We start from the raw sequence: 144,179 nt of genomic DNA on the forward strand, positions 1-144,179 counted from the left end.
ACACCGGTCAGAATGGCCATCATCAAAAAATCTACAAACAATAAATGCTGAAGAGGGTGTGGAGAAAAGGGAACACTCTTGCACTGTTGGTGGGAATGTAAATTGATACAGCCACTATGGAGAACAGTATGGAGGTTCCTTAAAAAACTAAAAATAGAACTACCATATGACCCAGCAATCCCACTACTGGGCATATACCCTGAGAAAACCATAATTCAAAAAGAGTCATGTACCAAAATGTTCACTGCAGCTCTATTTACAATAGCCAGGACATGGAAGCAACCTAAGTGTCCATCATCGGATGAATGGATAAAGAAGATGTGGCACATATATACAATGGAATATTACTCAGCCATAAAAAGGAATGAAATGGAGGTATTTGTAATGAGGTGGATGGAGTCAGAGTCTGTCATACAGAGTGAAGTAAGTCAGAAAGAGAAAAACAAATACAGTATGCTAACACATATATATGGAATCTAAGGAAAAAAAAAAAAGGTCATGAAGAACCTAGTGGCAAGATGGGAATAAAGACACAGACCTACTAAAGAATGGACTTGAGGATATGGGGAGGGGGAAGAGTAAGCTGAGACAAAGTGAGAGAGTGGTATGGACATATGTACACTACCAAATGTAAAATAGATAGCTAGTGGGAAGCAGCCGCATAGCACAGGGAGATCAGCTCGGTGCTTTGTGACCACCTAGAGGGGTGGGATAGGGAGAGTGGGAGGGAGGGAGATGCAAGAGGGAAGAGATATGGGAACATATGTATATGTATAACTGATTCACTTTGTTATAAAGCAGAAACTAACACACCACTGTAAAGCAATTATACTCCAATAAAGATGTTTAAAAAAAAAAATTCATCCAAAAAAAAAAATGTCAATAATATATTAATAAGTAAAGTGTGGAATGACTTATACTTTCATGATCTCATTTTTAAAACTAAAAATCCTGCGTGTGTGCATGCACCCATGCATGTGCACAATTTTATTGTACATCCTTGTATAAATATAGAAGAACATCTAGAAGAATATATACCAAACTGTTAATATTTATTAACTTAAAGATTAGGAGTGGAAGAGAGGAAATTATTAAGCATTCCTTCCCAACTCTGCATTGTCTAAATTGTTGCCCCCAAATTACTGCTGGGTTTTTTTAAGTAATTAATTGAGGGACATTAAAAGTTAGCTGATACATTCCTAGTTTGAGCTTTATTCCCACTCAAGAGCTTCCCCTGGAAGTCTGTTGCATTGCTGGACAGTCAGAATTCTTAATCGCTAATAAAAATCATTCTACTTCTAAGCCAAAAAAAAATCTCTATTTTGTTTGTTCTATTCCTACTCTAGATTGGCACTGTTCAGTATGGCAGCCCCCAGACACATGTACTATTATTAAGTATTTGAAATGTGACTAGTCCAAATTGAGTTGTGTTTTAAGAATAAAATACATACCACATTTTGAAGACTTAGTACAAAAAAAGAATGCAGATAACTCACTAATAAATTTTTATTTATTACGTGTTGAAATGATAATATTTTGGATATACTGAGTTAAATAAAATACATTAAAATTAATTTCCACTATTTCCTTTTACTTTTTTAATGTGACTACTATCAATAGAAAGTTTAAACTTACATATGTGGTTTGCATTATATTTCTATTGGACAGTGCGGCTCTAGAAGAACATTATTTTTTCTTCATGTCAATTGATTCCATCTTTACTTATCAGATGATGCAGTTTCTGGAATCATCTCTCAGCTATTATCCTGGTTTCTCTACTTCAGGAAGTACTTGACACATAATAAGCACTCCATAAAGATGTGCTGTTGTTGACTTGAATAGGGCTTTGGAACATAGGAGAAGGTGCTTTCCAGGAAAGAGCTGTCATCAGGAGAAGACTCTACAGAGGATTTGGTGATTAAGAAATCATTAATGTTCTTGGAAGCAACACTCTCTTCATGATGTGTAGGACAGAAGTCAGACTACACAAAGTTAAGAAGTGAGTGAGTGGTGATTAAGTGGAAGCTATAAACTTAGATTCCTTTGTTGGTCGGGATACAGAGATAGTGATTTATGTGGTCCAGAGAAAGTTTAAAATAAAGAGACTTAAGTATACCTTTTGTAAAGAGAGACACTATTCCTGAGCCTCACTCCATCATTACAACCACCTCATACCCCTCTTTTTTCCCTTTTAATGGGATTTTAATCAGCTGAAAGATGACACCAACAATTAGCAACAGCTTTCCTGAAGATGGAAAATACTAAATAATTTCACCCTTATTCCATCTGAGACCACCTTTTAAAGAGGTGCGGGCAATGCACTGCCCAACCTAGAGGGCACCGTGCACATAGGCCGCCCTGATTCAAGCTGGTGGATGTCAGTGATGGGTAGAAGTCAAGGAAGAGGTAAGATTAAGAAATAGGGTAACAATGTCTGTTTTCCAAACTAATTGACAATGAAAAAAATTTTTAAGTTTGATAAGGGAAAAGCTTCATAACGTTGGTTTTGGCATTGATTTCCTGGATATAGCACCAAAAGCAAAACTAAATAAGTGAGGCTACATCAAACTAAAAAGCTTCTGCACAGCAGAGGAAACATCAACAGAGTCAAAAAACAACCTATGGAATGGGAGAAAATACTTGAAAACCACATACCTGATAAAGAGTTAATATCCAAAATATGTAAGGGACTCCTACAACTCAATAGCAAAAAAGCAAATAACCTGATTTCAAAATGGGCAAAGGACTTAATACACATTTTTCAAAAGAAGACATACAAGTAGCCAACACATGTAGGAAAAGACGCTGAACATCACTAATCATCAGAGAAATGCAAATCAAAACCACAATTACATATCACCTCACACCTGTTAGAATGGCTATAATCAAAAAGACAAAAGATAAATGTTGACAAGGATGTGGAGAAATTGGAACCCTTGTGCACTGTTGCTGGGAGCATAAAATGGTATAGCCTCAATGGAAAACAGTATGAAGTTTCCTCAAAAAAATATAAAGAGAACTACCATACGCTACAGCTCCCACTTCAGGGTATATATATATCCAGAATTGAAAAAAAATAAAGTTAATTGAAATCCAGACCTCAAAGAGATTTCTGCACTCCCATGTTCATGTCAGCATTATTCACAATAGCCAAAATGTGGAAGCAACCTAAATTGCCCATTGACAAATGAACAGATAAAGAAAATGTGGTATATACATACAATGGAATTTTGTATTCATATTCAGCCATTAAAAAGGAAATACTATCATGCGAGACAACATGCATACACCTTGAGGACTTTATGCTAGATGAAATACACCAGTCAGAAGGACAAATACTGCATGATTTCACTTCTACAAGGTATCTAAAGTAGTTAAACTCATAGAAACAGAAAGTAGGATGATGGTTGCCAGGGGATGAGGGGAGAGGGATATGGGGAGTTGCTATTCAATGGGTATAAGATTTCAGTTATGCAAGATGAAAATCTCTTGAGATCCGCAGTACAACATTGTACTGTACACTTAGAAATTTGTTAAGAGGGTAGGTCTCATGTTGCATGTATTTTACCACAGTTTTTTAAAAAGAACATACTGGCTTTTTCATTATTTAATCTGTGACATTTTTCCTCATGAAACTCATTGTTCAACTCCACTGGCTTACAAATTTTCAAACTGACCATGTTGCTCAAACCCTTGTAATGGAATTGAATAAAAACTTGGATTAAAAGATCAACTTTGAAATATGCATAATACATTCACTGACTTAAAGCTAAAAAAAAAAGTAATGATTTCTTTTAGTGGATGGAGATGATCGTAAATTAAATATAAAATTATTTGCTATTTCTTGCTGATGCCAAAGTTTTGTCACATCAACAATAAGATAGAGTTTGGTTTGGGGGTTATTTGTTTGTTTGTTTTTAGTTTTCATAGCAGCTAGTATAAGAATTCCTCTTAAGGGAAGAGTTGTTTCTGTTGGGAAAAATGCTTTGATAAGCCCACATGGACCGTAAGCTAAAATTTATGGGCCTTGGCATTGGGTGGTGATAAAACTTTGTAGAAAGATAGAAATCACTCTGTATAATTGAAAGAAAAGAATTAGGAGCTTCAGAGGAAATTCGGGAAGTTGGGGTGGAAAGTAAGGAGGGGAGAAAGGGCGCAAACAAAATGATGGCTTGCTATGTGTGATGTGACCCTTTTAAAGAAAAAGCCTACGAAAAAAATCTAATACTTGTTCATCAAATTCTTGTGGTGTCTGAATAGGCTGCATTTAATAACAAGATATCTTTACAAAATTATCATTTCTAAAATAAATTAGATATGTTATTTCTATCTACTGAAAAAAAATGCCATATTAATAGTATCACCTGAGTAATGTGGATGATGTGCTTATATTTTACCTAAACTAAGCAAAAAAACTGAAGGAAGATAAATATTTGGAGTCTAAATTATCCAGTTTTTCTGACATAACTCAACTGCAGTACACTGTTTATTTCCTCAGGGTTTTAGGTGTGTGTGTGTTCTAAAACTGACCCAAATGCTAACTAACATTTAGACCTTTTTATGTATAAAAGTCATTTGTGTTCAAAATGCCAAATTCATTTCCTATTCCTGGACTGTCAAAACTTCACTCAGCAATTATCTCCAGTTACCAAACTCAAATGCCTCCTGGGTAGGGAGTTCAGAGTCCAAACAATCCTAGGCGGGGCAAATATGTAAGATAGGTTGTTGGGAGGAATTTCCAGCTCCTTCAATTCCCTTTTTTTAGAGTTTCTGTACAAGATCTTTCTCAATCATCTGATGCAGCTTAATTCTAAAACTTAAAGAATAAATTTGCCTTATTAAACTAAGTCACACCAAAAGGAATGAAATTGTGCCATTTGCAGAGACATGGATGGACCTAAAGACTGTCATACAGAGTGAAGTAAGTCAGAAAGAGAAAAACAAATACTGTGTAATATCACTTATATGTGGAATCTAGAAAAATGATATAGATGAACTTATTTGCAAAGCAGAAATAGAGACACAAACATATAGAACAAACGTATGGATACCAAGGGGGGGAAAGGGGCATGGGATGAATTGGGAGATTGGAACTGACATAAATACACTACTATTTATAAAATAGGTAACTAATGAGAACCTAGTGTATAGCACAGGGAACTCTACTCAATGCTCTGTGGTGACCTAAATGGGAAGGAAATCCAAAAAAGAGGGGATATATGTATACGTATAGCTGATTCACTTTTCTGTACAGCAGAAACTAACACAACATTGTAAAGCAACTGTACTCCAATAAAAATTAATTAAAATATGGTAAAATGGAAAAAAAAGTACTTTATCTAATTTACAAATACTTATCTATAAGGGAACAGTTGTTTTAAAATAATTCTTAGATCAGAGAAAGTCCTTGTGTGTGATACATTAAATAAATGGGTAGCTGTTCAATTCAAAATAAATAAATTAATAAATAAATAAATAAACTAAGTCACACCAAGAGATTTGCTGTGGAAAGGAAAACTGAATTCTAAAGGAGATTACTGGGAGTGGGCAATGCTGAGCGTAAAGGAATGAATCAAAAATAATAGAATATCCAGTGCCAGGAGCAGGCCAATGTGAGAAATATATTTGAGTAGGTGTCACACCCCATTGACTGACTGTCTCTTTATGCCTTAGTCTAATCTTGACCCTTTGGGCATCCTTGTGTCTCAGGGAAAATGAGGGAGGAAATATTTGATTTTAAAGTGTCAAAATTTTCTAGAATAAACAAAATGCTTTCTAATTCCCCTCTCACTTGAGTAATATAGGAATAAAGTAACCAATAGCGTTCCACTGTCTTTAGTTTCACTAGTGGAGAGAAGCCTCCTGTGTATATTATTTATAAAAAATTATATTAGTTCCATGATCAGCCTGACACATAGGCAAAGCACAGTGTCACAGAATAGCAGATCTGCTCTTTGAAAGCAAAGGCCATTTCTTTATATGTCCCCAAAGTGCTTTACCCTAGTAACATTCAATGAAGTTTGCTGAACAATTTGTCTCAAACATTATTTAGTAAAACATTCACCCAATGCAGGAATTAATACCAACAAATAAAGATCCCCACTCAAAGTGTCATGAAAATAATGTTTTGTTCATAGTGTCCCCCCCCAAAAAAACCCCTGATGAATGAATAATTTTTTTAAAATGTATCATTGGCCTTCATCAGGTACCTGAAAAGATGCTCAATATCACTAATTATTAGAGAAATGCAAATCAAAACTACAATGAGGTATCACCTCACACTGGTCAGAATGGTCATCATTTAAAAAGTCTACAAATAACAAATGCTGGAGAGGGTGTGGAGAAAAGGGAACCATCCTACTCTGTTGGTGGGAATGTAAGTTGGTATAGCCACTATGAAAAACAGTATGGAGGTTCCTCAAAAAACTAAAAATAGAGTTACCATATGATCCAGCAATCCCACTCCTGGGCATATATATGGCTAAAACTCTAATTCAGGAAGATACATGCACCCCTATGTTCACAGCAGCACTATTCACAATAACGAAGACATGGAAACAACCTAAATGTCCAGTGACAAACGAATGTATAAAGAAGATGCAGCACATATATACGATGGAATACTACTCAGCCATAGAAAAGAATGAAATAATGCCATTTACAGCAACACAGATGGACCTAGAGATTATCATACTAAGTGAGGTAAGTCAGAAAGAGAAAGACAAATACCATATGTTATCACTTATATGTGGAATCTAAAATATGACACAAATGAACTTATCTGTGAAACAGACTCACAGACATAGAGAACAGACTTGTGGTTGCCAAGAGGGAGAGGGTTGGGGGAGGGATGAATTGGGAGTTTGGGATTAGCAGATGCAAACTATCATATATAGAATGGATAAACAACAAGGTCTTACTGCATAGCACAGAGAACGATATTCAATATCCCATGATAAACCATAATGGAAAAGAATATTAAAAAAAAATGTATATATATGTATAACTGAATCACTTTGCTGTACAGCAGTAATTAACACAACATTGTAAATCAACTATATTTCAATAAAAAAATAAAATAAAATAAAAGGAATCATACAATTGAAAATACATAATGGAAAAGAATATGAAAAACAATGTATATATATGTATAACTGAATCACTTTGTTGTACAGCAGAAATTAACATTGTAAATCAACTCTACTGGACTAAAATAAAATTTTTAAAAATACATATATATACACACATACATACATATAGAAATACATATATATGTATATAGTTATATACATATATAAATATACATATATATGTATATGTATATGTATGTGTATATGTATATACATATATGTATGTGTATATATGTATATATATATACATATACATATATATGTGTATAGTTGACCTTGGCCAGAACAATGGACAGAAAAAATTAAATGTAACAAATTTAACCAATTGATTTAACCAATGAGATTCAATTGAAAAGACATGTAAAGTCCAGAATTTAGTATAAAATAAAGGCATATGCACTATAGCCTATCCAAAGAAGCAGATGATTAGACTATGGAATAGACTTGGAGGATATGGCAAACCTCTTTATATATCAGAAAGGCTGTCTTATGTAAAAGGAGCTGAACTTAATTTGTCTAGCTTCAGAAAGCAGAATAGGACCAATGAGTTGAAGTTGTAAGGAAACATTTTTTAAAGGCCTTATGGTAATTATAGCTAACCAATGAAAAATACTCATTATACTCTATTATTCCAGTCCACTTGTTGATTCTATACGGTAGAACCTCAAACTATTTTTCATATCTTTTGGATCATGCATGCATAATTTTAAAATGAGTGAAAAGTTCAAATTCCATGCAAGTATCATAAAGTATAGTAAGATTGATTTTTCTTTTCATCCAGCTGCCTTAGTGTCATGCTCTCTCAGATTTAATTTTCTACATCATGAAAAAAGAGTGATTATTGTTTTTAATTTCAAGATTATTAGGACTTTAAGACTCACCTAGTGCAATTGCCCATAAAATCCCCCCTCAGCATTCCTACTGGTTGGACATTCCCAGCAATGGGTGTAAATCACTGGTTCCCAAGATGACCTCTAGAACTAAAAAGTAATAATCTGTGGTGTTTGCAGCCACTAAGTTTGTGGTGATTTGTTACAGCAACAAAAGAAAACTAATATGCCTTCTATTGAACCAAAATGTCTCTCCCCAAAGCATCATTGGTCTCTGGTCCACGTTGAATAGGTTTAATCTTTTTTCCATATGAGGGCTTTTCAACTATTCAAAGATCAAAATTTTGACATTACTAAAACATTCCTGTTTCAGCTTTTACATCTTTAGTTCCTTCACCCTTTTCTCACATGACTACTCCAATTTAATTAGCTTTCCTATTCTTTGTCTTCTGGAAAAGTCCTCTTTAATTCTGTGGCTTAGAGCAGAATCATGTTATCCAAATGTCATCTGACCAGCACAATGGTATAATTCTTTGGTGGCAGAAAAACCCACTGACACAAATCACATTTAGTCCATTCTCTTATTTTTCTTTAAATTTTACTGAGCACTGATGTAGAACACACTACAACTTACTAAGAGTAATGGTGTTTAATAATTTGAGCTAGACACAAGACATCATTCTTACATATTACTAGAAAAGTTTCTTGAGGTTTCTTAAGATATGGTCATAGAGACAATTAATTAAATGAGTTCACTCAATAAATAAAATGAGTTTACAGTTACTCACCTGCAATTATTCATGTATACTTTCTCTTCTTGAGAAATCTAACAACATCCTGGTTTCTGTTTTATTGTATTTGATCAACTTTTGAACTTTCTTTTTCTTTCTTTTACTTTCAGAGAGATTTTAAGATCTGCTCTTTATTCCCAGTGTTCTGAAGTTTCACAGTAATATGATTTGGTGTGTGGTTTGCTTATATTGTTATGCTAGGCACTTGGCAAAGCTTTTTAATCTTATTTTCTTATATTACTTCTTCTATACTTTTCTTCCTTCCATTTGCTTTCTCTTTATGAGATCTTGAACCACTTAAATTATTTGTCTAATTTCTTTTTGTTCTATGTTTTCCATCTTCTTGTTTTGGGTGTTCATTTTGGTTTTGTTGTTGCTGTTACACTATTTTCTGGGAAATTTATTATATTAGTTTGCTAGGGCTGTTGTAACAAAATGCCACAGAATGGGTGGTTTAAATGACAGAAATTTATTTTCTCACAGTTCTGGAGGCTGGAAGTCCAAGGTCAAGTTGCCAGTGGAGGTGGTTTCTTCTGAGACCTCTCTCCTCAGCCTGCAGGCATCAGCCCTCTCACTGCTCTTCACAGGTTGTCCCGCTGTATGCACACACCCTGCTATCTCTCTAGGTGTTCTAATCTCTTCTTATATGAACATCAGTCAGATTGGATTAGAGCACACTCTAAGAGCCTCATGTAACTTAATTACCTCTTTAAAGCCCTATCTCCAATTACTGTCACATTCTGAGGTACTGGGGTTAGGGGGTGGGTTAGGGCTTCAACATATGAATCTGGTGGGGGACACAATTCAGTCTGTGACATTTATTCAAACTTTCTATCAAACATTTGGTTTAATTTTTAATTTCTGCCATCAGTTTTTTTCTAGAGCTCTTTTTTATTCTCTTAATATACATTTTTATTGTATCCTGTCCTTGTTCATGGATTTATTATCTTTTCTTATCTCTCTGAGAATCTGTTTGGTCTTTTCTTTTTTCTTTACTTCTTACACTGTCTTTGCTTCCTCTGAGTTCACTTCATGTAAAGTTTTTCCTCAAATATCTAGGGATCTTGCAAAGTTCATCCACATTTAAGAGGGACCTATTTAAGAGACTGAAAAGCTGATTAGAAACTGTGAAATTAGGAAAGACTTGACAGTAGACTTTGTTGTAGGATGATCAGGTTGTAAGCCAGCTTATTTTGTTGGGTCAAGAGAAAGGAGCACATTAAGGAAATGAGTGATGAGCAGTGAGTCGTGGCCATGGAACACAGGGGTAAGATCATAATAGATTTGTTTGTGATAGTTCCCTGTATGATGGGAACCCTCAGGTCTCGATAAATTCAATGAACGTGTAGAACAACAATGGTGTGGTGTGGGATTGATTTCACATGGTCCAAAGAGACAAGAAGCTTCAAGCTAGCATAAAACTCATACACACTGTATACAAAATTAGTTCAAAATGGCTTAAAGTCCTAAATGTAAGACCTGAAACCATAAATCTCCTAGAGAAAAACTTAGGCAGAACACTCTTTTACATAAATCGTAGCAATATCTTTCTGGATCTGTCTCCTGAGGCAAAAGAAACAAAAGCAAAAATAAACAAATGGGATCCAATTAAACTTAAAAGCTTTTGCACAGCAAAGGAAACCATCAACAAAATGAAAAGACAACCTACTGAATGGGAGAAAATACTTGCAAATGAAATGACTGATAAGAGGGTAATATCCAAAATATATAAATAGCTCATACAGCTCAATATCAAAAATGTAACCCAGGGCTTCCCTGGTGGCACAGTGGTTAAGAAGCCGCCTGCCAATGCAGGAGACACGGGTTCGAGCCCTGGCCCGGGAAGATCCCACATGCCGCGGAGCAATTAAGCCTGTGTGCCACGACTGCTGAGCCTGCACTCTAGAGCCCACGAGCCACAACTACTGAGCCCGCGTTCCACAACTGCTGAGGCCCGTGTGCCTAGAGCCCGTGCTCCACAACAAGAGAAGCCACTGCAATGAGAAGCCTGTGCACCGCAAGGAAGAGTAGCCCCCACTCGCCGCAACTAGAGAAGGCCCGCATGCAGCAACGAAGACCCAACACAGCCAAAAATAAAAAAATAAATAAATAAATAAATAAATAAATAAATAAATAAATAAAGTAACCCAATTAAAAATGGGCAGAACACATGAATAGACATTTTTCCAAAGAAGACATACAGATGGTCAATAGGTACATGAAAAGATGCCCAACGTCGCTAATCATCAGAGAAATACAAGTCAAAACTACAATGAAATCTCACCTCACACCTGTCAGGATGGCTAGCATCCAAAGGTCTACAAATAACAAATGCTGGCGAGGGTGTGGAGAAAAGGGAACCCTAGTACCCTGTTGGCGGGAATGTGAATTGGTGCAGCCGCCATGAAAAACAGTATAGAGGTTCTCAAAAAACTAAAAACAGAACTACTATATAATCCAGCAATTCCACTCCTGGGCATATAACTGAAGAAAGTGAAAACGCTACTTCAGAAAGATACATGCACCTCAGTGTTCATAGCAGCATTATTTACAATAGCCAACATATGGAACCAACCCAAACGCCCATCAACAAATGAATGGACAAAGAAATTTGGATAAGATGAGCACGATATACCTTCTGTTTTCCTTAAGGCAGAAAGGCTTCATGAGAAAAGACTTGATGGTAACCATTTCTTTACTTATTTTTTTTTCCTTTGGTGGATTTTGGCAGGGCTGCTCTGTCAGATGATACTAAGGCCCTTTTTTTTTTTTTTTTTTTCACTCTGTGTGACAGGGAAACAACCAGGTTTAAAGGAAATAGAGCTGTCCTCTTCTCCCAGCTTGTTGATCTGGGCAAGAAGAAGTGATATATATATACAATGGAATATTAGCCATAAAAAAGAGTGAAATTCTGCCATTTGCAACAATGTGGATAGACCTAGAGGGTATTATGCTTAGCAAAATAAGTCAGAGAAAGACAAATACTCTATGTCATCACTCATATGTGGAATCTAAAAAATAAAACAAACAAATGTATATACCGAAATAGAAACAGACATACAGATATAGAGAACAAACTAGTGGTTACCAATGGGGAGAGGGAAGGGGAGAGGGGAAAGATAGGGGTAGAGGATTAAGAAATACAAACTACTATGTATAAAATAAATATGCAACAAGGATATACTGTACAGCACAGGGAAATATAGCCATTATTTTGTAAGAACTTTAAATGGTGTATAATCTATAAAAATATTGAATCACTGTGTTATACACCTGAAACTCATATAATATAAATCACCTACACTTCAATTAAAGAAAAATCATGGTCTAGCCAGAAAGTAGGAGGTAGGGGGACTTGACTAGGCAAGAACATGAGAGGGATCTTCCTGATGCAGGAACCACAGGGTGGGCAGTATAATACTGCGAGTTTTTTGTGGCACACCAAACAAGACATCAATGTTGTCACTGCCACTTTGGCACTGTTCTCTGCGATGTTTGTGCAGTGGGGGTGGGGCAAGATGGGAGGAAGAGTTTGTTCTGTATTGCATTTAAGTGCTTTTATAATCAGAGGAAAAACAGTAATTCAATTTTAAGAGACTTTCAAATCAAAGTGGCTACTCCACATAACCTCCACTAGTTCCTCCACTCAGTTTTAATAATATTTTGCATTTATTAAAAATGTTTCTACTTGTTCAATTAATGTATTTTGTAAACTTTGATTCATTCTCTAAGCCACCATCAGAACTGTGGCAGGAACTAGTCCCTCCATCGCTTGAGGGCACTAGGTGTTAAGAACCTTGCCCAGATCAACAAGCTGGGAGAAGAGGACAGCTCTATTTCCTTTAAACCTGGTTGTTTCCCTGTCACACAGAGTGAAAAAAAAAAAAAAAAAAATGGGCCTTAGTATCATCTGACAGAGCAGCCCTGCCAAAATCCACCAAAGGAAAAAAAAATAAGTAAAGAAATGGTTACCCTCAAGTCTTTTCTCATGAAGCCTTTCTGCCTTAAGGAAAAGACAAGGTATATCGTGCTCATCCTATCCAAATTTCTTCCTTCTGTGTCCCCCATGCTACCACTCCCAAGTCTTCTTAACCTGAAATTCCTTTAACCAGAGACCAGAAAAAGAAAACCTGGAAAATGCCAATACCATAAAATTAAAAATCACATTTACTTTATTTTTTTTAACTTTTTATTTTATATCGGAGTATAGCCGATTAACAACGTTGTGATAGTTTCAGATGCACAGCAAAGCGACTCTGCCACACATATACATGTATCCATTCTCCCCCAAACTCTCCGCCCATCCAGGCTGCCACGTAACATTGAGCAGAGTTCCCTGTGCTATACAGTAGGTCCTGTTGGTTATCCGTTTTAAATATAGCAATGTGTACATGTCAGTCCCAAACTCCCTAACTATCCCTTCCCTCCACCCTTCCCCCCTGGTAACCATAAGTTCTTCTCTAGGTCTGTGAGTCTGTTTCTGTTTTGTAAATAAGTTCATTTGTATCATTTCTTTTTAGAATCCGCATATAAGCGATATCATACCATTACAAATCACATTTTCTTTAAATCACACAAAAATGTGTCCGAAGATGCCTTCTTAGTTGAGGGGAAAAGGAAAATTTGTCTTATTTGCATTTTACTTTATTGTTTAAAAAAATGCCTAGAATGGCAGGGAAAAGACCAGAGAGGAAGAAACTGGGAGTACTAAGTGTGCTTGTTTTCTACCTTCAGTCACTCCCCCATTTCACTTGGGGCCCAGCTCAGTAAGAGAGGGTTTGTTCTCAGGCAGGTATGGAGGGTTTGACAACCACTGAGAGGTACTTAGAAACAGGAAATCAAAATGCCAAAGACAGCAAATATTTTTTACAGACCACACTTTTCCTTCATTCTCGTTGACAAAATTGCAATTAAATAACTTTTATCAAGAGGCAGTAAGGAGTCGTTTGCTTTCTTTTTTTAAGTTAAAAAATTTTTAAAGATAGCTCACGTGGTCTCATATTCTGAAAAAATACAGATTATGAGACTTCAAAAAACAATTTGAACTAGGACATGTGGTCTTTCTCTGCTAAAGAGAGCTTTGCAAAGAGATTGTTTCTTTAAAAAACAAGTTTAAAAGAATCAAGCCCCACTGGAATAAAACCTTTATCAGAGATAGAACCTCTGAGAGCTTGTCTTGATTCCTGAAATCGCTTTCAGAAATCACTCCTGAAAATTAAGAGATTAAAAGCATTGTTGATCTGGGTGTATATTATGAGAAAGACCCACAATCCGGGTCTATCTCTGGCGCTTACAAGTCACATATCCTTTGCCAACTTACTTATACTCTTGGATTTCAGTCTCTCCTCATTTGTAAAGAGGGCCAATAACATTTGTCTCCTAAAATGAGGATTAGATGGGGTGATGTGTGAAAAGCACAATGCCAGACACTCAGTAAACCATATCTACTATTATTAGTAGTAGTAGTACTACTTATTAAACCACCCATTATCTTCATGCCTCTAGGAATATGACAATCTGGTATTGGATCTGGGGGGAAGGAAAGGCTTATCCACAGGGATTTTGAAGGCCAGTCCTGATGAAGTGCCCTGTGAAGAGCTCCAAGCAGCTGAGGGCCAGCATGAGGACACTGATGAAAAAGAAGAAGGGGCCAACCACAGGGCTGCTGAAAACCCACTTAGAGAATTGCCCAGAGCTGTCCCTGCTCTTGTTCACTGGCTTAAGGTTCAGATTAATATTTCAAAAATGTGCCAAATATTCTTCTTAAAAGATTTTTAATAGGCTGAAGCCTAAATATAGACTACAAAGAGACTGGGGGGAAATCCAATCAACTTTTTGGTTCCCAATACCTCTTAAGTTGCTCCTGACCATGAACATGTGAAGAATGTTCATTCGGAGCAAATCTGAATGCTGAGAACGATATCCATCTTCAGTCCCAGAGGAATCCCAGGGCTCTCGTTTCCATCTCTTGCTGAGAACAAGCAATACTGCCAAAACTGACAGACAGAGTGCCCTGGGAGACCAGTTCACCAGTGGCTTCATGAAGGCTAACATGTCCATGTCACTATCACATGCGGGGTGAGTGGACGTGTTCTAATGACTCACCCACAAGCCTGGTGCTCAGAAAGCAGCAGAGAAAGGAGGGTCTCCAGTGTAGACCTGGGGAATTTAAGGGAGTCAGGGCAGGGTGAGGGGATGGGGAGCACAGGATTCTGAAAATTTGCATTAAGGATAAGGAATTCCAATTTTTACTATGCAGACAAATCAAATTTCCCAGGAATTTCTAGAAAACTCAGAATCATCCATGATAACCATCAGGGCCTCTTTCTCCAGTCTAGTCACTTGTTATATCTGTCTGTTCTTTCATCAAGCCTCTTGCATCTGCCCCTTTCTTTCTATGACCACTACCCAAATTCAGGCCCCTACCCCGTCATGTCCTAACTTAACGCTATCATTTCACAGTGCTCTTTCTTATCCCTCCTCCTCCTCAGAGGTAAAGTCTTCTAAAAATCCTCCTAGCTGCATGTGAAACTGTAGCAGGATTCTCAACCAGAGCGTAAGAAGCATTCACTTTAAGAGTAACTGGAAGATTGTTGAGGTGGCCCTAAGGGGCGTGGGATGAGGGAGGTTGACTTACATGAGAGATTGAAAGTAACTCTTCCTCAGGGAGGAGCGGCCCTTACATAAAAGCTTGGCCTGATAATAAAGCTTCAGCGTTAGAAGGGAGGGCAGATTTTCGGTATGATTCCAGTTAGTCAATTTTCCTCTGACCTGGGCCCTATGGACTCATGATGGAGTCCCCAAGGAGACAGGGGCTAAATGTACAAACAGAAAGAATGAAGCTCAATATGAAGACAGAAAAGAGAGTCTCCCCACATCAGGGAAGAAAATGAAGTGGCTTCGGTGTGCCGAAGAAGCAATCATGGTAACGAGGGCCCTGTGAGTGGCATTGGCACCGTCCAGTGTCCAGCGTCCATGACAAAAGGTGGAAGCCGGCAGTGATAGGAGGGGGATTTCCCAACATCTCCCCAAAGGCACCAGAAGGTTCTTGGCACCTTTTGCATTTGCTTCACCAGAAGCAGCAGTCCCAGGAGCAAATGGTGCTGTACAGGCAAAGCAGAGAAGAACATGGCAAACCAGTGTGAGCTGGAAACACCGTGCTCATTATGTTTTGTGAGGTAGTCCTGAGACTCTACACATTTGGGGAGATTTCTTTGAAGGGAATTTGTAAGTCTCCACCAAAATGGTGGGGACATTTATGCTATTGCTGTAGTCCCTTTTTTACCTTCAGGTTGGGGTGGCTTGAGGAAATCTGGTATTTAATCACAAGACAGTTCACCGGAGGAGAGAAACTTATATTTGTTAAATGCGTACTATATGTTAGGTATCACGATAAGTACATTTGCATCTATTAATCTTTACCATAACTCTAAAATCAGATGTTTTTACCCCTTTTTAATTAAAGGTGAAGAAACTGAGGTTCAGGGTAGTTAAATTACCTGCACAAGATCACATAGCTTGCCAGGATTGTGAGCTTGAACACAGAGTCCTTGCTTTTACCATTATACTTGGACTTGTGGAGGAAAACCGTCTTCTGCAATGGCTGCTACCAGATGGATAACATCAAAACGTGATTGATTCATTACCATTCTACATTAAGTATCATGTCCTGAATATGCTCTGTTAGCATCAAAGTCATCACTAAATATAAACAAGCCAAATTCAGAGACCCATTATGTTACTTTTACAAAAACATTATGTGTGCATAATGGAAAGGAAAGCAAAAGGAAAGCAAAGGAAAACAGCAAAAGGGAACAGTTGGCAGGTCCCAGTGACAGCTGTGAATCTTCTTATCTACACCATCAGTGAAATTCTAGAAGGGATGCATTACAGTGAATGAGAATGAAATGAAATTGGCCTTGTGCCTATGCAAGCTTCTTGTCAGTGTTCTGCCTCTGGGATTCCAAGGTCTACTGGGAACGCTGTTCAACTGCATTAAGCATTCTCTGACCTTAAGAAAATAAATCCTGTTTGAAACAAGCACTTATTTGAGTCATTCCAGAATCTACCTCTAAGCACTACATTGCAGTGACACAAATACACTCCAGAAGTAAATAAAAGTGTTTTTTTGTGTAAAATGTACATAGAATGAAAGCCAAGTGTGAGTGTTAGTGGTAGAAGCAAAGAGAGGGTGAAGCAGTCAAAACAAGTGATGTTGGGCTTCCCTGGTGGCACAGTGGTTAAGAATCTGCCTGCCATTGCAGGGGACACGGGTTCGAGCCCTGGTCCGGGAAGATCCCACATGCCGCGGAGCAACTAAGCCTGTGAGCCACAACTAGTGAAGCCCGCGCGCCTAGAGCCCGTGCTCCGCAACAAAACTCACTACAATGAGAAGCCCGCGCACTGCAACGAAGAGTAGTTCCTGCCCGCCCTAACTAGAGAAAGCCCGTGTGCAGCAACAAAGACCCAACGCAGCCAAAAATAAATAAATAAGATAAATAAATTTTAAAAAAAAACAAAAAAACAAGTGATGTTGGTCACTTTGGTGGCTCACAAACATCTCACACTCTCCTTCATCAAAGCTGCATTTACCATCTTGCCCCTCTTCCTGGCTGTCTTAGCTCAGGACATGGCTCCAACATCCACCCAGTTGTCAAGCCTGAAACCAAACATCCAAAGTGACTTGTCTCTCCCTTTCCACTCACACCTAGTCAACCGTTGGATCCTTTTGTCCCTACCTTCTAATTATTTCTCCATCCCTCCCTTTGACCTCAACCTCACTTATACTACCTGAACTAAAGTCACCATTATCTCTTCTCTGATTTGCAGAAAAGCTTTCCAACCGATCTCTCTCCATGCTGTTTGTCCTCATTAAATCATTCTCCAAATATATCAAAAGTAGTCTCATTTTTTCATTTAAATTGTGGTAAAATACACATAAAACGTATCATCTTAACCATTTTTAAGTGTGCAGTCAGTGGCCATTAAGTATGTTCACATGGTTCTCCCATCATCACCACCATCCATCCACAGAACTCTTTTCATCTGACAAAACTGAAATTCTGTGCGTGTTAAACAATTACACCCATTCCCTCCTCCTCCCGGCACCTGGCAACCATCATACTGTTTTCTGTCTATGAGTCTGACTACTCTAGTTACCTCAAATAAGTGGAATCAAACAATATTTGTCCTTTTATGTCTGGCTTATTTCACTTAGCATAATACCCTCAAGGTTCATCCATGTTGTAGCCTGTATCATATTTCCTTGCTTTTTAAAGCTGATGAATATTCCATTGCATGTGTATAGAACACTTTGTTTATACATTCCTCTGTGGATGGACACTTGGGTTACTTCCACCTTTTAGTTATTAATAATGCTGCTATGGACATGGGTTTATATCTCTTCGAGCCTCTGCTTTCAATTCTTTTGGGCATATACCTACAAGTGGAATCATATGGTAGATTTAATTTTTTGAGGAATCACCATACTGTTTTCCATGGTGGCTGCACCATTTACATTCTTACTAACAGGGCACAAGGGATCCAGCTTCTTCATATTTCCACCAACACTTGTTGTTTTCTGGTTTTTTGATAGTAGCTACCTAAAGGGTGATATCTCATTGTGGTTTTGACTTGCTTTAGTGATGTTGAGCATCTTCTTGTGTGCTTGTTGGACACCTGTGTGTCTTTTTTGGAGAAATCTCTATTCAAGTCCTGTGTTCATTTTTCAGTTGAGCTGTTTGGGGCGGGGGTAGGGTTGTTATTAAAGTACAGCCTTACTTTTATTTTCCACTGTAATTTTTAGTTTCCAACTATAATTCTACCAGATTTTATTTCTTCACAATTTAAGGCCGTGTTTAAGGTGTACAACAGTTAAAGATAGTTGTGTTTTTTTAGTAGATTGTTCCTTTTACCGATCTGGAAGGCAGACATCCCTTTTAATGCGTTTTTGCCCTGAATCTGCGATTTTAATATTGATATACTATGTATTTGTTGTTGTTGTTTAGTAATTGCCTGGCAATCAGCTTTTACCTTTCATAATTTTCATATTTCTAGTCATGACTTTTCTTTTCCACTTAGAGAAGTCCTTTGAACATTTGTGACAATATGGATGGACCTCGAGGGCATTATGCTAAGTGAAATAAGCCAGACAAAGACAAATACCATATGATCTCTCTTACATGTGGCATTTAAAAAAAAAAAAAAAAAGCTCATAGATACAGATACAGAGAATAGACTGAAGGTTGCCAAAGGCAGGGGTTGGGGAGAAATGGGTAAAGTGTATCAAAAGGTTTTAAAAAGAAAAGATGTAGAATCAGTTTCACCCATCATTGAATCTGGGCTAGCTTTTGACTTGCTGTATCCAACAGAATGTAGAAAGAGTAAATGCTTCTGCTTTTGCTCCCTTGGAACACAGCCCTGAGACTGCCAACTGAGGGAGTCGAGTCTAGCCCACTGGAGGACGAGAGGCCAGTGGAGGAGAGCTGCTCCTGCTGAGTCCCCAGAGCCCAATCATCTGACCGACAGTGTGCTCCACCTGTGAGCAAGGCCGTGTTACATCATCCAGTCCCGGTTCAGAGGCCACAACTTCTGCAGCTGCAAAAGTAATTCCAGGGGATGTCAGCAGAGGATCCCAGACCAAACTGCTGACCGCAGAATCATGAGCTAATAAGATGGCTGTGATTTTAAGAAACTAAGTTTGGATTGGTTTGTTACATGGCAATAAATAAGTAATACACCAAGTGTAGCAGGGAGGCTGGGACTTAAAAAAACAAAAACAAGGGAGGAAATAACCAGTATCAGGATTACTAAGGGAGGCGTTTTGCTGGGCGTGATTGGTCTTCGCAGAGTTTAAGCCTTGGCCTCTGCTTCAAGATGCTGAAAATACAGAAGAGAGACAAAACATGTGTCCATGAATAGGATCAGGAAGATATTTGGGGCAAGTGAGTGATCCAGGCAGGAGGTTCAGAGGAGAGAGAGAGACCCTGACTGGGGAAGCCCGGGAAGCTACTCCAGGGGGGGTAGGAGCTGAACCCCTGCCACTTCCTACCATGAGAGCCTTTAATGCCTAAGGGACTCAAATGATCTGAAAGAAGACTGCATTTCATAGTGGCTTCAAGTGCGGGCTGGGAGGTCAAATGGAACTGAGTTTGCATCCCACCTCTGCAACTAATTGCTTTGTGACCTCGTGCAAATTGCTTGAACTCTCTGTGCCTCTATTACCTCATTTGTAAAATGGGAGTAATAATAGTACCTCCCTTATAAGCTTGTCATAAGCAATTAAAGAGATTGGTACAGAGTACATGTTCAGTTGCATTGAGTATTACTAATATTATCACTTTCTTACACCTCTATGAACAGAGTTTGATGTACCAATTTGGGCAGGGAGACAGACTGCACTTCTGTGGAGAGGCCCAGGCAACAGGCATCCCTCATTCTTCTGTCCCCTCAGCAGTCATTTATGATGCACACTGTATGTGCTAAGAACAGCTACCATTTCCACCCAGGTTGTTGAGGAACTGCCCAGAAGGGAATTGAAGGGAAATGAGTCAAATGTGATTGCCATAGAGCACACAGATTTTGTTAATGTTCTACTTCTAAAGGTGGGTGGTAGTAACATGATTGAGGATTTTTAAATTATTTTTTAAACATGACATGTATGTTATTTTCATCCTCTGTACACACACAAATTTTGGAAGTAAAAATATATAAGTAGGTAGATATACATCAAGGGTTGAAAAAGTCTAGGTTTTGGCCATACCATGTTGGTGTACACAGCGTTTTAAAAATTTTGATGAAGTGGCCCACATTTTTAAATAAGGAAAATGTTATGTAAAAATCCAGATTTTGGCCTTATCTTGAAAAATTGGAAGACCTGGCAACACTGAGCATAGTCCTGAAGGTGAGGCTCAGACCTGCAGCAGCAACAGTTTTTGGGTTTGGAGTGTTTGCTCAAGGTCCCCCATGCCCACCACTTCCTATTCTCCCTCAAATCTGGATCCCTTATCATTGAATTTTGTAATTCTCCATATGATTTTTAATGGCTATACATATAATATAGCAATTCTACAACAAGCAATCTAATCATAAAATCTGTGTAAAACTTTACAGTTACTTCCTTAGGAAATTGCTCAGAAGTATAACATATGTGTCAAAGGATATTCTCATTTAAAACTTTAATTCCAAGAAAATGAGTGAATGTATTAATTTGGAATATATGAGAATGTCTATAGTCTCTGACTGTAACCGATAACGAATATCAGTAATTAACCTTTCCCACTCTAATGGATGAAAACCAATAGCTAATTATTCTTCTAATTTGCATTTATTTAACCACAAATAAGGTTAGCCCTTTTTTCATGTTTATGGCCATTTCTACAGTAAGTTGTCTATTTATATCTCTGGACCTTTTCTCATCATTTCTTAGTGATTTATAAAATATCTTTGTGTATCAGGGATATTAACTGATAGCCCCTATCAGTTTGTCATCTATTTTTTAAATTTATTTCATTGAAGTATAGTTGATTTACAATGTTATGTTAATTTCTGCTGTACAACAAAGTTACACACATGTATACATTTTTTTCATGTTCTTTTCCATTAAGTTTATCACAGGATATTGAATATAGTTCCCTGTGCTTTATAGTAGGGCCTTGTTGTTTCTCCATTCTATATATAATAGTTTGCATCTGTTAGTCCCAAACTCCCAGTCTATCCCTCTCCCATCCTTCTTCCCCTTTGGCAACCACAAGTCTGTTTTCTACGTTTGTGAGTCTGTTTCACAGATAAGTTCATTTGTGTCATATTTTAGATTCCACGTATGGTATTTGTCTTTCTCTTTCTGACTTACTTCGCTTAGCATGATAATCTCTAGGTCCATCCATGTTGCTGCAAATGGCATTATTTCATTCTTTTTTATGGCTGAGTAGAATTCCATTGTGTATATGTACCACATTTTCTTCATCCATTCATCTGTCAATGGAGTTTGTCACCTATTTTTAAGCATTGTTTATGATGGGCATTGAGAAGGGTTGTCAACACAGAGACTTATAATGTTATGTTATGTTAGTCTTATTAATCTTTATAAGGGCCGATAGAAAGAATTAAAATATTGATTAGGTACCTTTTTCCTTTCAAATAGAACAAATTTACCTTTTGTTATGAAAGTAATATGTCCACTGTTTTTAAAAATTCAACAGGATTGAATACAGGAATATTTAAAGAAGAAAGTAAAATTAACTACAAATCCTACCATCCATAGTGTCTATATTTTAAATATTACAGAAAAAACTTTCTCTGCAAGTTTATTGAGCCCCTTGGAGAAAAATGAATGTATATCTTTATCACTATCTTTGCTAAACAGAGGAACTTTGCTGGTAAAATTTGGTACTACTTTTAACGACCACAATGTAAATAACTTGGCTTGTTTATAAAGTAGCCACACAAGGGCAGCTTTCTAATCTTTCATCCCGAAATCACGTGGCAGGGCTGTTCTTAGAGCCGGCCAAGCCATATAGGGCCTTTGGATCATCGGTGGCTCATCAATGACCAAGTACACAGGCCAAGTAGGAGTTTTCCCCCTTTTCTGGTGGGCTTTCAAGGCTAACAGTCAAGGACACTCACCTTTGTCTGCTTCTTCGCTAATCTTCTGAGCGCATAAGCGAATGGGCCATATTAGGGAAAATGAGGCCTAGGTATCAAATAGCAACAAAAGTCTAAATGGTGTATGAGGACAAAAGGCCAGCAGCCTTATCCTGTACCTTCAATGCCTAACCCCCCATCTTCTTTGGAGACTTTATTTTTTGTTTATGTCTATAGTCTAATCATTTTACATTAAAGAACCCAATGAGTTTAAACTCAACTGTCATTTCTCTAAATTCATTTATAAACTCTATTTCTACTTCTCTAAATCCATTTGTTGGGAGTACACGTATTTGATATAGGTACAACTGTACAAATATTCTATTATGTGTTGTGCATTATTCATCTCAACAATCTCTTATGTACTTTTCAGTGACCAAAAGAAACCCCAGAGCTTTTATTTCTAGTGGCTTTGTAGCATTCTATCTTCTTAAAATAACTTTTTTGATTATTTGTTTAGCTATTACTTTCTTCCCGAACACTTGAATTGCTCTCAGTGTTATGTCCTTTTAATTCAAGACAGGTCTGTACAATCACTTTTTGGTTGTTTCCTTTGAGTTTATTTCATTGAGGCATAGGCCCGAGGTTAAACATTATAAACAGCTTTACAACTCAAGTGAGTAGCACTTTCGGTGAAACAACTGTGGTCTCATCATGTGATCTCCTTTCATCAGAGTTAGTTTCATTAGTACCAATGAAGGAATAAAGAAGAATTTCTCTGGTGGGAACCACCCAGCTGTGACGGCCACCCTTGGCCACTGCCGAAAACCCACTGACATTTTGTTCAAATTCCCTCAGACCTGGGCCCTGCAAAAATTTCTCAAAGGTGAGTCTGACCCATTCACTCAGAAAGAAAGAGCTTCTCTGTGGGCAGCTGTCCCATTTGCCAACCTCAACACGTTGCTCCATCACAGGGCCTCCAATAGACTAAGTGCCTTAACCCCAAAGCAGACAGCAGACACTGCCCTGCAGGTCCGCACTCATCCACATAGACATCAGGATGCACTCTCCGGAGTGTGCCCTCCTTACCCAGGTCATCCATGAGCAGTCTGGCCAGGGGCCTGGCCTCTTTGGAATTTGTGTAGTGTATTTTGTGAGTACTGCCAACCCTGCCCACCCTTCCTACAACACCCAAGTCCAAACACCATGAACTCCACTTCCCTCAACCAATAAATATCTTTTGGGAGCGTTGAATTCCACGCTTGGCCCCTAATCAATTCTCAACATAGTAGCCAGAGTGATCCACGTAAATGTAGATCAGATCATGTTTGTCTTGTGCTCAGAACACACACTCTCCCCTCCCCAAAGGCTTCCCAAACCAAAGGACTTTCAATGGCTACAAGGCCCTCTGAAGTCTGGCTCCCTGTCAAGTATATGACCACTTCTCCTACCTCCCACCCACTCTGCTCGAGACCCGCTGGTTCTCTTGCTACTCTCCAACACATCAAACTCGCTCCCACCTCAGGCTTTCTGCCCTCGTTGTTCTCTCACAGAGAGAACACACTTCCCCTAGAAAGCAATCAGCATACCTCACTCCCTTCCTTTAGGTATTTGGCCAAATGCCATATCTCAGTGAGGATTCCTTGAACCCAGGTTGAAATTGAAACCACCCCCCCTCTTTCCACTTACTATTCTCCTTTCCCGCTTTTATTTCCATACCATTACTACACATACCCACTATATTACAATTATACATACACCTATGTGCTTATAGTCAGTCCCCACCACCATGCCCTAAGGTCCATGAGAGCAGAGATTTTTGTCTGTTTTATTCACTGCTATATCTTCAGTGACTCCCAGGCTTACTCACTGGCACATGGCGGGCATCCAACACAAATTTTTTTGATGAATTACTACAGGCCTTGCACAATGCCAGGCACTAAGGAGATACAACAATTTACAGGAACAACCCCCATCCCCCAGAAACTCTTGGTTTAGCTGGGAAGTTGGATAATTGCTAATACCTTATAAAGTCAGATTTCTAAGGCTGACACCCTAGAAACTACTTAGTTCCTCTTAGACATTGTGACTGCACCTAAGAGAAGATGCCTCCCAGAGGAGGTAGTTTATGGGTTGTGGTTTTGTGGCCGAACCGCCTGGTTTCACATAGACACTGCTAGCTTGGACTAAAGCTAGAAATATTTTAGCTTTTTTCTTTTTTTTAATCCTCATTTGTGCTTTTTCTATGCACATTTTTTTTTTTATTAAAATGGTAGAGGATAATAATTTTCAGTCTTGGATTATATGTAACCCTTGAGTCAAAGAGGCCCATATAACAAAGTGTCTAACTGAACTTTTAGAGAGAGTTTCTCTTGATTCAAAACCATACCTAGAACAACATTAGGATGACTACTATTTAAAAAAACAAAAACAAACAAAACAGACAATAACAACTGTTGGAGAGGATGTGGAGAAACTGGAAATCTTGGGAGTTGGTGGGAATATAAAATGGTGCAGTCATTATGGAAAACAGTATGGCAGTTCCTCAAAAAATTAAATACAGAACTACCATATGATGCAGTATTTCCACTTCTGGGTATATACCCCCAAAATTGAAAGCAGGATCTCAAAAGAGATATTTGCACCCCCATATTCATAGCAGCATTGTTCACAATAGCCAAAGGGTGAAAGCAACCCAAATGTCCATCTACAAATGAATGGATAAGTAAAATGTGGTATACACATACAATGGAATATTATTCAGGCTTACAAGGGAAGGAAATTCTGACATATGCTACAACATGAATGAACCTTGAGGACATTATGCTAAGTGAAATGAGCCAGTCACAGTGTATGGTTCTACTTATATGAAGTACATAGAGTAGTCAAACTCATGGAAACTGAAAGTAGAATGGTGGTTGTCAAGGCTAGGGGGGAGGGGAAATGGGGAGTGTATAATGGTATTGAGTTTCAGCTTTGCAAGATGTAAAGGTCCTGGTGATTGATTGCACAACAGTGTGATATACTCAACACTACTGAACTATACACTTAAAAATGGTTAAGATGGTAAATTTTCCATTATATATATTTACCACAATTAAAATTTTTTTCATTAAAAAAACACACCTAGAAAAAAATAAGAAATCTCCCTGTTGGACATTTAAATACCTGGGCACCAACTGTTTCTTGTGTAAGCACATCGGTCTCAGTATATCAAAAACAATTTTTTTAAAAGAAGGAAAAACATCAGCAGGTATTAGATGGTCTACAGTGGGAATACCACAGTAATCTATAGTTTCTCTATATTCAACTCTTCCTCCATTCCCTGAAATGATTGTCTTCTGATGAAATCAATAGTCCCCAAGTGAGGAGTGAGCTAGAGGATACTTTTCACACCTAGGATTCACCATCTACTGATGTAGCCTGTCACAAAGTATAACTGGTTCATGAGGGACAGTGCCTCCAAGAGATGAAATGGTTAAGGAACTAATGATATGGATCTCGAGGCTTAATTAAAGACTGACCGGCAAATAAGACTTCTTCTCATTGCAGGCAGAGGACCCAGCATGAGGAAGACAGAGAGGCCTGATAGGGAATAGTGTATATGTCAGCATTGGTTTCAGTGAATACTTTGGTGCTTCGTAGCCATGAGCGTGCATAGGAAGGACTAGTGATAGAAGAGAACATGCTATTCATTATCTTTGGGAAAATTATTTAATCTCTCTAAGCTCAGCTTTCTCATTTAAAAAGTGGAGATAGAACTGCTAACCTCACAGAGTTGTGAAGGTTAAATGAGATTAACTGAAATGTCCTGTTATACTGACTAGCACATGAGACACATAATAATTGTTAATTATCAGTATTATTCTAGAAATCATGAAAGATCTCATGACCCAAGGCAAAGAATTTTAATTATAGCCTGTAAAAATGAAAAGCCAATAAAGGGGGTTTTTTAATCTTTAAAAAAAAAACACTTAAGAGCATTATGACTAGATGTACATTTAGAAAAAAATATTCAGGTGACATTTTAGAAGTGGACAAGATCAGGGAGCAGTAAAGGAAGGGAGACACATTTGGAGCCTGGTACAAGTTCCAGGTGACAGATAAGGAGTGTGTGAACAAAGGTAACTGACCAAAACATCCAAACTGATCATGTTTATTCTCAGTCAGCAGGAATGGGAATATTCAAGTGAGCATGGGAAACGCTTCTTTTTGTTTAATTCTCTGTGTCTCCCAAGAGGAAAAGAGATAGCAGTAAAAGTGATAAACAAAGCTTTCCTGCCCTAGACCCTATAAGCAAGCGGCCAAGGTCTATACTGTTATGCAGGGAGCAAACTGACTGCAAGTCCTTCTGAAACTGAACTTCCCAGAGCCTGAAACATATAGGCACAGGACATGAATACTGGGGAGATTCCATCACTGAGAAGATTCTCATTGAATTATTCACTCTCAGCTAAAAGAAAAAGCTGATTCTGGTTAAACAGTGAAATAGATTCTCAGATGGATCTGGGTATTTGAAAAATCTTTTGTATAATCCTATTTAGATACAACAAGGATTTTTAAAATATTTTTACTAGCAGTACTCTTTATTTAAATTAAATCATGCACAGATCAACAATATATAAAAGACATGAAAGTCTTGAACTATTTTTGACTAAATATGGGTAGAATACATTTGAGGCTGGCATGGAGAAGATGGGTGGGAAGGAAAGAAATTTCCTCTCAACAGCTTTCTCCACGATCCTTCTGGAAACCAGTTTGAAAACCACTTATGCACAATGAGCAAACTTTTACCCTTGCACAGGAGGCAGCTTTTTCAGTTTGGACTTTGAATGATGCCAAATGGGAGTGCATAAGTAATAGAATGAACTTTTAATATGTTAAGCATATATCCCCACCCACCCCACCTCTTCTTTGTTTTCTAGACTTTACCTAGGAGTCAGATAACATTAAATCCTCAGGGTCAGAGCCAAAGCAATCACAGCCAGAGAACAAAGAATTCTAGTCACGTAGGTTCTAGTGATACACATTACAAGCCTCAAAGTATACCTTTGTAAATCCATGTCATAAACCATAGCTTTATGAGATGTGGTTTTATATCTTTTTAAAAGTCTTTATTGAATTTGTTACAATATTGCTTCTGTTTTATGTTTTGGTTTTTTAGCCACAAGGCATGTGGGATCTTAGCTCCCCGACCAGGAATCGAACCTGCACCCCCTGCATTGGAAGGCAAAGTCTTAACCACTGGACCACCACGGAAGTCCCAAGATGTGGTTTTTTAAAATATCAAAAAATATTACTTTTAGAAGAATTCTAAACTTATCAGCTGAAAAATAAGTTTAGAAGAAGTCTTGCTTGGTCACTTAAAGAGGAGAATAAATGCTAGTTAATTCATTAATTAATAATCTTTCTGAAATCAGAGAAGTCATGGACTTTCCGACCATTTGGGCCCATTCCTATCCCTTGAGAGTGGGGAGGAAAGAATGGCCAAAGTTCCATTAGGTCTGGGGAATTCTGAAAGTTGGGCCTCACTTCCCATGCACCAAGGGAAGAGACAACACACCTAGTGCAGATTTCGGTACATTTACCCCATCATCAATATGGTCTGGCAACAGAAAATTTAAAACAGTTTAGGGAGAGAGTGACTGCAAGACTGGATCCCAAAGGGCCATGAGAAGTATCTGAAAGCTTCCTGTACCTCCAAGAGGATCATGGGAAGTGGCCAAATGAGGTCCCCAGGATTGGAGCAGGAATTTCAGGCTTATTTCCCTGAACTAACCAAGTCAAAACCTTAAATGACTTAGTAATCACTAATTTAACTGAATTTACCTGATGTTTTCTGCCAGTGGAGATGGAGCCTTGAGGTAAAAAATGAATTCAGAATTCAGTTATAAGAAAATAAAGCAAGCACATTTTGTGCAACTGAATTTATGACTTGTGGAAATCTGTACCCAAACACTAATAAAGAATATTTTTGCTATCAAGAACCCCAATCTATGCTAGAAGTTAGCTTTATTAAAGCATCTTCAGATGGATCATAAAATTTAAAAACAGAGATATACAGTAGTTTCTCCATAAGGACAATAACAGAACCGTATTTTATTACAAAAACCCTTGGGGGCAGTTGAGTTTCTGAACTCAAGACTATTTTAGATTTTATACAGGTAATATGTAATATTATATATTACCTGAGAAGGGTCTGGGATAGCACATCACAACCAATCAGAATATGAATATACACACTACATGAGATAAAAACTACAGATAAAGACAAGTCAGTGCAATTCAAGTTTCGCCTGCAATTTGTTTCGGATCAGTCTAGGTTTTGCTGCTAAATGAGTTATTTAAAAGCTTTCAGTTTTCAGAACGTCTTGAATTTAAGAATTGAAGATAAGGGATTATGAATCTGTAGAAAATTTCACATGGTTCAGAGAAGGTATCAAAACAAAGTGAAACTTGAGTTGCACCTTGAAGACTTGGAAGGACTCTAAAGGGGAGGGAAGAAAGACATACAGACAGAAGCAATGACATGACTACAAGATGTAAGAGAGGACAAGTATGTCTAGGAAATTCAAGTAAATCAGATTGGAAAGGTTGTGGTAAGACCTAAGATTTGAAAGGTAGGAAGAAGGAGAAGATAGGAGAAGATTTTGGAAGGTCAGGCTAAAATTAGAGACTTTTTGTAGAAAGCACTCAGAGGGCACAGTGACTTTCAATCCAGAGAGAGTCGTGATTATTGGTACACGTGATCAAGTGCCAAGAGCTGACAGCTTCTATGACAAGATACGACAGCAAGGGGAAGAGCAGGAGCCTCACATTGGTCCTGCCCCAGAGACCAGTATCAGACAAGATTCTGTACAGTGTTGAAGGGTTTGGTCATCTTCAACCTCAGTTCAGAATACAGTCAGGACCAAGACTTTAAGATGAAACAGCAGGATGTCTCAAATGGCAGTCAACAGGAACCAGGTGTCCCCATAACACAGAAAACCACTGGAGGAAGAGAATGGAATTCATATTTCATTTGTTTCAATACAATTACAGGAGTACCTCACACTTAGTACTTATTGTTTAACTGCTGTTTTAGTTAGGAGAGGTTAGTTTATGTTAACTCTCAAATCTCAAAAAGTTTATTTCTTGCTCAAGTTCCATGGCCAGCACTTGTCTGTGGAATTCTCTCCTGTCCACAGTGTCCCAGAAACATCAGTTGACAGAGGTTCTACCATCTTGTGCCTACACCAGCTCGAATGTGTGGTGTCCCAGTTTGCCTTGGCCCAAAAGAGACATGTGTCTTTTCTACTTTCTATCTATTGGTGGCCCCAAAGGAGGCTAGGAAATGAAGGGAAACAGAATATTTGGTGAGCACTAGCTAAGTCACAACTGAGTAGATTTTATAATAATTTTAATTTTTTTAGAAATAGATCTCTCAGGATAACTTTGTAGAATATTGAAGAAAATATAACTTTACTAAGCATTAGTTGTAAATATATTCTTGCTTTGCTTATAAATCCACACATTGTGAATTATACTGAAAATTCTTTCCATGCCAAAATTCAAGACATAAATTAGACAACAATGAAATAATTCAGCAAATTTTAATTCAATAAAGTTTGACATTACCTTGTGAATTTTATATTTGCTTGGGTATCTATCCCTTACCCCAAGACTTATTATAAAGGCAATTGCTTTATTTACCAAGAAATAGTATTTATCTGTAAACCTTTTCCAATCAAGAAAATGTTCAATGATTATAAAGTGGGCATATGATTTTTTTTCTTCACTTTTCCAGATAGGAAGCAAATTCAGTCCAGGGCAGTGGTTGGGGGTAGACATCATCTTGACAATCAGAACTATGATTTGGAAAGATTAATCTGATGACAATATTCCAAATGGACTGAAGATTGTAGGTAAAGAAAGCAGCTAAGCAGCTAATAAAAAGTTCAGCTGTGAAGTAATGATTGTGTGCCATTTCACAAAAGAAATACTTCATGAACAGGAACCTTCTTTCATGCTAAGACAGGGACAATTCAGCCTATAGTCTCTAAACTTCATTAGGACAGAGGTTACCATGCAGAGATGATGTCTTGGGACCACTGGATCTTCCAGCTTCCCTTTCCATTTCATTGGTGCCTTCCCTTAAGTCAGAGGAGATAAAGCTGCTGTGGCACTGACTGTGCAACAACCACAAGCCCTGACTCACACTATTGGTAAACAGCGTAGAAGTACTGTCACAAGGCCTGGGGCTTGCTGAGGAGGAAGCCTGAGGTAACAAGCCCCAGAGCTTAATTTAGAAGAACACTTACAATGACAGGCTTATGAAATAACACTTTACTGCCATAAACAAAAAAAAAGAATGTGGTGGCATTTCAAAAAATATAAACTTTGTGCTCTTTTTCATTCATAGATCACTTAAAGATGAAAACTTTAACTGAGGGGAAGCAACCTTGTTAGTTACCAAACTTTACGGCATTCTCAATTTTTGGCAGAGGCATCCATTGTATTTATCTTACCTGTGGTCTGAAATAACCATTGGTTATTTGGGGAGTAGGGGGGTTGTTTGTCTGTTTATTAGTTTAATTTGGTTTTGTTTGAATTTGTCTTGAAGTCAACGTCCTCAAGAATTTTCCGTAGAAAGAAGTTCTATGAAGGCAGCAGATTCTTGATTTTTTTTTTCCTTCTCTAAGATTCCCCATTAAAAGCCCACACTCAACCCAATAATAATTAGAGGTACAAAAAAGAAGTGAAGAGTAAGCTCAACACAGTAAAATTCTACTTCCATGTGTTCCATTCATGTAGCTTTGTTCCCCTAACACTTTTCTAGGCACCAGACACCTATAGGAGAATAAAAGCAAGCTATTGGTCTCCCCTCCTGCCCTTCCTTCTTCCCGCAACCCCTTCCCCAGCACACACAAACACACACAATCACTCATTTCTTTGAAAATGATAATTACCATCAGAAACATGCAAGCTTAAATAAAATGTTCTTTGGACTTACTAGTAATTCACCTATGCTTCCTATTTTTTTTGAGACTGTTTAAGAAAATGCAGAGAAGGGTGCTGTGCCAGAAGAGTGAAGAAAAGCAAACTACAGTCCTCATTTTCAAAAGAGGAATGAAGTTGGAGGCTACAAACTCTAGACAAGTGATGGAAATATTATCAAAGATATTAGTAAACATAGGGTTTGTGAACTTATAAAGGGGAATGATGGCTCACTAGAAGACATCACGTATGCTCTAAGAACAAGTCATACAAGACTGAGTTCATTTCCATTTTTGAATTTTCAACTCATGAGAGAGCAGGAGAACCCCATGACGATAGTGAGTGTATCTAGATTTCATAACACATATTGTCTTTCATAATCTCCATGAATTCTGATTAAGTGTGGGCTGGATGCCAGTACTGGGTGACTTAACTTAGAGTTGAATAGCTAAACCCCCCACGTTCTGGATCCATGCCCAGCTGAGTTAGTTTTCTAGCAGCTTGACACAGGGCTCATTCTCAGATCTGTGTTACTTAACCCATTTATCAAAAACTTCCATTGGGACCTACATATCAGGGACATCAAATCTTTACAACTTAAAATTATAAGGGTTGTTGACAATTAGCTCCAAAGAGATCTCAGCAAGATGAAATAAGGAGCCATATCTTAAAACATATGAGAAATAAAGCCTTGCTTTAGAATTTCTCTCATAAAAGCTGAAGCATCTTTAACTTTTTAATGCTTCACCTATCATATTTGTCTCATATTTTTCCTAATGTGCTATTTACCCATAAATTGCCTTTCTGGTTGCTTGTATCTTAAACTTTAATATATAGTGAAATCTAAATACATTTCCTTTGCAATTTTTTCAGTGCCTTTATATTTAGAATTATTTTTCTCAGCCAAAATGTAGATAGAAATTAACGATACTTTTACCATTTTTTATAGTTTAACATTTTACCTTTAAGTTTTCAAATTATTTCTAATTTATCTGTGTGTATTGTATAAGGTTAGGCTTCAAATGTATTTTTGTTTTAAATATGCAAGTGTCCCAATCATTTATTGACTACTCTATCCCCTCCCCTTTTATTTGGCATGCTTTCTTTATCACCTATTATATTCTTGTTTTTCCTAGGGTGTGCTTATTAATTATCTTACTAAAAGTATTTTAAAGGTGTAATTTCAAAACAAGAGAAAGAGAGCTGGCCTGAAATGGGAAGGAGGAGAGAAAGTATGATAGAAATTTACCATACAATATCGGTTTTCTTTTAGAATTAATATCCAGAAGAGGAATTGTACTGTCAATGGATTTCATATTTATGACTTTAAACATATATTGTCAAATTTCCATCTGTCAATGTCATGAATTTAAAATTCCATCTAGTAGTATATTAGAGAGTTTGGTTTCTTAGAACAGCTTAAAACCTAATTAAACATTTTAAGATTATATTTTTTCAAAATGCAAATAGCTGTATTTTTTCTGAATGTAAGAGTAACGTATATTCATTGAAAACATTCAGAAAATAAAGTATGAAGAAGAAAAAAAAAAGAAATTTACCATACAACTCTGCCAAATTCTAATCTCTGTGTTAAGATCAGCAAAGGAAACTATCCTCCTTTTTCTGCATGTCCCCTAACTGTACTTGAGCTTAAAAACCTTACTTTTAAAGCAAGTTGGAGAACTGTTGGAGTAACAGTTATCACCACATGACTGGAGGGATGTCCAGAAGTCAGAAGGAACTGCAAGTCCTGCCTGGGTGTTACTCCACCTTAGGAAAACACCCCCAGAATGATAGTGGTGGGACCACTGTCATTAGAGTTGCACAGAGCTAATTTAAATACTGCCACATCCTGGCTGTGTGACCTGGGTGTGGTTCTAAGTATCTATCTCCTCTCTATAAAATGAGATATCACTGGACTCTTGTGAGAATTAGATGAAAAAATGAATGGATGGCATTTGACAATGCTGAGCACAGAGTAGGTATTCAGTAACAAATGGCTCCCTGCCCCTCTCCTAACTGCATCTTTCCTGAGAGAGCCCAGGGGTATGTGAACAGAGCAGCCATGTTCTTTGTCCTTCATTCCACAATAAGACCAAGACAGGACTTTTGCTAGGGGCAGTGGCCACACAGGTTTCCCCGTCATCGTCCCCCACTGACCTCTGACCAAAGTTAACTTCTGTGGCAACTACCCACAAGGTTTAAGAGACCGATGAATGACCCAACACCTTCCTCCTATATAATCTTTTTCCATTGATCCCTTTCCATCCATCCTTTGTCCTGAAATGTGGCAGACAATTGGTTCAAGTGCATAATATTATAGAACCTCCCCAGGGTAGAGGTAGTGGAACAGAACCTAGTCTGACTACAAAGCTACTGTAGTGGAATCACCCGAACCACCTCTCATCTTTCTAAGGGTGGGGGTGAATCTAAGGATTATAGGGAAACAATTTGAACAAGACATCATTTATCATTAGCCAGTGTGAGAGCACATTATAATGTAACTCAGGGCCACAGAATCAGTGAATACTATGTTAGCGATATTAACCAGAGTTATTCATTCAAGAGAATGTAAAGTCAGAGTACCATGTTAAGCATTGACAATCAGTAACGCCTGAGGCTACAACATTTGCAATTCACAAAAAAGAGCTAAGAGACTAGAAATTTGATTATTGTAGTGAGGGTCCTGGAAAAACAGTGTGGGATTAGGTTAAAAATATCAACAGTGAAGGGGTTAAAGGAAAAGAAATGCTGGAAATAGAAGAAGAGAGAACTATTAAGAAAGAGATTATCGCTGTGAGACAGCCCTCCCGTCCCCCAGGCCTAAGCAGTGAGTCCTGATCCTCATGGGAGCAAGAGAGCAAAGGGAGCTATGGAGATATGCCATGGGCAAGGTGTCCAATTTCCCCCCACTACCCACAAACTTGTAGAACTTTGAGAAAATTACCTAAACTCTCCAGTATAAGACCATGTGAGCTTTCACAGGGGGTTCCATGTGGTTTCAGCTGAGGGCAAGTGAATCACTAATTTCCTCATCACGACCACGTGAGGGCATCTGTAGCCCCTCACTGGGGACTGCTGGGCAGTGAGGAAAATCCACCTTCAGGTAATGGCCTCACTGAAGACACACTAAGACAATCTCTGTCAAATAGTGAAGGGGTGGGCTGCCACGTAAGTGAGTTACACAGCCAAGAGTTGTTTAAACATTTTGGTAATGGCTCTTTCCATGGGGAGATCGCCATTCTCCCTATTTCCTCTCTCTGACGGAGCTGAGTACTGTTTTCCCCATCCTTAGATATTTGGAAATGCCGGCTCTTCCTGCCTAGGTCCCAGGGCCTCAATCTTAGGTCTTCATGTTCATGGTTACCTGCCGCTACTGTTTTAGACTCTGTCTCAGAAATTTCTCTTCAGCATCTCCCCTAGGGTCCAGCACCCACTCCCTGAGTCAAGTCCCCCAAGCACGGTCCCCCATCTCCATCACCATTTCCTGCCTCCCCAGCCCTTGCTCCCACATTCCATTTCTTATTTGTCTCTACTCGGCCACGATATTAGAGCTCTTTGACCAGCTCCTCCCCTGGCCCTATTAGATTAATTCACCCTACATTGCATTTTTTTCTGCAAATTAATTTATGAACTGCTCTAAATATATGATCTTTCAAGATGTGGGTTTTGGTCTGTCTTGTTCACTGCTGTGCCCTGAGCATCTGGAATGAGCCTGGCACCTAATATGCTGTTAGTAAATATTTTTCTGCGTTAATTAATAAATCCCATTAGAAATTAATCCTTTCTTCCCACAACTTCTCCTCTAGCTTCAGCATCCATCCTTCAGCCAGAAGGTCCCCTTCTCCCCAGAGCCACCTCAAGAACTTGAAAGCCATATTTATATTTTTAAAGAGAATCAACCCTCAGAAGGCCATATTGAAAAAGCCATATTTATATTTTTAAAGAGAATCAATCCTTTATATTTATATTTTTCAAGAGAGCATATTTATATTTTTAAAGAGAATCAACCCTCAGAAGCTGTTTTGTTTTCTTATAAATTTTTAAATACCTAAGACTCCATATTTACATACCTTACAAATATATATTATCAACTTCCTTTATTTAATCTTTTGGGGGGTTTCTTAGTCTCCAAATCTTTCAGGTAGAAAGGAATGCTTTGAGAAAAAGACATATTCTTCTTTCTCTGTATAAACTCATAGAGAGTGACTTTGATGTATTTGATGGCACATACTTTTAAATACCAAAGGAGAACCAGACGTTAAGAATTTGAAACTACTGAGGGAGTGGCCTAGATGGTGGAGTATGAAGAAACCGAGCTCACCTCCTCCTATGAGCACACCAAAATTACAGCTATTTACAGAACAACTATTGACGAGAAAAACCAGAAGACTAGCAGAAAAGATCTTCTACAGCTAAAGATATAAAGAAGGAACCACAATGAGATGGTAGGAAGGACGGAGACATGATATAGTCAACACCCATACCCCTGGGTGGGCAACCCACAAACAGGAGGATAATTACAATTGCAGAGGTTCTCCTCAAGGAGTGAGGGGCCCAAGCCCCACATTGGGGTCCCCAGCCCAGGGGTCCTGCATCAGGAAAATGAGCCCCCAAAGCACTTGGCTTTGAAGGCCAGCAGGGCTTATGTTCAGGAGAGCCAGAAGACTGTGGAAAATAATCTGGGGGAGCTCGCTCTACAAAGAGGACACTGGTATTGGCAGACACAATTTTGGAATCCTTCTTCTAGCTTATTAGCACTGGGACCCAGCCCTGCCCCCTGCCTTTCGGCACCAGTACTGGGATGTCTTGGGCCAAGCAACTAGCCAGGCAGAGGCACAGCCCCACCCACCAGCCGGCCTGATGCCCTAAGACCCCCTGAGCCCAAAGCCACCCCACGTCCCAGCCCTGCCCACCAGAGGGCCCAGGACCCAGTCTCACACACCATAGTGAAGCACTAGCCCCGGGTCCCCAAGGGCCCTGCGGTCAGAGACCCTGGGACCCAGTTCTACCCACCAATGGGCCAGCACTAGCCTTGGAACCAGCCTCACCCACCAATGGGTAGGCACCAGGAACCCCTGGGCACTGGCCCAGCCCACCAACAGGAAAAACAACATCTCCAGGACCCCAGGGCCCCGCAACCAAAGACTCTGGGGCCCAGATCTGTCCGCCAGTGGGCCAGCCCTAGCCCTGGGACCCACTGGACCTTGGCCTCACTCACCAGTGGGTAGGCACCAGCTCTGGGCTCCCCTGTGGCCCAGCCCTGCCTACCAACAGGTCAGCACAAGCCCCGAGACTCCCTGGGCCCTGGCCCTGCCCCTCAGCAAGCCAACACCAGCTTTGGGGTACCCCAGACCCTGCAGCCAGACATGTCAGGAACTGGCCCTGCCCATCAGCAGGCTGACACTAGACCTGAGACCCCCAGCTCTGCAACCACCCCTCCAGAACCAAGCTCTGCCCACCAGTGGGCCAGCACTAGTCCTGGGACTACTCCCCCCCCCACCCCCACCCCAGGGCCTTGCAGCCAGCAGCCTCATGACCCAGCTCTGCCCATCAGTAGCCAGCAGCCTCCACTCAAGGCAGGGCCTGGCAACCAACCAGACCTGGAGCCAGCCACGCCTACCAGACTGCCCACAGTAGTCAGCCAGCCACAACAGAAGAACCCATGCAACCCAAACAGATGAGACCACTAGAGCATATAGCTCTGATGACCAGAAGAAAGGGATGCATAGGATGTCTCCTACTAGAAGCCACTTCTCCAAGGTCGGGAAACATAACCAACCTACCAGATACATAGAAATAAAAACAACAAATTAGGCAAAATGAGGGAACAGAGGAAGAAATATGTTCAAAACAAAGGAACAAGATAAAACCCCAGCAGAACTAAGTGAAGTGGGATAGGTGATCTACCCAATAAAATGTTCAAGGTAATGATTGTAAAGATGCTCAAAGAACTCAACAGAAGATTGGATGAACAGAGTGAGAGGTTAGAAGTTTTTAACAGAGTTAGAAAATATAAAGAAGAACCAAACAGAAATGAAGAATACAATAACTGAAATGAAAAATACACTAGAAGGAATTAGTAGTGGATTAGATGATACAGAGAAACACCAGCGTGCTGGAAGACAGAGTAGTGGAAATCACTCAAGCTGAACAGAAAAAATTTTTTGAAAATAAAAAGAAATGAGGACAGTATAAGAGACTCTCAGGACAACATCAAGCATACTAACATTCACATTATAGGGGTCCCAGAGGGAGAAGAGAAAGAAAGGGGCAGAGAGCATATCTGAAGACATAACAGCTGAAAACTTCCCTAACCTGGGAGAGGAAACAGGCAACCAGGTCCAGGAAGCAAGTTTCAGACAAGATCAGCCCAAAGACGATCACAGCAAGACACGTTGTAATTAAAATAGCAAAAATTAAAGATAAAGAGAGAATATTAAGAGCAGCAAGGGAAAAACAACAAGTTACATAGAGGGGAACTCCCATAATGCTATCAGCTGACTTTTCAACAGAAACTCTGCAGGCCACAAGGGAGTGACATGACATACTCAAAGCGATGAAAGGAAAAAACCTACAACCAAGAATACTCTACCTGGCAAGGCTCTCATTCAGATTTTATGGGGGGATCAAAAATTTTACAGACAAGCAAAAGCTAAACCCCAGCTTTGCTTGCTATCAGCACCACCAAACCAGCTTTATAAGAAATGTTAAAGGGACTTTTCTAATTGAAAAAGAAAAGGCCACAACTAGAAACATGCAAATTACAAGAGGAAAAAATCTCACTGGTAAAGGCAGATATACAGTAAAGGTAGTAAATCAGTCATGTATAAACCTACCAGGAAGGTGAAAAGACAAAAGGAGTAAAATCATCTATATCTGCAATAAGCAGGTAAGGGATACACAAAACAAAAGAACATAAAATATGATGTCAGAAACAGTAAACTTGGGAGGGAGAGTAAAAATGCAGAGTTGTTAAATTGTGTTTGAACTTAAGAGATCAGCAACTTAAAATAATCATATGTATACATAGATTACCTGTAATATCTTTGTATGGTGACATTGTAACTGGACTTACCATGGTGACCATTTTGAAATGTATAGAGATATCAAATCACTATGTTGTGTAACAGGAACTAACATAGTTCCTGTTGTAGGTTCCATAGTTGTAGGTCAATTATACTTCTAAAACAAACAAACAAACTCGTAGAAAAAGAGATCAGATTTATGGTTACCAGAAGCGTGGGGTAGAGGGAGCGGAAATTAGATAAAGGTGGTCAACAGATGCAAACTTCTAGTTATAAGATAAATAAACACCAGGGATGTAATGTTCAACATGGTAAATATAATGAACACTGCTATACATTATATATGAGAGGTGTTAGGAGAGTAAATCCTAAGAGTTCGCATCACAAGGAGAAAAATATTTTTTCTGTTTCTTTAATATTGTATCTACGTGAGATAATGGGTGTTCACTAAAATCACTGTGATAATCATTTCATGATGTATCTAAGTCAAGTCATTATGCTGTACACCCTAAACTTATAGTGTTATATGTAAATTATATCTCAATAAAACTGGAAGAAAAATGAATTTGAAACTATTAATAAGTAGCTTGTCCTGCTGCCACTCCACATTTTAGGTTTTCACAGTGACACAGAAATACGTTGGGTTTGGAGCCCACTGAGCTCAGCCACTATGTGCTTGACCTCAAGCAAATCATTGCAGGCTCCTGACCCTGAGGTACCACAGTGTTAAATGAGGGCAACAATATCTACCTCACAAAGTGATTGGTGTGAAGACAAAAGATTATATATATGAAGCAAATGATGCAAAAATCTGGTATATAGTAAGTGCTCAATAAATTATAGTTATTTTTAAATATTTCTACTGTTACTCAAGAGGTCATTTGTGTCATACTGAACTGTGTCTTCAATTAAATTAAGAAGCCACAAGATGATGTTGATGTCTTTATGGCCTAAGTAGTAGAAATCATCTTGTCTTCTTTTTTCATTTTACCAAAGTATTTGGTATTTTCAAATACCAAACTAGAAAAGGTTTTTGCCCAAAGTCTCCCTATCAGGTCTCTTGGTTTTCTGTCCACTAACCATAGTTCAGGTATAGTTTACCTGAGATGGAAATAAGTGTGCTTTTCCTGTTTGGTACAATAGGATAGAGCTCTATTTTTAAATATAAAAGTAATTAATATACAGAACACACAGTTCAAAGCTAACAATCTAAAAAGAAAATAAATACCAAAGGACAATACTTTTGGTAGGTTTTTCACTAATATTTAACTGATAGTGTTTATTTCAATACCAAATCTTGATAACTCTCTTGACTTCCATTAACTTAAGTCCCTTTCTGGAAACTAACCAAATCAAGGATCTAGGGCTTCCAGCCCTCTTAGTATCTTTTAGATGGTGGTTCTTCTCTTCAATTTCTAGTTTCCTTCCTCTCGTTAACCAAAGGATAGACTTTAGTTTCCTTTGCCCCCTCTCTCTTCTATGGTCACAAAAGCACAACTCCCCACATCTCCACACTAGTTACAGTCTAGGAACCAACATCTTAGGTGCTGCACTGGACCCCTACTGAAGTCTTGTCTCTCCAACTAACTAGCAGAGCTATGAGGTTTTGGGCCAGTCACATCACCTCTCTGAAAATTCAGTGCCCTCATCTCCAGAACTATGTAACCTTGAGTTTGTTGAAGCTCAAAGGATCTATGACTTCATGATTCCTCACCTTGTCATGTATCATGTATAAATGAAGGTTAAAATGGTCAACTTTAAAGTTAGCAGAAATAATAATAATATAGGAAAACAAATTCAGTAAAACTAGACCTCTTGCATAGACAATCAAAATATTGATATAACAGGAATGTCTGACAGATTCAGCTGCTCCAATTTCTTGGAACCCAATCAGAAATCAGATCAATATTTTAAGGGTCTCTAATGAGTTCCTTTCCTCAATTTTTGATTCATGCATGCCTTTGTGCTTTGTCCCTCTTAGATTGTAAATTCTGCCAGGAATGGGAATAGATTTTTTTCTAGCTCGGTATCTATCACATAATAACCTATCAAGAAACACTTGATAATGGAATATTACTCAGCCATAAAAAGAAACGAAATTGAGTTGTTTGTAGTAAGGTGGATGGACCTAGACTCTGTCATACAGAGTGAAGTAAGTCAGAAAGAGAAAAACAAATACCGTATGCTAACACATATATATGGAATCTAAAAAAAATGGTCATGAAGAACCTAGGGGCAAGACGGGAATAAAGACACAAACATACTAGAGAATGGACCTGAGGATACGGGGAGGGGGAAGGGTAAGCTGGGACAAAGTGAGAGAGTGGCATGGACATATATACACTACCAAATGTAAAATAGATAGCTAGTGGGAAGCAGCTGCATAGCACAGGGAGATCAGCTCGGTGCTTTGTGACCACCTAGAGGGGTGGGATAGGGAGGGTGGGAGGGAGATGCAAGAGGGAGGAGATATGGGGACATATGTATATGTATAGCTGATTCACTTTGTTATAAAGCAGAAACTAACACACCATTGTAAGGCAATTATACTCCAATAAAGATGTTAAAAAGAAAATAACACTTGATAACTGATTAGTGACTCACCAGTTAACAAAATCTGCCTTTTATTGACAGTTATATGGATCCCTTTTGACAACACTGTAAAAAAATATGAAATGCATTGAACACTTTGATTTTATTTGGTTTATGGTCTCCATAGTTTACTCTTTCATTGGGAAACCTATCAAATAAATTTACCTGGTCCCCGCATTTATGCCAAGTTATATGTACTGTGAATTCCATAATTTATTTGTGCTTCTCATATCACATATTCTTTTAGTAGTTCCACATTTCAAGATATTGTATCTGGTGACATAGACTGTATAATCTAATAAAAAAGGTATACAGTTAAAAGTGCTCATATTTTACAATTCATTCAAACCAGAACTGTAAACTTCCTTTAAATAGAAAAGGGCAATACCTTTACTAATTCCCAACCCTTGTTAAACTCTTTCATCTAATTTCTCCATTCTTGTTCCTAGGCTACATAGCATTGCTGGAAAAATTTTTATAAACCCCATGCCTAAAAGTGTCCTGGAGTAAGAAAATAAAAGACAAATACGAACAGGGTCATAACCTGCAATTCAAGTATTGATGGCTAATACATGTGCTTAAATGTAAAGCCAAGGTAAAATTTAACAACTGTTCGAAAATTCAGTTTCCTTACTTTGTTATTTCTGGCTTTCAACTATTATAATCAAAGGCACTGATTTCCCATGAACATCAAAGACAGCAGATACACCCTATAAAGTGCGTGAGAAAATTTTGTTTTCAGTTTTTTGCCAAAATTGCATAGATACTTCAAAGGGAGAAACAAAGTGTGAGAGTTCTAGACTCATCTATGCTCGTCACCAACTTGAGATTTGTTTTGAGTTCCTTATTGTAATCACCAGTGTCCCTTGTTATTATCTTTTCCTTTCCCACATTCAACGCTGACTAACTCTTTTATTCTGGCCAACTCATTTAACCTGTCTGGCAGATTCTGATAGATTCTTTTTTGTCACTCATCAAGCTCATAACAAATTAGTGAAAATTTGGGAGATTTTGAAGACTTGAAGAGTGTTAAATGAGGGCTTCCCTGGTGGCGCAGTGGTTGAGAATCCACCTGCCAATGCAGGGGACGTGGGTTCAATCTCTGGTCCAGGAAGATCCCACATATCTCAGAGCAACTAAGCCCGCGTGCCACAACTACTGAAGCCCATGTGCCTAGAGCGACGCTCCGCAACAAGAGAAGCCACCGCAATGAGAAGCCCGCTCACCGCAATGAAGAGTAGCCCCCGCTCGCCGCAACTAGAGAAAGCCCGTGTGCAGCACCAAAGACCCAGCGCAGCCAAAAATAAGTAAATAAATTTATTTTAAAAAAAAGAATGTCAGGGGCTTCCTTGGTGGCGCAGTGGTTGAGAGTCTGCCTGCTAATGCAGGGGACGCGGGTTCGCACCCCGTTCTGGGAGGATCCCACATGCCGCGGAGCGGCTGGGCCCGTGAGCCACAACTGCTGAGCCTGCGCGTCTGGAGCCTGTGCTCCGCAACAGGAGAGGCCGCGATGGTGAGAGGCCCGCGCACCGCGATGAAGAGTGGCCCCCGCTTGCCGCAACTAGAGAGAGCCCTAGCACAGAAACGAAGACCCAACATAGCAATCAATCAATCAATCAATCAATAAATCTTTAAAAAATAAAAAAAAAATAAAAAAAAAAAAAAAGAATGTCAGATGAAAAGGGTATTTAATGGTGATGTAGTGGAGGTGCTGGAAAGATAGAGATTGGAGATAGATATGGGTACAAGGACTCCCGGTAGACACCCAGATATGTAAGCCAATGCTCAACATTGTGCTCTGTGGAAATCAACTGATTGTGAACTAGCTCACCTACATCCTCAGCCTTCTCTTGGATTGTTCCTCCCCCGACCTTGACCCGACAGTAGGTCAAAACTCCCCAGCAGTGTCTACTTCCGTCAATCCTCAGAATTACATTAATTCAGGAAGCAATGTACTCTGACCTCCTCCCAGTCACTGCCACACCATCCCTCTATCACCAGCTCTCAGCAATGCCTCAGCCATTGACTCCCTGTCCCCTCCTTGCTGCTGTTTTCTACCAACCTCTAGACCCTTCAGTATCTCTCTTGATAATTTAGCCTTTGGCTTGCAGTCTTCTCTCAACTGATTCATGGCAATATCTTGTTATTCTCAATGTCCATCTGAATGGCCCTTTCCACACTCCAGCCTCAGCATTTTTACACCACCTCTGCACCTTCACTGAAGCACCCACATTTACCTTTGGGTTGTCATTCTGCAGAATTGCTCCCTTTCAAGTTTTTAAGTCTCGATTTCCCTTCTTTGACAACACGGAATCCTTCCTCCCTTTCCATGTCCACTGAAATTGCCGCTCAGTCACCCTCAGCCCAGCTTTCAGCCTGTTCGTTCCTCCCTTACCTCACTTCCTCCTTTATTTGCCTTCTTTTCCACTCTTGGCTCAGGTAATGAGCAAGTTTAATAAAATTCCTATTAGTACTCCAGAATCCCTTATACCTTCCTTCTTCCATGACCCTGGCCTTGGCAAGCCCTAGCTCTGAGCAAACTGTCATCTACTTTCTCTGCTCATCTATCAGGCTGCTGAATATTACTGAAGAAAACCTCAAACTTGAGTCACCTGTTTCATTCCAAAATCTGGCCTCAGTTGGGCCTGCACTGCTGTTCACAATTTTGGAATTTACCTCTGAATGAGCCTCTATCACATGCTGTATCAAACTGTTATTAGAAATCTCCAAGTCTACCCTCCTCATCATCTTCTGTTTTCTAAATAATGCTCTATATGATGTAAATTTAATCGCTTTCCCTTCTCTGTATTTCAAAATTTCAGCTTGTATTGTATAATCCATCCTGATCTTCTTTGCTCCTTTTTCAGAGGCAGGCATTTCTGTCCTGCTGATTACATGTGTCCATTCCTTTCCCAACTCCTCCAAGAATGTATTCTATTCATCATCACACCCACCTCTTCCTCAGGCATCCTTTCTCAACCTACAATTACATCCAGGTCTCCCACACTCATACAAATTTCCCTCAGCCAACCTACCCCCATGAGGTACCACACTTCCTGTATCTTCTTGCAATCATCAGATGGAAAAGTGTCTATGCTTGATGCCTCCAACTTCAACTTTCATTTACTCCTCACTTATGTGCATCTGACCAAACAAGGTCAGCCTCTCCAAGGTCACCAATGACCAACTAGTCACATAATCTTTTTCATTAATAATCATTTTATCAAAGAACATATAAGGACGTGGGAAACTTCCCATGATATAATGTTAAAATTTTTTAAGTAACAAAATTATAGAGTATGGTCCCAATTTGTATTATTTAAAGTGTTGGCAAGCATGTTAACATGTGTGTCTATTCAGAAAGGGAGTGGGATTATACGAAGTACCTAGAATAGTCAAATTCATAGAGTCAGAAAGTATGTTGGTAGATGCCAGGGGCCGGGGGGTGGGGAGGGGGGAGGAGGGATGGGCAGTTAGTGTTTAAAGGGGACAGAGTTTCAGTTTAGGAAGGTGAAAAATTGGGGAGATGGATGATGGTGAGAGTTGCACAACAGTGTGAATGTACTTAGTGCCACTGAACTGTACAGTTAAATATGGTTAAAATAGTGTGTTTTATACTATATAACTTTTACCACAATAAAAAAAAGCATAAAAAAAAAGTGAGAGTGGGGGAAAAAACTCCACCAAAATATTAAAAGTTATCAGATTAAAAATTCCTGGTAAAGAAGTCAAATTACAGATACTTTTTATACATTTTTATGCTTTTCCAAATATTCTTTAATGAGTATTACTTTCCTAATCAGAGGGGCAAAAAAGGATTTAAATATATTTTTTTCCTCATTCTTCTTTCTCAATCCCCTAACATATCTGGCCCCATTGATTGCAAGTCCCCAGAACTCTTCCCAGGACCGGCCTCACAGGTGTGCAATCTGTGCATTCACATAGGGTCCCACACTTAGAAAGACTCTGAACTCAGTTTAGGGCTCTTCTGTCTCCATTTTGAAATTCTCAGTACTTTTTTAACAGGGACCCCACATTTTCATTTTGCACTAGGCCCTACAAATTATGTAACTGGTCCTGATTCTTCCCTTAGCTACAGACACTACATTCTCTTTTTCCTACATCTCTAACACCCCTTTTCTATTTCATTATTCCACTCACTAAATTCAGTTTTTTATAATGGTTCCCATCACCCACCTTACCCCTCTCCTTTGTTATTCTCACCAATGGCTTCAGCTTTCACTTCGTCAAATGCCACCTAAATATGCTACCTGAGTCTTGAGCTTCAAATCTCTGTTTCCACCCATAATCTGGATATTTCCACCTTACCCCTCTCCTTTGTTATTCTCACCAATGGCTTCAGCTTTCACTTCGTCAAATGTCACCTAAATATGCTACCTGAATCTTGAGCTTCAAATCTGTGTTTCCACCCATAATCTGGATATTTCCACAAGGATGTTCAATTAGCACTTCACGCTTAACAGGTCCAAAAAGGAATACAGCCTCTACTTATGTGTTCTTCCATGACCTTCTTCTTCCCCTCAACTTTATATTTTGGAGATTTACTCTTGTTGATGCATGTCGCTATAGTTCATTTATTTTCACTGCTCTATAGTATTCCACTATTTGAACATACTTCAATTTATTTCACCATTTTACTTGAGATATATATTTGGGTTCTTTGCCAGGGCTGGTGGGGGGGGGAAGGTTCATTATTTCTCGTTACATCCTGGTGCACACCTGCAAAAAAGTTTTCCTTGGATTATGAAGTTAGGAGTGATATTGCTATGTCATAGAGTACACATAAATTCAACTTTATTCGACAATACCAAACTGTTTTCAAAGTGGTTGCTGTCAAACACCTAATTTATCCCGCTGCCGCCATTTAACCCTTTACCATAAGTTTGTTTTCTATGTCTAGGGGTCTATTTCTGTTTTGTGTATAAGTTCATTTTTATCATTTTTTTTAGATTCCACATATAAGCAATATCATATGATATTTGTCTTTCTCTGTCTCACTTACTTCACTTAGTATGATAATCTCTAGGTCCATCCATGTTGCTGCAAATGGCATTATTTCATTCTTTTTTATGGCTGAGTAATATTCTATTGTATATATGTACCACATCTTCTTTATCCATTCTTCTGTTGATGGACATTTAGGTTGCTTCCATGTCTTAGCTACTGTAAATAGTGTTGCAATGAACATTGGGGTACACATATCTTTCACACAACTATATATAAAATAGATACCAACAAGGACCTACTGCATAGCACAGGGAAATATACTCAATATTTTGTAATAACCTATAAGAGAAAAGAATCTGAAAAAGAATATATATGTGTGTATAACTGAACCAATTTGCTGTACACCTGAAACTAACACAACATTGTAAATCAACTATGCTTCAATTTTTTAAAAAAGTGGTTGCCATCCATTTACATACACTCCCACCTGCAGTGTGTGAAAGTTCTTGTTGTTCTATATCCTCACTCACACTTGATATTGTCAGATTGAAATTTGTCAATGTCATGGTATTTCACTGTGATTTTGATTTGCATTTCCCTGATTATTAATGATAATGAACATCTTTCATATGATAATTATATATGGAAAGCATCCTGTTCTTGTAATGCTTTTATAATCAGAAAATTGCTTTTTTTAAATTAAACTCTATACCACAGCCAGCTGTTGTCAGTAGAGAAAATTTTTTCACTCAGTCCCGAAGAAGACTAAAATCTAAAGTCCTATCCTCTCTTAGATGTTAAACTTGATGTCAAGCAATTCTATTTTGGGATTTGATTGAGTAATATACTCTCAAGACGGTGATGTTCCATAAAACTAGTTCTGTATGGAATCTTTCCATGCAACCAACTCAGTGCCGTATTTAGAGACAGATTAACTTCAGGGTTAGACACAATGTAGAAGAAAAAATTCTCATGCCACCCAGCAGAACTCAGCTCCTAACACAGCAAGAACAAGAACTAGGGAAGAAAACACAAATATCTATTGTTTGGTGAAGAGTCTACTCCACTCAGGAAAGGACATGTGGAAACCATGGGAAATGAAATTACCCTGCCAACCCCGGCCCAACCCAGCCTCAACTTTCCTATATACTTCCCCTGACACTTTCTGGAGTTCCCCAGGCATGTTCTCCTCATAAGTCATTGCTTCCTGTCTATCATTACCTAAATATTTCACATCAGGGAAGACTAAGTATCCTGAGGCAAGGAATCCCCCAAATTGAGTTGAGGTTAGTTAGCTTACAAAGTACACATGACCATGAATTTCAAGTTCCTGAATTACAGAGATGAGAAGATGATTAATTAAGTTCAATCTGACAGATATATTTTAAGTAACTACTATGCCTCCCCAAAATATAATAGAACCCTTGCCACTTATGTAAGCAAAGTTTATACATCAAGAACAAGAAAGGATTTCACAGCTCTTATTCGAAAATAGAAAGACCACTATTAAGCCATACCCTTATTGCATCATATCTTTGTGCAGTATATTTAATAAAATGCTATATTTAATAAGTCTGTTCCTCACTTTTCTCCACAGTATCTACTGTGAGAAAGTTAGCCTTGACATTTATTTCAAAAGATTCTTGGTAATTCACAATCAGTTATTGCTCTACCACTCTGGCCTCTAAAGTAAAAAATAATAATGGCTAGGTACTTTCCTGCTGACGCAGTGGTTAAGAATCCACCTACCAATGCTGGGGACACAGGTTCGATCCCTGGTCCTGGAAGATCCCACATACCATGGAGCAACTAAGGCCATGTGCCACAACTACTGAGCCTGCGGCCTACAGCCCGCAAGCCACAACTACTGAGCCCACGTGCCACAACTACTGAAGCCCGTGTGCCTAGAGCCCATGCTCTGCAATGAGAAGCCTCTGCAATGAGAAGCCTGTACACCACAACTAAGAGTAGCCCCCGCTCACCACAACTAGAGAAAGCCCACGAGCAGCAACAAAGACCCAAAGCAGCCAAAAATAAATAAATAAATGTATAAAAAAATAATAATAATGGCCAAAATTTATTGAATTCTCACTAGTGCCAGGAGTTACAGCAAGTGATATGCATAGCATCTCATTTAAGCTTCACAACAACACTCTGAGGCGTATTCTCTTTGCTGCTACTGCTGCTGTTGTTGTTTTATGAATAATTCCCACACAATAATGAGCTATATTTAAAGTATACAAGTTTATAAGTTTTAATAATGTATATTCCTCTGAGACCATCACCATAATCAAGACAATGAAAATATCCATCGCCCCAAAACTTTCCTCATGACCTTTCATAATCTTTCCTTTTCACTCCTCCCTGTTTTCTCCCTCCTTCCCATCCCAAGCAAATACTGATCACTGTAGATTAGTTTGCATTTTCTAGAATTTTTCAAAATGGAATCTCAGAGTATGTACTCTTTTTCTGGCTTTTTTACTCAGCATAATTATTCTGAGATTCATTCATATTGTTGTGTTTGTCAATAGTTTTTCTGTTTGTTTGTTTTTCTTATTATTGCCTAGTTCCACATTCCATTGTCTGGATATACCATGATCTGTTTACTCATTCACCTCTGACATTTGACCTGCTTCCAGGTTTTGGCTATTACATATAAAGCTTCTGCAAACATTCACATACACGTTTTTGGATGAGCAGATGCTTTCATTTCTCTTGCGTAAATATCTAGGGGAGGAAAGACTAGGTTACCTATAGGTTAGATATATGTTTAATATTTGAGCAATCTGCCCAGCCTATTCCTGCTCTAACAAATTACCAAAAAAAAAAAAAAGAAATAGTGACTGGCTTAAAACAACACAAATTTATCTCATAGTTCTAGAGGTCAAAATTTTGAGGTCAAGGTGTTGGCCAGGCTGTGTTCCTTCTGGAGGATTCAGGGGAAATTTTATTTGCTTTCCCTTATTAACCACTGATCTGCCTGCATTCCCTAGGCTCATGGTCTCTTTCTCTAACTTCCTGCTTCTGTGATCACATCTCCTACTACTGACTCTTATCCTACACCTCCCTCTTATAAGGACCTTTGTGATTATATTATACTCATCTGGATAATCCAGGATAATTCCCTGGATCTCTAAGATCTTTCACTTAATCACATCTACAAAGTCCCTTTACCATGAAATCTACACACAGGTTCCAGGTATTAAGATACGAACATTTCTGAGGAGCCATTATCCAACCTACCAATCTGTCTTCTGGAGAGGTTGTATCATTTTACATCCTCATCAGGGGGATAAGGGAGTTCTAGTTCCTCCATATCCTTACCAACACTTGTTAGTCATTTTTATGTTAATCATTCTAATAGGTTTATATTGAAATCTCATTGTCATTTTAATTTGTACTTCTTGAATAATAGATGTTGAGCATCTTTTCATATACTTCTTTGCCATTTGTAAATCTTCTTAGGTGAAGTGTCTGTTCACATTTTTTCCATTTTTTTATTGCCCATTTTGTGGTTTTTTTACTGTTGGATTTTAAGAGTTCTTCATATATTCTGAATACAAATCTGTTATTAGATATGATTTGCAATATTTTATGCCAACCTGTGGCTTCTCTATTTGTTCTCTTAACAGCGTCTTTCAAAAAGCAGTTTTTCATTTTTTTTTAAATTAATTAATTAATTTTTGGCTGTGTTGGGTCCTCGTTTCTGTGCAAGGGCTTTCTCCAGTTGTGGCAAGCGGGGTCCACTCTTCATCGCGGTGCGCGGGCCTCTCACTATCGCGGCCTCCCTTATTGCAGAGCACAGGCTCCAGACGCGCAGGCTCAGTAGTTGTGGCTCACGGGCCCAGCCACTCCGCGGCATGTGGGATCCTCCCAGACCAGGGCTCGAACCCGTGTCCCCTGCATTGGCAGGCAGACTCCCAACCACTGCGCCACCAGGGAAGCCCCAAAAGTTTTTCATTTTGATTAGGTTCAATTTATAAACTTTTTCTTTCATAAGTTGGGCTTTTGGTGTCGTATCTAAAAAATCTTTGCCTAATCTAAATTCAGAAAGATTTTCTCTTGTGTTTTCTTCTAGACATTTTATAGTTTTAGTTCTTATGTTTAGGTCTATGGTCCATTTTGAATCAAGCTTTGTGTATGGTGCAAGATATGAATTAAAGTTCTTTGTTTTGCCTATAAATATCTAATTGTTCTAGCACCACTGGCTGAAAAGTCCAACCTTTCTCCACTGAATTGCCTTTGTGCCCTCAGTTGTCCATATATGTGTGTGAGTCTATTTTCACAATCTCTGGTCTATTACATTCATCTATTTATCTATCTGTATACCATTAGCACACTGTCTAGATTACCATAATTTATAATACTTGAAAGCAGATAATGTTAAGTCTTCCAACTTTGTTCTTTTCTCAGTTGCCTTGGTTATTTTGGGTCTTTTGCCTTTTTCATTTGAATTTTATAATTATCTTGCAATGCATATGTAAAAGCCTGTGGGAATTTTGATTGGGATTATATTAAATTTCTAGATCATTTTGAGGAGAAATGACATCATGGCAACACTGATTCTCCTGACCGATGAACACTGTATATCTCTCCATTATTGAGTTCTTCTCAACAATGTTTTTGTAGATTTCAGTATATACATGTCTTACTCACCTTTTGTCAAATATAACTCTAAGTATTTTCATATTTTGATGCTATTTTAAATAGTGGTTTTTTCTTTCAAATTCTGATTGTTCATTGCTAGTTTATACAAATACAGTTGATTTTTGTGTATTGATGTTGCATCTTACAAACTTGATAACTCATTTATTAGATCTAGTAGTTTTTTTTTTAACATCTTTATTGGAGTATAATTGCTTTACAATGGTGTGTTAGTTTCTGCTGTATAACAAAGTGAATCAGCGATACATATACATATATCCCTATACCTCCTCCCTCTTGCGTCTCCTTCCTACCCTCCCTATCCCACCCCTCTAGGTGGACACAAAGCACCCAGTTGATCTCCCTGTGTTATGCAGCTGCTTCCCACTAGCTATCTATTTTACATTTGGTAGTGTATATATGTCCATGCCACTCTCTCACTTCATCCCAGCTTACCCTTCCCCCTCCCTGTGTCCTCAAGTCCATTCTCTACATCTGCATCTTTATTCCTGTCCTGCCCCTAGGTTCTTCAGAACTTTTTTTTTTTTTAGATTCCATATATATGTGTTAGCATATGGTATTTGTTTTTCTCTTTCTGACTTACTTCACTCTGTATGACAGTCTCTAGGTCCATCCACCTCACTACAAATAACTCAATTTCGTTTCTTTTTATGGCTGAGTAATATTCCATTGTATATATGTGCTACATCTTATTTATCCATTCATCTGTCGATGGACACTTAGGTTGCTAGTAGCTTTTTTTAGACCTTGAATCCTCTACATAGAATATTATGTTGTCTGTGAATAAAGATAGTTTTATTTCTTCTTTTCCAAACTGAATGTCTTTTTTCTCCTTTGGTTTGTGTTATAAATTTCCTTATAACTACTAATTTAGTGGCATCCAACAGATTTTCATATGTTGTGATTTCATTTTCATTCAGTTCACAGTTCTTTCTAATTTCCCTTTTGATTTCTTCTTTGACCCATGTGTAATTTAGAAATGTGTTGTTTGGTTTCCAAATATTTGGTGGTTTTCCAGAGATTCTTCTGTTATTGATTTCTAATTTAGTTCCACTGTGACCAGAGAACATACTTTGTATAACTTCTATCTTTTTAAAAATATTGAGACTTCTATGGCCCAGAATATGATCTTCATATATATTCTATATGCACTTGAAAATAAATGTCTGCACCTGAAAATAAACTGCTAGTATTGAGTGAAGTGTTCTATAAATGCCAATTAGGTCAGGCTGGTTAATTGTCTTTCAAGTCATATATCTTAACAAGTTTTCTGTCTACTTCTTTTATCAACTATTGAGAGAATTATATTGAAATATCTGATTATAATTGTGGATTTGTCTATTTCTCCTTGCAGTTCTATCTGTTTTTTTTTTTCATGTATTTTGAAGCAAAGCTCTCTGTTCTATTATTGAGAGTATGAACCTTCAGGAACATTATTTCTTCCAGATAAATTCACACCTCTATTATTATGTAATGACTGTCTTTATCCCAAGTAATTGTCTTTGTTCTGAAATCTACTTTGTTATTAATATAGTCACTCCAACTTTCTTTTGACTAATGTTAACATATCATTTTTCAACCTTTTATTCTTTATCTTCATGTGTCTTTGTATTTAAAGTGCATTTCTTGTAGAAAACATATAGTTAGATCTTCCTTTTAATCCAGTGTGACAATTTCTACCTTTTAATTGGGGTGTTTAGTCCATTTACAATTAATGTGACTATTGATACAGTTAGATTTAAGCGTATCATCTTGCTGCTTTTTCTATTTGTCTCATGTAATATTTGTTCTTTTTTTATTTCCTCCCTTTTTCTAAATTAATTGAATATTTTTTATGCTTGCATTTTATCTCCTTTGTTGACAATATTAACTAAAACTTCTGTTTCAACAGTATACATTCATTTGTCCATTTCAGCTTCTGTGTAACTTTTGTCACACATTTTATTTCTACATATATATATTACTTTCTATATATGTATATTAGCTTCTACATATGTTTATTAGTTTTCTGCATAACAAATTACCATAAACTTAGAGGCTTAACACCACACCCATTTATTATCTCACAGTTCTATAAGAAGTCTGGGATGACCTGGCTAGGTATTCTGCTTGGGGTCTCATAGGCTGAAATCAAGACATAAGCCCACTGTGTTCTCATCTGGAGCATGAGGTCTTCTCCCAGTCTTCCTAGTGACAATTCAATTCCTTGTGGTTTTAGGGCTGAGGTCCCCATTTCCTTGCTGATGGTAGACAAGGGGTCATTCTCAGTTCCTTGTGGCCACTCTCCAATCTTTGCACATGAACCCCTCCATCTACAAAGCCAGCACCAATACATCAAATCCTTCTTGTGTTTTCAATCTCTCTGCCTTCCTTTCAGCTACCAGATGGAGAAAATGCCCTGCTTTTAAAAGTATTCATACAATTACTTAGGTCCACCTGGATAATCTCCCTATCTCAAGGTCAGGTATGCTTTAAAACATAACGTGGAAGAACATTAGAATATAACACAACAATAATGATACCATCATATTCAATGGTGCCAAAGATTAGAACATGGTTCTTGGGGGATATATTTTTTAATAGATCTTTATTGGAGTATAATTGTTTCACAATACTGTGTTAGTGTCTGTTTTACAACAAAGTGAATAAGCCATATGCATACATATATCCCCATATCACCTCTGTCTTGCGTCTCCCTCCCACCCTCCCTATTCCACCTCTCTAGGTCATCACAAAGCACTGAGCTGATCTCCCTGTGCTATGCTGCTACTTTCAACTAGCCATCCATTTTACATTTAGTAGTGTATGTATGTCAATGCTACTCTCTCACTTCGTCCCAGCTTCCCTTTCCCCCACTATGTCCTCAAGTCCATTCTCTATGTCTATGTCTTTATTCTTGCCCTGCCACTAGGTTCATCAGTACCATTCTTTTAGATTCCATATATATGTTAGCTCATGGTATTTGTTTATCTCTTTCTAACTTACTTCACTCTGTATGACAGACTCTAGGTCCATGCACCTCACTACAAATAACTCAATTTCTTTTTTTTATGGCTAATATTCCATTGTATATATGTGCCACATCTTCTTTATCCATTCACCTGTCAATGGACGTTTAGGTTGGTTCCATGTCCTGGCTATTGTAAATAGAACTGCAGTGAACATTGGGGTGCATGTCTCTTTTTGAATTATGGTTTTCTCAGGGTATATGCCCAGTAGTGGGGTTGCTGGGCCATATGGTAGTTCTATTTTTAGTTTTTTAAGGAATCTCCATCCTGTTGTCCATAGTGGTTGTATCAATTTACATTCCCACTAACAGTGCAAGAGGATTCCTTTTTCACCACACCCTTTCCAGCATTTATTGTTTCTAGATTTTTTGATAATGGCCATTCTGACTGGTGTGAAGTGATACCTCATCATAGTTTTGATTTGCATTTCTCTAATAATTAGTGATGTTGAGCATCTTTTCATGTGCCTCATGGCCATCTGTGTGTCTTCTTTGGTGAAATGTCTATTTAGGTCTTCTGCCCATTTTTTAATTGAATTGTTTCTTTTTTTGATATTGAGCTCCATGAGCTGTTTGTATATTTTGGAGATTAATCCTTTGTCCATTGTTTCATTTGCAAATATTTTCTCCCATTCTGAGGGTTGTCTTTTCATCTTGTTTATGGTTCCCTTTGCTGTGCGAAAGCTTTTAAGTTTAATTAGGTTCCATTTGTTTATTTTTGTTTTTATTTCCATTACTCTAGGAGGTGGGGAAAAAAAGATCTTGCTGTGGTTTATGTCACTGTCTGCAGATGGCATGATACTATATATAGAAAATCCTAGAGATGCCACCAGAAAACTACTAGAACTAATCAATGAATTTGGTAAGGTTTCAGGATACAAAATTAATGCACAGAAATCTCTTGCATTCCTATACACTAACAATGAAAAATCAGAAAGAGAAATTAAGGAAACAATCCCATTTACCATCACAACAAAAAGAATAAAATACCTAGGAATAAACCAACCTAAGGAGGCGAAAGACTTGTACTCAGAAAACTATAAAACACTGATGAAAGAAATCATAGATGACATAAACAGATGGAGAAATATACCATGTTCTTGGATTGGAAGAATGAATATTGTGAAAATGACTATACGACCCAAAGCCATCTACAGATTCAATGCAATCCTTATCAAACTACTAATGGCATTCTTCACAGAATTAGAACAAAAAATTTTACAATTCATATGGAAACACAAAAGACCCCGAATAGCCAAAGCAATCTTGAGAAAGAAGAATGGAGCTGGAGGATTCAGGCTCCCCGACTTCAAACTATACTACAAAGCTACAGTAATCAAGACAGTATGGTACTGGCACAAAAACAGAAATATAGATCAATGGTACAGGATAGAAAGCCCAGAGATAAACCCACGCACGTATGGTCACCTAATTTACAACAAATGAGGCAAGAACATACAATGGAGAAGACAGCCTCTTCAATAAGTGGTGCTGGGAAAACTGGACAGCTACATGTAAAAGAATGAAATTAGAAAACTACCTAACACCATACACAAAAATAATCTCAAAATGGATTAAAGACCTAAATGTAAAAGCAGACACTATAAAACTCTTAGAGGAAAACATAGGAAAAACATTCTTTGGGGGATATTTTTAAAATTCTCCCTACTACAATATGTTATAAACCTCACACCACATTGTCATTATCTTTTAATATTTAATTTTCTTTCAAAATATTTAAATAAGAAGAATATCTTATATATTTACCCATGTAGTTAACATGTCCAGTGCTCTTCATTTCACTGTGCAGATCCATATTTCCATCTGCTGTATTTTTCCTTCTGATTAAACAAGTTTGTTGGGTTTTTTTTTTAACATTTCTTATTATGCAGTTCTGCTCATGGATTCTTTAGGATTTTGCATGTCTAAAAATTCACCTATGTTTCTCAAAGATATTTTTACTGGGTATATAATTCTCAGCAACAGTTTTTCATTTTGGTACATCGAGATGTTGAGTCACTGTCTTCTCAATTGCATTGTTTATGATGAAAATCTGTTACCATCATTATCTTTGTTCCTCTATACATAGTATATCATCCTTTACCACTTATAAGATTTTCTCTATCATTTTTTTAGCAATTTGATAATGATGTGCCTTTGTATAGTTATCTTCAAGTTGCTCGTGTTTGGATTTCAACAAATTTCTTGAATCTGTAGGTTTATAATTTTCACTAAATTTGGAAAACTCTCAACCATTATTTCTTCAAATACTTTTATGTATTTTCCTTTTTCAGGAACTTTTTTACATCTACATTAAGCTGCTTTAAGTTGCCTGAAGGTTCACTGATGCTCTGTTCATTTTTTATTCCTTTTTTCTCTGTGTGTTTCATTTTGGATTGTTTCTATTGTTGTGTCTTCAGGTTTATTATTTTTTTCTGCAATGTCTAATCTGCCATTAACTCCATTTATTGTATTTATAATCTCAGACATTGTAATTTTAATCTCTAGAAGTGGATCTGGGACTGTTTTATGTCTTCTATGTTCTAATTTTATTGAACATATAGAATATAGTTATATAACTATTTAAATGTCCATCTGCTAATTCTAACATCTGTACCAGTTATAGATTGGTTTTGATTGATTTTTCTCCTCATTATGGGGCATATTTCCTTGCTTCTTTGCATGTCTGATAATTTTTGATGGGGCGCCAGACACTGTGAATTTTATCTTGTTGAATGCTGAATATTTTGTTATTCTAAAATTACTCTTGAGCTTTGTTTTAGGATGCAGTTAAGTTACTTGAAAACAGTTTGATCATTTCAGATCTTGCCTTTAAAATTTGTTAGGCAGAACCAGAACTGTGTTTATTCTAGAGCTAATTATTTCTCACTATAGAAGCAAAAATCTTTGAGTACTCCACCTGTGAATTATGACATTTTCTAGTCTAGTGAGAACACACTATTCCTGGCCCTGTGTGGGTACTGAGCACTGTTCCCTCTACTCCTTTTCAGTGTTTTTGGTGTTTTTTTCCAATCCTGAATAATTTTTCAAATGCAGGTGCTGCTCAGAACACAAATATATACTTGATCAGGTCCTTCTGCAGCTCTGCAGAGTTCAAATGTCTGAAAATACCTTGTACTTTCATCCTAAATAACCCAAGAATTCTCTTGCCCCTGTCATATATCTCAGCATTATACTGTCATAATCCCTAAACCACTTCCAGCAGTGTGTACAATACTTACAAATCAGAGTACTTTCTCTAAGTAGGTGCTACATCACCTTTGATAATCTAAAAACTGTTACAGAACTTAAAGATTTTCATTTTTATCTCATACAGTACTTTTCACAATAAAATATTGACTACACGTGTATCATTAATTTTCTTGAAGGTCATGTGCATTCAGAACTTCCTAGAGTGATGTCATCTCCTTGCCCATTGCTTGCCCATATTACAGCCCACTCAGGTGGTTCAAATGACTCTTCTGATGGGGCATTCCCACAAGACAAAACAATTCAGGGTCCCATTGAGGGACCCAGGTATTTATATTTAACAGGACAGAATGGTGACTTAGCTTCCTTTTTGGTAAAGTAAAAAAATTTGAACCAGAAATGTGAATATCCCTAAATAATAATGTCCTTAAATAACACTAAAAAGCAGTATTTCAGTTTGCTTTATCTTAATTTCTGGTGATACTTAATCAGCACTGGCTTGGAATACTATAGCTTTAAGTAGTTTACATTGTTGGGCATTTAATGACCTGTAAAGAAATACTTGAGAAATTAGCCCTTAAAACTACCCAACAATCCTTTTTTAGTCCTTTTACAAGGTAGTGATGTCACCTTCTAATTTCTCTTTTTACAAACCAGATGTTCAAGTACTACTATTAAGCGTTCTGTTTCATAATGCAGAAGACTGAAAGACTTTTGCTGTCATGATGGTTTGTTTTCTTTGGTGATAGACAGCCATAGGAATCTCCTCAATGAGGCAACCCCTTGGAGAGCACAAACCCCTTGGAAGAGTCAAATGACTCTTCTCTCCGCCTTCTTCACTTTCAGTTAAGCCTGTCAACAGTCTCTTTGTTCTCAAAACAAAACTACTACCACCACCACGACAACAATAAAAAAAAGAATGTTGGGGAAATCTTCCTCCTTTTATGAGATGCTATCTGCTGTCTTTCTTTCTCACCATCAAACTTTTTCAAATGCTTGCCACCTCCACTTCCTCATTCACTACTCATTCCAAACTCCTTATAATCTGGCTTTTGCCCTCCATTAATTTACACACCTCCATTAATTTACACACTATAGTGTTGTCTGAAGCTAGACTATCTCAGAGGTCATCATCTGATCAGTTAGTAACAAACCAAATCCTCTTTCGCCTTTACAACTCTACAACACTTAAGATAACAAATTGGTTCTTTGAGAAGATAAACAAAATTGATAAACCACTAGCCAGACTCACCAAGAAAAAAAGGGAGAAGACTCAAATCAATAGAATTAGAAATGAAAAAGGAGAAGTAACAACTGACACTTCAGAAATACAAAAGATCATGAGAGATTACTACAAGCAACTCTATGCCAATAAAATGGACAACCTGGAAGAAATGGACAAATTCTTAGAAATGCACAACCTGCCGAGACTGAACCAGAAAGAAATAGAAAATATGAACAGACCAATCACAAGCACTGAAATTGAAACTGTGATTAAAAATCTTCCAACAAACAAAAGCCCAGGACCAGATGGCTTCACAGGTGAATTCTATCAAATATTTAGAGAAGAGCTAACACCAATCCTTCTCAAACTCTTCCAAACTATTGCAGAGGGAGGAACACTCCCTAACTCATTCTACGAGGCCACCATCACCCTGATACCAAAACCAGACAAAGGTGTCACAAAGAAAGAAAACTATAGGCCAATATCACTGATGAACATAGATGCAAAAATCCTTAACAAAAAACTAGCAAACAGAATCCAACAGCACATTAAAAGGATCATACACCATGATCAAGTGGGGTTTATTCCAGGAATTCAAGGATTCTTCAATATATGCAAATCAATCAACGTGATACACCATATTAACAAATTGAAGCAGAAAAACCATATGATCATCTCAATAGATGCAGAGAAAGCTTTTGACAAAATTCAACACCCATTTATGATAAAAGCTCTGCAGAAAGCAGGCATAGAGGGAACTTTCCTCAACATAATAAAGGCCATATATGATAAACCCACAGCCAACATTGTCTTCAATGGTGAAAAGCTGAAACCATTTCCACTAAGATCAGGAACAAGACAAGGTTGCCCACTCTCACCACTGTTATTCAACATAGTTTTGGAAGTGTTAGCCACAGCAATCACAGAAGAAAAAGAAATAAAAGGAATCCAAATCAGAAAAGAAGAAGTAAAGCTGTCACTGTTTGCAGATGACATGATACTATACATAGAGAATCCTAAAGATGCTACCAGAAAACTCCTAGAGCTAATCAATGAATTTGGTAAAGTAGCAGGATACAAAATTAATGCACAGAAATCTCTGGCATTCCTATACACTAATGATGAAAAATCTGAAAGTGAAATTAAGAAAAAACTCCCATTTACCATTGCAACAAAAAGAATAAAATATCTAGGAATAAACCTACCTAAGGAGACAAAAGACCTGTATGCAGAAAATTATAAGACACTGATGAAAGAAATTAAAGATGATACAAATAGATGGAGAGATATACCATGTTCTTGGATTGGAAGAATCAACATTGTGAAAATGACTCTACTACCCAAAGCAATCTACAGATTCAATGCAATCCCTATCAAACTACCACTGGCATTTTTCACAGAACTAGAATAAAAAATTTCACAATTTGTATGGAAATACAAAAGACCCCGAATAGCCAAAGCAATCTTGAGAATGAAAAATAGAGCTGGAGGAATCAGGCTCCCGGACTTCAGACTATACTACAAAGCTACAGTAATCAAGACAGTTTGGTACTGGCACAAAAACAGAAATATAGATCAGTGAAACAGGATAGAAAGCCCAGAGATAAACCCACGCACATATGGTCACCTTATCTTTGATAAGGGAGGCAAACATATACAGTGGAGAAAAGACAGCCTCTTCAATAAGTGGTGCTGGGAAAACTGGACAGGTACATGTAAAAGTATGAAATTAGAACACTCCCTAACACCATACACAAAAATAAACTCAAAATGGATTAAAGACCTAAATGTAAGGCCAGACACTATAAAACTCTTAGAGGAAAATATGGACAGAACACTCTATGACATAAATCACAGCAAGACCCTTTCTGACCCAGCTCCTAGAGAAATGGAAATAAAAACACAAATAAACAAATGGGACCTAATGAAACTTAAAAGCTTTTGCACAGCAAAGGAAACCATAAACAAGACGAAAAGACAACCCTCAGAATGGGAGAAAATATTTGCAAATGAAACAACTGACAAAGGATTAATCTCCAAGATTTACAAGCAGCTCATGCAGCTCAATAACAAAAAAACAAACAAACCAATCCAAAAATGGGCAGAAGTCCTAAATAGACTTTTCTCCAAAGAAGATATACAGATGGCCAACAAACACACGAAAGAATGCTCAACATCATTAATCATTAGAAAAATGCAAATCAAAACTACGATGAGATATCGTCTCACACCGGTCAGAATGGCCATGATCAAAAGATCTAGAAACAATAAATGCTGGAGAGGGTGTGGAGAAAAGGGAACCCTCTTGCACTGTTGGTGGGAATGTAAACTGATACAGCCACTATGGAGAACAGTAGGGAGGTTCCTTAAAAAACTAAAAATAGAACTACCATACGACCCAGCAATCCCACTACTGGGCATATACCCTGAGAAAACCATAATTCAAAAAGAGTCATGTACCAAAATGTTCATTGCAGCTCTATTTACAATAGCCAGGACATGGAAGCAACCTAAGTGTCCATCATCGGATGAATGGATAAAGAAGATGTGGCACATATATACAATGGAATATTACTCAGCCATAAAAAGAAACGAAATGGAGTTATTTGTAGTGAGGTGGATGGAGTTAGAGTCTGTCATACAGAGTGAAGTAAGTCAGAAAGAGAAAAACAAATACAGTATGCTAACACATATATATGGAATCTAAGGGAAAAAAAAAAAAAAAGTTCATGAAGAACCTAGTAGCAAGACGGGAATTAAGACACAGACCATACTAGAGAATGGACTTGAGGATATAGGGAGGGGGAAGGGTAAGATGTGACAAAGAGAGAGAGTGGCATGGACATATATACACTACCAAACATAAAATAGATAGCTAGTGGGAAACAACCGCATAGCACAGGGAGATCAGCTCGGTGCTTTGTGACCACCTAGAGGTGTGGGATAGGGAGGGCGGGAGGGAGGGAGATGCAAGAGGGAAGAGATATGGGAACATATGTATATGTATAACTGATTCACTTTGTTATAAAGCAGAAACTAACACACCATTGTAAAGCAATTATACTCCAATAAAGATTAAAAAAAAAAAAAGATAACAAATCATCCTTTCTTGAAAGTCCCCTCCTGTTGCCTTTATGACACAACACTCTTTCAGTGTTCCTCCCACATCTGCAAAAGAATCTCTCTGCCTACTTATCAGGCTCCTTTTTCTGCCCTGAACCTCTAATGCTTAATAAATATATAAGTAATCAATAAGTATAAGATGCCAAATTAATCAGTCAATTCACCTAACTTTAATGCTTCATAAAGGGAAAAAATGATGTGTGAGATGGATCCCTTGATCTCTCAAATAATTTCAGTGCAAGGAGTATGTAATCAATGTTGCGTGGGTGAAGAGACAATCAGTGCTCTAAGGCAGTCTTGCTTAGAGTGAGGATGACTGGGGTGTCTTCTTGAAGTATTTGGTGTTTGAGATAGACCTGGAAGAATAGGTAGGATTTTGTAAGTAAAGGTGCAGAGGAATAGATTCCGAGTTCAGTGTGAACAAAGCATAGAGAGGCAGGAAAGTACGAGGTGTTCAGATAAAAATGAGTAAAACAGTTTGACCAAAGGAGAGAGTTCATGTGAGGGATATTGAGAGATAAAGCTGGAAAGGCAGGTTAGAGTTAGATTATGTAATCTTTGTCCCATTGGTGGGTGGAGCTGGTGGCAACTGCCAGTGAACAATGAACATTGGCCTTGCCAGCATCAAAATTATCAGCTACTCACTTGACCATGATGATTGTGGGCATTTTCCCACTTCTCCACAGTTCCCTATGGCAGCATGTTATCTTATAAGAGTCAGTTCCAGATTTTCTTTTCTTCCAGTTTATTCAACCATTTATTTATTCAAACATTCATTTTAAAACCTACTATATTCCAAACATTGTGCAAGATTCTAAGGATTCCAAAATAAATAGCCTTGCTTCTGTTCCCAGGAGCTTCGCATTTCAGTAAAATGCCAGCCTTTAGTTTTTTCTTGGCTAAAAATGTTATGCAGATGACATGAAGTCTTACTTGGGATACAATCTAAATACGTTTTGTGTTTCATCTGTTTTGTTTTGTTTTGGTCATTTATTGGACTTGTCAGTTAATATATATTATTTTTAAAAAGGAAAGGGAGCTAGTCATTCTTATTCTCACTTTAACAAAAGTACATCAAAAAAGACTTTCTCCCTATGGAAAGAGTAGCAGATCTATGTGATTCAGATATTTACTTACCATCTCCTCCAGGAAGGAAAATGCCAGAATTGTTTTACTCCTAGGTATATTTTAGTGTGTGGCTAGAGTAATGCCCTGAAATATTCAGACTTTATTTAACCTAGAAACTCTAGCAGTTTCAGAGGCAGCAACACTGTTTGGAATGTTTTTTCTGAACACAGTTACAGTAAATGATAACTGAGATTCTGCACCCCACCCCCAACCTCTAACCTAACCCACAAACTATGAAGTAATGCTCCCAAATTAGTTTTTTTGTCCTCCTGGGGAAGAGGAAGAAGAATAGATAAGGGATTTTCTCTCTTGGATTCTTTGTGACTTCAGAAGCTTAAGATATTAATTATACTACTCTCGCATGAAATTGCTGACACCATTATTTTGGTGCCCATGAACTTCCTCTTTCCTGTCATCATTTCCTCTTTGAAAGCTGTTTCCTTTTACTGTCAATACTCTCTTTTATATAACAGTTATATTTTTAAAAGGCAGCAGATGAGCCTGCCCAAAAAGCTGACATAGTTATCAAGTGGAAAATCAAATGTAGCAGCAATGTAGCAAGGGCAGGTTTCATATTCAGTATCCTCTTTCCCCCTAAAATAACAAATGAATATTTTCTTAACAGCATCTTCATTGGTTTTAATGACTGCTGAGAGGGAGATATTTAACAGGGGAATTATATGGAGGTCCAGAGAATGCCCATCTGGAGCTTACTGGATTGTTCTGATGGCACAAAGTAATTCTTTGGGAAATAGAGTCAGCAAGCAGGATGGTTTACTAATCATCAGGAAAATGCAAGTCAAAACCACAATGAGATATTACCTCACACCTGTCAGAATGGCTATCATCAAGAAGACAGGAAATAAGAAGCGTTGACGAGGATGTGGAGAAAAGGGAACATTCCTGCACTATTGGTGGGAATATAAATTTGTCTAGCCACTTGGAAAACAGTATGGACGTTCCTCAAAAAATCTAAAATAGAACTACCATATGATCCAGCAATTCCACTACTGGGTATTTATCCAAAGAAAACAAAAATACTAAATTGAAAACATAACTGAACCCTTGTGTTTGCTTCAGCATTATTTACAATAGCCAAGATATGGATGCAACCTAAGGGTCCATAGATGGATGAATAGATAAAGAATATGATATACAATATAACGGAATATTATTGTCATTAAAAAAGGAAATCCTGCCATTTGTGACAACATGGATGGACTTGAGGGCATTATGCTAAGTGAAATGAGTCAGACAAAGAAAGACAAATATACTATATGACCTCACTTATATGTGGAGTCTAAAAAAAAATAAAATAAAACAAACAAACAACAACAACAGAAAAAAAAACTTCACAGAAACAGAGAACAGATAAGTGGTTGCCAGAGGCAGGGGATAGATCTTAAAATTCTCATCACAAGAAAAAGAAATTGTAACCAAGTATGGTGATGAATGTCAACTAGACATTATGGTGATCATTTCACAATATATACATATATTGAATTATTATGTGGTATACCTGAAACTAATATAATGCTATGTGTCAATTATATCAACAAAATACAAATAATAAACCTAGAATCTATAGATTTATGAGCCATGTCCTCCTAGAAAATGTCACATAAACCAGGCTATAATTAAAATGGAGATGTATCATAGACTAAATATTCCCACAAAATGAGATAATGTTCCAATACCTCACTTAGAGATCTTGTCTACTCTGAACTAGATAACATGTATTTGATGTAGAAAGGAAAACCCTAAGAGCCACCTTAGCATCTCAGATCTCTTGCTGCTTTGTCTGAGCCTCTTTATTATTTCTATACTGAAATTATTATTAACACTTGATACTGGCTAATATTTCTGATTCCTGTGAGCCTGTTTGACAATCTGATCCTTTGTTTTAGCTCACACTCCTAGGAATGAACAGTCCTATGCCTGCTGTCATCCCTGGCAGAGCAGAAGGAAAAGAGGGAGTCTTCCTTTGCCATGGGAGGAAAAACTTCTAATAAAGTTTTAATGCTGGTGATTCAAGCCTCTAAAATCCCCAGACACAAAGAGAATCTGCACCCATCTGCCAACTCCTATCCATAGGCCTTCTCCACGTGCTCACAAGAAAGACTGGAGTCAGATCAGAGGAACTGAGAAAGAATGCCAAGGCCCAAGCATAAGAGACATTGGTGTCTGAGGGAAGAACAGAAGAACTAAGAGAAATTCTCCAGGCACTCTAGGCCTTCATTAAGTATGAAGAAGGGGTCACCTGTAGCTGGGATGGGGCAAAAGAGCTGAGAGGTGCAAGCTTGAGGTGCAAGCATGTGAGGCCTGCTCAAGTCTGAGAACAGGAGGATTAAAAGAAATTTTCCAGGAACTCTAGTCCTTACACTGAGTACAAGGCAACAGAAGTGTATCACTGAAGAACGGGCAGAACAACTGAGAGAGACCCCGTCTGAGATGCAGATACCAGGGGTCTGACCAAATTTGATGCCAGGGCTAAAGAACTGAGAAAAATATTCTGGTCACTTTGGGCCTCAGCAGCAGCCACCTGTTGTTGAGGAAAATAATATAACTGAGGGAGACTCCCTGACATACAGGCATGTAGGGCTGCTGAATGTTAAGAGCAAGGAAAGATCCAGGCACATATATCTCAAGCTTGCTACAGGGAAGATCCTTATCTCACCTTCAAATAATTTAAACCCATTGGTTAACTGAATCCAACTGAAGTAACCACTAAATCCAAAGCCAGCTCAACCACAGACTAGATTAACGCAGTCTCTTAGTGGGCTGACAAAAGGAGAGATGTGACTTTCATGAGCAAAAATATTATTTACTGCAAGATCTCATGCTCTTTACATTCAGAGTTTAAAATTCAATCAAAAATTATGAGACACATAAAGAAGTAAGATCATTTAACTTATCCCTAGGAAAGTGTTACTGAATTGTGTTCAGTAATTGTGTTCAGTAATGAACTGAATTGTGTTTCCCCCTCTCCCCTGCAAAAAAAACAAAAACAAAAACTCATAGATTGAAGCCCTAAGCTCCAATGTGCTTGTATTTGGAGAGAGGGCCTTTAAGAAGGTAATTAAGGTTAAGTGAGGTCGTAACAGTCAGGCCCTAATATGATAAGATTTGTATCCTCATAAGAAGAGGGGAGACACCAGAGACCTTACTCTCTCAGTGCATACACAGAGAAAAGGCCATGTGAGAACACTATGAGAAGGTGGTCACCTGCAAGCAAGGAAGAGAAGACGCACCAGAAACCAACCCTGCTGGCACCTTGAACTCAGGCTTCTAGCCTCCAGAACTGTGAGAAAATAAATATCTGTCATTTAAGCCAACCAGTTGTGGCTTGTTATTGCAGCTGAGCTGACTAATATAGAAAGAAAACACTCAATAAAATCAGATCCAGATATAAATCAGAGATTAGAATTATTAGACAGGGATTTTAAAGTAACTATAATGAACATATTACAGGATCTAATGAACAAGGAGAAAAACATACATGTACAGATGGGGAATTTCAGCAGAGATATGGAAACTATGTACAAAGCTATGGTACAAATGAACTTATTTACAAAACAGAAATAGAGTCACAGATGCAGAAAACAAACTTATGGTTACCAGGGGGGGGAAACGGGGGTGAGGGGTGGGTATAAATTGGGAGACTGGGATTGACATATACACACTACTATATATAAAATAGATAACTAATAAGGACCTACTGTATAGCACAGGGAACACTTCTCAATATTCTGTAATGACCTATATGGGAAAAGAATCTAAAAAAGAGTAGATATGTATAACTGATTCACTTTGCTGTACAGCAGAAACTAACACAACATTGTAAATCAACTATACTCTAACAAAAAAAAATTTTTTTAAGCTAATGGAAATAAAAAATAAAATTAGACAAATAAAGATATTTTTCAGTGGGCTTATCAGCAGGCTGGACACAACAGAAAAAAAAATCACTGAATTGAAAGTAATTATCAATATGCAGGCTAGGAGGGCAGACAACCAATAATGGCTGATTTCTCATCCAAATGAATAGAATCAGAGGACTAGGGAATTTTTTTTAAGTGCTGAAAGACATAAGTTAATTTAGCATTCTATGACCAGAAAAACTACTCATCAAAAATGAAAGTGAAATAAAGACATTTCCGACACACAAAACTACAAAAAATGTTTCACCTGCACACCTGAATTACAAGATATGCTAAAAGAAGTTTCTTAAGCTGAAAGGAAATGATTCCAGATGGAAATCCAGTTCTGCAAGAACGAATGAGAAACAAAAAAAAAGGAAATACTTTAGAAAATATATGACTTTTTAAAGCTTACATATATTTTTAAATCTCTTTAAAGGAATATTGATTGTTAAAAATAAAAATAATACTCTATTGTAGCATTTACTGTCTATGTATAAATAAAATATATAATAAAAAAGCAAAAAAGTCAGGAGTGAAAACTGTAAGGTTTTTACAAAGTTTGTGAAGCAGAAGAACATTTTTTGAAAGTTAGCAGTAATAAATTAAAGTCAATAGCAGAGGCGAAATGGAATACTAAATATACTCAATCTAGGAGAACACATAGTAAAGGAGAAAGGAGAAAATTGTGCATAAAAGGAAAATAGAAAACAAACACAAGGTGATAGAGTTAAGCCCAACATATTTATAATGACATTAACAGTACATAGATAGAAACAATTAAAAATGTGCTGTATTCAGAGACCTTCAAGATGGTGGAGGAGTAAGACGTGAAGATCACCTTCCTCCCCACAAAAACATCAGAAATACATCTACATGTGGAACAACTCCTACAGAACAGCTACTGAATGCTGGCAGAAGACCTCAGACTTCCCAAAAGATTTTTTTTTCCTTTTTCTCTTTTTGTGAGTGTGTAAGTGTATGCTTTTTGTGTGATTTTCTCTGTATAGCATTGATGTTACCATTTGTCCCAGGGTTCTGTCTGTCCGGTTTTTTTGGGTTTTGTTTTTTCAGTATAGTTTTTAGCACTTGTTACCATTGGTGGATTTGTTTTTTGGTTTGGTTGCTCTCTTTTTTCATTCTTTATTTTTTATTACTTTTTTAATTTTTAATAATGTTCTTACTTTTCATTTTATTTCATTTTATTATTTTTTCTTCTTTCTCTCTTTATTTTTTCTGCCTTTCCTTCTGAGCCATGTGGCTGACAGGTTCTTGGTGCTCTGGCCAGGTGTGAGGCCTGTGCCTTGGAGGCGGGAGACCCAAGTTCAGGATATTGGTCCACCAGAGACCTCACGGCTCCACGGAATATCAAACAGCAAAAGTTCTCCCAGATATCTCCATCTAAACGTTAAGACCCAGCTCCACTCAACGACCAGCAAGATACAGTGCTAGACACCCTAGGCCAAACAACTAGCAAGACAGGAACACAACCCCACCCATTAGCAGAGAGGCTGCCTAAAATCATAATAAGGTCACAGACACACAAAAACACACCACCGGACGTGGTCCTGCCCACCAAAAAGAAAAGATCCAGCCTCATACACCAGAATACAGGCAGCAGTCCCCTCCACCAGGAACCTACAAAACCCACTGAACCAACCTTAGCCACTGGGGGCAGACATCAAAAACAACGGGAATACGAGCCAGTATCCTGTGAAAAAGAGACCCCAAACACAGTAAGTTAAGCAAAATGAGAAGACAAACACAGAGCAGATGAAGGAGCAAGGCAAAAACCCACCAAACCAAACAAACAAAGAGGAAATAGGCAGTCGACCTGAAAAAGAATTGAGAGTACTGATAGTAAAGATGATCCAAAATCTTGGAAATAGAATAGAGAAAATACAAGAAAGTTTTAACAATGACCTAGAAGAACTAAAGAGCAAACAAACAATGATGAACAACACAATAAATGAAACTAAAATTTATCTAGACGTAATCAATAGCAGAATAACTGAGGCAGAAGAATGGATAAGTGACCTGGAAGAGAAAATAATGGAAAAAACTACCACAGAGCAGAATAAACAAAAAAGAATGAAAAGAAATGAGGACAGTCTCAGAGACCTCTGGAACAACATCAAACACACCAATATTCAAATTATAGGCGACCCAGAAAAAGAAGAGAAAAAGAAAGGGACTAAGAAGGTATTTGAAGAGATTACAGTTGAAAACTTCCCTAATATTGGAAAGGAAATAGTTAACCAAGTGCAGGAAGCACAGAGAGTCCCATACAGGATAAATCCAAGGAGAAACATGCCAAGACACATATTAATCAAACTATCAAAAATTAAATACAAGGAAAACATATTAAAAGCAGCAAGGGAAAACCATCAAATAACATACAAGAGAACCCCCATAAGGTTAACAGCTGATCTTTCAGCAAAAACTCTGCAAGCCAGAGGGAGTGGCAGGCCATATTTAAAGTGATGAAAGGGAAAAAAACTACAACCAAGATTACTCTATCCAGCAAGGATCTCATTCAGATTTCACAGAGAAATTAAAAACTTTACAGACAAGCAAAAGCTAAGAAAATTCAGCACCACCAAACCAGCTTTACAACAAATGCTAAAGGAACCTCTCGAGGCAGGAAACACATGAGAAGAAAAATACCTACAATAACAAACCCAAAACAATTAAGAAAATGGTAATAGGAACATACATATCACTAACTACCTTAAATGTAAATGGATTAAATGCTCCAACCAAAAGACATAGACTGGCTGAATGGATACAAAAACAGGACCCATATATATGCTGTCTACAAGAGACCCACATCAGACCTAGGGACACATACAGACTGAAAGTGAGGGGATGGAAAAAGATATTCCATGCAAACGGGAATCAAAAGAAAGATGGAGTAGCAATTCTCATATCAGACAAAATAGACCTTAAAATAAAGACTATTACAAGAGACAAAGAAGGACATGACATAATGATCAAGGGTTCAATCCATGTAGAAAATATAACAGTTGTAAACATTTATGCACTCAACATAGGAGCACTACAATACATAAAGCAAATGCTAACAGCCATAAAAGGGGAAATCAAAAGTAACACAATCATAGTAGGGGACTTTAACACCTCACTTTCAGCAATGGACAGATCATCCAATATGAGAATAAATAAGGAAACACAAGCTTTAAATGATACATTAAACAAGAAGGACTTAACTGATATTAATAGGACAGTCCATCCCCCCAAAAAACAGAATACACTTTCTTCTTAAGTGCTCATGGAACATTCTCCAGGATAGATCATATCTTGGGTCACAAATCAAGCCTTGGCAAATTTAAGAAAATTGAAATCATATCAAGTATCATTTCCGACCACAACACTATGAGACCAGATACCAATTACAGGAAAAAAATCTGTAAAAAATACAAACACATGGAGGCTAAACCATACACTACTAAATAACCGAGAGATCACTGAAGGAATCAAAGAGGAAATCAAAAAATACCTAGAAACAAATGACAATGAAAACATGACGACTCAAAACCGATGGGATGCAGCAAAAGCAGTTCTAAGAGGGAAGTTTATAGCAACTCAATCCTGCCCCAAGAAACAAGAAAAATCTCAAATAAACAACCTAACCTTACACCTAATGTAGGTAGAGAAAGAAGAACAAAAAGCCCCAAAGTTAGCAGAAGGAATGAAATCATAAAGATCAGATCAGAAATAAATGAAAAAGAAATGAAGGAAACAATAGCAAAGATCGATAAAACTACAAGCTGGTTCTTTGAGAAGATAAACAAAATTGATAAACCATTAGCCAGACTCATCAAGAAAAAAAGGGAGATGACTCAAGTCAATAGAATTAGAAATGAAAAAGGAGAAGTAACAACTGAAACTGCAGAAATACAAAAGATCATGAGAGATTACTACAAGCAACTCTATGCCAATAAAATGGACAACCTGGAAGAAATGGACAAATTCTTTAAAAAGCACAACCTTCCAACACAGAACCAGGAAGAAATAGAAAATATAACAGACCAATCACAAGCACTGAAATTGAGACTGTGATTAAAAATCTTGCAACAAACAAAAGCACAGGACAAGATGGCTTCACAGGTGAATTCTATCAAACATTTAGAGAAGAGCTAACACCTGTCCTTCTCAAACTCTTCCAAAATAGCAGAAGGAGGAACACTCCCAAACTCATTCGATGAGGCCACCATCACTCTCATACCAAAACCAGACAAAGACATCACATAGAAAGAAAACTACATGCCAATATCACTGATGGACATAGATGCAAAAATCCTCAACAACATACTAGCAAACAGAATCCAACAGCACATTAAAAGGATCATACACCATGATCCAGTGGAGTTTATCCCAGGAATGCAAGGGTTCCTCAATATATGCAAATCAATCAATGTGATAAACCATATTAACAAATTGAAGCAGAAAAACCATATGATCATCTCAATGGATGTGGAAAAAGCTTTCAACAAAATTCAACACCATGTATGATAAAAACCCTCCAGAAAGTAGGCATAGAGGGAAATTACCTCAACATAATACAGGCCATATATGACAAACCCACAGCCAACATCGTTCTCAGTGGTGAAAAACTGAAACCATTTCCTCTAAGACCAGGACAAGACAAGGTTGTCTGCTCTCACCACTACTATTTAACATAGTTTAGGAAGTTTTAGCCACAGCAATCAGACAAGAAAAAAAATAAAATGAATCCAAATAAGAAAAGAAGTAAAGCTGTCACTGTTTGCAGATGACATGATACTATGCATAAAGAGTCCTAAATATGCTACCAGAAAACTACTAGAGCTAATCAATGAATTTGGCAAAGTTGCAGGATACAAAATTAATGCACAGAAACCCCCTGCATTCCTATACACTAACAACGAAAAATCTGAAAGAGAAATTAAGGAAACAATCCCATTTACCACTGCAACAAAAACAATAAAATACCTAGGAATAAACCTACCTAAGGAGACAAAAGACCTGTATGCAGAAAACTATAAAACACTGATGAAAGAAATTAAAAACGATACAAAGAGATGGAGACATATACCATGTTCTTGGATTGGAAGAATCAACATTGTGAAAATGACTATACTACCCAAAGCAATCTACAGATTCATTGAAATCCCTATGAAACTACCAATGACATTTTTCACAGAACTAGAACAAAAAATTTCACAATTTGTATGGAAACACAAAAGACCCCAAATAGCCAAAGCAATCTTGACAAAGAAAAACGGAGCTGGAGGAATCAGGCCCCTGGACTTCAGACTCTACTACAAAGCTACAGTAATCAAGAAAGTATGGTACTGGCACGAAAGCAGAAATATAGATCAATGGAACAGGATAAAAAGCCCAGAGATAAACCCACACACATATGGTCACCTGATCTTTGATAAAGGAGGGAAGAATATACAATGGAGAAAAGACAGCCTCTTCAATAAGTGGTGCTGGGAAAACTGGACAGCTACATGTAAAAGAATGAAATTAGAATATTCCCTAACACCATATACAAAAATAAACTCAAAATGGATTAAAGACCTAAATGTAAGGCCAGACACTATAAAACCCTTAGAGGAAAACATAGGCAGAACACTCTATGACATAAATCACATCAAGATCCTTTTTGACCCACCTCCTAGAGAAATGGAAATAAAAACAAAAATAAACAAATGAGACCTAATGAAACTTAAAAGCTTTTGCACAGCAAAGGAAACCATAAACAAGACAGAAAGACAACCTTTGGAATGGGAGAAAATATTTGCAAATGAAGCACCTGACAAAGGATTAATCTCCAAAATTTACAAGCAGTACATGGAGCTCTATATCAAAAAAACAAACAACCCAATCCAAAAATGGGCAGAAGACCTAAATAGACATTTCTCCAAAGAAGAGATACAGATTACCAACAAACACATGAAAAGATGCTCAACATCACTAATCATTAGAGAAATGCAAATCAAAACTACAGTGAGGTATCACCTCACACTAGTCAGAATGGCCATCATCAAAAAATCTGTAAACAATAAATGCTGGAGAGGGTGTGGAGAAAAGGGAACCCTCTTGCACTGTAGGTGGGAATGTAAATTAACACAGCTGCTATGGAGAACAGTATGGAGTTTCCTTAAAAAACTAAAAGTAGAACTACCATATGATCCAGCAATCCCCCTACTGGGCATATACCCTGAGAAAACACTAATTCAAAATGAGTCATGTACCACAATGTTCACTGCAGCTCCATTCACGATAGCCAGGACATGGAAGCAACCTAAGTGTCTATCAACAGATGAATGGATAAAGAAGATATGGCACATATGTACAATGGAATATTACTCAGCCATAAAAAGAAACGAATTTGAGTTATTTGTAGTGAGGTGGATGGACCTAGAGACTGTCATACAGAGTGAAGTAAGTCAGAAAGAGAAAAACAGATACCTTATGCTAACACATATATATGGAATCTAAAAAAAAATAAAAAATAAAAATGGCTCTGAAGAACCTAGAGGCAGGACAGGAATAAAGACGCAGACGTGGAGAATGGACTTGAGGACACGGGGAGGGGGAAGGGTAAGCTGCGACGAAGTGAGAGAGTGGCATGGTCATATATACACTACCAAATATAGAATAAATAGCTACTGGGAGGCAGCCGCATTGCACAGGGAGATCAGCTTGGTGTTCCGTGAACACCTAGAGGGGTGGGACAGGGAGGGTGGGAGGGAGACGTAAGAGGGAGGAGATATGGGGATATACGTATATGTATAGCTGATTCACTTTGTTATAGAGCAGAAACTAACACACCATTGTAAAGCAATTTTACTCCAATAAAGATGTTAAAAAAATAAAATGTGTTGTTTTCTGTTCCTTTTTTTTTTTTAACATCTTTATTGGAGTATAATTGCTTTACAATGTTGTGCTAGCTTCTGCTGTACAACAAAATGAATCAGCCATACATATACATATATACCCATATGCCCTCCCTCTTGCATCTCCCTCCCACCCTCCCTATCCCACCCCTCTAGGTGGTCACAGAACACCGAGCTGATCTCCCTGTGCTATGTGGCTGCTTCCCACTAGCTCTCTATTTTACATTTGGTAGTGTATATAAGTCCATGCCACTCTCTCACTTTGTCCCAACTTACGCTTCCCCCTCCCCGTGTCCTCAAGTCCATTCTCTACATCTGCATCTTTATTCCTGTCTTGCTCCTAGGTTCTTCAGAACATTTTTTTTTTTTTAAGATTCCATATATATGTGTTAGCATACGGTATTTGTTTTTCTCTTTCTGACTTACTTCATTCTGTATGACAGACTCTAGGTCCAGCCACTTCACTGCAAATAACTCAATTTCATTTCTTTTTATGGCTGAGTAATAGTCCACTGTATATATGTGCCACATCTTCTTTATCCATTGATCTGTCAATGGACACTTAGGTTGCTTCCATGTCCTGGCTATTTTAAATAGAGCTGCAATGAACATTTTGGTATATGACTCTTTTTGAATTATTGTCTTCTCAGTGCATATGCCCAGTAATGGGATTGCTGGGTCGTATGGTAGTTCTATTTTCAGTTTTTTAAGGAACCTCCCTACTGTTCTCCATAGTGGCTGTATGAATTTTCATTCCCACCAAAAGCGCAAGACGATTCCCTTTTCTCCACACCCTCTCCAGCATTTACTGTTTGTACATTTTTTGATGATGGCCATTCTGACTGTTATGAGGTGATACCTCATTGTAGTTTGGTGTGGTTTTTTTTGTTGTTTTATACACATTTATTTTAAAGCATAATATATAAGAAAAAGTAGAGTGTTTCACAAAGCACTTGATAAAAAATAGCTTTAAGTACAATTTTTTATCTCTAAAGTCTCTACCAAGGATAAGTATATACACTTTTAGTCATAAACGTGCAATTTTAAAGGCAGATTTCAGACCTTTTAAGCTACATGATAGCCAATGGTCAGATAAAGGACATTAAAAATGTGAATTTATAAAAATTTGAGGAAATTCATGAAAATGTTCTGTAAACTTTATAAACAAACATCTACCATATAATGTGGTAGATTTCATAATCTGCTTACAAATGCTTAAATACTTTCTTTTATAACATTATCTTATAAAGTTATTATTATAAAGTTTTAAATATTCTGGTTTAATTTCCCTTATGTCACCTTCACTAATATCAAGCACAGGTTTGTACTACACATATATATACACTACTGTTTCCCTTGCATAATGTCCCTCCATAAGAATATCTTTAGTCTGAGGAAAAACCGGAGCATAGCCAAATGCCACTTTAACTGCTTAATTAAGTGTTAAGTGCCCAGGTGATCTGGAAATGCTGCTTCAGACTTCTGAGCAGCAGTGTAGCTCCTCTGTAGATCTCCCATCTTATCAGATACTGTTGCAAAATTAAAATGCGGCTCATACATGTGGGGTGCTAAGGATGAAGCAGCTTGCAACTGTGCAGTGCTCTTGCATGTTTGACATGGCCCTTCCACATCTCCAGCACGGCCAGGTTGTTGTAGGTCTCTGCATGTTTATTGCTGTTAACCAGACCCAGCCTGAAGCACTGATGGGCCAGATTCGTATCTCCTATTCCCACAGCTACATGTCCCAAGATGTGCCAGACCTCAGCTACCTCCTCTTCATTTTCAGCCAGGGAAAGGGCACGTTCAAATGAGGTCAGAGTCATATCATACTGCTGGGCATAGAAGCAACAGATCCCCAGGTTGTTGAAAAGCTGGGAGTTATAAACACCCATCTGCAGGAATCGCCTGTAAAACCGGAGAGCTACTTCTGGTTGATCAGAATAAAAATGGTTGCTTCCAATGCATGCAGTGGCTTCCACCTGAGTGTTGTCCTGTTTCAAAACCTCTTTGTGGTATTCAGTGGTTGATGAAATATTGTTCATTTCCTCATAGATCCTGGCAATTCCACAAAGTAGGGTTTCTTCTCCTGGAAACTTATCTAAGCCTTGTTTGAAAAGATTTAAAGCAGTCACAGGTTGATCCAATGAGATGTAAACTTTTGCCAAGTAGAGAAATGTATCTACCATTTCCTGCTGCTTCAGGGCTGATTTAAATTGTTTTTCTGCTTCAAGATACATTCCTAACCTGTAGTAACATTCTCCAATCTGCACTTTCCACCACCAGTCCTTGTACTGAGAATGCTCTGTGGAAAGGGCAGCCAAATCCACAGCAGTCTTAACGTCATTTTCATGATGAAAGATATACTCAAACAAAGCCTTTGCCAATTTAGGTTTCTGGGCATACTTTCTTAAATTCAGTCTAGATAAATTTATAAAAGGTCCATCAGGACTTGTAAGCATGGAAGCCATTACCAGCCTAAAAAATCTTCCAGATGAGCTGGCGATAGGGTAAGCTGTGTAGGCAGTTCTGGGTGTTCTAATGGCCTGTTCCATAGTGCTTGGCCTTCCACTTTGTACGCTGGGTCTAAGGAAACCTGTAATGGGTATTCCAGCTTGAGTGATTGGCCTGACAGCTGGACTAGGCCCTCCTGTCTGGTTACTTCCAGGGAGTTTCAGAGATGTTCCAGGACGTGGAACTTGAGCATTTTTGTTCAGTATCATTCCTGCAATTCCTTCCTGATCTACGTCAATTTCTTCTATGTACACCCCTTCATTTAGTGCTCGTGCTTTTAAAATCTGGGCTGCCAGCTTTGTAACTTTGTACAAATTACTTTACCATGTGCCTCAGTGTGCTCAATCTGGTCATAAGGGGACTTCTCCAGCATCTGCATGCACAGATCTGCACAGAGCTGGAACTTCCTGTGCCTAAAATAGCTCCAGGCCAGGAGCAACGGCTCCATCTCCAAGCCCATGGCGGCCGGGAACCAGCCGCGAAAGACCGGGGCCCAGCCCAGGGAGGGCAAGGGGCGAGGAGCAGCTCTTTGTAGTTTTGATTTGCATTTCTCTAATGATTAGTGATGTTGAGCATCCTTTCATGTGCTTGTTGGCAATCTGTATATCTTCTTTGGAGAAATGTCTATTTAGGTCTTTGGCCCATTTTTGGATTGGGTTGTTTGTTTTTTTTGATACTGAGCTGAATGAACAGCTTGTAAATTTTGGAGATTAATCCTTTGTCAGTTGCTTCATTTGCAAATATTTTCTCCCATTCTGAGGGTTGTCTCTTCGTCTTGTTTATGGTTTCCTTTGCTGTGCAAAAGCTTTTAAGTTTCATTAGGTCCCATTTGTTTATATTTGTTTTTATTTCCATTTCTCTAGGAGGTGGGTCAAAAAGGATCTTGCTGTGATTTATGTCATAGAGTGTTCTGCTTATGTTTTCCTCTAAGAGTTTTATAGTGTCTGGCCTTACACTTAGGTCTTTACTCCATTTTGAGTTTATTTTTGTGTATGGTGTTAGGGAGTGTTCTAATTTCATTCTTTTACATGTAGCTGTCCAGTTTTCCAAGCACCACTTATTGAAGAGGCTGCCCTTTCTCCATTGTATATTCTTGCCTCCTTTATCAAAATTAAGGTGACCATATGTGTGTGGGTTTATCTCTGGGCTGTCTATCCTGTTCCATTGATCTATAGTTCTGTTTCTGTGCCAGTACCATACTGTCTTGATTACAGTACTTTGTAGTATACTCTGAAGTCCGGGAGCTTGATTCCTCCAGCTCCATTTTTCTTTCTCAAGATTGCTTTGGCTGTTCAGGGTCTTTTGTGTTTCCATACAAATTGTGAAATTTTTTGTTCTAGTTCTGCGAAAAATGCCATTTGTGGTTTGATAGGGATTGCATTGAATCTGTAGATCGCTTTGGGGAGTATAATGATTTTCACAATGTTGATTTTTCCAATCCAAGAACATGATATATCTCTCCATCTGTTTGTATCATCTTTAATTTCTTTCATCAGTGTCTTATAGTTTTCTTCACACAGGTCTTTTGCCTCCTTAGGTAGGTTTATTCCTAGGTATTTTATTGTTTTTGCTGCAGTGGTAAATGGAAGTGTTTCCTTAATTTCTCTTTGAGATTTTTCATCGTTAGTGTATAGGAATGCAAGAGACTTCTGTGCATTAATTTTGTATCCTGATACTTTACCAAATTCATTGATTAGCTCTAGTAGTTTTCTGGTAGCATCTTTAGGATTCTCTATGTATACTATCATGTCATCTGCAAACAGTGACAGTTTTACTTCTTTTCCATCTTGGATTCCTTTTATTTCTTTTTCTTCTCTGATTGCTGTGGCTAAAACTTCCAAAACTATGTTGAGTAATACTGGGAAAAGTAGACAACCTTGTCTTGTTCCTGATCCTAGAGGAAATGGTTTCAGTTTTTCACCATTGAGAACGATGTTGGCTGTGGGTTTGTCATATATGGCCTCTTTTATGTGGAGGTAAGTTCCCTCTATGCCTACTTTCTGGAGGGTTTTTATCATAAATGGGTGTTGATCTTTGTCAGAAGCTTTTTCTGCATTTACTGAGATAATCATATGGTTTTTTCTCCCTCAATTTGTTAATATGGTTTATCACATTGATTGATTTCCATATATTGAAGAATCCTTGCATTCCTGGGATAAACCCCTTGATCATGGTGTATGGTCCTTTTAATGTGCTGTTGCATTCTGTTTACTAGTATTTTCAGTTCCTATTTAAAAAGAAGAAAGGTATAAAAATCTATGTTTCAGAGATTTGTTCAAGATGGCGGAGTAGAAGGACGTGTGCTCACTCCCTCTTGTGAGAGCACTGGAATCACAACTAACTGCTGAACAATCATCGACAAGAAGACGCTGGAACTCACCAAAAATGATACCCCACATCCAAAGACAAAGGAGAAGTTGCAATGAGATGGAAGGAGGGGCGCAATCACAATAATATCAAATCCCACAACCACTGGGTGGGTGACTCACAAACTGGAGAACACTTATACCACATAAGTACACCCACAGGAGTGAAAGTTCTGAGCCCCAATTCAGGTTTCCCAACCTGGGGGTCCGGCAACAGGAGTAGGAATTCCTAGAGAATCAGACTTTGAAGGTTAGCGGGATTTGATTGCAGGACTTCAACAGGACTGGGGGAAACAGAGAGTCCACTCTTGGAGGGCACACACAAAGTAGTGTGCGCATCAGGACCTGGGGGAAGAAACAGTAACTCCATAGGAGACTGAACCAGACCTACCTGCTAGTGTTGGGGGGTCTCCTGCAGAGGCAGGGGGTGGCTGTGGCTCACCACGGGAACAAGGACACTGGCAGCAGAAGTTCAGGGAAGTACTCCTTGGCATAAGCCCTCCCAGAGTCTGCCATTAGCCCCACCAAAGAGCCAGGCAGGCTTCAGTGCTGGATCACCTCAGGTCAAACAACCAACAGGGAGAGAACCCAGCCCCACCCTTCAGCAAACAAGCGGATTAAAGTTTTACTGAGCTCTGCCCACCAGAGCAACACCCAGCTCTACCCATCACCAGTCCCTCCCATCAGGAAGCTTGAACAAGCCTCTTAGATAGCCTCATCCACCAGAGGGCAGGCAGCAGAAGCAAGAAGAACTACAATTTTGCAGCCTGTGGAATGAAAACCACATTCACAGAAAGATAGACAAAATGAAAAGTCAGAGGACTATGAACCAGATGAAGGAACAAGATAAAACCCCAGAAAAACAACTGAAAGAAGTGAAGATAGGCAACCTTCCAGAAAAAGAATTCAGAATAATGATAGTGAAGATGATCCAGGACCTTGGAAAAAGAATGGAAGCAAAGATCAAGGAGATGCAAGAAATGTTTAACAAAGAGCTAGAAGAATTAAAGAACAAACAGAGATGAACTACACAATAACTGAAATGAAAAACACACTAGAAGGAAATAATAGCAGAATAACTGAGGCAGAAGAACAGATAAGTGACCTGGAAGACAGAATGGTGGAATTCACTGTCATGGAACAGAATAAAGAAAAAAGAATGAAAAGAAATGAAGACAGCCTAAGAGACCTCCGGGAAAACATTAAGTGCAACAACATTCGCATTATAAGGGTCCCAGAAGGAGAAGACAGAGAGAAAGGACCCGAGAAAATGTTTGAATATTTGAAAATATCTGAATCAATTGAATATTGATTATAGGCGAAAACCTCCCTAACATGGGAAAGGAAATAGCCACCCAAGTCCAGGAAGTGCAGTGAGTCCCAGGAAGGATAAACCCAAGGAGAAGCATGCCGAGACATACAGTAATCAAATTAACAAAAATTAAAGACAAAGAAAAATTATTGAATGCAACAAGGGAAAAATGACAAATAACATACAAGGGAACTCCCATAAGGTTAACAGCTGAATTCTCAGCAGAAACTCTACAAGCCAGAAGTGAGTGGCGTGGTATATTTAAAGTGATGAAAGTGAAGAACCTACAACCAAGATTACTCTAGCCGGCTAGGATCTCATTCAGATTCGACAGAGAAATCAAAAGCTTTACAGACAAGCAAAAGCTAAGAGAATTCAGCACCACTAAACCAGCTCTACAACAAATTCTAAAGGAACTTCTCTAAGCGGGAAACACAAGAGAAGAAAAGGACCAACACAAACAAACCCACAACAATTAAGAAAATGGTCATAGGAATATATATACTGATAATTACCTTAAATGTGAATAGATTAAATGCTCCAACCAAAAGACACAGGCTTGCTGAATGGATACAAAAACAAGACCCATATATATGTTGTCTACAAGAGACCCACTTCACACCTAAGGACACATACAGACTGAAAGTGAGGGGATGGAAAAAGATAGTCCATGCAAATGGAAATCAAAAGAAAGCTGGAGTAGCTATACTCATATCAGATAAAATAGACTTTAAAATAAAGAATGTTACAAGAGACAAGGAAGGACACTACATAATGATCCAGGGATCAATCCAAGAAGAAGATATAACAATTATAAATATATATACACCCAACATAGGAGCACCTCAATACATAAGGCAACTGCTAACAGCTATAAACGAGGAAATAAACAGTAACATAATAATAGTGGGGGACATTAACACCTCATTTACACCAATGGACAGATCATCCAGACAGAAAAGTAAAGAAACACAAGCTTTAAATGACACAATAGACCATAGATTTAATTGATATTTATACGACATTCCATCCAAAAACAACAGAATACACTTTCTACTCAAGTGCATATGGAACATTCTCCAGGATAGATCACATCTTAGGTCAGAAATCAAGCCTTGGTAAATTTAAGAAAATTGAAATCATATCAAGCATCTTTTCTGACTACAAGGCTATGAGATTAGAAATCAATTACAGGGGAAAAAAAGGAAAACACAAACACATGGAGGATAAACAATACATTACTAAATAACCAAGAGATCACTGAAGAAATCAAAGAGGAAATCAGAAAATACCTACAGACAAATTACAATGAAAAGATGACAATCCAAAACCTATGGGATGCAGCAAAAGCAGTTCTAAGAGGGAAGGTTATGGCAATAAATTCCTACCTCAAGAAACAAGAAAAACCTCAAATAAGCAATCTAACCTTACACCTAAAGGAACTAGAGAAAGAAGAACAAACAAAACCCAAAGTTAGTAGAAGGAAAGAAATCATAAAGATCAGAGGAGAAATAAATGAAATAGAAACAAAGAAAATAATAGCAAAGATCAATAAAACTAAAAACTGGTTCTTTGAGAAGATAAACAAAGTTGATAAACCTTTAGCCAGACTCATCAAGAAAAAGAAGGAGAGGACTCAAATAAATAAAATTAGAAATGAAAAAGGAGAAGTTACAATGGACATTGCAGAAATACAAAGCATCATAAGAGATTACTATAAGCAACTCTATGCCAGTAAAATGGACAACCTGGAAGAAATGGACAAATTCTTAGAAAGGTATAACCTTCCAGACTGAACCAGGAAGAAATAGAAAATATGAACAGATCAATCACAAGGAATGAAATTGAAACTGTGATTAAAAATCTTACAACAAACTAAAGTCCAAGACCAGGTGGCTTCACAGGTGAATTCTATCAGACATTTAGAGAAGAGCTAACACCCATCCTTCTCAAACTCTTCCAAAAAATTGCAGAAGGAGGAACACTCCCAAACTCATTCAATGAGGCCACCATCACCCTGATACCAAAACCAGAGAGAGATACTACAAAAAAAGAAAATTACAGACCCATATCACTGATGAACATAGATGCAAAAATCCTCAACAAAATACTAGCAAACAGAATCCAACAGCACATTAAAAGGATCATACACCATGATCAAGTGGGATTTAACCCAAGGATGCAAGGATTCTTCAATATATGCAAATCAATCAGTGTGATACACCATATTAACAAATTAAAAAATAAAAACCATATGATTATCTCAGTAGACGGAGAAAAAGCTTTTGACAAAATTCAACACCCATTTATGATAAACACTCTCCAGAAAGTGGGCATAGAGGGAACCTACCTCAAAATAATAAAGGCCATATACGACAAACCCACAGCAAACATCATTCTCAATGGTGAAAAACTGAAAGCATTTCCTCTAAGATCAGGAACGAGACAAGGATGTCCACTCTCACCACTATTATTCAACGTAGTTTTGGAAGTCTTAGCCATGGCAATCAGAGAAGAAAAAGAAATAAAAGGAATCCAAATTGGAAAAGAGGAAGTAAAACTGTCACTGTTTGCATATGACATGATACTATACATAGGGAATCCTAAAGATGCTACCAGAAAACTACTAGAGCTAATCAATGAATTTGGTAGAGTTGCAAGATACAAAATTAATGCACAGAAATTTCTTGCATTCCTATACACTTACAATGAAAAATCAGAAAGAGAAATTAAGGAAACAATCCCATTCACCATCGCAACAAAAAAGACTAAAATACCTAGGAATAAACCTACCTAAGGAGGTAAAAGACCTGTACTCAAAAAACTATAAGAGACTGATGAAAGAAATCAAAGATGACACAAACAGATGGAGAGATATACCATGTTCTTGGGTTGGAAGAATCAATATTGTGAAAATGACTATACTACCCAAAGCAATCTACAGATTCAATGAAATCCCTATCAAATTACCAGTGGCATTTTTTACAGAAGTAGGACAAAAAATCTTACAATTTGTGTGGAGACACAAAAAACCCCGAATAGCCAAAGCAGTCTTGAGGAAAAAAAAACAGAGCTGGAGGAATCAGACTCCCTGACTTCTGACTATACCACAAAGCCACAGTAATCAAGACAATATGGTACTGGCACAGTAACAGAAATATAGATTAATGGAACAAGATACAAAGCCCAGAGATAAGCCAACACACCTATGGTCAATTAATCTATGACAAAGGAGGCAAGGATTTACAATGGAGAAAAGACAGTCTCTTCATTAAGTGGTACTGGGAAAACTGCACAGCTACATGTAGAAGAATGAAATTAGAACACTCCCTAACACCATACACAAAAATAAACTCAAAATGGATTAAAAACCTAAATGTAAGACTGGACACTATAAAACTCTTTGAGGAAAACATAAGAAGAACACTCTTTGACATTAATCACAGCAAGATCTTTTTTGACGGACCTCCTAATGTAATGGAAATAAAAACAAAAATAAACAAATGGGACCTAATGAAACTTAAAAGCTTTTGCACAACAAAGGAAACTATAAACAAAACGAAAAGACAACCCTCAGAATGGGAGAAAATATGTGCAAATAAAGCAACGGACAAAGGATTAATCTCCAAAATATATAAACAACTCATGCAGCTCAATATTAAAAAACCAAACAATCCAATCAAAAAATGGGCAGAAGACCTAAATAGACATCTTGCCAAAGAAGACATACAAATGGCCAAGAAGCACATGAAAAGCTGTTCAACATCACTAATTATTAGAGAAATGCAAATCAAAACTACAATGAGATATTACCTCACACCAGTTAGAATGGCCATCATCAGAAAATCTACAAACAACAAATGCTGGAGAGGGTATGGAGAAAAGGGAACCCTCTTGCACTGTTGGTGGGAACGTAAATTGATACAGCCACTATGGAGAACAGTATGGAGGTTCCTTAAGAAACTAAAAATGGAATTACCATATAACCCAGCAATCCCACTACAGGGGATATACCCAGAGAAAACCATAATTCAAAAAGATACATGCACTCCAATGTTCATTGCAGCACCATTTACAATAGCCAGGTCATGGAAGCAACCTAAATGCCCATCAACAGACGAATGGATAAAGAAGATGTGGTACATATATACAATGGAGTATTAGTCAAAAAAAGAAACGAAATTGGGTCATTTATAGAGACGTGGATGGACCTAGAGTCTGTCATACAGAGTGAAGCAAGTCAGAAAGAGAAAAACAAATATCGTATATTAACGCATATATGTGGAATCTAGAAAAATGGTACAGAAGAACCGGTTTGCAAGGCAGAAATAGAGACATAGAGGTAGAAAACAAACGTATGGACACCAAGGGGGGAACGTGAGGGGTGGTGGTGGGGGGGTGAATTGGGAGATTTGGATTGACATATATACACTAATATGTATAAAATAGATAACTAATACGAACCTGCTGTATAAAAAATAAATAAAATAAAATTTAAAATTTTTTTAAAAAATCTGTTTCCACCTTAAGAAGCTAGTTTAAAGAAAAAGAAAGAGAAAATAAAATTCAAAGTATCTAGAAGAGGGCTTCCCTGGTGGCGCAGTGGTTGAGAGTCTGCCTGCCAGTGCGGGGGACACGGGTTCGAGCCCTGGTCTGGGAAGATCCCACATGCCACGGAGCAACTAAGCCCATGAGCCACAACTACTGAGCCTGCGCGTCTGGAGCCTGCGCTCTGCAACAAGAGAGGCCGCGACAGTGAGAGGCCCACGCACCGCAATGAAGAGTGGCCCCTGCTCGCCACAGCTGGAGAAAGCCCTCGCACAGAAACGAAGACCCAACACAGCCAAAAATAAATAAATAAATAAATAAATAAATAAATAAATAAAAGTATCTAGAAGAAAAGAAGTAAAAATAAGAACAGAAAACAAAGCAGAAAATGCAGAACAATAGAAAAAATTAACAAGGTCAAGAGTTTCTTTAAAGATTAATAAAATTGATAAATCTCTAGCAAGAGAAGTTAAGAAAAAGAAAGAAGATAAAATCTTCAAACATTAGAAAAGAAAGAAGGTTCATTACTACAGATCCTATAGATATTAAAAATAACAAGTTGGGTTTTTTTTAATAAATTTATTTATTTATTTATAGTTATTTTTGGCTGCGTTGGGTCTTCGTTGCCGTGCACAGGCTTTCTCTAGTTGTGGCGAGTGGGTGATACTCTTCATTGCGGTGCACAGGCTTCTCATTGCGGTGGCTTCTCTTGCTGTGGAGTACAGGCTCTAGGTGCGCAGGCTCAGCAGTTGTGGCACACGGGATTAGTTGCTCCACGGCATGTGGGATCTTCCCAGACCAGGGCTCGAACCCGTGTCCCCTGCATTGGCAGGCGGATTCTCAACCACTGCGCCACCAGGGAAGTCCAACAAGGTGTTATTTTGAACAACATTTTGCCAATATGTATAACAACTTACATGAAATACACACATTTCTTGAAAAACATGTGTAGTGTACATGCCTGACATTAAGTTTTTAATTGTAATGTTAAGTGCCTGACGTTAAGTTTTGATTGCTGAGGCATCCATTTCAAAGATATCCATCTCAAATAAACATATTGCCAGCTGTATGACAGAGCAAAACAAGTAGATAAGGAACTAGGCTACTCCTACTGATGAAGTTCCCCTTTTATAAAGCCCTAGGTAGCCTAGATAACTGACCACTTTAGTGACTCCTGCAGTTCCCTAATTCCCACTCTTATGCTTTAAATTCACCAATAAAGAGTGAACTCACAAAGCCCGAGACACCTTACTCTCAGACCCTAACAGAGGCAGAGCTCCAGGTTTCCTCTCTCTTTCTTTTTCTCCAAGACCTTGCTGTGTGGCCCTCAGGCATGTTGTGTACCCACCAGGATCTGTGAGTAATAAATCTTATTCTTAAAAGTTCCCTGATCATTTCTTGCTGAAGTGCATCCTGCAGTCATAATAAGAACCATAAGGGCCAGCCCAGCCACAGCATTGGCCCAGCCACAATACTGGTGAGGGTGAGGGGAGGGTTCTGTAGGGCTGGGTGAGTGCCTCAGGCACTCCCAGCCAAGAACATCACCATCAATGGGCTGGGAGGACACAACGACATAACTTATCAAAACTGACAAGACAAGGGAATTCATTGGTAGTCCAGTGGTTAGGACTCTGCCCTTCCACTATAGGGGGCATGTGTTTGAACCCTGGTTGGGGAATTAAGATCCCACACACCATGCAGTATGGCCAAAAAATAAAAGAGAAATTTTTTAAAAAGTAAAATACTTTTAAACAAATGACAAAACAAATAGAAAATCTGAACAGCCTTATATCTGGGATTTTTTTTAATATCAAATTTTAAATTTAAAAACTGCTAGGGCCCAATAGCTTTGATGGTAAATTCTATCAACCATTTATAAGGAGATAATGCCAATTCTACAAAAATTCTTCCAAAAACTAGAGGAGGGAAGGAACAGTTTCCAAGTCATCACATGAAGACAGCATAATTCTAATAAAATAAAACAAGCACTATTTAAGGAGATAAAATTACAGACCAACTTCCCTCAAGAATACAGATTTTTTTAAAAATAATAATGATGATGTTGACCTTTTCTGAGCCTCCTGACTTGAATCAACTAAAGCTTGGACTCTGTCAACCACCCAAGCCCCTTCATGAATATGCATGTTCCCTTAGCTTAAAACTTCCCCAGTTTTGCTGTTCAGGGAGACACTGCTTTGGGAAAGATCCCCAGTGTTCTCCTTACTTGCTACAAGTAGTAATAAATCCTCCCTTTGAAACCGAGTAGGACCCTGTGGGGCTCCTGGACGTGGAAGCCTTTCTGTGTCCCCTGATTGTTGTTTGTAGGGAATAAGCTTCACCCTCCATGACCTTCCCTGAGTTCCAAAGGGCAGGTTCAAACATTTGCTAATCAGGGAAGGGTGGGGATGCAGAGACAAGGCAGGAGCAGTCAAAAAACAATAGTGCAGCCTTGAGGCAGTGTCCTGGTTCCACTTCAAGGGATACACATAACAATATCTTTGAGGTCTTCTGCAGAACTAAACCCCCCCAAAAATGGACAATGTTAACTACTTGATGAACATTCTTCATTCCAGAGAGAACGTCACAGTTTGATAACCTTGAGAACCACAGAAGCTCATCAGGAAACCACCTAAGGACACATAAAAGGAGTGCAGGCCCTGCACACACCCTGATCCTTATTGGCAACCCCGCCCTTGAACCATTGCTATAAAATTCCTCACCAAATCCCCCTGGGTTGGGACACACAGTTTTGAGGGCATGAGTCCGCTGTTTCCGCCTTTGCCTGGCAAAACAATAAAGCTATTCTTTTCTACTTCACCCAAAACTCTGTCTCCGAGATTCAATTCAGCACCAGTGCACAGAGGCTGAGTTTTCGGCATCACTTTCTTCCTATCTTTGGCTTCGTTGTGTTTTTTGGCTTGACACCCTCCAAGAGATAAACCAGTTTTCCGGTAACAGTTGCAGAGTTGATCCAAAGCCTCAGTTGTATTTTTATATATACTAGCAATGAACAACTGGAAAATAATTTTTTCAATCACAAAGTACTAAGAGAAATTTAACAAAAGCTATGGGAGACTGCCACCCATAAAAACTTCAAAATATTGCCAAGAGAAATTAAAGAAGATCAGTCCTAAAGAGATGGAAGGATATACCATACCATGTTCACATATTAGAAGACTCAATGTTGTTAAAATATCAGTTCTCTTCAAATTGATCTATTGATTCAGTGCAATTCCAATAAAAATTCTGGCATACTTCTTTGTAGGAATTGACAGTATGACACGAAAACTTACATAGATATGCAAAGGACATAGAATATCTAAAATAATCTTGAAAAAAAGTCGGTATTGGAGGACTTACTCTACATAAGACTCACTTTAAAAATACAGTAATCATCTGGCACAAAAACAGACATATAGATCAATGGAACAGAATACGGAGCCCAGAAATAAACCCACTTACAGTCAAGTAATCTACAACAAAGGAGGCAAGAATATACAATGGAGAAAAGACAGTCTCTTCAATAAATGGTTCTGGGAAAATCAGGCAGCTACATGTAAAAACATGAAATTAGAACATTCTCTAACACCATATACAAAAGTAAGCTCAATATGGATTAAAGACCTAAATGTAAGACCGGAAACCATAAAACTCCTAGAGGAAAACATAGGCAGAACACTCTTTGGCATAAATTGTAGTAGTATTTTTTTGGATCTATCTCCTAAAGCAAAGGAAATAAAAGCAAAAATAAACAAATGGGACCTAACTAAACTTAAAAGCTTTTGTACAGCAAAGGAAGCTATAAACAAAACAAAAAAACAGCCTACAGAATGGAAGAAAATATTTGCAAATGATGTGACTCACAAGGGATTAATTTCCAAAATATACAAGCAGCTTATACAGCTCAATATCAAAAAAAAAAAAAACCCAATCAAAAAATGGGCAGAAGATCTAAATAGACAGTTCTCCAAAGAAGACATACAGATGGCCAAAAAGCACATGAAAATATGCTCAGCATCACTAACTATTAGAGAAATGCAAATCAGAACTACAATGAGGAATCACCTCACAGTGGTCAGAATGGCCATCATCAAAGAGTCTACAAATAACAAATGTAGAAGAGGGTGTGGAGAAAAGGGTACCCTTGTATACTGTTGGTAAGAATGTAAATTGATGTTACCACTATGAAAAACAGTATGGAGATTCCTTTAAAAACTAAAAACAGAGCTGCCATATGATCCAGCAATCCCACTCCTGGGCATATATCCAGGAAAGAGTAAAACTCTAATTTGAAAAGATACATGCACACCAGTGTCATAACAGTACTATTTACAATAGCCAAGACATGGAAGCAACCTAAGTGTCCATCGACAAATGAATGGATAAAGAAGATGTGAGATATATATATACATATATATATATATATGTATATATATATATATATATATATATATATATATATATATATATACACAATGGAATACTACTCAGCCATAAAATAGGATGAAATAATGTCATTTTGCAGCAACATGGTTGGACCTAGAGATCTTCATACTAAGTGAAGTAAGTCAGACAGAGAAAGACAAATATCATATGATATCACTTATATGTAGAATCTAAAAAAATGATACAAATGAACTTATTTACAAAACAGAAATAGGTTCACAGACATAGAAAACAAATTTATGGTTAGCAAAAAGGAAAGGGAAGGAAGGGATAAATTAGGAACTAGGGATTAACAGATACTCACTACTATAAATAAAATAGATAACCAACAAGGATCTACTGTATAGCACAGGGAACTATATTCAATACCTTGTAATAACCTATAATGGAAAAGAATCTGAAAAAGAATATATGTGTGTGTGTGTGTGTGTGTGTGTGTGTATTATGTGTGTGTGTGTATAACTGTATCACTTTCCTGTATACCTGAAACATTGTAAATCAACTATATTTCAATTTTTAAAAAGACAGTTCACAAAAGAAGATATAGGCATGGAAATAAGCATATGAAAAAGTGTTTAACTTCATTAGTCATCAGGGAAATGCAAATTAAAACCCCAATGATTACCACTATATACCCACTAGAATGGATAAAATGAAAAAGACTCACAATACCAAATATTATCAAGGACATAGAGCAACCAGAACTCTCATATATTACAGGTGTATGTGTAACACAGAAAACTGGCAGTTTCTCAAAATGTTAAACATACATTCACCCTATGACTCAGCAGTTTCATTCCTAGGTATTTATCCAAGAGATATGAAAACTAGGTCCACAAAAACACTTGTACAAGACTGTTCAGAGCAGTTTTATTAATTATAGCCAAAAACTGAAAACAGTTCAGATGTCCAACAGGAAAGTATATAAACAAAATATGATATATTCATACAACAGCATGCTACTCAGTCACAAGAAGGAATAAACTACTAATACACACAACAACAAGAAAGAATCCCAAAAACACTATGATAAATGAAAAGAAGCTTAGACACACACACACCAAAAAAACACATAGTATATGCTTCTATTTATATGAATTTCTAGAACAGGCAAATCTAATCTATGGTGATAGCAGAACAGTAGTCGCTTCTGGGAGTAAGGGTGGACTGAGAAGGGACATAAGGCATTTTCCCGGGGTAATGAAAATACTCTCTATCTTGACAGGGTTGTGGGTTACATAGGTAAATGCGTTTGTCAAATTCTATTGAACTGTATGCTTAATATCAGCGAATTTCATGATATGAAAGTCATACTTCAAACTAAGCTTTGATGTTAGAAGTCAGTGTAGTGGTTGACTTTGGGGAGGACTAAGGAATATTTGCTGGAAAGGGGACATGAGGAGGGCTTATGGTTACTGGTAAAGCTACCAGGGTGTGTTTACTTTGTGATAACATTCATCTATATATATTTTTTTATTGAAGTATAGTTGATTTATAATGTTTCAGGTGCACAGCAAAGTGATTCAGTTATGTATATGTGTATGTATGTGTGTATATATATATATATATATATAAATTCTTTTCCAGATTCTTTTCCACTATAGATGATTACAAGATACTGAATATAGTTCCCTGTGCTACACAGTAGGTTCTTGTTGTTATTCTATTTTATATATAATAGTGTGTATCTATTAATCCCATCTATATACTCCTTTTGTGCATCTTCTGTATGATTGTTATACTACAATAAAGTCTCAACGAAAGCCTCAGCCAACCATGGGGAATTCTGACGCTAGGATTGTCCCACATTGGGGTGAGAGGGTGTTTACAGTACAGGCCTTTACACTCAATTATGGGCTGCCCTGGGAAGGCAGCATGCTTGGGGGAGAAGTGACCCTTCAGATGAGGCATTTACCTCAGAGTGGGCTGACATCTGAGGAGTGTTTGCTGCCAGCACTTCCAGCTGACAAGTTGATAAGAATTCACTCCCAAAGTGGGGGAATTTGAGCAACTCATCACAATGTCCACTATACATTTTGTTCCTGGATCTCCTACATGAACTGTTTCAATCAATTATAGAATGAAAACAAAAAGAAAAAAAACAGAAACAGTGCATTAAGAGAGTCCCTCAATATTCTGGAAATGTAGTCTGTAGCTCATGAAAAACATTCCCATCAGAAAAAAAAAAAAAAAAAAAACCTGACTACTGAGTTTTAGGACATTTATTTCAAGAAGGGGTTTTGCCTATTTATGTCTATCAAAAATTATGTGTGTCTATGACTCAAACTTCCTCTAACCCTTTTCACTTTTATGCATTCATATTCTCTCAAATCATTTATTCAACAGCAAAATCTATAAATCTAGTTTAATCCCAACAGAAGTTCCATTATGGCTTTCTTTTATGAAACTTCACAAACTAACCTCAAAGTGTTTATGGAAGAGTAAATTTGCAAAAATAACTTTTAAAAACTTTAAGATATATAAATGGTGTGGAAAAGCATGCCTTACAACGTATCAAAGCATAATATAATGTTACAAAACCCAAAGAAGTGTGGCCCTGGCACCAATATAGGCAAATAGATCAGTGGACCAAAGTAGCAATTCCCAATCAGACTCATGCATATATGAAGTTGCACTTTAATAAGTAGTAAAATTAAGGAATATGCCATAAATGTTGTTGGGACAATTGCTCTGGCAAATGCATTTTTGTCCAATCTTATCCAAAAAAATCAGAAAGAGTTCACATTCACTTAGAATAGATAACAGTAGTTTTTAACCAAATACATTTGCCTGGGCCACCTGGGCATCCCTCAGAACATAAGAAAGTGGGAGATAAATTCTACAAATATTCAGGGAGCTGTCATATCAATTAAATTTTTAGGGGCTTAGTAGTCTAGAGCATGCTGGACATTTCCTCCGAAGTAAAGGATCGATTATTTGACTTTGTATCTCTCATCAAGAAGTACAACACAAAACCAGCTTCTTTGAGTTCTGAAAGAACATTCCATACCTGGGACATTACCCATTTTCTATGGAGTCCAAAGCAGGAAAGAGAAAGCAAGCAGGCCCAGGCTGTGGTGCAAGGGGCCCTGCTTCTTGAATCATATGACCAGTAGTCACTATTGCACTGGAGGTGTAAGGCATGGGAAAAGTTGTGTGAACTTTGTGACAGCACTAGCGAGAGAGCAAGGCCCTACCCCCTGCAGTGGAGAATTGTACATCTTACAAACAACAAATTCTGCTGTTCTACTGAACTATGGTAGAGATGGAGAGCTTGTTCCTGGAACATCAAGAGCACCACTGGCCAGAACTGCCGATCATAAGCTGTCAGACCCACAAAATCATAATAAGGCCTGAGGGCCCAGCAGCAGGCCATCATGAGATGCAAGTGGAACATCTGAGACTGAGCATGAACAGGGCCTGAGGGTTCAAGCAAGCTCCATGAGCAGGTAGCTAGATCTGCATGTCACTGTCCCCCACCACTATTGCACCAGCTCACACATACAGCCACATAGCAGTGACTTTATAACTAGCTCACCATGATGGTTAATTTATGAGGCAACTTGACTGGACCACAGGGTGCCCAGATATTTGAGAAAATATTATTCTGCGTGTTTCTATGAGGGTGTTTTTGGATGAGATTAACATTTAAATTGGTAGGCCTCTCACCTTCTGAGATGGCCCACACTCTATGGAGTGTGTACCTCTCTCAATAAATCTAGTTCTTACCTATCAAAAAAAAAATTGGTAGACTGAGTAAAGCAGATTGCCATCCAGAATGTGGGTGGGCCTCATGCAATCAGTTGAAGATCTGAATAGAACAAAAGGTTGATCCTCCCCTGAATATGAGAATTCTCCTGCCTGATGGCCTTCAAACTGAGATATCCACTCTCCCTGGTTCTACAGCAATTTCTGGCCTTTCATCTCAAAATGGAACATTGGTTCTGTATATTTTGGATTTGCCAGCCTCGATAATTGCATGAGCCAATTCCTTATAATAAATTTATGTATATATATTTATACATATATTTATGTATATACAGGTATACATATACATTATAGATATAGATATAGAGATAGAGATGACATAGACATAGACATAGATATAGCTATAGATATAGATATAGATATATATCTCCTCTATTGGTTCTGTTTCTCTGGTGAATACTGACTAATACTCATGAAGGGAAAAATGATTAAGTTTGGTCCATGGATTGGTCAGCTCAGTATGTGGGTGTAAGCCTAAGTAGACAGTGGCCAAATTATATTCCTATTCAAGGGTGATTCTGAAAGAGAACAGTGAGAGGAAATCCTCCCATTGGGCCAAGCTTTGGGTGGCACACCTGTTTGAGATAAAAAAAGGGGGTGGGGGGAATGTGGTCACTAGGGAATGTCTTAGTACAACTGATCAAGATTTTGGAAGGAGAAATACTGGAAGACTGGGGTCAAGGAAATCTATAGTAGGAGCATGTGGATGGACATATGGAAATGGATTCAAAGTCCGAAGGTATTGTATTGCATATAATCCCTAAAGAGAATCCATGACAGAAAAAGCACTAAGCACACAAGTAGATAAAATTATTTGACAGTAGACATATGTCAGCTTCTGCATTGGCCATCCCTTGCATTGGGCACATGGAAAAGTAGCCATGGTGGCAGAAATGGAGGCTATGCATGAGCTGAAAACCATGGACTCCCACTTACCAAAGCTGATCTAGCTATTGCTACTGCCAAATCTCCTATCTGCCAACAACAGGTCAACCCTAAATCCCTGTTACAGGACTCTCAATGAGACTGTGGTAGTTTGTCTCAAATGTGGCCACTGTCAATTCCTCTCTTCCCTTTATGCACATGCCATCCCTGCCATCAAGAGGTAGAATGTGTTCCTCCTTTCCCTTGGATCCAGGCTGAGCCTTAGTGACTCACTTACCAATAGAAATACAGACATTCTGGGGAATTCCCTGGTGGTCCAGTGCCTAAGATTCCATGCTCCCAATGCAGGGGGGCCCGGGTTCAATTACTGGAACTAGATCCTGCATGCTGCAACCAAGAGTTCACATGCCACAACTAAGAGTTCACATGCCGCAACTAAAGATCCTGCATGCCAGGCTTCCCTGATGGTGCAGTGGTTAAGAATTCACCTGCCAATGCAGGAGACATGGGTTCGAGCCCTGGTCTGGGAAGATCCCACATGCCGCAAAGCAAATAAGCCTATGCGCCACAACTACTGAGCCTGTGCTCTAGGGCCCACAAGCAACAACTACTGAGCCCACGTTCCACAACTATGGAAGCCCGTGTGCCTAGAGCTCATGCTCCACAACAAGAGAAGCCACTGCAATGAGAAGCCTGTGCAGCACAACGAAGAGTAACACCTGCTCGCCGCAACTAGAGAAAAGCCCGCGTGCAGCAACGAATACCCAATGCAGCCATAAATAAATAAATAAATAAAGATCCTGCATGCCGCTACTAAGACCCGATGCAGCCAAATAAATATTAAAAAAAAAAAAATACAGACATTCTGTAACTTTCAAAGCTAAGTTATAAGAAGCCTTGCAACTGTTACCTAGACCTCTCAGAATGCACCTCTCAGAACGGACCTCTCAGAAAGCTCTTTCCTGGAACTCTTGTTTGAGAGATACCACCTGTCAAATAAGCAGCTTGAGACATCTACCCTGAGATGACCATGCTATGAGAAAACAAGCCAACTATGGAGGCCCTGAACAACGAGATGTCACAGAGAGAGAGAGAGAGAGAGAGAGAGGCCAAGGTACACGGAGGCTCCAAACATCTGAGGAAAAAGCCACCTTAGAAGTGAATCCTCTAGCCTCGGACACCCCAGCTAGAGCCATGTGGACCAGAGACATACTGGCCAGCTGAGTCCTTCCTGACTTCCTAAACCAGGAAATCATGAGCAAAAGAGAATTGTTATTTTAAGTCACTAAGTTATGGGGTGGTTTATTATACAATAATAAAACCAATCAGCCATTTTCTTCACACCCTCTCCAGCATTTGTTGTTTGTAGATTTTCTGATGATGCCCATTCTAACTGGTGTGAGGGAACCCTCTTGCACTGTTGGTGGGAATGTAAATTGATACAGCCACTATGGAGAACAGTATGGAAGTTCCTTAAAAAACTAAAAATAGAACTACCATACGACCCAGCTATCCTGCTACTGGGCATATACCCTGAGAAAACACTAATTCAAAAAGAGTCATATACCAAAATGTTCATTGCAGCTCTGTTTACAATAGCCAGGACATGGAAGCAACCTAAGTGTCCATCAACAGATGAATGGATAAAGAAGATGTGGCACATATATATAATGGAATATTACTCAGCCATAAAAAGAAACGAAACTGAATTATTTGTAGTGAGGTGGATGGACCTAGAGTCTGTCATACAGAGTGAAGTAAATCAGAAAGAGAAAAACAAATACCGTATGCTAACACATATATATGGAATCTTAAAAAAAAAAAATGGTCATGAAGAACCTAGGGGCAAGATGGGAATAAAGACGCAGACCTACTAGAGAATGGACTTGAGGATATGGGGAGGGGGAAGGGTAAACTGGGACAAAGTGAAAGAGTGGCATGGACATATATACACTACCAAATGTAAAATAGATAGCTAGTGGGAAGCAGCTGCATAGCATAGGGAGATCAGCTCGGCACTTTGTGACCACCTAGAGGGGTGGGATAGGGATGGTGGGAGGGAGGGAGACACAAGAGGGAAGCGATATGGGGACATATGTATATGCATAGCTGATTCACTTTTTTATAAAGCAGAAACTAACACACTTTTGTAAAGCAATTATACTCCAATAAAGATGTTAAAAAAAAAAAAAAGATGTGGTACATATATACAATGGAATATTACTCAGCCATAAAAAGGAATGAAATTGGGTCATTTGTAGAGATGTGGATGGATCTAGAGACTGCCATACAGAGTGAAGTAAGTCAGAAAGAGAAAAACAAATATCATATATTAACGCATATATGTGGAACCTAGAAAAATGGTACAGATGAACCGGTTTGCAGGGCAGAAATAGAGACACAGATGTAGAGAACAAACGTATAGACACCAAGGGGGGGAAAGTGGCAGGGGGGGTAGTGTGATGAATTGGGAGATTGGGATTGACATATATACACTAATATGTATAAAATGGGTAACTAATAAGAACGTGCTGTATAAAAAAATAAAATTAAATAAAAAAAAAAAAACCAACCAGCCAGTTGGTGGTATTTGACCACATTAGACCCCTTCCACCTTGGAAAAGGTAACAATTCATTCTTACACTAATATGCAAATATTCCAGGTAGGGGTTAGCCTCTCCTATGTGCAGGCCTGAGAGCTTAGAAGGTATTTGACCCACTGTCCCAGCATCCCACATTATATCACCTCATATCACGAGAACAACAGCAAAGGAAGTACAGGAGTCAGCACGTGACCGCAGAATCCACTAGCTCATACTATACCAAGGAGAACTCGCTAAAATGATAGATCAGAGGCAATACCTTGCAAGGAGTATTGCACAGGAGTGCCATCCTTTAGAATGTTGTACTTTAAATCATTGACCTTTAAATGGTTCCTAATAGATCCCTAATAGGTTGAATACATGGGTCCAGGAACTAAGAAGTGGAAGTAGAAGGGGCCCCACTTACCATCACTCCTGGTGACCCACCTAGGGAGATTCTCCAAGTTCTTGGAGAAGCTTCCTGTTGTTGCAACTCAGGGCTTTTCAGAGTTAGAGGAATATCTCCACCAGCAGACAGAGGTAAAGTTCCATTGATCTCCATAGTGCCTCTGCCTCCTGAGCCCTTTAGCTTCTCATTCCATGATAACAGCTGTCCATAAGAGGAGTCATTTGATGTGGGCTGCCCCAGGAAGGGGACATGACTTTGGGCCAGGTAGCTGTCTATGGCAATCCTGAAGAGGACTGGAAGCTAAGGGCTGGACGTTGACAGCATTCCCAGCAGTTAAAGAAATAAGACTTTCTGTCCTGTAGGAGAATCTGAGCAGTGCATCGTACTAGTTCTTATCTACCTCACATTGTATTTGGTGAAGATAATAGGGGGGACCTTATATTTCATATGTAGATACTTATATTTCATATGTAGATACTTATATTTCATATGTAGATATTTATACTTGACCTCAATAAAATTCCTGATAGTTGTAAAAGCAAACCCAAGAGGTCTTATTTGAGCCTTCCTAGAGAGACTGAAAACGTTAGTGAAAAAACAAAGGTTTTCAACTGACCAATGGAGCAGAGTCAAGGGTTCCAGAAACAGGCCCAGACATATAAAGTCAACTAATTGACAAAGGTGACCCTGTGATTTAGTAAAGAAAGGATAGTCATTTTAATAAATAGTGCTGGGTAAATTGGATTTCCACCTGAAAGCTAATGCATTTTGACCCCTGCCTCACATCATACTAAAAAGTTAACTACAGACAGATTATAGATCTAACTGTAAAGGATAAGCTTTTAGAGGAAAACAAGTTGTTAAACATTTCCCAGCACATTGATATCCTACTCTCCCACCAGGTCACTTTTCACCCTTGAGCCTCCCAGCTCCTTCTTCCTCAGCTGATGAGCATTGAGAAAATTGACACCATAAAGGGGAAAGCTCATAACTTCTGTCAAACAATAAACCTACCTGAATTTATGCCCATATTCTCTATTTTCTCTCTTATTAAAATAAAAGCTCTACCTCTGTCCTATCAAAATAAAAACAAGCAAGTGAAAACAAAAAAAACTCCACTTTTGTTCTGTGCCTCAGTTTCCTTACCTATAAGCAAAGTAAGACTAATAATAGCTCCTGCTTCATTGTAGGAGTAGGTAGTATTAAATTAGTGACGGTAAAAATAGTTAAAATATTCACTGTTTCATGACAAGCACTAAATAAAGTGTTAGTTACTACTCTACCCAGCACATATCTTGAGGAAGTTGACTCTATTTATGATCTCCACTTCCTCACCTCTCATTCACTTTTAAAATCAAATCGCATTGCACCCATGCAAAATCTACTCTAAAGTCTTCCCATTGCATGCAGAATAAAATTTTAATCCTTTACCATGTAATCTACAAGACCTATCCCTTGTGATCCGGCCCCTGGTCATCTCATATTTTCTCTTAATTCTTCCGTTCTGTCAATCACTATGCCTCAGATAAAATGACCTTTTTTTTCTTCCTCCAATATTCCAACGTCATTCCTGTCTTTGTAATTGGGGTTTTCTTTTTTATTTGCCTCCCTCCATGAGCCACCACAAAAGTAGACATCATGTCTGTTTTCGCATCCATCAACACCCAAACACTCAGAATAATGTCTGCTACATAATAAGTACTCAAAAAAAAATGTGTGTGGACATCAAGAATTAGTTAATGAAAAACCCATTCTAACCTGGCTTCCTTCCATATCATGTTTCCAAATCCAGTAGACACGTAGACACATCTCTTCACATGTTATTCTATTTTCTCTGTTATTCCACAATTCACTCCATGAAACTCTCCTCTTTGGCTTTTGTGAGCCCAATGTTTCCTGATTTTTCTCCAACCTCATTGCGTTTTCTCCTGTTAAATATTCTGTGGAGGTTCCTCATCCTCTCTGGATATCTAAATTTTGAGTGTGTCAGGCATGGCTGGAGCCTGGGAATTATCTCTCCCTAGGTGCCCATGTCATCTGTGTCAAACATGACATGGCGCTTTGGTATGAAAATTGCCGTGAACAAATCAGTTAGAGGGTGGGGAAGAATTCTGGCATTTTTCCATCCCAAATGGAATTTCTGGTTAGACACTTGAATCTTCAGAATAGGTAAGATGATTTCTTCATGTGTGTGATGGAAGACAGGGAAATCCCCTATCAATTCATGACCTTGCCTTTGGAGTCTTGTGATAATCTCAGACTCTGGTTGTCTGCCCTCCTAGCCTGAATATTGCTTCTTTTCTCTGCCCAGGCTTGTCACCTGCTCTTCCCTTAATCTGTCATGCACCAACTCCCAGCACCTTTGTTGTCACACTACACCCTCTCTGAACCTCCTATTTGTAACATCTATCATGTGCTCTCTGTAGGCACACACAGGTGAGGTAGGACAGCAAGGCAATCATGCATGAGAAAAGGAAAAGCAATTAACATCTGTACATTGTATCACATGGCCACAAATCACCTCCCTGAATGGATTTAACTCAACATAATTTCTCTCATTCAGCTGCCACTTCTGCATGTTCCCTTCCAGTGTCACTGTACCCTTCCTGCAGAGGTTAGCCAAAGATACCAGACTTGCCACAGAACCACAATGTCTGAAATCTAAAGAAAGGACCAACAGAAATGAATAAGTACATCCATTTGTTATATTCTCTTTCTGGCCAATTCAAACACTATTTAATCTGTACGAATCAGGGCCGTGTTTTGAAAAGGGCATCACCTTAAAACACAGGAAGGGAATTAAAGACCATCCTTTCAGAAAAAATATTTGACTAGATGTTAACAGGCAGAGAACTCTACAGCTGTAAGTTTCTCAAACATTTTTGCTTGGTAATAGATGTATTTTTCCCTTTGCCTGATACGGTCCCTTTGTTAGTATAGTCAACAAAAGAAGCGGGGTGGGGGGCAGAGAGAAAGACTAACCTAGTTATTCTTGGTCCAGGTACTTGCCTGGGCAGATGTATCTGTCAGAATTAGGAAGCTGATCACCAGTGATAGAAGATATGTCTTCACCAGGAGAACCTGCCAACAGGTTCTTTAGGATTTCTGATTCTAGAAAATAATGGGTGGCAACAAAAAATTATGACCTGAATTATTTTATTTACTAAATAATTCCTGTTCATCATTTATTCCAACTTATTCTGAACTCCTCAGCAGAAAGAAATGCTAAATTATTTGCAAGTTCTGTATGTACCTAGCTTACCTCCTGCAATCAAGGCTATAGCTCAGGAAGCTGCCTTGTTTATTTCCTTTCTCCTACTTTAGCACTAGCACAGGGAGGGATTGTTTTATGGTTTATTTTTCCAGAGGGATAAGGCAGGGTCATGCTGCACCAGGTTCCTAAGAGAAAACCAAGGTCAATAATACAGAGGAGATATAAGCCTCATTACCCCTAGAAACAGGTAAAAAGAACAAGAGAAATGGCAATAAACCCCACATTTAAACAAATCTGTGGAAGATGAAAATTGGATGAAGGAGTGTGGTGACTGGTTTAACTTAGTAAAGGAAAGTGAACTCTAAATACCCATAGTGAGGACAACAAAGAAAGGCAAGCTTATCCACTCCACACGTTGGAATTGCTGGTTTGATAGTCGGTTTCCCCCAACAAATCCATAAGCTCCTCCTCAAGGGCAGGATGGAATCTGTCATCACTCAGGTTTTAATCCCAGAACCTAATAAAATGCTTGGCTGATACTAGGGGGTTCAAAAATTATTTGTGCATAAAAAGAGTGAATATATTAATTTGTTGAAGTATCTACTGGTAGGTCTATTTACTTAATCAGCGTTTAAAATCATGTTCTATGGTCAAGATTTTCCTTAGGGAGCTAGCCTGACATGACAGCTTTATTATTTAGACAGAATTCAGGAAACAAACTAGCAAGAGACAACAAAGAGATAGTTTTCTTTTGCTACTATAACAAATTACCAAAAACTTAGTGCCTTAAAACAACATAAATCTATTATCTTTCAATTCTAGAGGTCAGCTGTGTTTCTTTCTGGAAGCTCCTTTTCCTTGACTTTTCCAGTTTCTAGAAGCCACCCACATTCCCTGGTTCACAGCCCCCTTCCTCCATTTTCAAAGCCAGCGACTGTGGGATGAGTTCCTCTCACAGTCTGTCTATCTGATCCTTGTTCTATCATCACATCTCTCTCTGACACAGCTATGAATGTTTCTCAACTTTTAAAGACATGTGTGATTAGATCAGACCGACTTAGATAATCCAGGATCTTTCATGTTAAGATCCTTACCTTAATCACATCTGCAAAGCCCCTTAATCACATCTGCAAAGCCCCTTTTCATGTGTAAAGTAATAAAAGCCACAGTTCTCAGATAAAGATATGGACATCTTTGAGGAGCTATTTTTTGCCCACCACAAATGTCTTCCAGCCAAGTACCATTGGAGTATATTGGGCAAATGCCCTCAGCACCTCTTAGAAGGGTCCTGTTTCCCTGAAACAAGATCAGTGTCAGCCATGCTCAGCTGGGAAGGAAAATCCCTCCATAAACTAAATCATAAAATACCACCTCAGGGCAAGCCCCCAAATGTCCCCTCTGCTAACAAGACTTGATCTGGCTTTAGTCATGTCTCTCACAGGGATCACCTGACTGACTGCTTACATCAGGCTATATCAAGCTGACCCATTTTTCTTTTTCAGAGAGACAAAGATACTAACCATGCAGAACCATGCATCTACTAAAATATGTTGAAGACGGAAAAAGAAAAAATGTAAATTAGCCCTCAGAAGAAATCCTTTCAGTTCATGTTTCATCAGAATAGTATCTTTCCACAGCTAAAGGTCATTCATCAATCTAGTTTTTGTTAGAAGTGTTTTCTTTTCAATTTGGTGATGGGTTTATTTTTCCCTCACTACCCCACTTTGCTTTTCTCTTCTCCCACCATTTGGAATGGGTTAATGACTTTTCTTTTCTGTCTTCCATAGTTACTGGATAGTATTTCTCCCAATCCAAACACTCCTGACAGTGAATTCACCTTCCTTCACAACCTAGTCTTCCTGTGTCTGCCTCGGCTTCTCTATTTCACAGCACCTGCTCTCAGGAGACCGTGTTCAGACAAGCACTGGTTGGCTGAGTTATTATTACCATTCCAGCACCATGACACCCACAGTCAAGAGAGGGCCCAAGACGTCTATTAGCATGAACCTCTGAAGAAAGGACAGCAGAGTGTTTTTCAAATGGCTATAGACTTCACTTGAGATTTGACTGTTTATTACAAACTAAGAGGTTCTTATTTTGATTCTCTGAGATTTGAGTGTAGGAGCACACATGAGATTTCTTCAAAATGCATCGCTCCTATACAGGCTATGCTGCAGCTCAACCTTCTTAGAAACTGACACTTTAAGTAACAATATGATTAAATTTACATTTCTGGGGGAAGGGGGATGTGTGATTTGAGAATGAAACCTATACTTGCTATACTAATTTCCCCAGGTAATCAGAATTACGAAATTCCGCCAGTTGAAAATTTCCATTTCCCAGCACTTGGGAAACATTTGAAATACAGGACAAATCCTCCTACTGGGAAGTTTTGTTAAGGTGTTTAATTAAAATTCTAAACTATCACAGAAATCAGACATTAAGTCTGATTCTTCAACCCCTCCCACATGTGTGTTCGCCACATCTTCACCGGTAGCTGGCCCACTCTTTCCATAAAACACCCTCCTGCACAGCATACACCAAGCCTTAAAGTGGCCAGGAAAGTCCTGCCCGAGCTCCACAGCTACACCACCATCTCCTCTCTACTAACCCTGACCTTGGCTGCCATTGCTCAGGGTTTCACTGTTTTCCTTCCCAGGTACTAGAAGGGCACAGGCCACCTACTAACTCTTCCTTGACATTCTTCCTCTCCACTGGAGGCTCTCATTACCTACATTCCTTTCACTGTGACCATCAAAAGGGTAACTTATTCATGAGTCCTGTTACTGATGGTTACAATTTTGTTTCTCCTCCCTCACCCTCCCACCCAACAATGTGTACTTCTCCTTGTTTTTGTCAGTTCCTTTCTTTCTGTCTTATCTCAAGACTTCTTCTTTGATTCACGAATCAATTCACGAATTTCCTAAATTCCTGCCTGTGAGTTTATGCAGGTATCACTGTAGCATTACACTGTAAATAACAATAGGCACAAAATCCATACTGACAAATATAAGGGTTCACTTGCTGTAAATGTTATACAGGATAACACACAGAGAATAGCACACAGAAGGCTAGTACCTTGACTTCTGAGCAACAACTAGGGCATCTCTGGAGTCAATCAGGAGCCCATCTTATTCATAATTGGCTTGCAATATTTCAAATTTCTAGGAACTAAGTAGTTGATAATCTACAGTATTTACCACTATGCCTATCACATAATGAGCTCGCAATAAATGACTCTTGGGGAATTCCCTTGTAGCTCAGTGGTTAAGAATCTGCCCGCCAACGCAGGGGACACGGGTTCGATCCCTTGTCTGGGAAGATCCCACATGCCGCGGAGCAACTAAACCCGTGCGCCACAAATACAGAGCCTGTGCTCTAGAGCCCGTGTGCCACAATCACTGAAGCCCACGAGCCACAACTACTGAAGCCCACGTGCCACAACTACTGAGCCCACGTGCTGCAACTACAGAAGCCCACACACCTAGATCCCTTGCTCCACAACAAGGGAAACCACAGCAATAAGAAGCCCACGCACCACAACTAAGTGTAGCCCCCACTCGCCGCAACTAGAGAGAGCCTGCACACAGCAATGAAGACCCAACGTAGCCAAAAATCAATCAATCAATAAATACAAAATAAATAAATGAACAAAATGACTCTTGAATGGATAGCTATATTAATGAATTCACAGTCTGGGAAGGAACTGGTGAGACTTATCTCAATACACTGTACCTGAAAGTTCTTCCATTACTTCAAAGTCAGAATATGTATGCTATCTCTTGAATGAGTGTCAACCATTTTGAAAAGAAGTTGATAACTGAGTGTAGATGAAGGTAAAACCCAGTAGTGATGACACATCTCCATGCTGTTTGGCTTCATTTTTCTTCTGCATGTCACAGCTCCCAACCTTCCTATCAGAAGTCATTCTGTCCTCCTTATTGAAACCATTGTTCACGGTCAAGGTATCTGCAAGGAAAAACACAAACAACAGAGAAAGCTAATACTTTGTATTTGTTCCTCTTGAAGAGAGCTCACAAGTTAGTCCTCCTGTTTGTTTTTTTTTTAACATCTTTATTGGAGTATAATTCCTTTACAGTGTTGTGTTAGTTTCTGCTGTATAACAAACTGAATCAGCTATATGTACACATATATCCCCATATCTCCTCCCTCTTGTGTCTCCCTCCCACCTCCCTATCCGACCTCTCTAGGTGGTCACGAAGCACCGAGCTGATCTCCCTGTGCTATGCAGCTGCTTCCCACTAGCTATCTATTTTACATTTGGAAATGAATATATGTCCATGCCACTCTCTCACTTAGTCCCAGCTTACCCTTCCCCCTCCTCGTGTCCTAAAATCCATTCTCTACGTCTGCATCTTTATTACTGTCCTGCCCTAGGTTCTTCAGAACCATTTTTTTCTTTTAGATTCCATATATATGTGTAAGCATACAGTATTTGTTTTTCTCTTTCTGAGTTACTTCACTTTGTATGACAGACTTTAGGTGCATCCACCTCACTACAAATAACTCAATTTCGTTTCTTTTTATGGCTGAGTAATATTCCACTGTATATATGTGCCACATCTTTATCCATTCATTTGTTGATGGACACTTAGGTTGCTTCCATGTCCTGGCTATTGTAAACAGAGCTGCAGTGAACGTTGTGGTACATGACTCTTTTTGAACTATGGTTTTCTCAGGGTATATGCCCAGTAGTGGGATTTCTGGGTCATATGGTAGTTCTATTTTTAGTTTTTTAAAGAACCTCCATACTGTTCTCCATAGTGGCTGTATCAATTTACATTCCCACCAACAGTGCAAGAGGGTTCCCTTTTCTCCACACCCTCTCCAGCATTTATTGTTTGTAGATTTTTTGATGATGGCCATTCTGAATGGTGTGAGGTGATACCGCATTGTAGTTCTGATTTGCATTTCTCTAATGATTAGTGATGTTGAGCATTCTTTCATGTGTTTGTTGGCAATCTGTATATCTTCTTTGGAGAAATGTCTGTTTAGGTCTTCTGCCCATTTTTGGATTGGGTTGTTTGTTTTTTTGATATTGAGCTGTATGAGCTACTTGTAAATTTTGGAGAGTAATCCTTTGTCAGTTGTTTCATTTGCAAATATTTTCTCCCATTCTGAGGGTTGTCTTTTCATCTTGTTTATGTTTTCCTTTGCTGTGCAAAAGCTTTTAAATTTTATTAGGTCCCATTTGTTTATTTTTGTTTTTCTTTCCTTTTCTCTAGGAGGTGGGTCAAAAAGGATCTTGCTTTGATTTATGTCATAGAGTGGTCTGCCTATGTTTTCCTCTAAGAGTTTTATAGTGTCTGGCCTTCCATTTAGGTCTTTAATCCATTTTGAGTTTATTTGTGTGTATGGCATTAGGGAGTATTCTAATTTCATTCTTTTACATGTAGCTGTCCAGTTTTCCCAGCACCACTTATTGAAGATGCTATCTTTTCTCCATTGTATATTCTTGCTTCCTTTATCAAAAATAAGGTGACCATATGTGCATGGTTTTTCTCTGGGCTTTCTATCCTGTACCATTGATCTATATTTCTGCTTTTGTGCCAGTACCATACTGTCTTGATTACTGTAGCTTTGTAGTAGAGTCTGAAGTCCAGGAGCCTGATTCCTCCAGCTCCATTTTTCTTTCTCAAGATTGCTTTGACTATTCGGGTTCTTTTGTGTTTCAATACAAATTGTGAAATTTTTTGTTCTAGTTCTATGAAAAATGCCATTGGTAGTTTGATAGGGATTGCATTGAATCTGTAGATTGCTTTGGGTAGTATAGTCATGTTCACAATATTGATTCTTCCAATCCAAGAACATGGTATATCTCTCCATCTGTTTGTATCATCTTCAATTTTTCTCATCAGTGTCTTATAGTTTTCTGCATACAGGTCTTTTGTCTCCTTAGGTAGGTTTATTCCTAGGTATTTTATTCTTTTAGTTGCAGTGGTAAATGGGAGTGTTTCCTTAATTTCTCTTTCAGATTTTTCATCATTAGTGTATAGGAATGCCAGAGATTTCTGTGCATTAATTTTGTATCCTGCTACTTTACCAAATTCATTGATTAGCTCTAGTAGTTTTCTGGTAGCATCTTTAGGATTCTCTATGTATACTAACATGTCATCTGCAAACAGTGACAGCTTTACTTCTTCTTTTGTGATTTGGATTCCTTCTATTTCTTTTTCTTCTCTGATTGCTGTGGTTAAAACTTCCAAAATTATGTTGAATAATAGTGGTGAGAATGTAGTCCTTCTCCTTTTATCTCTACCAACTCTTCATCCCTCATTCACCAACGAGCTTCTTTCTCACCCTGCCTTCAGAAACCTTTTCCCACCCTGCCTTGGGGAAATATGTAACCTTATGATGAATGGTTTACCAAGGGGCAAGATAAGAACAACTTCAATTCTTTCTAGGATAACATCATTCTTTTTTCAGCTTCGTAAATTCTCTCAACTTCCAAGAAGCAGAAAAGTGAAAGAGACTTGAGATTCTATGTCAACTCGGGGAATGACCCTGATCTAAAGTGACAAGTCCAAGCTTTGATTATTTCTGGATCATTTCCACTCTTGGTAAAAAAAATGAATCCATTTGGCATAGCTGCCCAGGGACTGCTCTATGGAAAACATAGTGGGTACAGTTTGAGCTAGAATCCCAGATTCAAACAAGTGAGTCTTACTTTTGGATTCAAATATCTCTGTTCACAAGAATAAGAAGTAATGGCGGTGGGGGGGTTGGGCGGGGGTAAGTAGCAATATAACATTAGGTGACTCCCCTCTTTGCTTCTCACTATGCCTGGGTTAGACCCAGATCCATATAAGATATTCAAAATATGTTATGGATCCCCGGGTTTTATAACATTGATTCCACAGCATTTATTGCTTCACCATGTACCATAAGGATAAGACTATGAGGGGAATCACCTGCTTGCTTCTTCCTCAGTCAAAAAAGTATGCATTGCTGTAGGGCCTCGTGCTCTCCCATTCAACTACTTGCTTTAATAATGTAGGAATGATAAATAGACATCTTTAAAATGTCAGTTGGGATGAAGATAGTTTGTGTCAGTTTACCTATAGAGTCATCATCAGTTCTAACTCATCCAACAACTAGAAACTAGAATGCTGCTGGTGCTCAAAGTCTGTAGAAAAGACGGATCTCACAGGTTGTTAATTGCAATTTTACATAATCTGGTCGAATACTTAGAAGATTATAGTAGGAAAAAGTAATTGGCCCTGTAATCAAAGTGAAATTGCCATTGGGCTTCCCTGATGGCGCAGTGGTTGAGAGTCTGCCTGCCAATGCAGGGGACACGGGTTCAAGCCCTGGTCTGGGAAGATCCCACATGCCGCGGAGCAACTGGGCCCGTGAGCCACAACTACTGAGCGTGCGCGTCTGGAGCCTGTGCTCCGCAACAAGAGAGGCCGCAACAGTGAGAGGCCCGCACACCGCAATGAAGAGTGGTTCCCGCTCGCCACAACTAGAGAAAGCCCTCGCACAGAAACGAAGACCCAACACAGCCAGAAATTAGTTAATTAATTAATTAATTAATTAATTTTTAAAAAGTGAAATTGCCAGTATTTGATTTGAAAGGGACAAAGGTTCAAAGGTGGCTGCTGATCCCATGCTGGGAGGTGAGATGCTCAATATATGAAGCACCTGCCTCTCCTCATCTCACCACCACTCAAGTGCCCAGGATTGTTGCGTTAGCCTCTTTGGCCATGAGAAAATTATCAGCCCAACATCTATCAGTTTCTCTTTGTCTGGAAAGGAAGCTACCCACAGAGCCTGTCTCATAGTATATCTCAAAGATAAAAGGATGAAATTTTCCCCAGGAGGCCTATCTTCATGCCAGGCCAGGAAGACTCACATAAAAATTGTGTTTCCAAATCAGCACTTCACCCCAGTATCTACATGCCCTTTGATTGTTCCTGACTTCTATTCTTCAAATCTGGTGCAGCCTCATGTGCCCTCAGGTGGTGGATTATGCTACCTCTGCTACAGCCGGAACCTGTCAGAACATTAAGCCAAACCTGGGCTAGTGGGTTATTGTTCATGGAAAGCAACCATATATCTCTGAAGACAAAAATTATAAGCCATTTTCTAAAAGCTGAATAAAGGGAGGAAGAACATCAACCTATCCTAGATCATTGTGAGATTAATCTCCCTACTGGTCTTGGGAAATGCTTCATCTCTGGGTAGAAGTCAATCTTTACTTGTCACACATTATGCGATCACCATGGGAAAGAAGTAAAAGTGATACCACATTCCTCTAGTTTGCAAAGTAGTTCCCCCAGAATTCTCTTTCGTATGCTACTCCCAGGTCTCTGTGGTCAGCTAATAATTTTTTAAACCCACTCTTTAATGGAAAACATATAGCTCTCCACAATACTTTATGTATAAATTTGTATTTGCAAATATAATTAGTCTGCCTTTGGTTTACTCCAGGCACAATCCTCATCAGAATAGTTCTACTAGAGTTCAATGCATTCAAAGGTTTACCATAACTCATCTAGGGCTCAAGATTAGTCAGTTTTTAATGATACAAATGAACTTATTTACAAAACAGAAACAGACTCACAGACTTAGAAAACAAACTATGGTTACCAAAAGGGAAAGGTGGGGGGAGTGATAAATTAGGAGTTTGGGATTAACATATACACACTACTATATATAAAATAGATAAACAACAAGGACCTACTGTATAGCACAGGGAACTCTACTCAGTATTCTGTAATAACATAAATGGGAAAAGAATTTGAAAAAGAATAGATATATGTATACGTATAACTGAATCACTTTGCTCTACACAACATTGTAAATCAATACAACATTGTAAATCAACTATATTCCAATACAAAATAAATTTTTTTAAAAAAATAAAAAATTTTTAAAATTTTTGAAAAGATTAGTCAATTTTTGCCAGTGGGGATATCTACTTCTAAACCCTTCTCTTAAACTCTACTTTGGAAGATGCCCTCTCTGTCACCAAATCCTTCCCCTTCTTATGTACCTATTGGCACACCCCTTGGAATTTAAAAGAAATATTGAGTGAGTGAGGGTTTAGCTTTGCCGAGAATGAAGTTCCTAGATCCAGAAGGGGCACTGAGTATGCAAATCAAAATTACCAAGATTCTTGTGTTTGCTACTGTGGTAACCTCAAGGTAGCCCAAGAAGTAGCAGGGAGCTGGGGCCTCTGAGGTACTAGCTTCTCAGTTCCCAAGGATGTCTATTAACCAAATACTAGAAGAAAAGAAGATGAGGTGGAAGGTGAGGTCAGGGAATGGCAACCAATGTAGGATCATCAGAATGTTTCTAGATATCTCAAGCAGTGGTCCCGGCAGTAATTTCTGGGTTATTTCCAGAGGCTGCAGCATCACACACTGGTGACCACAAAGAATTTTACATTTGGAGTGATGCATTTATTCCCAGAGAATCCTTTATAACCTCTAATTCTAACCAAAGAGAGCATCCAGGGAATATTAATCACTTTCATATTAGATATTTTGATATATTGCTATCTGTCCTCTAGGATTTCATCAATACATTTTAACAGTTATTTTTACATAAATCAGCCTGGTCTTCTGTACTGTCTTTTTTGGCAATGATACAGAGATACAGCAAAAATGTGTTGACCTGGAGTCAAGGTCCCTGGTTTCTCTCAGCCCAGATCCTCTACTAGTTAGCTCTGTGCCAGGCAAGTTGTTGAACCACTCTTCTTGTATCCTCACCCATAAAATGAGATGATTGGATTAAAATAATCTCTAAATTCATATCAATGCTGAAGTCCTACACTTCCATGATTTGGCACACTGATTGAGCTCACTAAGCATCTAGAATTATTTGAGGTAGAGTGAGAATACACACAAAAAAATATTTTTAAATGTTTCTATCTTCAAAGATCTAACTTGTTTACACTCCATTAGATTCTATTATTTCTTTAATGGCTTGTATTGAACCTAGTTTATTTCTGTTTCCCATGGGGTAACACCCAGTGTTAGATGAATGTGTGTTGCGTGAATAAATAACACATGAATGAGCAAAATGCACATACCTGAAGACCACACCTGTTAAGGGCCGCCAAGGAGTATAACACTGAGAGCAAGAGAAGATAAAGTTCAGAAAGGGTGAGATCAGGATCTGAGGGAGGCATTAAACAGCAAAGCACACCAGCATGTGAGTTTGTGATGATTCCAAAGATGAATGCTACAAACAGCAAGAGCTTCAGAAGAACTGAGAGATAAGTGACTACATGGCCTGGGATGCTGAGAAAAGCTTCCCTGTGGTAAGGCAACCTGACCAGGACCCAAAATAGGGGTGAAATTTGGATAGTCGAAGAGGAGGTAGAAAGTTCCAGGCAGGTGAACAGCATAAGGAATCACTAAGAAGAGAAATAAATTTAATGTGTTTGAAGGTAGAGGCAATCAGACTGCCCAATAAGTAAATAAGATTTTACACTAGCGAGTCTATTCATTTAACAAATATTTATAAATATATACAAAGATGTATATAAATATTGAGCATGTATCTTATGCCAGTTATGGTTCTAGGAAATGGGGAGACAGCAGTGAACAAAACAAACAAAAAAATCCCTGCCCTCATGGAGCTTACATTCTAGTTGGGGGAGACAAATAATAATCAAGTAAAATATAGGATGTGTCAGATGGAATAACTGCTATGGGGAAAAATAAGTCAAGGAAGGGGATCAGTCAGTCAGGAAAGGCTTTGGTGCTGGTTTAAGGAATGGGAAAAATAACCTCTACTTGGTCCCCTGGTCCTGTATCTCCTCGACTTTCCTTTGTCTAACTCAAATCCAGCCTGCTATAGCATGATCCTACTTCCATTTTCTGCCTTTCCATGTCATTTGGCATCAGCACAACAGAGACCAAGTGTTTATCTGAAAGTTGCACCAGGCTACTTTACCCAAGTACCTAGTTCACTTCTGGTACCCAACATTGATGGGACAGTGAACCAACTCAATATGGAATTTGAGAAACCTGCACTGGTGAGCTGACAGCTGCCTTTATAATACGTTCCACCTCCTCCGTATCAAGCCCACCTCTCTGTGAGCCACCACAATTCAGGTTCTCCCCAGCTGGCTAGGAAAAATAAGGTTGGATATGTAGGTTATTAGAGCAGACTGGACTAGAAGTTTTTGCTTTGCCCTGTAGGCCATGGAGAGCAACAAATAGTTTCACAGTAAAGATGATGTTTGAAGAGGATACATCTAGCAGTAGGAAGATTAGTTGAGGCTATTATTTAAGAACATGAGGCTTGGAGGGTGGCAATGAAAATTAAAGAAAAAGAGAACAAAGTAAAGAACTATTTAAAATAAGATTTGATAGAACAAGGTATTAAATGTATACAGGGACTAAAAGATAATCTATCTATTCCAGGTTTAGAAATATAAAATTGGGAGTAAATTGAAGAAGGTTTTTTCTTTAATTGAAGTATAGCTGATTGACAATGTTTTGTTAGTTTCAGGTGTACAGCAAAGTGATTCAGTTATATATTTTTTCAGATTATTTTCCATTATAGGTTATTATAAGATATTGAATATAGTTCCTTTATCTATAAATAGATAACCCCTTGTTGGTTATCTATTTTATATATGGTAGTATGTATCTGTTAATCCCAAACTCCTAATTTATCCCTCTGGCCCCCTTCCCCTTCGGTAACCATAAGTTTGCTTTCTATGTCTGTGAGTCTACTTCTGTTTTGTAAATAAGTTCATTTGTATCATTTTTTTAGACTCTACATATAAGTGATATGACATTTGTCTTTCTCTGTGGGGAAGCTTTAAGGAAAAATAAGTTCAGCCTGGAACATAATGATCTCCAAATGATGTCATAATGATGAAGGCATCAAGGTAGGCAGCTATAAATGAGTATTAGAGTTCAGGTGAAAATCTGGAGCTGGATAAACGGAGGCAAGCATTCTCTACACAGAAGTGAGAGTTGAAATCAAAATAAACCTAGTCTCCAGGGAAGAAAGTATAGAAAGATAAAGCAGAGTACTTAGGGTCAGGTTTTAGGAAATACCACTAGGTAAGAAATGAAAGAGAGGAGTGATGAAAAAGATGGTGTACATGGCACAGATTCGCATGGAGCAGTTTAGAGAAGAATTAAACACCACTGGATTTGGCAAGGAGGCCACTGATTATCTGTCAAGGGGTGCTGGTGGAAGCCCCATTTCTGTCTCATTCTTCTATATTAAAATAAAAAAACACAGAATGGCAAATCCTCGAGCCCAAAGCTAATACCAGTGCTTTGCAGAGCAACTCTTGGACAACTTTCAAATGTCAGTTCTGTAAACTTAGAGACATAGTCAGGTCACTGGAAAAGCTGGCACCTGCAAGGCTCAGAGGCCAGCTGAGCATTTGTGAAGCAGCCTGCTGGCTCAGGAGCACTTTCTCAGCTGCAGCTGAAGTAGGGCTCAGCAGCTGCAGCTCGGAGACTCCTCAGCGGGTATTCGCCTTGGGAATCTAGGCAGCCTACTTCAGGGTCCCTGCAATTACTCTCTAGAGGTGAGGATCTTGGGGGATTTGGGTGTATGGGCTGGTTGATTAGTTGGTAAGTCAAGTTTCGTTTAATTTTGTTTTTATGTCTTTTTCATAGAAAGAAAACTTTCTTAACAGGTCTGATAGAGCAAAAAATACTGGACATCTGTGTCCTGGGGCATGGGCAGCTCAGATACAGGAAACATCTTGTCCATGAATGAGACTCATGATGCCAACAGACATTTATTGCAGGCAGCATTGTGTGAGGTTGATTGGTCTACTTATCGTGGTTCTGACCTAAGCCAAATGCCACTGAGCCTAGACAAGGTGAGACAGCCAAGCAAGTCTGGGGACCGAGGTAAGCTGATGTGTAGAAAGACTGGAAATGACTTGAAGGAAAGTAAGCCAAGAGAGTTTCCATGACCTTGTAACAACTTTTTAAGCAGCGCTCAAAGCTTCTGGCATAGGCACCTTGGTGGTTAATAGAGCCAACTCATAGCATATACTTTCCCCTGTGTATAAGAGGTTTTTTTTTAAAGTTTGTGTCTTCTTCAGTTTTCCTCCATATGTTCCTTGTACTCACACTTCCTTGCTGAGATGGCTTGGGTTTTTTTTGTTTTTTTTTTTTGTTTTTTGCCCATCTTCCATCACTTCAAACTATGACGTTCCCTCCACTTTTGAAATTCCCCCCATTTCTGAAACTCCCTCAGCCGTGTTCAGCCATCCACCTATGACACTGGTCAGACTTCCCACAAGCCTTTGGTTGATTTCTAAATGCTGTTCCTGGCTCACAGCTTCCTGTGATGAAACTGAAACCAGTTGGTTACCGATGACAAAGAGCTGACTCTTTACCAATAAATACAGCCAAAAAGCAGCTGAGACACTCACCTCTGGGTCAGGCTCGATCTCTGCAAAAGCAATTGTGAGGGCTCAAAGGAAATGAGGTCCCGTGATAAGCATGACCATCACCACATCAACATAAAGACAAATGGGGCACCTCTATTGGAATACCACCCCTTGAAAAAGGATGCGCTTTGGCACCTGTGCCACCACAGAAAGACCAACTAGCTGAGTCAAAAGCAGACTCCTGAGTCACTAGCCAGACAACACTCCAAGTCCCTGGAAACCATTATATGATGCACAACAAATCAAACACTTCATGTTTCTGGTTTGTTTGTTTGCTTTAACTTAAGGATTTTTTGAGTAGCCTCATCTCAGAGTCTGTGTAGATATATTATATCCCCTGGTTTATAGTTTACCTCTGCCTACCTGCCTCAGCATATAAACTATACTCAAGTAATGCTTTGGAACATTAATTATTCTCCCTTCCAGGCAAACAAACAATCTTGGACACGAGGAACTTCAACACAAACTCAAGTGTTCAATAACTGGCCAGTGTATAAAGTACTCAACAACACAGAAGTAATCAAAAGTATTTGTACATGTAGTTGAGGATTACAAAAAATAAACTGAGCACACACTTTTGCATTTCAGATCCAGGATGGATACGTGGCTGGCTCCGCCCACTTCTGCCTCCTCATGAAGAGCAAGATCTAGACAAAAGTCATGAGTGCATGAGTGTTCAGTGGTTACTGTGGCTTCACAAGAAAAGCCAACTGCTATATAACCACGGGGCTCATCTGTTCTTTACAAAGGACTGTAAATAACAGTTTCCATAGTAGTAGTTTTAATTAGCAAAATTTAACAGATTAACATTAATCTGTTTACAAATTAATTTATAAAATTAACAAAATTTCATTAACAAGATCCAAATTGAATAGACCATGTAAATATCTGATCAGTCTTCCGGCAATTTTTTTATAGTACACAACTCATCATGAAATGAGAATTTCTGTGTGTGTCCTAGAAGCATATTGATGGAGAGCAGGGAGACCTACAGCCACACAGCCAGGCCCAGCATAAAGCACCGTGACCCAGTCTGAACCGTGGACGCTCAGGAGCGTGACCTCAGGAGGGTACGCTGACACTCTCCTCTTGCTCATTCCCCTAATTGTACCTTCCCCTTACTCACATCTAGTGAATGACTTCCTATTTTACCAAGATAGCTTAAGGCCTCCCTAAGGTTCCTCATCTACCATTTAATTTCTACCGCTTGGTCCTACATTCATCCTCACATTTAAATCATAACTAGTCACAGATGTAGAGAATGGACTTGATGACACGAGGAGGGGGAAGGGTAAGCTGGGACAAGGTGAGAGAGTAGCATGGACTTATATATACTACCAAATGTAAAATAGATAGCTAGTGGGAAGCAGCCGCATAGCACAGGGAGATCAGCTTGGTGCTTTGTGACCACCTAGAGGGGTGGGATAGGGAGGGTGGGAGGGAGACGCAAGAGGGAGGGGATATGGGGATATACATATGCATATAGCTGATTCACTTTGTTATACAGCAGAAACTAACACAACATGGTAAAGCAATTATACTCCAATAAAGATGTTAAAAAAAAATCGTAACTAGTCTTCCTGCCTCCAGTTCTCCCCACCTCTGCCAATCCAGTTTTTATTTCAACCTGGTCTACCTACCTAAATCCCAGTGTCCACTATGACACCCCTCTTCTCAAAAGCCTTCCAAGAATCCATATGTCTCTCAGCATGGCCCTCTAAAATTTGACTGCAGCTATTCCCAACATAAACGTTCTCAATCCAGATCATTCTTTTGTATATTCTATACTCTACAAAGATTGTCTTCTCTTCTGTCTTACTCCAAAACTTCTAGAAAACAGAAACTGGGGCAATGATTATGGGATATTTCTTTATTTAGGGAGGTACAATCCTGGGACAAGAGTGAAGAAAAGGAAAGGGAGACAGGGAAAGATGACAAGCAATAGGAGATAAGTATCTCCATAATAACCACAACACCAATAAACAGCGACCAGCCAGTAACAATCACCAACCACGTACCAACAATGGCTTCTACTTCACTATGAGCCTGAAAAATCTCAGTCACTTGGCAGGTCACATACTCAGCTACCCAGAATGTCTCCAGACAGGTTGGTCAGAGAAAATGTCTTAGATTAGTCTGTTAAAGGAAGAAAGGGAAAGAATACATATCAGCCCAAATTCTCTCCAGCTCCTATTTTTCTTTTGCCAAAGTCAACTCTCTTCTTGGTTGTATCTTCTGGATACATTAAGAGCTGCTTAGGAAGATAGAGCCCATGCTAAATAGTGTGATATTTCATACAAATCTCAAAGTGGTAGGAGGAGCCAGAGGGTCCAGGCATGGAGCTGGTCAGTCTTGGGTGGTAGAATCTCATAGACCACAGACTCTTTCAGGCTCAGCAGCTGAGGCAGAACAGATGAATGGAAAAGGTCAAAGTCCTTGAAACAGATGAGACTAAGAGAATCTGCTGAGGCATGTAAATTCAACATGCTGCCTCCCCATGTAGTCAAAGCCAGCCTTTCCATAAAGTTTACCCACTGATCTTTCAGTTCCCTGAATTCCTGGTTTGGTTGCTTGCTTATATACTGCTAGATTTGTGAATGTTATTTAAAGGTGGTATGTGTGTGTGTTTATTCTCCTTCATTAAATTTTAATCTCATTAATGGCAGATACCATGCGTGTATTTCTATGGATCCCCATCTCAACTGGCATAGTAATGGGACATAAATGGTATCCCATCGGCAGTTGTTTAATAAGTAAAAGAGCAAAACCACCTAGAGAACAGCAGATTTGGGGATCACTTTAGCCCAGGAGAACACAAGAACAGTCTTCTTTTGGCTTCACAGAAATCATCTGAGCTTTGAAAGAAACCGTAATGGACACTTAAATCATTCCCTCATTGCACCCTATGCTCCCAAGTCATTTCCTGAACAGTGAAAAAATGATGTAGGTTCAAAAGCAACTTAGAAGCAACTGGCTCTTATTTTTTAAAAAAAAGAAAAAGAAAATGAACTATTTTCCTCTCCAACAGTAAATTAGTTCAAATTAGATCTTGCATTCATCATTCAAATATTTTTCTTTTTGTGAACAAATACCAATCCAAATTCAACACCATGCAACATGATTAAATTGTTAAGACTGTGGACTCTGGAGCCAGAGTCCCTGGTTCAAATCTCAAATCTCAACTCTGCCACTTACTAGCTATATGACCTTAGGAGAGTTACTCAACTTCTATGCCCCACAGTTTCCTCATAGATAAAATGAGAATAATAATAGCACATACCCCAAAGGGTTTTTATGAACATTAAGTGTGTAAGCATCTGTAATGTCTGCAAAACTACCTGAAACATGGCAAGCCACACATAAGAGTTTGCTTAACAAATAAGATTATGGGGCTTGGAGAGGAAAGATAGGAACAAGTAAAATTATATACTGCTCTGGTTGGTTGAATGTGGCTGTAAACTCTTTAAGGTCAGAGAGCACATCAATGCTAGTAAATAGCACATCGATGATGATGTATAAATGTGGAGTATTTTTGTAAATAAATGAGGGGGAAAGTTATGAGGAGGAGGAGTGAGAAAGCCCAGCTTGCAGTTAAAAGGTGACTAACTAGATAACATCTAGTTCACACTCCAAGAAAAGCATTTATTTAGTTGATTGAAAAATCTGTGGGTCCCACCCAACGTGCTGTTTTTTAATTTCCTCATTCTTCTGTCACCTCAGCAGGTGTGGCTTATCCTTCTGGACTCATCTTGCCTGTCCTATTTGCTCTGTTACCTCTGTTCTTCTTTCTCTCTGTCCCTCAGACACCTAATTGGGTCCTTACCATCTGTTCAACTTCCTAGCTTCTAGACAGCTCTAGAGAGAGGATACAACAGCCCAGGGCAAACGCAAGACCAAACACATCCCAGCTTTCATAGCAACTAGCTCTTTGTTACTCCTACCCAAAGACTCCGAGGTTTCTCTTCCTAAGGAGGGGATATACCTTGGGGTTACACCCTTGCCTCACTACAACTCTCTAGCATTCCTCCTCCTATATGCCTCTCCACCAGCCTCCCGACAGAGTTAACACTTTACAGATCCAAACATAACATTATAAATGTAATCTGAGGATGTTCAAGGTGCCAGTTTTATTAAAGGAGAACATTTGCTCAATTCAGTTTGAGTTGACTTAATATTTGTAGGCACTGGACCACACCAGCCCCAGGAAAAGGACATGGGCCCAAGTTCACACAGTGGCATTTTACTTCAAGCCCCCTCCAAGTTTTTCCTGGGACTTAAACCCTATCAGGTTCTATATCTTTCCCATAATAATGAATATCAACATTCTATTGTGTGGTGATTTGTACAGTGAATTCCCTCCCTCAGTGTGGCATTTGCCACACCAAAGGAGGCCAATAAGGAGGTGCCTTCTAGAGAGGGGCTTTGAACTAGGTCTCTGAGGTGTGTACTGGTCATGAATTTGTGGAAGAAAATAAGGAATCACTTTCGCAAAAGAAGTACACATCCTGTTAAAGGAGCATTGTGTGGGAGATGAATTTTTAATCTCTTGTTCACTTTACCCTATGTTCATAGGATTTCCTTCTGAAGAGCTTGTGATAACTTGGCCACGACCCACAGGTCAGGCTCTTTGACAATTGGGTCTTTTGAATATGAAGAATGATAAAATTTTAGGGACCTTAAGATAGCATAGTCTAATTCCCTTACTTCTAGTAAGGAAACTTGGTCCAAAGAGGTGAAATGGCATAGTCAAAAGACTCATTAGAAACGTGTTAAAATCAGAACTAGGATTTGAATCCAGACCTAATTATACTGGGCTCTAGGGCTAGGATACATCGTAATAAAAGTAACCTGAAAATTGTAACATTGTATAAACTATCAACACAATGACTCAGTACTAAATAGCAAGAAAGTTTATTATCTTATTAAAAATTATTTCTTCTTTAACTATAGTGTGTTCAACTCTTTTGGCAATCAGACAAGCCTAGGAGTAAAGTTAAAGAAATGTGTAAGATGTAAATAAAGAAAAATGAAGGGCATTTAAAAAGAAATTGAAAAGGTGAGAGAAGTCTCTACATAACTGAATAGGAAGACACGTACTGCCTACATATACACTTTCTCCAGCGACATTAAACGGGAGAATCAAATAAATTATGGTATAGGCACTTTGCAACTATTAGCTCATGAAATCCTCACCACATCTCTGTGAGGCACAGAGAGTGAAGTAACCTGCCCTTGGTTGGCTCTTACAAAGAGTAATAAAGTGAGAACATTGGGGTCACATCCAGACAATCTGACTCCAGGACTTTGCTCTTACTGACTACCCTTTTCAAGCAGTAAGTATATGAAAACATGTTCAACATCACTAGTATCAGAGAAGTAAAAATTCAAGCCCTGTTTTCATTTTCAACTATCAAAGCAAAATTTAAATGAATTGATGATACCTAATTTGGGTGAGAATGTGTGGAAGCTGATACCCTGTTATACTTTTGGGGGTGCATGATTTGCTTCAGCCTATTCATGGAGAAATTTGGCATTATTTGTTAAAACATAACATGTGCATATCCTTTGAAACAAGGTTTCCACTTGTAGGTGTTTCCTAGAAAGATGTTCACAAACTGGCACACGAAATGTTCAAGGCAGTGTTGTTTGTAATACTGAAAATTTGGAAATAAATTAAATGTCCATCAGTAAGGGATTACTTAAACTACGGGACAGCCATTCGGTGGAAGACCTAGGAGGCGTGACAAGGAATGTGGCAAATTTCTATGTACTGTCATGGGAAGGCAAGTTTCATCTCCTGTATTGCTAGAGAGAGGTAAATTGATACAACCCCCCTGAAGGGCAATTTGGTAATATCTTATCAAAATTACAAATGCACACATTTGACCCAGAAACGCCACTTCCAGGAATTTATTCTATAAAAGTTCTTTGGTATGTGTGATACACTCTATGTATAAAGTTATGCAATGCAATGATTTTTAAATGGGGAAATATTGAAAACAAACTAAATCAGTAGGTGACAAGTTAAATAAATTATGATAAATCCACATAACGCAATACCATGCAGTACTACCTATAAAATGCATTATTATGGAACTGTATTACATACTACACTGCTACAATCGTTAAAAGAAAAAAGGCTTTTTATTTGCTAATCTGGAATAATCTCCAAGAAATATTAATTTTTTTTAAGTAAGGTGCTATATATATATGTATAGTATGCTATAATTTATTTTTAAAAACGGGGTAAAGACTTATATGAGCAAAGAATCTCTCTGGGTAGCTACACAAGAAACTGGTAACACTGGTGGCCTCCAGGGAAAACTGCATGACTAAGACTCAGAGCGAGGTGAGAGACTTTTCACTTTTTTAAAATCTTTTGAACTTATATATACATACATATATATATTCTTTTTTCAAAAAATATAAATTTTACAAATAAAATGAAGAAAGCTACAGAACACATGAAATGTGAGCTCTATTAATATTTTTAAACGATGTTTCATTATTTTTTATGTATACATCTATGTACATAAGTGAGTAGAAAAGGGCCCAAAAATATTTACACAGAGGAAGAGAAAAGGAGGAAGAGGACTTTAATCTTTTCATCCTTTATGGTTTGATATCATATAAATTTTTATGAAGAAAATACACAGATATACATACACACACACACATATATATATTTATGTATTCCTGTACAAGAAGTAAAAAAAAAAAATTCTTTCAAAGAGTACATGGCAATAAGAAATCCTTATTTCTCATTCCCCCTTCTAATTAATCTTATACAAATCATTTAACCTTTCACGGCCTCAATTCCCTCGTCTATGAAGTGAGAGGGTTGGACTTGGTGATACCTAAGGTCATTCTTGCTTGATAATCCAAGAATTGGATCTACTAATCCATAACCCAATTAAATGGAAATGAATTATTAGCCAATCACTGAGATATTAAGCAAGAGTATGGCAGGCTACTACTTTAAAGGACAACTATGTTTTAAAACTCTTGAAAAATCTCAGACTCGAATGAAATTCTAACAGTAAGAGCTCAGGGGTAGAGAAAGATTTTTCTTTCTAAAATCCCTTCAGTCACTGGTTGGTCATTAAGCTGGTCTTGGCTACACCCCAAGATGCCATTGTGTGACCACATAAAATGAGGCACAAAACCTTCACAGCTCTGAACTCATGAATCAAATGGTCCCACCAGCTTTCCAGAATATCACGCAGCCCCAGTCTCCTTTTCTGGCTTCTTCTAGCTTTCAACTTAATGTTTACTTTGTTAATTTTTCTCACTAAAGTTAAGAAATACAATTTCAGAAATACAATTGTCTTTCAACCATAAATTTTGTTAACTCTGCCCTATATGAAAATTAGTCTAGCTCATTATGTCGGTGTATTGCTATTCAAACATGGAAAGAACATACACCAGCATGATTTGAAAAGTAAGCTGGCAGATCTTTCTCTCTCTTTTTTTTTTTTTTAATATCAAGTAGTTCATGGATCAGAATTGAAGTATGGTAGAAAAGAGAGTGAGAGGTCACATCAAACAGGGGCTTAGAAATCTTTCTGGCTCACAGTTTCAAACATCTTTTTTCCAGCACCACCGGAATTAGTAGACTTAAGGAAAAGGATATCTCAAGTCAGAAAAAAAAAAAAAAATACAGTGAAACCTTGACCCTAAAAGTTGTGAAAGATGTTTGTTTAGGTTCCAGTCCTACAGGAGCTAACTCTTCTGTTTATGAATGCCAAAATCTGCCTAGAAATTGTAGAAGAAAAAGCACTAGTTCTAGTGTTAAAAATCAAGTTCAAGTGTTCAAGTGTTGGGTCTCACTCACCAGCCATGGACCTTGGGCAAGGAGCTTATTCTCCCAGGGCCTCATTTCCTTGATGTGAGTTTCATCCTCCAGGACTTAAGTTCAGGTTTCTCTGCATTCCTTATAGGGCCTAACAGAGTTTTAAGGACTTCGCAGAAATTCAGCAAGTGTTTGCTGATAAGTCTAATCCCATGTCCCTAGCATGTTCTCATGGCTAGAACTTCTATGGGGGAGATTTAAAGGATCCAGATAAATTCTGGTTTACTTTCCAACTCTGTTCCAACCATGGCACAGGGTAGGAGTTAAGAGTTCAGTCCCTGGAAGGAGACACTCTTGATTTCAAATTCTGTCTCACTACTTTCTAGCTCTCTGACCTTAGGCAAAATTAGTTCTTAACCTCTCTTAACTTCTGTTTTCTCACCTATAAAAATTCTGGTACCTGCTATATATGGTTAGTATAAGAATTAAATAACATAATGCTTCTAACATACATAAAGTACAGCACATGATAAATGCTCAAAAAATATTAACAAGATTGTTACTTGACTAACCTTTATAGCCATATCCATCTGTTTTCTGGCTATAGGGACAGCAGTGCTTGCCATTAGCTTCATCAATAATAGCTGTTACTGGACTTCCCTGGTGGTGCAGTGATTAAGAATCTGCCTGCCAATGCAGGGGACACGGGTTCGAGCCCTGGTCCGGGAAGATCCCACATGCCGCGGAGCAACTAAGGTCCGGGAAGATCCCACATGCCGCGGAGCAACTAAGCCCGTGCGCCACAACTACTGAGCCTGCGCTCTAGAGCCTGCGAGCCACAACTACAGAAGCCTGCACACCTAGAGCCCGTGCTCCGCAACAAGAGAAGCCACCGCAATGAGAAACTTGCGCAGCACAACGAAGAGCAGACCCCACTCTCCGCAAGTAGAGAAAACCTGTGAGCAGCAACGAAGACCCAATGCAGCCAAAAATAAATAAATAAAATAAATTTAAAAATAATAATAATAATAATAGTTGTTACTTAAACAGTATCTGAGCCAAGTCCTAAACTTTCCTGATGAGCTGCTCTGCATGCAACCTAAGTCCCCATTGTACCTCTCTGATCAGTATATTTGGAAGCATTATTTAGCATAATTTTTGTTATGCTAAATAAAGTAGTACCCGAGTAGAAGCATGAATTAAAAGCAAGTCAGTAACAAATACTGTATGACATCATTTATATGTGGAATTTAGAAAATAGTACAAACGACTTATTTATGAAACAGATACAGACTCACAGACATAGAAAACAAATTTATGATAGCAGGCAGGGGAGGGATAAATTAGGAGTACGGGATTAACAGATACACGCTACCATATATAAAATGGATAAACAACAAGGACTTACTGTTTAGCATAGGGAACTATTTTCAATATCTCGTAACAACCTGTAATGGAAAAGAATTTTTTAAGAGTATGTATATAACCAAATCACTTTGCTGTACACCTGAAATTAACACAATATTGTAAATCAATCATACTTTAATTTTTTTTAAGTCAGTAAGTTTTTTATTCCAAATGCTGTTTTTCTTCAAATTCCAACTTAGGTGCTACCTCCTCTGTGGAGCCTACCCCCATCTCTTTGCCTTCCATGCTCCATGCCCTGAAGTTATTCACTTAGGACTTCTTCTCTGCTTAGTACCTTAGGTAGGTTTCTATTATAGCAACTATCATTCTGTATTATATTTATGCTTATTTCCTCTTCTAGACTGTATGTGCCTCCAGGTCAGGTGCTAGGTCTTATCATCATCTTTTACCCACTAAATACAACCACAATGCCTATAATATACTCCAAAACATGTGAAATAGACTAGAGGTAAAATGAGTTGGATTCTGAGGTTCTACCTCAGAAATATATGAAAACTTATCCCCAAAATGGCTAGAAAATAGCCTGAAGAGAAAGTTAGAGGAAGGAAATATAGAGGCCAGATTGCATATACAATACAGCAAAGCTTAAGAATTCTGAGTTCATAAATCAATCCATTTTATATTCATTTTAGATTCCCCTTCTCTGATCACATAGTTACTTATGAGAGGTCAAAGCAAGATGGAAAGAATCCTAGACTAGGAATCTAGAGACCTAGATTTAGTCCCAGCTCTGCCATGAACTGCCTGTCACTTCCTGTCTCTAAGTCTGTGTCGGACATTATGATTCATAAGATCCTTTCAAACTCTCTTCCCACACTGGCACAACATCTGATCTACTGTCATTAACCTCATTCTACAGCTAGAAAAATCTAAACAAACACTACAACAACTCATTCCAGAACGCTACAGCAACTGGCTGCCATAGTTAAAGGTGGAACATGGAAGGAAAGGTTTCCTGTCTGAAGCCCAGCCCTGCAGAGTCATCCCATACCTAGTGGCACACGGGACTTGTAGGGAGAATCAAAGCTTCTCTGTCCTGGGGTCTCCCTGGTGGCACAGTGGTTAAGTATCTGCATACCAATGCAGGGGAGACGGGTTCGAGCCCTGGTCCAGGAAGATCCCACATGCCGCGGAGCATCTAAGCCCGTGTGCCACAACTACTGAGCCTGCGCTCTATAGCCCACAAACCACAACTACTGAAGCCCGTGCGCCTAGAGCCCATGCTCCGCAACAAGAGAAGCCACCGCAATAAGAAGCACAGGCACCCAACTAAGAGGAGCCCCCGCTTGCTGCAACCAGAGAAAGCTTGCGCGCAGCAACAAAGACCCAACGCAGCTGAAAATAAATAAATAAAAATAATTAATTTAAAAAAAAAAAGCTTCTCTGTCCTCTGCCAAAAACAGGAAGTTCCCACACCCATGGGAGCCAAATGAGTGTATAGTGTTGGCAGTCAGCATAGCCTCCTGGGTTCCAAATAGACATGCAGGGGTGTCTTCATCAATGTTCCTGCCAGACACCTGGGGATAGAAATTGCACAAGATCTACCTATGAAAACAGTCTAGATCATCTTGTTTGCTGTAGTTATTGGGACATTATCCAAGTCTGACAACTAGATCCAGGACCAAATCCAGAGTTGAGAACTTGACTGATCATTTTGTTTAGACACCCACATCCAAATAGAGTACACTGAAATCTTGAAAAGGAAGTCTAAAAGTGTGGATTGTATGTACACATTTTAGACGAAACTCCATTCAGCTTCTCAGAAGACAAGGTAAGAACCAAGAATCAGGAAGTAGGATCAAAATAGCGGAATAGAAGACCCTGAGCTCACCTCCTCCACAGACACAACAAAACTACAATTACTTATAGAACAACTCTCTCTGAAAATGACCTGAAGACTAGCAGAACAGCTCAACTACAATTAAGGATAAAGAAAAACCACATCAAGATGGGTAGGAAGGGCAGACTCATAATCTAGTCAGGATACAAACCCCAGCACAGTGACGCACAAGCAGGAGGGGATGTCATAAATGCAAAGGTCCTCTCTAAGGAGCAAAGGGTTCAAGCCCCACATTGGGTAACCCACCCCTGGGGACCAGCACTTGGAAGATATGCCCATATAACTGGCTTTGAAAACTAATGGAGCTTAAGTCTGGGAGAGCCAGAGGACTGTAGGAAACCTAGACTCTGCTTTTAAAGGGCTCATGCATAAACTCACCCACTCTGAGTCCCAGCTCAGGTAGCAGTTTGAAAAGTGCCTGGCACTCTAGCTGGTCTGCCAAAGCCACCACCCCAGCATGCCCCTGGCCCACACCCACTCCAATGCCAGCTGTCCTGCCAAGGCAGCAGCCCTAGCACACCCTGGGAAAGGCCCAGACTGTGCCCACTGCAGCTCCAGCCATCCCACCAGGGCAGTGGCTCTGGCATGCCTTGGGAAAGCCCCAGCCTGCACTTGCTCCAGCTCTAGCTGTCCCACCAAGGCACGCCTGGTCCAACCCAGAGTACCCTGCAACTCTCCCCCAGACCCATGCCTGCTCCAGCCCCAGTTGGCATGCCAAAGCTACCCAGCACATGCAGTCTACATAGGGAATATTCCAACACAAGACTACATCTTCAAGACCAGAGGATGTAACTATTTCACCTAATTCATAGAAGCAACCACAGAAAACCAAACAAAATGAGGAGACAGAGGAATTTGTTCCAAACAAAAGAATAGATAAAACCCCAGGGGGGAAAAAAAAAAACCAAACTAATGAAACAGAGATAGTAATTTACATGATAAAGAGTTCAAAGCCACAGTCATAAAGATCCACAGAACTCGGGAGAAGAATGGAATAGCACAGTGAGAACCTCAACAAAGAGTTAGAAAATATAGAAAGGAACCAACCAACCACAGCTGAAGAATACAGAGAATGAAATAAAAGATACACTAGAGGGAATCAACAGGAGACCATATGTTACAAAAGAATGTATAAGTGACCTGGAAGACAGAATGATGGAAATCACCCAGTCAAAAGAACAAAAGAAAAAAAATTTTTTAATGAGGATACTTTAAGGAACCTATATGACAACATCAAGCATACTAATATTTGTATTCTAGGGGTCTCAGAAGGAGAAGAGAGAAAGGGCCAGAAAAATTATTTGAAGAAATAATGACTGATGAGAATTCCCTGGTGGTCCAGTGGTAAGGATTTGGTGGTTTCACTGCTGTGTGGCCCAGATTCAATCCCTGGTCAGGGAACTAAGATCCCGCAAGCCACACAGCGCAGCCAAAAAAAATGGCTGAAAACTTCCCTAAACTGAGGAAGGAAACAGATATCCAGTTCCAGGAATCATAGAGACTACCAACAAGATGAACCCAAAGAGACCCACACCAAGGCATATTGGAATTAAAATGCAAAAAGTTAAAGATAAAGAGAAAATTTTAAAGGCAGAAAAAGAAGAACAATGAGTCACACAAAAGGGAACCCCCATAAGGCTATCAGCTGATTTTAAAGCAGAAACCTTGCAGACCAGAAGGGAGTAGCATAATGTATCTGAAGTGCTGAAATGAAAAAACTTACAACTCAGTAATGCAATCATTCCAAATTGAAGGAGAGATAAAGACTTTCCCAAACAAACAAAAACTAAAGGAGTTCATTACTGGTCTTACGGGAATGTTAAGGGGTCTTCTTCAAGTGGAAAAGAAAAGGCCATAACTAGAAATACAAAAATATATGAAAGAAAAAATCTCACTGGTAAAGGCAAATATACAGTAAAGGCATTGAATTGATCACTTAAAAAGCCAGTATGAAGATTAAAAGACAAAAAACAAAAATCATAACATCAACTTTAACTACAATAAGTAGTTAACAGATACACAAAATAAAAAGATGTAGAATATGACATCAAAAACAAAAACCTGGGAGTTGGGAAGGGAAAATGAAGTGCTTCTAGAATGCATTCAAACTTAAGTGACTATCAACTTAAACACTAGAGGGAATAGATAGATAGATAGATAGATAGATAGATAGATAGATAGGTAGGTAGATATGAACTTCATGGTAACAACAAACCAAAAACCTACAATAAGTACCCAAAAAATAAAGAGAAAGAAATCAAAATATAACACTTAAGAAAATCTTAAACCACAAGGAAGAGACTAAAAGAAGAAAGGAACAGAGAAGAGCTGCAAAAATGACCAGAAGTAACAAAATGGCGGAAGTACTAACCAATCAATAATTACTTTAAATGTAAATGGACCAAATGCTCCAATCAAAAGACATAGAGTGGCTGGGACTTCTCTGGCAGTCCAGTGGGTAAGACGCCATTCTCCCAATGCAGGGGGGCTGGGTTCAATCCCTGGTTGGGGAACTAAATCCTGCATGCATGCTGCAACTGATAGTCTGCATGCCACAGTTAAAGATCCCGCATGCCACAACTAAGAGCTCACATGCTGCACCTAAGACCCGGCGCAGCCAAAATAAATAAATAAATTTTTTTTTAAAAAAAGACATAGAGTGGCTGACTGGATACAAAAAACAAGACCCATATATATGCTGCCTATAAGAGATTCACTTCAGATCTAATGACACACACATACTGAAAGTGAACAGATGGAAAAAAAATATTCCCTGCAATTGGAAAGAAAAGAAAGCTGGAGTAGCAATTCTCATATGAGAAAAAATAGACTTTAAGGACTGTAACAAGAGACAAAGAAGAACATATTGATCAAGGGATCAATCCAAGAAGAGGATATAACCCTCTAAAATATATATGTAGCCAACATAGGAGCACCTAAATACATAAAGCAAATACTAACAAACATAAAGGGAAAAATTGATGGTAACAATGCTAGTAAGGGCTTTAATACCTTACTCATATCAGTGGATAGACCATACTGACAGAAAATCAGTAAGGAAATATTAACCTTAAACAACATGTTAGACCTGAGGACTTTAATAGTTATATAGAGAACATTCCATCCAAAAGCAGCAGTACATACATTCTTTTCAAGTGCACATGGAACATTCCACAGGATAGATCAACATGCTAGGCCACAAAACAAGTCTCAATAAACTTAAGAAGACTGAAATTATATCAAGCATCTTTTCCTACCATAACACTATAAGACTAGAAATCAACAAGAAAAAAACTGGAAAACACACAAACACATGGAAGCTAAACAATGTACTAAACAACCAGTGGGTCAATGAAGAAATCAAAGTGGGAATCAAAAAACACCTGGAGGGCTTCCCTGGTGGCGCAGTGGTTGAGAATCTGCCTGCCAATGCAGGGGACACGGGTTCGAGCCCTGTTCTGGGAAGATCCCACATGCCGCGGAGCAACTAGGCCCGTGAACCACAACTACTGAGCCTGCATGTCTGGAGCCTGTGCTCCCAACAAGAGAGGCCGCGATAGTGAGAGGCCCGCGCACCGCGATGAAGAGTGGCCCTTGCTTGCCGCAACTAGAGAAAGCCCTTGCACAGAAAAGAAGACCCAACACAGCCAAAAAATTAAAAATTAAAAAAAAACACCTGGAGCCAAATGAAAATGGAAACACAACTTTCCAAAGTTATGGGATGCGGCAAAAGCAGTTCTAAGAGGGAAGTTTATAGTGAGACAGGTCTACCTCAAAAAACAAGAAAATTGTCAAATAAACAACCTAAACTTATACCTAAAGAAACTAGAAAAAGAGCAAAGAAAGCCCAAAGTTAGTAAAAGGAAGGAAATAATAAAGATCAGAGCAGAAATAAATGAAATAGAGACTGCAAAAAACAATACAAAAGATCAATGAAACAGAGAGCTGTTTATTTGAAGAGATAAACAAAACTGACAAGCCTTTAGTTAGACTCATTAAGAAAAAAAGAGGGCCCAAATCAGTAAAATCAAAAATGAAAAAAGAGACATTACAACCAATACCACAGAATCAAAGAGATTACTATGAAAAATTATATGCCATCAAACTGAACAACTTAGAAGAAATGGATATATACATGCCTAGAAACATACAATCTTCTAAGACTGAATCAGGAAGAAATAGAAAATCTGAACAGACAGATTGCTAGTAATGAAAAAACTTCCAACAAACAAAAGTCAAAGACCAGACAGCTTCACAGGAGAAATTTACTACACATTTAATGATGACTGAATACCTTTCCTTCTCAAACTGTTCCAAAAATTTAAGAGGAAAGAACACTTCCAGACTCATTCTAAAAGCCAGCATTACCCTGATATGAAAACCAGACCAAGACACTACAAAAAAAAAAGGAAATTACAGGCCACACACCTGATGAACAGATGCAAAAACCTTCAATAAAATATTAGCAAACCAAATTCAACAATACATTAAAAGGATCATATATCATGGTCATGTGGGACTTATTCCAAGGACATAAGGATGGTTCAATATCTGCAAAATCAATGAGATATACCACTTTAACAAAATTAAGGACAAAAATCACATGATCATTTCAATAGGTTCCAAAAAAGCATTTGACAAAATCCAACATCCATTTATGATAAAAATCCTCAACAAAGTGAGTATAGAGGAAATGTACCTCAACGTAACAAAGGCCATATATAAGTCCACAGCTAACATCACAGTCAATGGTGAAAAACTGAAACTTTTCCTCTAAGATCAGGAAAAATACAAGGATAGTATCACCACTTTTATTCAAAAACATATTGTAAGTAAGTCCTAGACACAGCAATCAGACAAGAAATAAAAGTCATCCACATTGGAAGGGAAGAAGTAAAACTGTCACTATTTGCTGTTGACATGATACTATATATAGATAACTCTAAAGACTCCACCAAAAAACTATTAGAATAAATGAGCTCAATAAAGTAGGATTCAAAAATCAATTAATAAAAATTGTTGCATTTCTATACACTAATAACAAACTATCAGAAAGAGAAATTAAGAAAACAATTCTACTTACAATTCCATCAAAAAAAAATAAAATACCTTGGAATAAATTTAGCCAAGTAGGTGAAAGATCTGTACTCTGAAAACCATAAGACACTGATGAAAGAAACTGAAGACACACAAATAAGTGAAAAGATATACCTTGCTCATAGATTAGAAGAATTAACATTGTTAAAACGTTCATAATACCCAAAGCAATCTACAGATTCAATGCAATCCCTATCAAAATACCCATGGCATTTTTTGCAGAACCAGAACAAGTAGTCCTAAAGATGGTATGGATCCACAAAAGACCCTGAATAGCCAAAACAATCTTGAAAATGAACAAAGCGGGAGGTATCTCACGCCCTGGTTTCAAACTATACTACAAAGTTACAGTAATCAAAACAGTATGGTATTGGCACACAAACAGACAGAACAGAACAGAAAGCCCAGAAATAAACCCACATTTATGTGGTCAATTAATCTACAATGAAAGAGACAAGAATATACTATGGAGAAAAGACAGTCTCTTCAATAAATGGTTTTCAAAAAACTGGATAGCTACATGTAAAAGAATGAAACTAAACCATTTTCTAGTACCATGTACAAAAATAAACTCAAAATGGATTAAAAACTAAATGTAAGACCTGAAACTATAAAAATCCTAAAAGAAAACTCAGGCAGTATGCTCTTTGACATTGGTCTTATTTTTCTGGATATTTTTCTGGATCTGTCTCCTCAGGCAAGGGAAACAAAAGCAAAAATAAATGAATGGAAATACGCCAAACTAAAAAGCTTTTGCACAGTGAAGGAAACCATCAATAAATAAAAAGGCAACCTACAGAGTGGGAGAAGATATTTGAAAATGATATGTCCAATACAGGGTTAATATCCAAAATATATGAAGAACTCCTACAACTCAGTATCAAAAAACAAACAATCCACATGAAAAATGGGCAGAGGACCTCGTAGACTTTTTTCCAGAGAAGATATACAGAGGGCCAACAGGCACATGAAAATACTCAACATCACTAATCTTCAGGAACATGGAAATAAAAAGTCACAAGAAGATATCACTTCACACCTGTCAGAATGTCTGTCATCAAAAAGACAAGAAATAACAAGTATTGGCAAGGATGTGGGGAAAAGGGAACCCTCCTGCACTACTCATAGGAATGTAATTGGCACAGCCACTATGAGAAAACAGTATGGAAATTCCTCAAAAAATTGAAAAATAGAACTATCATACAATCCAGCAATTCCACTTCAGTTATTTATCGAAATAACAAAAGAAAAACACTAACTCAATAAGATTTCTTCACCCCCATATTCACTGCAACATTATTTTTTTAATTTATTTATTTTATTTATTTATTCTTGGCTGCGTTGGGTCTTCATTGCTGTGTGTGGGCTCTCTCTAGTTGTGGCTGGCAGAGGCTACTCTTCATTGCAGTGCACATTCTTCTCATTGCTGTGGCTTCTCTTGTTGCAGAGCACAGGCTCTAGGCATGTGGGCTTCAGTAGTTGTGGCACGTGGGCTCAGTAGTTGTGGCCCGCTGGCTCTAGAGCGCAGGCTCAGTAGTTGTGGCACATGGGCTTAGTTGCTCCGTGACATGTGGGATCATCCCAGACCAGGAATCAAACCCGTGTCCTTGGCATTGGCAGGAGGATTCTTAACCACTGTGCCACCAGGGAAGTCCCCACTGCAGCATTATTTACAACAGCCAAGTTAGGAAAGCAACCTAAGTGTCCATTGATAGACAAATCAGTAAAGTAGATGTGGTATATATATACACAATGGAATATTACTCAGCCATAAAAAAGAATGAAATCTTGCCATTTGCAACAACATAGATGGACCTGGTGGGTATTGTGTTAAGTGAAATAAGCTAGACAGAGAAAGACAAAGACCATATGATTTCACTTATATGTGAAATCTAAAACACAAAAGAGCAAACTTAACAAAACAGAAACAGACTCATAAATACAGACAGCAATCCAGTGGTTGCCACAGAGGGGAGGGAGGTGGAGGAGGATGGGCAACACAGATTAAGGAGACTAAGAGGTACAAATTTCCTGTTGTAAAATAAATAAGCCACAGAGATGTAATGTATAGCATAGGGAATATAGCCAATAATATTGTAATAACTTTGTATGGTGACAGATGGTAAATAGATTCATAGTGGTGATCATTTCATAATGTATAAAAATATTGAATCACTGTTATACACCTGAAATATTCTAAGTCAAGTATACTTCAATAAAAAGAAAAATTATGAATCATAGTTTAGTTTAAAATTAAACATTTGTAATGTGCGAAGTTTCATCCAACTGAATAGTTGTGAGATTTTGAAGAGTCTGGGAGTCTTCTGTGTGTATGTATACTTTTTTTATTGAGATATAATTCACATATCATAAAAATGTTCCCATTTAAAGTGTACATATAGGGACTTCCCTGGCGGTCCAGTGGTTAAGACTTCGCCTTCCAATGCAAGAGGTGTGGGTTCGATCCCTGGTCGGGGAACTAAGAGCTCACATGTCTCGCGGCCAAAAAACCAAGACATAAAACAGAAGCAATATTGTAAGTAATTCAATAAAGACTTTTAAAATGGTCCACATCAAAGTACACCATGTTCTTGGATTGGAAGAATCAATATTGTGAAAATAACCACTACCCAAAGCAATCTACAGATTCAATACAATACCTATCAAACTACCAATGGCATTTTCACAGAACTAGAACAAAAAATTTTACAATTTGTATGGAAACACAAAAGACCTCGAATAGTAAAAGCAATCTTGAGGAAAAAAAAAAAAACGGAGCTGGAGGAATCAGGCTCCCTGACTTCAGACTATACTACAAACCTACAGTAATCAAGACAGTATGGTACTGGCACAAAAGCAGAAATATAAATCAATGGAACAGGATAGAAATCCCAGAGATAAACCCACACACCTATGGTCACCTAATCTATGACAAAGGAGGCCAGAATATAAAATGGAGAAAAGACAGCCTCTTCAATAAGTGGTGCTGGGAAAACTGGACAGCTGCAAGTAAATGAATGAAGTTAGAACACTCCCTAACACCATGCACAAAAATAAACAAAATGGATTAAAGACCTAAATGTAAGGCCAGACACTGTAAAACTCTTAGAGGAAAATATAGGCAGAACAGTCTTTGACATAAATTGCAGCAAGATCTTTTTTGACCCACCTCCTAGAGTAATGAGAACAAAACCAAAAATAAACAAATGGGACCAAATTAAACTTCAAAGCTTTTGCAGAGCAAAACCAGATGAAACCATAAACCAGATGAAAAGACAACTCTAAGAATGGGAGAAAATATTTGCAAACAAAGCAACTGACAAAAGATTAATCTCCAAAATATACAAACAGCTCATGCAGCTCAATATCAAAAAAACAAACAACTCAATCAAAAAATGGGGGGAAGACCTAAATGGACATTTCTCCAAAGAAAACATACAGATGGCCAAGACGCACATGAAAAGATGCTCAACATCACTAATTATTAGAGAAATGAAAATCAAAACTATAATGAGATATCATCTCACACGGGTCAGAATGGCCATCGTCAAAAAATCTACAAACAATAAATGCTGGAGAGGGTGTGGAGAAAAGGGAACCCTCTTGCACTGTTGGTGGGAATGTAAATTGATACAGCCACTATGGAGAACAGTATGGAGGTTCCTTAAAAAACTAAAAATAGAATTACCGTATGACCCAGCAATCCCACTACTGGGCATATACCCAGAGAAAACCATAATTCAAAGAGACACATGCACCCTAATGTTCACTGCAGCACTATTTACAATAGCCGGGTCATGGAAGCAAACTAAATGTCCATCAACAGAGGAATGGATAAAGAAGATGTGGTACATATATACAATATAATATTACTCAGCCATAAAAAGGAACGAAATTGGGTCATTTGTAGAGACGTGGATGGACTTAGAGATTGTCATACAGAATGCAGAAAGTCAGAAAGAGGAAAACGAATATCATATATTAACACATATATGTGGAATCTAGAAAAATGGTACAGATGAACTTGTTTGCAAGGCAGACATAGAGAACAGACGTAGAGAACAAACATATGGACACCAAGTGGGGAAAGGGGGAGTGGGATGAATTGGGAGATTGGGATTGACATATGTACACTATTGACACTATGTATAAAATAGATAACTAATGAGAACTTACTGTATAGCACAGGGAGCTCTACTCAATGATCTGATGACCTAAATGGGAAGGAAATCCAAAAAAGAGGGTATATATGTATACGTATAGCTGATTCACTTTGCTGTACAGTAGAAACTAACACAACATTGTAAAGCAACTATACTCCAATAAAAATTTTTTAAATAATTCTGCCCCCCCGCCCCGCAGCAGGGGTCTCCTTCTAAGACAGAGGGTTCAAATACTGAGTCCACCACATCCAGGCTATGTGTACTTAAGCAAACATGTGTATGTCATTGGGTCTCAGTTTTTTCATCTGTAAAATAGTCAGAAAAATTTGTTCTTGTATCTTCATGATTTTGGCATGGTAATAGGAAACACTGACTCATTGGTATAAATGAGAAAAAAATTGATTATCTCAAACAATCATAAGAAACCCTATGGTAGCGTAGCTCCAGGGTTCATTAACTCAGTAGCACAATTGTATCATCAAGGACGCATGTCCTTTTCATCTTTCTGTTCCACCAAGCTCCTTCACGGTCACAAAATGGCTGCTGCAGTTCCAGGCATCACATCCAGACCTGGCAGTACCCAGCAAAAGAGAAAACAGTGTTTCTTATATTTCTCTTATTTTCCCAGAATTCCTCTTCCTTCAGCAGACTTCCCCTTTTGTCTCATGGTCCAGAACCTGCTTCACATGGCTATTTCTATACCAATACCTAGTAAGGGAAATAGAGTCACAGTGGTTGGCCTGGGGGAAGACCATGACTGTACAGCACCGTGGAGAACTCTGAACAAAATGAGGTGCTATGAATAAGGAAGAGTCAAGACTTCAGGAGAGGCATCCATGCCAATCCATAAGCTCCCACACATAGTTCCTGAAATATGAATGCCAATCACTGAGCACAGCGCCTACCACATGGCAGATGCCTTAAGTGTGTTCGTTTGTTCTCCCCTTTTTGTTTCCCTCCAAAAGCACAAGACTCTCAGCCTGCCCTCTACTGACCCAGCCTCCCACCCTCCATCCCTCGGGCTGGGGTCTCCACTGCCCAATGCCCCTTCTACCCTGTCCTCGGGTTCCATCACCACCACCTTCTTTTGTTTCTGTCTCAAAAGCTTAGGGTGAACGAGGATCTCCCTATTGTCCCCCATGACCTCGGATTCCTAAAAATTAAAAGACGGGAAGTCCTTGATTCTCATGGAAATGCTTTCGCCAGGGAGTCAGAAATTAATAACAGTATGAAGAGAGGCCTGTAGTATTTAACCACCCCATCCAGACAACGAAAGTGATCAGAATACATCGTTATCCAGGCGAGGTGTGGAGACTGACTGCCGGCTATGACATTATTACATTCGGAAATGTCAGAAGCATGGGGACGCCGGGGGAAGATGAACAGTATGGTTGAAAATGGCTTTTGATTTAAAAAAAAAAAAAAGAAATCCCCAGCATTCATCTAAAACAATTTTTTAAAAAGTGTGTTTTCCATAATGTTCAATTTATTCATGTGAAGGACTGTCCTTTATTCTGTTTTAAAATGAAAATGTCCTTTCTCTTATGAAATTATAGGATAATAAATGGTAGATTGTAAAAAACAATCTAAAAAAATAAAGTATACATATAATTCAGTGGTTTTTAATATATTCAAAGTAGTTGTACAACAATCACTACCATCTAATTTCAGAACATTTTCATCACCCAAAAAATGAAACTCCACACACATTAGCAGTCACTTCCCATCCTCCCCTCCCCTCAGCTCCTGACAACCACTAATCTATTATGTCTATGGATTTGCCTATTCTGGACATTTTATATAGATGCAATCATACAATATGTTGTCTTTTGTGCCTGGCTTCTTTCTGTGCTACTCTCTTTCTCCACAACCCTAGACCACAGAATCTAATAAGAAAGGGGAAAGCCATCTTAAAGACATTACTTTTATTTTCTAAAAATTCCTTTAAAATACCACACTAAATGGTGAGAATATATAACTCATAGACCAAGACTCTGGTCTAGCCTATCTCCAACCCATAGGAAGGAACACTGCTCAAACTTTCCAGGTTGATTAAGGTCTGGCCTAAGATCACCCCAAAGACTGAGCAGGATATCACGAGAAACTCGAGGGCTTCAGAGGACTCTGAATCCAAACCCTGGCAAAGTAATTCACTAGCTCTAGGTTGACCTTGAGCCATCTATTTAACTACCCTATTTTCATTTTCCTCATCTACAAAATGAGCATGACAACAATATATTCTTCGCGAGGTTGTTATGAGGACTAGAAAAAATTATATGAAGTAACTAATGCCTGGCATAAGGAGAGCCCTCAAAATATATTTCTTTTAATTGGAGTATAGTTGCTTTACAATGTTGTGTTAGTTTCTCCTGTACAGCAAAGTGAATCAGCTACAGATATACATATATCCCCTTTTTTGGATTTCCTTCCCATTTAGGTCATCAGATCATTGAGTAGAGCTCCCTGTGCTATACAGTAAGTTCTCATTAGTTATCTATTTTATACATAGTGTCAATAGTGTATATATGTCAATCCCAATCTCCCAATTCATCCCACACCTCCCCTTCCAGCCTTGGTGTCCACGTTTGTTCTCTATGTCTGTGTCTCTGTTTCTGCCTTGAAAACAGGCTCACCTGTACCATTTTTCTAGATTCCACATATATGCGTTAATATATATTTGTTCTCCTCTTTCTGACTTACTTCACACTGTATGACAGACTCTAGGTCCATCCACGTCTCTACAAATGACCCAATTTCGTTCCTTTTTACAGCTTTTAATATTCCATTGTATGTATGTACCACATCTTCTTTACCCATTCCTCTGTTGATGGACATTTAGGTTGCTTCCATGACCCGGCTATTGTAAATAGTGCTGCAGCGAATATTGGGGTGCATGTGTCTCTTTGAATTATGGTTTTCTCTGGGTGTATGCCCAGTAGTGGGATTGCTGGGTCGAATGGTAGTTCTATTTTTAGGTTTTAAAGGAACTCCCATACTGTTCTCCATAGTGGCTGTATCAATTTACATTCCCACCAACAGTGTATGAGGATTCCCTTTTCTCTACACCCTCTCCAGCAACTATTGTTTGTAGATTTTTTGATGGTGGCCATTCTGACCGGTGTGAGGTGATACCTCATTGTAGATTTGATATGCATTTCTCTAATAATCAGTGATATTAAGCATCTTTTCATGTGTGTCTTGGCCATCTGTATATCTTCTTTGGAGAAATGTCCATTTAGGTCTTCCTCCCATTTTTTGATTGGGTTGTTTGTTTTTTTGATATTGAGCTGCATTAAAATATTATTATTACTACTTCCACTATTATTTTCTCTTCTTCTACTATTATTTTTCTCCTCTTAAGTGCTTTTTTTTTTTTAATCACCTATGACAGGTGTCCTAGAAACTGAACAATGAATTATATTGGTCATGGTCCTTGCTGTCAAGGAAATAATACACTATGGGAAATGTACATCTTTTAAATCTAAGATTCTATGTCCCTACTGTACTTTAATCCTACCACTTACTGTTGGAGAGGAATGGAATGAAGAGTATTCTGCATTATTTGTCCACACGTTCGTTTCGTCTACACTACCAGATTAGGAACTTGTGTTGGCTTGATTCTTCCAAGAAACAGGTGCCAAGTCATGCAGGAGATTTCTTGGAAGAAATACCCGTGAAGAATTAAGAGAAGAGGCAGCAGGCATAATGGGGAGAGTCTTCAGACCATGATGCAGGTCTGACACTTGGGAAAGAAGAGGAGACAAGAAAAAAGACAGGGTAATAGGAAGGTCAGACTGAAGTACACCTTTGAGAAAGTCTAAGCCAGACCGACTGGGAGTCCTTAAGCAAAGATTACCCGTTAGAGGTGTCCCATGTTGGGCAGAAATGGCCGCACTCAGTCACCAGCTGAGAGAAGCCCGAGAAGAGTGAGGCCTGGCAGTGTGAAAACAGGGGCTGACCCCAAAGGTGCTGCAGCTGGAGACTATGGATGAACCACACTCTTTGCAGGAGGTTCTTATGAAAGTTGATTTGAGCAGCACACCGTCACAGCCTCTATAAAACTCTCAAAGTCAAAAATTATTGGTATCATTATTTATACTTAGTAAATTTGCAATAATTGTTTCTTGAAAACTGAGTAAGTGCCAATTTTCAGCCATTAGCAAGAAGCGCAATCCATTTACTCAATCCAGGTGGATTCAATTTCATAATTCCTGAAGAGGGGAAATGTTTTCCACCATTGGAACTAAATGACAAGGCCCAGAAAATATTCCCATGGCATAGAAGATCCCAACCCACAAACAAAAAGTGGGGTGGTGTGCTGAGGCCCTGAGCCGAAAGCAACAGGAAAAAGTGTCAGGCAAAAGTGACTTTGAGGCCTGAATTAAACCCATCATTGATTTGATTATCCACCTAATTTTGCTTGTATAGACACAGCGACAAGATGAAGCAATCAACAGAAGGTGTGGCCTCAAAGCTAGAAACAAGATGGCAGATAAAGTGCTTCTGAAACAGACAACAGAACAGAGAAAGCCTCAGGAGCCCAGGCCGGTGGTGAGATTTTAATCATGGAGGTACACTTGCCTAAAACACGCAGCAACTGGAAAGCAGGTCACCACGGCACCCACGGGAGTCATGAAAAGGATAACTCCAGTTTTCAAAGAATCAAAATAGCTAAGCGTGAGGCAAGAAGAAGAAATGAGTCACAAATCTGGAAGTAAAGTGAGATCTCTAAGCTAATGACAACAAATAAAGGAAGGCGGAGAGAGGAGCAGTGTTCTTATTGGGTTCATTTTTCACTTTCATAAAGGGCAGCAATCTACTTCAATTTAAAGATTATTTATTGAGCACCTGCTATACACAGAAAGAAGCAAGTTTTCAAGAACATTCATATGTCCAACAAACATTGCTGAGCACCAGCCCCCATGAGCCAGGAACGTGCTAGACTTTGGGGAAACACAGAAAATCATTCCCAATTGCTGCTCTCAATCCTGCCAAAGAGACCCACAAAACAATTAAAATGTACATGATACATTGCGGATCATGCAATGATAGAGGAAGGTCCAAGTACTATGAGAACACTCTAAGCAGGGTGACCATATAACTCATCATCCAAACCAGAGCACTATGAGAATGAAAGGGGACATTATCAATAATTACACTGGTACAACAGGCATAAACTAGGACTGTTACTGGGCAAAGCAGATAAATGTCATCCTAGCCACAAGGAATAAAACTGGAAAGAAGAGAATTAGGAAGAAAATGGGAGTGGGGGGAACAAAACACTGGAATGAAGGGGCTAAATTGACAAAAAGAAAAGGGAGGAGAGAAATGGGTAAGGCAGAGTATGAAGAAGAAATAGTTTAAAGGAGCTGTCATAACTTTGAAGCTGGAACTATCTTAAAAATAAACTCACAATTTTACTGTGGAGAAAATAAGAAGAAATGGATAGGAGAAAACAAACATTTGTTAAGCACCTACAATATGCTAAGCACTATGCCAGGCACTTAAAAAGCATGATTTTATTTAGTCCAACCTAAAACATAGGTATAATTATCCTCAGTTTACAGATGAAGACACTGAGACTCAGTGAGTTTAAGTGACAGCTGAGATTTGTACCTCTGCTTGTGAATTCCAAAGTCTGCACCCATAAAATTAGTAGCACCGGCAGAATTAGTACCTAGGACTATTCTAATTTTTAGGCCAGTGCTACGTTTACTGCACAATAGGGTAATGAGTTTTTAGTGGGTTGGATAGTATTCCCCCAAAATTCATGTCTCCCTGGAACCTCAGAGTGTGACCTTATTTGGTAATAGGGTCTTTGCAAAAGTAACCAAGTTAAGATGAGGTCATACTGGATTAGGGTGGGCTCTAAACAAATAACTGGTATCCTGAAGAGGTAAATTCTGAACATACACGCATGAAGAGGAGAATGCCACATGAAAGCACAGAGGAAAACATCATATAAGCATGGAGGCAGAGACTGGAGTGATATTTCTACAAGACAAGAAATGCCAAGGATTGCTGGCAACCACCAGAAGCTAGAATGAGACAAGGAAGTATTCTTCCCTAGAGCCTTCTGAAGAAGCACAGCCCTACCAACACCTTGATTTCAGACTTCTGGCTTCCAGAACAGTAAGACAATAAATTTGTTTTTAAGCCACCAAGACTGTGGTACTTTGTTATAGTAGACTGTAGACTTAGTAAACTAATACAGAGCTAGAGAAAGGAACAGTAGGAGACAGCAGGAAGGACAGAGATGGAAGGAGGGTTATAGGAAGGTCAGTGGCAAAGAACCGAAGGCTGAGAAATTCTAAAGGAAACATAACTGGAGCAAAGGAAAAAGTGATGTCACAAAAACCCACCAAATCAAAAATAGTTTCTTTGGTTCCGTGATGATACCTCCGCTGACCTCCAAGCTCACTATTCTCACCATTACCCCTTCCTGCTTTTAAGGTCTCTATAAGATCATTGGTCAGCTCTGCACAAGTAAAAAGAAAAAAGTAATGAAAACAAGGAAAGAATTGACATAAGCTACTGATAGCAGTAAAACCTACAAAACTGTGAATGTCAGGTATGAACAATGAGTCAGAGTTTCAACTAGCAAAGTTGATTTTGATAAGTTGAGGATAGATATGGTAATTTCTAAACAAACATAGTAAGAGGATGTGCAAATATCAAGCTAACAAAGGGCAAAATGGAATAATGAAAAACATTAAATCAATCTAAAACAATAAGTGAAGAAGAGGAAAATAGCATAGAACAAAAAGAGGAAATAGAAAGCAAAGATTAAAATTTAAACCCAGGAGACCTTCAAGATGGTGGAGGAATAAGACGTGGAGATCACCTTCCTCCCCACAAATATATCAGAAATACATCTACATGTGGAACAACTCCTACAGAACACCTACTGAATGCTGGCAGAAGACCTCAGACTTACCAAAAAGCAAGAAACTCCCCACATACCTGGGTAGGGTAAAAGAAAAAAGAAAAAACAGAGACAAAAGAATAAGGACAGAACCTGCACCTCTGGGAGGGAGCTGTGAAGGAGGAAAGGTTTCCACACACTAGGAAGCTCCTTCGTGGGCAGAGACTGGGGATGGCGGGGTGGGGGGAAGCTTCGGAGCCACGGAGGAGAGCGCAGCAACAGCGGTGCGGAGGGCAAAATGGAGAGATTCCCACACAGAGGATCAGTGCTGACCAGCACTCACCAGCCCGAGAGGCTTGTCTGCTCACCCACTGGGGCGGGCAGGGGCTGGGAGCTGAGGCTCGGACTTCAGAGGTAAGACCCCAGGGAGAGGACTGGGGTTGGCTGAGTGAACACAGCCTGAAGGGGGCGAGTATGCCACAGCTAGCCGGGAGGGAGTCCGGGAAAAAGTCTAGAACTGCCTAAGAGGCAAGAGACCATTGTTTCAGGGTACACGAGGAGAGGGGATTCAGAGCACCGCCTAAACGAGCTCCAGAGACAGGCGCGAGTCGCAGCTATCACCGCGGACACCAGAGACGGGCATGAAATGCAAAGGCTGCTGCTGAGGCCACCAAGAAGCCTGTGTGCAAGCACAGGTCACTCTCCACACCTCCCCTCCCAGGAGCCTGTGCAGCCCACCACTGCCAGGGTCCTGTAATCCAGGAACAACTTCCCCGGGAGAACGCACGGTGCACCTCAGGCTGGTGCAACGTCATGCTGGCCTCTGCAGCTGCAGACTCGCCCGGCATTCCATACCCCTCCCTCTCCCTGGCTGAGTGAGCCAGAGCCCCCGAATCAGCTGCTACTTTAACCCCTCATGTCTGGGCGGGAACAGACACCCATAGGCAACCAACATGCAGAGGCAGGGCTAAATACAAAGCTGAATACCAGGAGTTTGTGTGAACAAAGAAGAGAAATGGAAATTTCTCCCAGGGGCCTCATTAGCAGCAGATTAAATCTCCACCATCAACTTCACATACCCTGAATCTCTGGAAGACCTGAATAGACAACAAATCGTCCCAAATTAGAGGCAGTGGACTTTGGGAGCAACTGTAGACTTGGGGTTCGCTTTCTGCATCTAATTTGTTTCTGCTTTTATGTTTATCTTAGTATAGTATTTAGAGTTTATTATCATTGGTAGATTTGTTTATTGATTTGGTTGCTCTCTTCCTTTTTTTTTTTAATTTATAGATTTTTTTTTCCCTTTTCTCTTTCTGTGAGTGTGCATAAGTATGCTTCTTTGTATGATTTTGTCTGTATAGCTTTGCTTTTACCATTTGTCCTAGGGTTCTGTCCTTTTTTTTTAGTATAGTTTTTAGCACTTGTCATCATTAGTGGATTTGTTTTTTGGTTTGGTTGCTCCCTTCTTTCTTTCTATTTTTTTTTATTACTTTTTGCTTTTTTATTTTTAATATATTTTTATTTTAATGACTATTTTATATAATTTTTTTTTCATTCTCTCTTTTCTTCTGAACTGTGTGGCTGACAAGGTCTTGGTGCTCCAGCTGGGTGTCAAGCCTGTGCCTCTGAGGTGGGAGAGCCAAGTTCAGGACATTGGTCCACCAGAGACCTCCCAGCTCCACATAATATCAAATGGTGAGAGCTCTCGAGAGATCTCTATCTCAGCAAAAAGACCCAGCTCCACTCAATGACCAGCAAGCCACAGTGCTGGACACCCTGGCAAAAAACTAGCAAGACAGGAACATAACACCACCCATTAGCAGAGAGGCTGCCTAAAATCATAATAAGGTCACAAACACCCCAAAACATACCACCGGACACAGTCCTACCCACCAGAAAGACAAGATCCAGCCTCATCCACCAGAACTCTGGCACTAGTCCCCTCCACCAGGAAGTCTATACAAGCCACTAAACCAACCTTACCCACTGAGGGCAGATGCCAAAAACAACAGAAACTACGAACCTGCAACCTGTGAAAAGGAGACCCCAAACACAGTAAGTTAAACAAAATGAGAAGACAGAGAAATATGCAGCAGATGAAGGAGCAAGGTAAAAATCCACCAGACCTAACAAATGTAGAAGAAATAGGCAGTCTATCTGAAAAAGAATTCAGAGTAATGATAGTAAAGATGATCCAAAATCTTGAAAACAGAATGGAGAAAATACAAGAAACGTTTAACAAGGACCTCAAAGAACTAAAGAGCAAACAAATAATGATGAATAACACAATAAATGAAATTTAAAATTCTCTAGAAGGGATCAATAGCAGAATAACTGAGGTAGAAGAATGGATAACTGACCTGGAAGATAAAATACTGGAAATAACTACTGCAGACCAGAATAAAGAAAAAAGAAGGAAAAGAACTGAAGACAGTCTCAGGACCTCTGGGACAACATTAAACACACCAACATTCAAATTATAGAGGTCCCAGAAGAAGAAGAGAAAAAGAAAGGGTATGAGAAAATATTTGAAGAGATTATAGTTGAAAACTTCCCTAACATGGGAAAGGAAATAGTCAATCAAGTCCAGGAAACACAGAGTCCCACACAGGATAAATCCAAGGAGAAACACGCCAAGACCCATATTAATCAAACTATCAAAAATTAATACAAAGAAAAAATATTAAAAGCAGCAAGGGAAAAACAACAAATAACATACAAGGGAATCCCCATAAGGTTAACAGCTGATCTTTCAGCAGAAACTCTGCAAGCCAGAAGAGACTGGCAGGACATATTTAAAGTGATGAAAGGGAAAAGCCTACAACCAAGATTACTCTACCCAACAAGGATCACATTCAGATTTGACGGAAAAATTAAAACCTTTACAGACAAGCAAAAGCTAAGAGAATTCAGCACCACCAAACCAGCTTTACAACAAATGATAAAGGAACTTCTCTAGGCAACAAAAACAAAGGAAGGAAAAGACCTACAAAAACAAAGCCAAAACAATTAAGAAAATGGTAATAGGAACATAACATATTGATAATTACCTTAAACATAAATAGATTAAATGCTCCAACCAAAAGACATAGACTGGCTGAATGGATACAAAAACAAGATCCATATATATGCTGTCTACAAGAGACCCACTTCAGACCTAGGGACACATACAGACTGAAAATGAGGGGATGGTAAAAGATATTCGTGCAAATGGAAATCAAAAGAAAGCTGGAGTAGCAATTCTCATTTCAGACAAAATAAACTTGAAAATAAAGACTATTACAAGAGACAAAGAAGGACACTACATAATGATCAAGGGATCAATGCAAGAAGAAGATATAACAGTTGTAAATATTTATGCACCCAACACCTCAATACATAAGGCAAATGCTAACAGCCATAAAAGGGGATATAAACTGTAACACAATCATAGTAGGGGACTTTAACACCTCACTTTCACCAATGGACAGATCATCCAAAATGAAACTAAGTAAGGAAACACAAGCTTTAAATGATACATTAAACAAGATGGACTTAATTGATATTTAAAAGACATTCCATTCAAAAACAACAGAATACACTTTCTTCTCAAGTGCTCATTGAACATTTTCCATGATAGATCATATCTTGAGTCACAAATCAAGCCTTGGTAAATTTAAGAAAATTGAAATTGTATCAAGTATCTTTTCCGACAGCAGTGCTATGAGACTAGATATCAACTACAGGAAAAAAATCTGTAAAAAATACAAACACATGGAGGCTAAACAATACACTACTAAATAACCAAGAGATCACTGAAGAAATCAAAGAGGAAATCAAAAAATACCTAGGAACAAATGACAATGAAAACATGAACTCAAAACCTATGGGATGCAGCAAAAGCAGTTCTAAGAGGGAAGTTTATAGTAATACAATCCCACCTCAAAAAAACAAGAAACAACTCAAACAACCTAACCTTACACCTAAAACAATTAGAGAAAGAAGGACAAAATATCCCCAAAGTTAGCAGAAGGAAAGAAATCATAAAGTTCACATCACAAATAAGTGAAAAAGAAATTAAGGAAGCAATAGCAAAGATCAATAAAACTAAAAGCTGGATCTTTGAGAAGATAAACAAAATTGATAAACCATTAGCCAGACTCATCAAGAAAAAAAGGAAGAAGACTCAAATCAACAGAATTAGAAATGAAAAAGGAGAATAACACCTGACACTGCAGAAAAACAAAGGATCCTGACAGATTACTGCAAAGAACTATATGCCAATAAAATGGACAACCTGGAAGAACTATAAACAGACGAATCACAAGCACTGAAATTGAAACTACGATTTAAAATCTTCCGACAAACAAAAGCCCAAGACCAGATGGCTTCACAGGCGAATTCTATCAAACATTTAGAGAAGAGCTAAAACCTATCTCTCTCAAATTCTTCAAAAATATAGCAGAGGGAGGAACACTCCC

At 38.5% G+C, this 144,179-nt stretch overlaps 1 protein-coding gene across 2 annotated transcripts; it reads right to left on the minus strand.

Moving 5' to 3' along the window:
* Positions 1 to 74,525: 74,525 nt before the first annotated feature.
* Positions 74,526 to 76,053, minus strand: LOC132365466 (tetratricopeptide repeat protein 8-like). Of its 2 annotated transcripts, XM_059922193.1 has the most exons (4): positions 75,941 to 76,053; positions 75,548 to 75,887; positions 74,690 to 75,457; positions 74,526 to 74,600 (listed from the first exon to the last, which is right to left on the minus strand). In XM_059922193.1, the coding sequence occupies exons 1-4, from the start codon at positions 76,051 to 76,053 to the stop codon at positions 74,526 to 74,528; spliced, it is 1,296 nt and encodes a 431-aa protein (XP_059778176.1). The 2 variants fall into 2 exon arrangements, with proteins under 2 accessions (XP_059778176.1, XP_059778175.1); XM_059922192.1 differs by having other exon boundaries at positions 74,690 to 75,887.
* Between the last annotated feature and the right edge of the window lie 68,126 nt (positions 76,054 to 144,179).

The sequence above is a fragment of the Balaenoptera ricei genome, chromosome 4 (assembly GCF_028023285.1).
Source record: "Balaenoptera ricei isolate mBalRic1 chromosome 4, mBalRic1.hap2, whole genome shotgun sequence".
NCBI classification, from domain to species: Eukaryota; Metazoa; Chordata; class Mammalia; order Artiodactyla; family Balaenopteridae; genus Balaenoptera; species Balaenoptera ricei.

What these genes read in the sequence shown, in the direction of transcription:
- LOC132365466 (XM_059922192.1), bottom strand. Translation starts at nt 76,053, where the DNA reads ATGGGCTTGGAGATGGAGCCGTTGCTCCTGGCCTGGAGCTATTTTAGG. An exon ending in GAGAAGTCCCCTTATGACCA is followed by an intron (nt 75,888 to 75,940) that starts GATTGAGCACAC and finishes AGTTACAAAGCT; the next exon opens with GGCAGCCCAGATTTTAAAAG. An exon ending in GGAAGGGCCATGTCAAACAT is followed by an intron (nt 74,601 to 74,689) that starts GCAAGAGCACTG and finishes GTATCTGATAAG; the next exon opens with ATGGGAGATCTACAGAGGAG.